This window comes from Homarus americanus, unplaced genomic scaffold, assembly GCF_018991925.1.
Source record: "Homarus americanus isolate GMGI-L3 unplaced genomic scaffold, GMGI_Hamer_2.0 scaffold21314, whole genome shotgun sequence".
Classification (NCBI taxonomy): Eukaryota; Metazoa; Arthropoda; class Malacostraca; order Decapoda; family Nephropidae; genus Homarus; species Homarus americanus.
The window spans coordinates 2,152,057-2,296,235 of NW_024720811.1; the positions used below are offsets into that span (position 1 = coordinate 2,152,057).

At 41.3% G+C, this 144,179-nt stretch overlaps 5 protein-coding genes across 17 annotated transcripts in view; 2 read left to right on the plus strand and 3 right to left on the minus strand.

Annotated features, from left to right (window-relative positions):
• LOC121861219 (longitudinals lacking protein, isoforms H/M/V-like) overlaps positions 1 to 10,179 on the minus strand; it is a 40,779-nt gene extending 30,600 nt beyond the window's left edge. For 4 of the 6 annotated variants that reach the window (XM_042358854.1, XM_042358858.1, XM_042358859.1 and 1 more), the window contains exons 1-4: positions 10,030 to 10,179; positions 9,109 to 9,732; positions 8,528 to 8,809; positions 7,721 to 7,840 (exon numbers count right to left, since the gene is read on the minus strand). In XM_042358854.1, the coding sequence (XP_042214788.1) occupies positions 7,721 to 7,840; positions 8,528 to 8,809; positions 9,109 to 9,732; positions 10,030 to 10,113 (1,110 nt within the window). In that variant the 5' untranslated portion in view covers positions 10,114 to 10,179. Of the gene's footprint in view, positions 1 to 797; positions 1,969 to 7,720; positions 7,841 to 8,527; positions 8,810 to 9,108; positions 9,733 to 10,029 lie in introns of those variants that run through there. The other 2 variants (XM_042358856.1, XM_042358855.1) reach the window with 2 other exon arrangements.
• Positions 10,180 to 14,922: 4,743 nt separating this feature from the next.
• Positions 14,923 to 37,625, minus strand: LOC121861222 (glucose dehydrogenase [FAD, quinone]-like). Of its 6 annotated transcripts, none has more exons than XM_042358864.1 (15): positions 37,542 to 37,625; positions 33,051 to 33,167; positions 26,893 to 27,200; positions 26,381 to 26,583; positions 25,114 to 25,303; positions 22,096 to 22,230; positions 21,339 to 21,460; positions 20,431 to 20,487; positions 19,958 to 20,071; positions 19,649 to 19,805; positions 18,856 to 19,013; positions 18,002 to 18,179; positions 17,670 to 17,743; positions 16,990 to 17,141; positions 14,923 to 16,818 (listed from the first exon to the last, which is right to left on the minus strand). In XM_042358864.1, exons 3-15 carry the CDS (start codon positions 27,023 to 27,025, stop codon positions 16,665 to 16,667), a joined length of 1,827 nt encoding a protein of 608 aa, XP_042214798.1. In that variant the 5' UTR covers positions 27,026 to 27,200; positions 33,051 to 33,167; positions 37,542 to 37,625; the 3' UTR covers positions 14,923 to 16,664. The 6 variants fall into 6 exon arrangements, with proteins under 6 accessions (XP_042214798.1, XP_042214796.1, XP_042214797.1 ...); XM_042358862.1 differs by having other exon boundaries at positions 37,328 to 37,619; XM_042358863.1 differs by lacking the exon at positions 33,051 to 33,167.
• A 2,778-nt stretch (positions 37,626 to 40,403) lies between these two features.
• On the plus strand, positions 40,404 to 47,388 carry LOC121861258. Its single transcript, XM_042358904.1, has 3 exons — positions 40,404 to 41,077; positions 46,256 to 46,411; positions 46,864 to 47,388. Exons 1-3 carry the CDS (start codon positions 40,691 to 40,693, stop codon positions 47,077 to 47,079), a joined length of 759 nt encoding a protein of 252 aa, XP_042214838.1. The 5' UTR covers positions 40,404 to 40,690; the 3' UTR covers positions 47,080 to 47,388.
• Positions 47,389 to 48,253: 865 nt separating this feature from the next.
• On the plus strand, positions 48,254 to 58,212 carry LOC121861246 (IQ and ubiquitin-like domain-containing protein). Its single transcript, XM_042358894.1, has 9 exons — positions 48,254 to 48,347; positions 48,846 to 48,992; positions 53,835 to 54,004; positions 54,342 to 54,407; positions 54,534 to 54,632; positions 56,335 to 56,559; positions 56,760 to 56,927; positions 57,214 to 57,387; positions 57,923 to 58,212. The coding sequence occupies exons 1-9, from the start codon at positions 48,254 to 48,256 to the stop codon at positions 58,010 to 58,012; spliced, it is 1,233 nt and encodes a 410-aa protein (XP_042214828.1). The 3' UTR covers positions 58,013 to 58,212.
• A 7,686-nt stretch (positions 58,213 to 65,898) lies between these two features.
• On the minus strand, positions 65,899 to 97,386 carry LOC121861223 (transmembrane and coiled-coil domains protein 1-like). Of its 3 annotated transcripts, none has more exons than XM_042358868.1 (11): positions 97,343 to 97,386; positions 88,226 to 88,894; positions 82,641 to 82,968; positions 81,758 to 81,962; positions 80,617 to 80,845; positions 77,797 to 77,988; positions 76,364 to 76,547; positions 74,157 to 74,276; positions 71,115 to 71,336; positions 68,735 to 68,860; positions 65,899 to 68,500 (listed from the first exon to the last, which is right to left on the minus strand). In XM_042358868.1, the coding sequence occupies exons 2-11, from the start codon at positions 88,585 to 88,587 to the stop codon at positions 68,315 to 68,317; spliced, it is 2,154 nt and encodes a 717-aa protein (XP_042214802.1). In that variant the 5' UTR covers positions 88,588 to 88,894; positions 97,343 to 97,386; the 3' UTR covers positions 65,899 to 68,314. The 3 variants fall into 3 exon arrangements, with proteins under 3 accessions (XP_042214802.1, XP_042214801.1, XP_042214803.1); XM_042358867.1 differs by having other exon boundaries at positions 97,339 to 97,378; XM_042358869.1 differs by lacking the exon at positions 77,797 to 77,988 and having other exon boundaries at positions 97,339 to 97,379.
• Between the last annotated feature and the right edge of the window lie 46,793 nt (positions 97,387 to 144,179).

A 144,179-nucleotide genomic window follows, 5' to 3' on the forward strand; every position in this document is an offset into this window, starting at 1 on the left:
TGTTTGGATTACCCTGTATTATATAAGGTTATGTATTATACTGCATATGTAAATAATATCATGATATAAACACACTGGACATGACTTCACAGGTTTATTTTCCATTTCAAAGTTATATCTGTAAACATAAATCATTCAGTACAAGAATAAAATAAACTGCACAGTAATTTATTATTTATTTTTCTGAATACTGTACTGTAATAATAATAATAATTCAGAGGCGGCCCCCATACACAAGGGATTAGTAGACTACCTCCACTAACCCCTTCGCTATGGGGACACCACTTTTAATATTTCATTTGGTTAACGCCAGACGATTTTACTCAGGTGAGAGGTGACTTCATAATAATTCAAATCTTATCCTGAGCTGCAGCCTTCTTCATCCACATTACAATAGTTGAACTTAAAAACAATGTTACTATAAGATAAAACTCTGAAGACTATTTTTCCAAGAGGTATATATTATGAAGTGTCTTTACCTACTTATACAGCATGTACAGTATATACAGTATAAATTTTTTTACAGGGATTAGCCCACCCGGACACAGGTCACTGACCCACATCGGGACCTGGGGGGCGAAAATGTAATAATAATAATAATAATAATAATAATAATAATAATAATAATAATAATAATAATAAAGAATCAAAAAAGAAAAAAAAATCAAGAGTGAGAAACAATATATGTATGTTGTGTTGTCAAAGTAAGAGAAACAATTGAGACCCTGCAATTGTGTATAAATGAGGCAGAAAGTCAGATCAGCAACCTGGGACTTGGTCACAATTTTTGTGATGCCATATGGCAGCAGGGTCTACCATTAGACAATACATTATGCTTCCAATGTCTTCCTAGGTGGTAGTACCTCCCTGTTTGGTAGCTACCTACTGCCTACTATCTACTAATACAATAAACTCAACTATTATGAAGTGTTTTAAACTACTTATACCAATAAACACAACTAACTCACTTGCATCTTTAGTACTAATAAATTCCACTGTACTTCAGCAACTATTGTACCCTGAAAATCTGCAAAGCTGGTAATGCCTCACTGCCACTGGTACGAACAATGCAGAAAAAATCTATACCTGTACCTGGATTAGATTCTATTATGTTTATGTATGACAAAGAAAACAGCGGTGCCTTATAAACATCTTGTTGCACTCGTGAGATTTTTTTAATTTTTTTCTTACATAGATAAATATACAGGATATGTACTGTATTATACTGGCCGTTTCTAATCAACAACACAACACTCAATGGTATCATAGCGTTTCAACAACATGACGAGCAAAAAATAGTAATGTAGTGTATACTGTACATTACTGTACATGTAATGTACATTCTTCCAGTTTTTGTTTGTTACAAGAACACTTACTTTTTCTTTTGTTCTAAATTCAAAGAAGAACTTATTTTTTCTTGTTCTAAATTCAGAGGACACTTACTTTTTCTTGTTCTAAATCAGAGAATAACACTTACTTTTCATCTGTTCTAAATTCAGAGTATCAGTAGTCGCATGGTATGTTAGTCTTGGCCATGCATCATTCCAGCATGACCGCATCACCTGTGCCGCCTAGCTTAAAGTCCCGAGGTGTGTCCTGTTGAAGCGTCTCGGTGTGGTGTCGCTTCATGTGCACACTCAGGTTACTACTCTGTGCCGAGCAATAGCCGCACTTGGAGCACTGGTACGGCTTCTCCCCGGTGTGAATGCGGAGATGTTTACGCAGCTGTGAGACGTCCTGTCCTTTATATCCGCATATCTGACAGTATCTCTTATCAAATGATGCACTGACATCGTTCTTGGCCTGCTGCTCGTCCACGTATGGCACGCGTCCATCCCCCGAGACAGTGAGTCTTTGGTACGAATGGAGATTACTACCTGTATTGGCGTCTGCGGGGGGCTGAACGGAGGGCTGGTGTAGCGGACGACCGTAACTGCCTTGTAGCCCCCACCCTGATCTCACTTGCCCCTAGAAGAGAGGCCATAGTCACTTGGAGAAGGAGGAGCACAAGTACTTTTCTAATATGGAGGACAAAATTTCAAGTGTACAGTACAGGTAGTTACAGTTCTAATGCACAACACTTCAGTAGTATTTCCAGCGTACTCATGTGGGAGATTCAGGTCATTTAAACCTAACTCTCTCTCTAATCTCTTATACTATCATCATGTTAAAACTAGAATGATTATGTAATTCTTGTTCACCTTCACAATTATTTATGCACAAACTGATGATGGAGATTTGTCTGTCCATGTAGTTCTAAGTTATTAAATGTCTGGAAAGTTATACCCCTTGTATAACATCAACCTATGACAACTGTGTACATCCTCACAGGAATATGTTGTACTGTACAGGTAACACAAAAAGTACAGATCATGTGAAGATTAAGCACCCCCAAGTTATTTCATCTGATGAATAAACAACCTAATGCTACCTGGGACTTGGGTTAGGTTAGGTCAGGTTAGGTTAGGTAAGGTAAGATTAAAGTTAGGTTAGGCTCAGATTAGGGTGTTACATCAAGTGAAATAAGCTGGGATGCCTAATCTTCATGTAAACTAAAAGTATGACAAATACATCATATAAAAAAGGTGTTGGTGGCAGTATATAAACATCTTGACTTACCTTATTATTTGGTACAAAAATCACAACTAAATATACGTTACCTCATGTTAGATTTACTAATGCACTATGTGGACCTCTTAAAATCTCAATATATTAATGAAAAACACTCACTTTCCCATATCAAATTAGATTGATTGATTGGGTAAAATATGGTGTCACAGCCTGATATTAAATGAGAAGAACTGTATTTATCATCATTATCATTCAAACAAAGACAACTTTATGTGTAATACTAAAAATGTGTTACCAAGAAGAAAAGATAACAAACGATGAAGATGATAAAAGAGAAAAATAAGAAAAATAAATAGAAGCAAAGATTTAACACAGTTGACACACAAGAGACGATACACAAACTGCGTCTTGCCCTTTACCAGCTGCCTGTTGACCAATGAGATAAATAACAATAGTAATAATGTCCACCCATTAATAATACATTGCTGAAGGAAGTATACCAGTAGTCTTGAAATGCCTTAAATGCCTCTAGAACCTGATCCATGGTTTTCTCAGAAGAGGCAGTGGTTATCTATCGAAGCGTTAACTCAATCCAACGTTATTTGAATGATATGATCCCATCTCAGTGTAGTACAGGATCTACCAAGCCATAGTTGACGGTATTACGATAAACACGCAGACACGCATGCACGCACACATGGTCACGCCATTTCCAATTCCCTCACCACAGAGCAATGGAGGACAAAAGGATAAATAAAATACCCGTGTACAGGCAAATCACCATAAGTATTTTCACCATTCATGTAAAATATTGTACCTGTATTAGTAAGAGCATAAAAAACAGTGCAGATGTTTTTAATCTCCCTTCTTGTCAAACGTTCGTATATCCTCCTTCATCTGTGAGTTACTTCCCTCCTTTACTCTGCCACAAGACATACAGAATATAGTATACAATTCCTTTATGTAAGTCCGCCGATGTGGTTCAGCTCGTATTATCCTCCCTACTATGGCTTTACGGGACTACCTAAACCAAGCCCCCTCCCCCCAATGATACTACAGTACCTAAACCAAGCCTCCTCTCCTTCCCCTAACAGGACCACCTAAACCAAGCCCCCTCCCCAACTCTCACCTACTGAAAATCACTATTATTAAGCAGAAAATTGATGGTTCTCTACATGATATAATTTCATAGTACGAGGAAGAGTTTTCAATGACAGTAATTAAATTTCAGGGGATATTTTTTCTTCAAAGTATTCACATACATTGTATAAGAATGTTCAATAGCATGACATTTATGAAGTGCCATAAATGACTGTACATTTTAGTGATACATTTCTTTTACTTAATCTTTTCTTGAATCCTTGTTTGTGTCTTTTTCCTTGTGTATTCTGGTTAATTTCCGAAGCCAAAGTCAGCTTACGGGTCTCCAACACGGGTAAATTTGTTAAGGTGTAGAAGCTGTCACCAACACAACAACCACTTAAAAAAAAAAAGAAAAAAAAGAATAAAAGTGAAATGTGTAACTCATTGCCAAAAATTTCTCCTCCAAAACTGACCAACAACCAACTGCACCGGGTATCTATAACTGAACACAGGAGGACAACATGCCAACTGAACACAATCTGTTCACTGATTAACAAACAGGACCTCATTTACTGCCAGGTATACAAAAAAAAACAATGACATCAGGAACTTGTTTGTCGTTGTTCAATGACTGGGAACCAAATCCAGGGCTTTGTGCTTACCACCTTACCATGAGTCCTGTAAACTAAACCTAAAAAATTCTCCAAAAATATCCATGAGGTGTGAGGTTATCAAATGCAGTGTGAATGAAACCCCTTTAATAGCCGACTGTCAATAAACACACTATAGAACTGCATGTACACCTTCAGAGATAAGTTGTGATGGTTTGTAAACATTTAGCAGAAAAGGACTGTATAAATTTAATGTACGGTTCCTATTATTTGCTCTATACAGTATTAAAACGTATCTTTGAGAAGTTACCGTAACTTCCCAGCAACTATGAAGACTGTCAGTTAGAGTCAAAGGTCAAAATACTGAGATTAAAAACAGGGAGAGACACAAGGACTCCAATACAAAACAAAAAAACGAAAAAAAATCTTCATGACATCCAATTAACATTAATAAACATGAAACATTTTCTACAAGTACATTACACCAGTAGTAACAACAATACCATAATAAAGAAGGTATGACCACCAATTTGTATTCCTGGAAACTGTATTCAATTGGTAGATCTCGTCTTATCACACATTGAACCCGAAACATGGCAGCAGCGACCAACATTCTCTATAGCTCAAGTACTGATGTATTCCAAGGCAAGAACTGACCAAGGCCTAATACTGTACTGTACCTGATCTCTTCTGTAGTACTATAGACAAACCCAGAGGCATCACCTTCATGTACTGTACAATGCATAACAATAACAATAATACACATGTTATATACAATTGGCGCCCACTTAACATACACGATGCATGTCTGAAAACCTGTACATTAACTAATTTCTCATAAAAGATTGAGATATATCCCAGAATATGTCCAGTTTTTTTTTTTAATCCCAAGTTGCCTCTAATAATGACAGACTAGTGAAACATGAACACAGACACTTAAACAGAGAACCAGTATATCAAGGGAATGTTATCACGTACTGTATAAAAGAGGCAAGAGTGATAATTTGGAAGTGAAATAGAGGCATTAAGGTATTTTGAAATGGGGGAATGAAGTATGGATATCTCTGTAGCTTTAGGCTCAACTTATTAATGTAATTTCTGACACTTTAACATTTTTCCATATAATTTTTCTTTCTGGTTTGTAAAAAAAAAAAGCTTGTGCAATGTCTATAAATCTTGAAGTTTTTTTACATTCTCCTACTCATTTATTCAATTTCTTTTTTTCCTCAATATATTTCTCTCCCTAAAAGATTTGTTCCAAGTTTTGTGAGTTTGAAGTGAAATACAGTACCATTTACACGAGAAAAACATCATAAAAACCTATATGAATGAAAACCCAACTTGGTGCAGTAGCAGGATGACTGAGACACATTCCACAACATTCTCATCCTAATTTTATTTGACTTCATACCAACACTTGCTATTTTTACCTCCTGAATTATTCCTTCCAGGTCCACAGTTAGATGTTCTGATCATTTTTCTGTTTCTTACCTTTAATTATCACATCCACTTGAGGGGGAGTTACAGATGAGAAGAGATGTTATTGCTTGGAAGTAGAATGATGGCTCTCAGTGTAGTTTAAATTTCTCATCAAAAGTAATATTTGGTCACAATATAAAATACCCTGTGCTGTACAGTGTATACGCGACCAACTGTGACCACGCAAAACTACCAGATCAAAACAAAAACATAGGAAGTACAACATGCAAAGAGGGTCTGTGACCACACAGCAGTGGATAGGTCCATCACAGGTCCAATGTACACATCATCGAACATCTGTGTGTAACATTGAACAACTAGTACCATTACAAAAAGTATGTATCCCTGAGAGTACATTAAGCGGGCGGTGACTGTTTAGTACAGTACTCTTTCATAATAAAGTAGAAGTAGGATAAATGGAAGTTTATGGGGACTATGTCGGTCTGGACGTGAAGGTAATATTCCCTTTCACAGAGTACAGTATGTGTGAATGTCAACAGTTAAAATACATAAACAGATAATCAACTGCAGTGTATTTGTAATAAACTCAGTCAGGTTTTATGTTCATATTTCCATTCTTCCACTTACCTGGTTCTGTGACACAAGCCAACGTTGTACACAAGGGAGCTACAGTACTCCGAGTTGAAGCATTAGATAACCTACGTACACATGATACATGGAGAAATGTTCCAAAAGACACATGCATGGGTGCAGGTCAAGTAATGTGGCTTTGATGCCTGGCCGAGTACAAGGATAGTACATTAAAACATATAATGTATCTTACTTGTGTATCTGACTAATCTATCTGTACCCAGGATTACAGTCAAAGCATAGATAAATGGCAGCCCTTCCTATTTTCTGCTGCACTGTGATAAAAAAAGAAGTTGGTACTGTACTGCATATCTCTTTCCTTCCTAAGTCTCAATACCTTCCTCTTAAAATACAGTGACCTTAATTTGGCTATAGTGATCACCAACTACCTTATGTTCCTAAAGCCACAGAGCTAAGAGTCACTCACACCTGAAGAAATACTGTAGTACTACTCTTGATAAAAGTTCCCAGACACAACCCTGTTCAAAAGACAACCATAATATTGTTCTAGGTATCTTAAACATCTTCCCTTTACCTAATCTCTACTCTTCAAATCTTAAAAGTCCAAATAAATAAATAAAAGATTGACAGAAAGATAAAGAGATACTTATTTAAGTCCACATTAATGGACAGACACAGACAAATATACTGACAAATAAATTAAAATACAAATACTGGCAATGATCTAAGAAAGAATTAAGAGGAAAATTTATGTGTACTGAACAATATTTTACAATCCAGTGTCAACCATACACATATCTTTCTTCACATTCCCCAAAACATGTGGTAATAATTTGCTTCAAGACTATAGTTGGCCTCGGTAGTTGCTGCAGTAGTAGACCCTTCAAGTGGCTATGAAGGTTATTCATATTTCATTTAATAATCCATTTCTGAAACCATCTCTTATTCAGTCCTCATTGCCTCAACATTGACAATCCCTACTCTAAGTACTTTTGTTGTCGTCTCAGCTTGTAAACCTACCTACTGTACTATATTCAGTGATCAACCTTATTCTATTGCTTACTTCATAGGGTTCACTTAACTGTAAATTAATAATGATCCTTTTGCTCCTGCATTATGAGCTTGCAATTCCAAGTATTTTATATCGATCAGCAATATCATGGCAAGGATACATGATTCTCAAACCTACCATATTCTCGTCCATTTCCTTCTTGCTGAACTAAGAGCCTGATGAACTACTGCACAACATATAGAATAAGAGAGTAGAATGGACTTCTCAAGCTGTGGTGTGCAGATATCAAAATATAATTAATAATCTATTGGAAGTACCGTATTCTTATAAAAAAACTTCTGGGGCTGGGTACAGATAGATAGTCTTAAGACACTTATCTACAATGATATCAATCAAACATAATCACACTTACCACTTGTTGAAGACCTCTGTGGTGGGGGTTGAGACCTTCCTGCTGTGAGAAGCCCTGCAGGTGGAAAGACGTTGCCATGTCTCCCTCTCTTCGACTCCCATCCCAACTCTGACCAGCATCCTGAAGGTGATACAATTCTTAATGCTACTGGATTTTATGAGAACCTTCAAATATAAGCAATGCCTGAAAATCATCCCTCTAGATTATTACTTATACCTGATGACTAAGCATCCTAACACTACCTGTGGGGGAGGGGACGAGTTAGGTTAGAGTTATGGTGTTAAATCATCATGTAAAATAAGCTGGGTGATCCAAAAATAATATACAGTAATGTGAATAATAAGACTTTCCTCCCTCCTTTAAAGAACCCAGTACAGAACACAGAATAGGAGCAAACTGTTCAATGTCTTTCAAAATGTGGAAAGAAAAAATTGGAAATGACTAAGATATTGAGAAAGGTGAGGTGTGAGTCAAATAAAATGACATTATTAAAAGCCAAAATTTTGAAAATCAAATCCAAGTGACTATTAAGTGTAACAATACATTGAACCAAGAATGTGTTAACTATGATGGCGTCAATGAAGGAACTATAAAATGGAACTGAAAAACCATTCTGTTTGCCCATAAAGAAAATATGTGAAATTCGGGACATTGTATATACTGTATCAGGTAAAATGGTTCTGTCCTTAAAGTAAAACTGAAGGCAGTGTTGGTCCTAGTCTTAAAACCTAATGATACATATATCAATCTATGATCAGGTTGCTTTTTTAATTATCCACAAGAAAAACATAATACAGTATTACTAACTGCCTGCATTCCTGATGGTCCCGGTAAGGCCTGAGAGACTATTTCTTCAAAGGACTGAGGGTGAGTGGAGTACTGCTGGGAGACGGACGGCAGAAGAGAGGACCCTCCAGCGTTCCCCGGTAGGTTCACTTCATACTTGATCCCCGGCGTCCCCTGTGAGGACCCGTCTGACTCCACCATTTGAACCTCCAAGGCACTACAAGTGTCAGGTAGGTGCATAACGTCATCATCTTCGTATTTCATGTTCTCTTCTTTTATGACGGGATTATCCACTACGGTCTGCTAAAACAAATAAAAATATCAGCAATTATCAATAATGATCAGTTGGGAGAGCAAAAATTCATCAATACTGTAGTGTGTTTCATCATAAAAGGTCCTTAACACTCAGGGAAGGAGTGGTGGAGGCTCAGGATTACAACACAAAGATATATTTTGATCAAGGACAGTGGTCAACATACTGTGGCAAAGTTAATTTACAAGACAGACATTATACTCCATATATGTACTCCTTCAATCACATAATTTTTCCCATAAAACACACACACACACACACACAATGTAAACTGATAAACAAAGTGTACCTTTTCTTGTTGACTATTTTCACTGGAAACATGTGGAGACTCTTCCCTGGTCAGTTCAGTAGTGGTATTTGGTTGTTGCTCTTGTGCTTGTTGGACACTTGGTTCCGGTGCTGTATTTTCCTTTGTGTTGTTTTCACTGGTCTCTGTTTGGTCTTCTGTTGCTGCTCCTTCGACGGGTCCCTCAGACTGTGGCCGTGAATTACTCTTTTTTCTGGGCGGACTCGAGTTGCTGCTGGTGGAGTCGTCTTCGTACCTTCTTCTCTTTGTCTGCGTCTGAGGGCTTCCTTCATCCCAGTTCTTGACAGGAGTTTGTGGGGTTCCTCCAGGGGGCGGCGGCGGGGGCGGGGATTCGTCGGGCACGGCTAAACCTTTTATTCTCAAACACTCCGCGGCTTTGATGAGACCTCCTAGCTCGGTCTGAAGTACATTAACCTCGCCTAAGTACATGTAATTTAAGAGTGCCTCTAAATCCTGATGACGTATATCTTTGAGCACAATGATCGGATGTTTACACGGGGTCTTCTCCATGATGTCCACGAAGTATTCACTGCATGTTGAGAGAACAAACTTGTGAACACTGTAGAACTTGCCTCCACAAGCAAGTGTGACGTCACTGTAGGTTTGCTGCAACAGAAACAAACTTTATACAATTACCTTTAGATAAGGAGAATTTACCGGTAATCGCTTCTGTATATTTAAATACTGATAATTCATTTTATACATATATAAGTTTAGGATACAATACATTTGTTTATTCTGATATTCTGTCATGACCTAATTTTGATCACCTGAAGATAAGCTCCCCCAGCTAATTTAACTTGAAGATTAAACACCCTAATGCTACTTGTGGGGGTTAGGTTAGGTTACTATTAGGCTCATTAATGTTCAGGTACAACATTCATCAGTATCATTAACACAAACCTTATCTTTCAGTGAAGACAACACTTGCAAGAAGGAAGTACGATGATTGTTCCATCGGAGTGAGAGTAGTCCATCGCCTGCCATGTCTGCTGAGCGAGTGTGTGGACGAGGACAACAACCTGTGAAGAGTACTGTATTAAGTTTATGAGAGATGATCACCATACAATTATTATACACTGGCAGTGACATAGAAGCTGTTTCATATGTTAATTTGTAATGTTTTCTTTTTTTATTTAACCCTCACCATTCTATGCATTTAACAAAAGAGAGTTGCAAAGATTTTAACAGAGAGAAAAAAAAAAGGACAATATTCTAGCTCAAACATTAACTCGTTTTTCTAATAACCTGTACAGTATATTTTTCAGTATTAATAAACACTGCACTACTGTACTTGCTAAATTCCTAACACTCAGGTAGCTGCTATTGTAAACACTGATATGGATGACTAACTGAAGCATGTTAATATATGTTAAAATTTAGTATAATTCACATTAATAATACTTTGCTTTATCTGGGATTCCAATAAAATATTTCTCTTTTAAATCAGTAGAGCAAATCTTGTCACAGGATTCACCAGATATAGGATGAATCAATCAATCCAAAGTGTGCTTAAGGTTACAAAGGTTTAGGTTAGGATGGTTTAGGTTAGGTTAAGTTAGGTTGGGTGAAATTAAGCTAGATTAAATTAGATTGGTTGGGTTAAGTTAGTTTGGTTAAATTCAGTTAAGATTAGGTTGGTTAGGTTAAATAGTAGGGTGGGTAGGTTAGGTTAGGTTAGGTGAAATAGTAGGGTAGGTAGGTAGGTTATGTTGGTTCATCATACTTCCAATAAATCACATAATGTCGCAGTCACTGATAACTTTTTCACGTCAATAATGAAGATCACTTGGCCTGATTGACATAGATTATAGTTCAAGAAAAAAAAAATAGTAATAATAATAATAAAAACATCAATTTCTTATAATTTGGGGAGATTTTCTTGAAGTAAGGAAAATTTATCTTTTATACACTGTCTAAAATTACTGATTAACCCACAGCACTATTCTAAAGTATTAACACTGCTTCACATACTATATAACAAATATTTATACAAAGATACAAAAAAAACTAACATTAAAACTAAGAAATACACTACACTAAGCCATTACCAAGACCCACCCAATAACCACATAATCATCTCCACTTCTCATGAACCCAACTATATATAATTCCTACCTTAGGGTCTTAATTCTATACCTTCATCTTATACCTGAGTAAAATATAAACTGTTGTGTAGTTATAAGTGATCAGTCTGAGGGATAGGGACCAAGACACATTAACTGTTCTTCCCTCTAACTACTAACACTTTATACTATTAAACCTCCTGTATATTCTAAGGCTACAGTCGCTATATTACTACATTCTTCTGCTCTATAACATGATAAACTACATCTAAGGGTAATATAAGAGATATAATGAGGAGTGAGGGAGATATTGGTTCTCACTTACGTGTAGTAAACAAGCCTCTATTACAGGGATCACGATGATAAAGACAAGCTGGGATATATATTTTGTTTTTATGTTATATGTAAATATATATCATGAAAACGATATAAAATTAAATACAGTATATAATTTTACCTAATAATTGAAATTTGTAGAATATATAATTATGATATTATTTATATTCATCACCTCTCAGATTTTGTATTTCGAGAAAAACAAACTAAATAAAGTAGAGGAACCTTAAATAATATGTATGTTCATGTTTAGATGATGAATTTCTTACCTGTATATGTAATTTGAAACTTTATATAAAAATCCCATTGTAGTGGATTTCTCCCCTACAAACGCTGAGTAGCCGACCCGTGAATGCCCCAGTGTATGCCTCGTGGTCTAGGTCAACCAGGGCCGCCATACATCACGGAGGTCAACTATTAAGCAACGCATACCCCCGCTATATAAGACCTGACCTCGTGGTGACCTATCTCGCTCCTCTTCTAGCTACAGCTCGCTTCTTCTCGCAATGGCCCGAGAACTTCAGCTTGTTGTCAACATACTGTACACACCTAGGTCCTTTTCACATTCAGTCTCAATTAATGCAGTTTCTTCATCCCGTTGGGACATATAATATGTCTCCTTACCGTTGGCATGTCCCAGGTGTACCCTCTTACCCTTTGTGACGAATATTAGCAGCCATTTCTTCAACCATTCTTGAAGCTCACAGAGATCCTTCTGCAGCTCTTCACAGTCTGCTTGGTTCTTAATTTCCTGAAATAACTTGGCATCATTAGTAGATACAGGCACCTCCACCCCATGTCTTCTCACAGGGGACCATACACAGTAGAGTCTCATAGGGTGGTGTTCTTAGCCCTTTTCTATTCAGTATCTCGAGTAACTAAGTAGAGCCTCAAGGTTTTAGGGTATAACAAATCTGGGGGAGTTGTTTTAGGAGGGGAAGTAAGGAATGACAATATTTTATGGTTATTAATGGTTGTGATGATAGATGCTGAAGGTTGTAATGTACAGTATATCCTTATGCACTGTTTACTGTCCCTCTTCCTTATGCATGGTAAGTAGATGATACTGGCATCTCTCCAACTTGCCAAAAGACCTTCAGTGCTTCCTCACCTTCTTCTGTCTCTCACTTAAGGTCTTCCCTCTCCAGAAAAAGTAGACTTTTCTCTCCATACAACTTATAGAATCACCAGAATTTACCACAAGAAGGATTTATCATTTTGAGTAACTATGAGGACACTTTCTCTGGGTACTCTAATCACACCTACAGTACAGTATATGACAACATGTTCTTCCTGTCTCATGATCTCCTGAATACACTAGATCACTCTGCAAGTTCCCATTAAACGAAAGGGCCAGGTTCCACTACAACGTTACGTGGATTATGTTCATCGAAACCATTTTTCCCATATAAATTAAAGTAATAAGGGGGTGTGTGTTCCTGTGTGATAGAATACTGTAATATTAAGCTCTGTAACAAAATAATTGTAACACATCAAAATGCTGTAGTTTAAAACAATAAAACATGCTAAATCATAGAGGTACAAATAGTGTTAATGTACTCACCAAATGAACTTGAACTTTAGTTAGCTATTGCTGGAGGCAGGATCATCTACCTGTTCTATATATCTATCTATTGAATATAAAATCACACCTCAAACTCAGTATAATGACTTACATGGCCTCAAGTATAAAAAAAATAAATGAATTCAAGAACATATCCGAGATGTATTTAGGGAACAAATTATTGACACATCTGTAGTGGAAGATAATGCATTGAAGTGGCAAATGGAATCACTCACAATATCTGTAAGTGAAAAACTGGTACAGGTGTGTATCAAGGTCTTTTATAGCTAACAACTGTAATAACACAAATTAATTTAATCTTTCTGATGCAAAATATAACTTGCCATGTTCAACTTTCTTTTGAAAGACTTAGAGCAAATGTGAATTAACCATAGTTGTAATCGCCCTTAAGGCAATCATGCAATCACGGAGTAAGTAGACCCAGATACGATGACTCGATAAAATAATTCGGTCAAACATGTCAAAGACAATTATTACAACATTAGTAAACATTTGATATAACATTCTTTAACCTAATGAACTTAGCACGATAATACAACTACAGTGGGATATTAAGAGCATCCCTTAACATAATGTAATTCACACAATAATATGCTGGTAGTATCTCATATATGCACTAATGTTCCGTAAACAGACTTACGTATTTTGGGGTCTTAGAGGTGTAGGGTGTTCCCTATACGCCTTCAAAGTGTGTTCTGAGACCTCCTAGCAGGGCGATGAGTGTATGGCATCTGGTTCATATTGACAGATAAGCACAGTCAGAGTCTTCACCATATCAACACCTGCCAAGTCCCTCGCCTCACTCCTATGATACATCCTACCTACTAACTTCGCTACCCAGTAATCGCCGAAACTTAAATATTTCCTGGTTCTTTTTATTGGCAGTAACAATAGTGATAAATGAGTGTTTTCTGATGGTGAAAAAAATACATACATGCAAGAGCCGGAGTTTTCATTCTGTATGTATGAGCAATAATTCTTGACAAAATATTACATATTAAAACTACTGTACATCCCTAGCCCTTTTTTTTTACGGGGATTAGCCCACCCGGGCACAGGTCACTGACCCACATCGGGGCCCGGGGATGAAAATGCAATAATATTAATAATAATAATTCATAGTAAATAAGAATTTTAATAAAAAATACAAATATAAAAATGAAAAAAAGATCAAAAGTGAGAAACAATATATGTATGTTGTGTTGTCAATAGTAAGAGAAACAATTGAGACCCTGTAATTGTGTGTAAATGAGGCAGAAAGTCAGATCATCAACCTGGGACTTGGTCATAATTTTCGTGATGCCATATGGCAGCAGGGTCTACCATTAGACAACACATTATGCCTGTGTTTCTCCATCCCCATAAACTACTTAAAATAAAAATAAATTTTTTAATTATCAAGGTTATTAAATTTCTGGGTTGAAACAAGTAGAAGTGATTTAGGAGTTCGATTGATAGACTCTTCAGGATGTCTATAGTTAGTATACTGTATATTATAAAGGATAAAATAATTTCATTGGTTATTCTTTTAACTCCAACTTTGACTTAAATCTTTACACACAAGATAAAATGAAAGGCTGACAAAATGCAATACAATACAATACTGTGCACTCCTGCTTATATGGTTCAATGGACTCCGTCTCAGAGACAACAAGTGTGGGACCAAAACATGTGTGTGATTGCGATTATAACAGCAGGACAATAATGTTTGGTCCGTCTTTAAACTTGATCCAACACTTGCCACTGTTTGTGATTACATGGAATAATGACAAATAAAATACATACAGGTACCGTACAACAAAAATCATGTTTATTTCTAAAATCATTTATTCACTTTGAGACACTCATATAAAACACTACTAATACAAAATATAGTACAGTAAACAAAATACTTCAACAGCTTCACTGTCACACTCACATTACATCTAGAGTAATGGAGGTAAATAAAATGTCCCATAAGCCTGACAACCCATTAAGAGCAATAAGGATGCAACAATACCTACTAGCCTTTGGTACACAAGGAGGCAATATGACTGACACTTAACTTTAATACCCACACTTCCCTAACTGTAAAATTAGTTACTCATTCACATTTGGGTGAACTGGAAGTAAGGAAAAAGGTGACATATTTTCAATGTTGTGAAACAGTTTCACTACGGTATGGATTTCAATCTGGTGTGGGCAGTAATTCTGATATCATAAATTCAATTGAACACACAACACTGTTTGGCCAAAACATCCTGCCCTCACCTTGTCTCCAGTACTGTGTGTTACTGTTGAGCAAAAAAGGTAGTCTCGTTTATGCTTGTGGGGTTAGAGGCACACCATCTTATTAACTAAATAACAGAGGGAGAGATCTTCTTTTAAGAAACCTTCCAAGACTTCTGATATGACAGAAGTCCCACTTAGAACTATTTTGAGGTAAGGAAATCCATGACACTGGTCCACAGCAAACACATTAAGTTTGTCTCCTAGACTAGGTGCACAATGGTCAGCTTGCAGTACTGTATCCATCATAGCATAATGAAAAATGTAGTAAAAATTATCACCACAAGGGCTCAGGCCAGGGTGTTTTTACTGCTGGCTGGAGAAGACGACATGAGAATGAAGTGGTGCGTGTAGTGACATTAGGTGTTGATGCGATTTGGTGTGCGTTTTTGTGTGTGTGTGTGTGGGGGGGGTGATGCGAGTTATATGTTGTAGGACCAAAGAAAAAATAACCTCTGTAAAAAAAAGATAAATATAATTTGATGAAAAATAATGTATTAATTAACCAGCACTCTAATATATCTTGGTGTCTCTCAGTGAACATGTCTGTACTCTACTGGAATGTATTTACTGAACTGCCGATAAGAAATTATTTGGGGTGTTGGTGGTACAGCAGTAACGGGTTTGATCCTTGGCCCAGACACAAGTGAGAAGGGTAGACCAACCGCCTGAATGGCTAATAAGCTGATAAGTGGCAAAACAAAATAAATAAATAAATTAAATAAAATAAAATTAAAAATAAAACTCCTAGGTTACTGCTACTATATCTGGGAGTATGAGCAAGTGAGTAAATGGTCTGCCTATGAAAAAAAGAAAAGAAAAGACAATGTAAAAGTGGAAACTCAAGTGTGCCAAGTTTGAGAGGAGACAACATTCTTTACCATTTTGAATACTTGTATACATGTGGGAGGGTTGAACAACATTCATCTGTAGATTAAGACATAAAATTGTTTATTTCTTTGCAGAGAGTGAGATTCAGGTGTAATAAAATGTTTTTTAAATCCAGCAAAACAACATGAGTACTGTAAGATTCCCATAAGTTTGGTTTGCACAAATTTGACATACAGGAGACTTTCTAGGGTTCATAACACGTATTTCAATTGAGATCCTTTGTTCATTTGCATTCTATCATACAAATCTATGTTCCTCTATTGAAAACATCAATATGGAGGATGAAGATCACATGTACAGTGCAGTATAATCTTATCCGAATGACACTGGTTAGTACTGATGCTTGAAATGCCCAGTTATAACTTATCTCAGTAATGTCTTTAAGGATTATTTCATCCCAGTGGTTCAATGGGGATGTTCCAATCTTCCTTAATGAGGTCAGCGGCTCTCTCACCAATCATAATTGAGGGAGCGTTGAGGTTGCCAGACACTATCACTGGCATTATTGAGGCGTCGACCACACGTAACCCAGACGCTCCTCGCACTCTGTGTATAAAACATTAGTCAATTTTATATTATAATATAAGTTAACTATTTCCTCTTTTTCTAATGGTTTCTCTTTGCTTTTCCCTACACATGCTGACTTGTTAAATACAATCACCATTAAACAGCAGTTGTGTCAGTAAAAGAAACACTCCACCAACACAGTTCACCTACCTGAGTCTGTGGTCCACAACACCATAGGGGTCAGAGGAGGGAGCCATCTTACAAGTGCTGGAGGGGTGGAAGGTGGTCTGGGCCATGTGACGGGTGTAACATGCCCAGTAATCATCAGATCCATACAGCTCCTTCTCACACCCCGGCAACACCTGTGTGTAGCCAAGTAACACATGGTGACACAAGCTGAGGTACAACTCTACACAAAACACACCAGTACCGGGTAGCAATATAACCGAGAAATACCCACACTGACAAACAGCTATGGATAGTAACACGAGCAGCTGGTGATAAAATTTTAATTCCTTCACTACGGAGATGCCACTTTCAATATTTTATTTGGTTAAAACCAGACAATTTCATTCAGCTCAGAGGGGACCCGTACACAAGGGGTTAGCAAGAGGTACTGTAATACAGTACTTGCCCTGGTTGGCAAAAATAGCAGGTGGTAAAAAGAGCAAAAAATTATAAGGTAGTCCTAGACAATAACAGTGAATGCTAATCCACAATAACACTAAGTAGCACTAACACCAGAAAACATTTATCACACAATCAAGTGTTAGTTTAGCATGAGGGTGGTTAATCTTTATGTAAAATAAACTGGGTTGAAGAATATTCAGGTGATCTAATATTTATATAATTAATGCCATGAGCTGTGAAGGATGAGGACACAAACGTACCTGATCGTGGAATCTGGAGCCAAACTCATGCCTCATCGCAGTAGTGTTGCCAATTGCTAACACAAACTTTATACCTGTAATCAACCCATAAAATTTCATCCAACAGAACACAGACATGAAAAATAACCATACCAATGAGATATATAGTACACAGACCCTTGAGATATCCATAAGGTAAACCTTTGAGATGTAGTAACATATGCACAAACCTTTGATATACGAGTATACAAAGACCTCAAATATGTAGAACACCAAATTTTAAAATGTAATACATTACGTCATATAATCATGGGTGTGATGGTAACTGGTGAAAAGACAATATCATGCCTGACCTCTGACAAATGTGTTGATGTCATCAGGATGGCTGAGGAAGTTGGGGTCAATAAGTGGCCGGTCGTGGGGGTTACGTGACCTCAGCCGCACCGTCCCCCTGCTCTTGGGTCGGGTTAGCATAGGTCCTATGTTGTACCCTTCGTGACCCAGGATAGAACCATAGTACTGCTTGAAGAACTGGGGAGGGAGTGGATAGGGATGTACTGTAATTGAGGACTGAGAGTGTTGAAGTGTGGTTAGTGGAAATTAGAGTAAATTTTTTTTTAAATGGTGATGGTTACAGCATACAGGTAGTATGTGAAGGCAATGGTGGTTGTGGTAGGAGGTGATGGTGCCTGTGTGGGTAGGGGTGGCAGTGTGGGCGAGTGCATGGTTTAGGTACTGTACATGAGACATAAATACAGTCAGTAAGAGTGTTGTGGGAAGAACAGCCAGTGTTCTGAACTACAGTGACAATCTCTTCTATTTTTCAATCAGTAAGATACAACTTTAAGACTATGCAGTACTTCCCTCATTACTTTCTCAGATATTTAAAAAAATTCTGAATAAGAAAGAAAATAACAGAATTGTACATGGAATTTATCCAAACTTGAATCTAAACTCCCAATTGGAGAGAACATCATATCTAATGGAGTGTATGTCATCTGAGAGGAATATGGAAACTTACATTAGTTTTACAGAATTTACTTACCTGTATTCTGTATTGGCCTTGTCTAGGAACATAACCCTTTACACAACGAGGGGGGGGGGGGGCACCTGTAAAGTGGTTAGGGCAGACCAAACACTTTGTATTCTGGGGGAGATATGGAGCTGGACCATTTTTTTTAATATACACAAACTACAACAAACTTACATCTCTCCTGAAGCCAATTATATCATTGAAGTAGACTCCACCATCTAATGCAGGAGTGCTTGCCATGAACAGGAACTGGAGGTCAGGCCAATGCGGGTCACCTTCCTCAGCCAGGCTCCAGGCGTTTCCTTCTAAGGCCATTGGCACTGACAGAGGACCTGGCAGTGGGGACAGTTGTGAATAACACAGCTTCAGTGTATATGATCAACTTAAGTCTTGAGTTTTACAATTTAGGTTTCTTTGGGATAATCTGAAGATTCACCCCCAGCTTATTTCACATAAATATTAGCCACCCAAATGTTACATAGGTTTACAAATACTAGCAGCAACAAAAGCTCAAGAATACTGTCAGATGAGGATACAAGTCCTTGATACACATGAGGATGGACTGATACAGGTTGAGAAGGGGACAGACAAGATGAGTTTTCAGAACATTTATGCAAAAGGTCTGATTATGGCAGCTGTCCCATATGATGTGATTAGGCTCACCAGGAAGCAGGAAAGAGAGTGTGAGTGAGTGAGAGGATCATAACAGTTGAGGAAGAGGAGGAGAAGAATGAATATCATATGAAAGACAAAAGAACAATTTAATGATAAGATTCTGGATGAAAATAGACTACACTCATAAGAACATATACCACTCACTGATGCAGGTCTTGGTCTTAGGTTTCGGTCTTAGGTCTGAGTAATACGTCTCGGTCTTAGGTCTTAGGAGTATGTATTACATCACTGACATATGTACAACCAATTATGATACAGTAGGTAAAAACAAGAGAGCATCAGGATAGTTAACCTTCTCTGGTCTTGAAGTAATTCTTGATGTTTCTGGGATTCAGCCACCGGTTGAGGTTGTTGCTGGAGCCTCTTTTGGTAAGCCAGGTGAGGCCGAAGATGGATGGGTGATCTTGTAGGTTGTGGCCGACTCCAGGCAGGTCCAACACTACTGGGATCTGTGGTGAGAGGGTACAGCTCTGTAATGTTAGGAGGTAGCAACATGTTTATGGAGAAGAAAATGAATATGTGTGTCGGTGTAGGAGAGGAGGACGGGAAAGAACTGCGAGGAGAACCATCACTAACACCTCTAGGTCAGTACGGTACTCACGCCGTGTTGACGCAGATGTTCCGCTGGCCCGATGCCTGAGACCATCAACAGTTGTGGGGATCCAACGGCGCCCGCTGACAGCACCACTTCCCTCTTGGTTAGCGCTGTCCGCACCTGTACCCCAAACCACAGGAAGAGATGGTTAATTTGATACTGTGCAAGTCTATGCCAGCAACTATTAAGGTTATACTTAAGAAAGATTCATGAGAGTATGAAAAATTAACACACATCTTAACAGTGATTTAAGATGGTTAATTAAATTATTATCTTAACACCTGGGTCACTAAGGTCATCTAAGACCAAGACCAATGAGGCGGTTATCTTAAATCTGGGTTACTAGGTAGGTGACCTTAGACCTGGGCCAATATGTAGGTCATCTAAGTCAGGGTCACTAAGTCTCATGGAACCTGACCCAATAGTTAGGTGGTGAGGCCAGGATGACAAGAGTGTACAGTACAGGTGACAACATGTACCTTTCCCCGGTGTTCATAACGGACCCCAACTGCTCGTTTGTGGTCATCCATCAGTATCTGGAATGATGAAACAGATTCAGTAATAATACAATATTAATACTGATACATCTGGTAAAAGTGGTTTGTATGCTAGAAATGACATGATTAACATTATACTCAAGAGCTGTACAGGTATTTGAAAAATCATTCTTCTTAAAAGACTTACTCAAAGTATGAAAATATATTACTCACTGATAAAACTTAAAGCCTTTCTTTACATAACAAAAACATGTAAGAAACTAAATAGTTTTAAAATTAACAGAAAAATCTTCTTTACATTTTGTAAATATCCTTCACGCTAAGGAAGTGTTTGATTATAAAGTGTGATGTGGTACTGTACCATTATTCTGAAACAATAACAAGAACAGCACTGTACCAACATACTGCACACTCAACCCGTGGAATATGAATGCTTGGGTCATTAATGTTCACAGATATGAATAGGATAAATTAAGTTACAACTACCAATTTACAAACAAAAACCTTGTTGTTACAAATTTTCTTATGATTTTTCTCTGTTACCCTGTGCTACGAATATGAAAAAACTGGCCTACTTTTTACTTTTTGACTATACACATTATGAATTTTAATTTGTATATACTGTACTTCACTCGTCATATTTTGTATTTACTGTCACGTGTTCATCATGGTAAATGCTGTACAAGTGTTTACGAATGTTTTTTTCTTCAAGAATGTATTCAGTTACTAAGTCATGGGACAAGTGTACATCTCTCTCTCACACACACACACACACACACACACACTAGTGATCTTATTGTGTACCCCCATAATGTTCCAGGATGAAGGGCACACACCTGGTCATATACACACCTGAATGCACATTACACACCTGACAGTACAGTACACACCTGAGTGACATGGGCATTAGAGACAATATGGAGGTTGCTGTAGGCTAAGGCAGGTCTCAGGTAGGACTCAACCACTGACCCTCGCTCACCATTCCTCACCGTCAAATCCGCTGCGGAGAATCCTACAGAGTGGAGGGGGAATGTGTATATTATATAGTGTAGGTTACTGATAGTTGTTTAGTTAGTCACATGGCATTTTGAGGCCATGTGCACTTGATATTACGAGATATTCTGAGGTCAATAGTAATTATAAATACTGTACTATACAAAAATGCCTGAGTAAAATACTGCATTAAATAAAAAGTATTGGATTTTTTTTATGAAAAGGACCCCCCTTTCTGGATCCATACAACTGTAATTGACTCTAATATATACAGTATTCTATTATTGTTTATAATATATGGTTGAAATAATACTTTCCCATTAATTTACATTTATAGCTACAGTTCCTATATATTACTTGACTTATAGAGCATTAATTCTCTTTCCGCAAGAGTCATTTACCACACTCATCAGTCAGTTATAGGACGCTTTGTCACTGGTTCAGTATAAACCTAACCTAACATAACCTGCCTTAGCCTAACAAACCCTAACTTAACCATGACTTCATCACATCAAAAAATAGAGATATTATCTGAATTTGGTGAATATAACATGATAGTCAATAGTATGGTGAGGAATTGTCTTGTGATGGAATGTCCACTCACCCCATCAACCATTTGTCCATATAACATTGAGACAATAACACATTCTGTACCTATCTGCTCTGGTCCGTTAGGGTCCACGATATTGTATCCAAGTTCCAGCCCTGCCTTCAGGAACCCCCTACTTAACGGAGTCCGCCACCTCTTATCATCCACCACCAGGGGCCCTCCACGACCATGATACTCTGCTGGGGGTAACAAAGAGGGTGTTAGTGATAGGCAGAGCATAAGATACAGGTAACATAAGGAATGAGAAAGAGAGAAAGTGAGGGAATACTAAAGAACAGTATAAACTAACAACTTGACTCTGGGCTACACGATTTTGAATTAATTTAAAGGGCAAGTAGGGTGTGGCATCAGTGCATTGGTTAATTAAGGAAAACATATCGCAGAACTATGATATTTGCAGTAACCGATCTCTGAGTAATAACTTAAAGGGTCCTTTACTGTTAAAATCAGATATTGTCCAGGCACTGCTTTTAAATTTTGTTGAAAATACTGAAGGCACTGAGACAACAGTCTATACTTGCCATTTATTATGTAAATTTGGTTTAAAGCCCAAAGAGAGTGCTTACCCAAATATATTATCATTATCAACCACACAATGAAAAACTAGATGAACTTTATTAGCACAAGAAAAACGTAATTATCATTGACTATTTATTCATTTACTGTTTGCACGTGAAGGAGTCTGGTATATTTCACTATTGATATTGAAACAGTTTATTTAGACAGAAGAACAGATACAGAGTCGATGAAAAATCATAATATTAACATGGCTGAGCCAGTTGAGAGCCTGAGCTCTCTTGTAGACAACTGATATATACTGTACATTTATCTCAAGGGAGTGGCATTCTAACCTCGGTCCGACTAATTACCCAAATGTAGCCACAATGAGGTCAAATGATGGTCCTACAAGCGTAAATCGGGGTGTGAATCACTTCTCGATTTCTAGTATTTGGTGTCATAAAGTCACAAAAAATTGGTAAACTTAATTTAATCTGAGTTGAGTTAGGTTAGGTACATGCACTCAATCTATTAACTCACATTAAATTAAGTTTACCAATTTTTTGTGACTTTATGACACCAAATACTAGTCGAGAAGTGATTGGCAGTCCGATTTACGCTTGTAGGACCATTATTTGACTTCATTGCGGCATTTGGCTACATTTGGGTTCATTTAGGTAATTAGTCGGACCCTTCTAACCTTGTGAGTAACAGTTATACCAAAAGGTGTTGTTAAAGAATGATATGACTTTCCCAGACAAGAATGATATCGAAACAAACATTTAAGATATAGAAAATATAGATAAAGAATATTGAAATAAATAAATAAAAACATTGAAAGAAATAACACTACGTAAGAAAAGTAAAATATAGAAATAAAGTAATAAGTATACTGAAATAAAGACCGAGAAAAAGATATTAACTTAGAAAACCTAAACCAGAGAACTTGATAGGGATTTAAACTGGTTTTGTTACATCATCTGGCACCAATACCCATCAGCTGTTCTGCCCAACCTGTTGCACTGCACCACCTAACTGATACCCTATACAACTGTATATATGTTTAATCTACTTTATTCTGTTACCATGTGTGACTTAAGAATTCTTGCCACACACTTCTTAAGGTGAATTAACCGTGAGTGCCACACACCGTTAATATACCTTTGTGGCTTCCTACCATCCTCAAGGCTTCAAGATCAGGATTTGACTGTCCGTTAGTTAATTAGTTTTTTTTATTGGTGCATAAGATAGAAACAGGTATGAGAAGGTGGTGGTTCAGTGACAGGAGGAGGATGCTGGTACAGTGACAAGTGTGTAAGGATGGTGGTACAGTGACGGGTGTGCAAGGATGGTAGTACAGTGAGGAAACATCACAGCCAAAGGCCCAGATGCACCACTAGGATGCATCTAATTAAAACACGAGAAAAAATTGGACCAATACAGTCAGATACCGGCGAGCTAACTGATAACGACGGAGAAATGAGCAATAATCTGAATAAATATTTTTCAATAGTTTTCACCACCGAAAGTTTAAACATGATACCCGTGGCACCGACCTGTAGTCAGCGTAATTTTAGCTCCATTTAAACTATCATCTTTGTGTCGTGGCTGAAGTGAGAGTCAAAGACTTTTTATATCTTTATGTATGGGTGAACTAACTAACTTAAGAACCTTTTGGGTAATTTATCATTGCGCCGTAATTTAAGCGCGTGGGTTAAATGCGATTTATATATTAATTCACACCAAAATAAGTATCTGACATCGAACCTTTGAGAATCTATAGTTGTCTCGTAACATCCTATTGTAAGGAAAAACAAAACTTGGTAAGTTGGTGTAAGTTAAGGTTAGTTTAAAGCTAGTATCAACCTTAATCCTCGCCAACACGGGACACACAAATAAATGGTACGTATTGATCAAGGGGATACCGGATACCCATTGTGATCCGACCAAACATCGGAAGTTTTACCCGAGTACTCCAGTTTTGTGTTAAGTGTGCTAACGCTGGACAGTGAAGGTCGTAACAAATACCAGACCGTCCGCCAAAGCAGTTAATTGGATAAGTGATGAAGAGAGCAAGAAGTGTATGACCCCGCATCAGCTGTAAACACACCAACAATAAAAAAAAAAAGATAAATAAAACGCATGAATATACGAAAACACACCTAAATTAATAAACATTAAATAAATAACACTTAAAAATGAGTAAACATTAAGTTTAGTAAACGTAAAATGGCGTATATATACAGGTAGATAGGAAAAGTTACCTTGATGGTCACCGGGAAAATTATATATTCTGAGTATCTGACACAAGGCCAACTCAGAGGATATTATGATAATGTCGTCTGGTGTGCTTACTTCCCTTTACACCTCTCAGTTTTTTTTGTTGATGTGTAGTGTGTTAATCTATAATACGAGTAATACTTTATAACATCAACTTGCGTGTATCTCTGAATCAACTTTTTCCGCCAACCATTTATACTATTTTTTTCGAATGCCAGAGTAGCGATGGGTAGTCCAAGTAATCTTGGTATTTCTGTACAATGTTGTAGTTCGCGTAGTTTTACCTGTCCCGACGTTCCTAGTGCCGCGGTAGTCTTCGGCCTTCTTGAAATACTTGAGAACGGTGTTGTAGTCCCAGCCAGGGTTTCCCAGGTCGTTCCATTGGTCGTAGTCTCGCCTGTTGCCTCTCACGTACATCATCCAGTTAATGACAGATGACCCACCCACCACACGACCCATAGGGAACGGGCATGCCTGTCACATCCCAGAGATTAAGAAGTTAGTTTGACTATCTGTCGCACTCTTGTGTGGATATGGGACTAAAAAAATCAAGTAGAACGTTAACCTGATGGTCTGTCCTATAATCAAATTGGTAATACCTCAGTGTATCTTACTTTTCTATGGCCCAACATGAACACCAGTACTCCCGCCATATCATTACCGATGCTCTTTGGTTTTCATACATAATCCCCGTCCTCAGGTAGCGTTATGGTGTTTAATCCAGGTGAAAAAGGTTAGGGTGTCTAATCTTCAGGTGATATCTAATCTCCAGGTGATATCTAATCTCCAGGTGATATCAAATTAACTAATATGTCTCAGAGTTCATTATTAAAGTCCTATTTCCTTTGGTAATTCTGATATAGACTGTTAACACAATGTGTCTCGTAAGTCGAGCACGTCTGTAAAAAAAATAATGTACTTCCTCTACTTTTTTCTGAGGGAATCAAAACAAATGAACGAAAATGACAGAAATTAATAATAGAAGAAAAAACCAGTTTAATATTAATGTACGAGAAGCCAGATGCTACACACCCACCAGTTGAAAAAAAACAAAACAATAACCTTCAACCATGGGTGTTGTTTGATTGAATTATTTTGAGGTTAACTATTGAACTAACCCTCTCCCCCAGTGTTGATTTCTGTTATCTTCATTGTTTGTTATGATTCCCTCACCGAGAAAGAAATAAAGAGTAGTGTACAATAATAATTTCCCTGTAGTGTACGGCGACTTAAGACACCGTGCGATCGTTCTTAACTTTTCAGCGCATCGTCAGCCACATTAGTATTCTCCAAGCGTTTCCTCTGTCATGGATGGACGAGTGGACCAGATACACACAACCTTGGTAAATATCTTGCACATAAAGAGTCAGCCCTTAATCATTAATGCAGGTGTTATGTCTACTCCACTGATCATGTCCTTCCTTACCTAAACCATTTGAGTGGACCCCTGCCAGCCTTCCATTAATACAAGCAATTACTTAGTAACATCCGCCAGTAAGAAACTATTTAAATAAATTCTATATAACTGTATAAGTAGAAAAAACAGCTTACATTATCCTTGTAGTTCCTGAGGCCGTATTTCTGAGGCACCGTCCTGTGGTTCCAGTCGTATTCACTTTGCATGAGGATCGAATTGAAGCCTGGGACGCGGGCCTCGGGGGGTGGCGGGCCTCCTGACTCTAGCAGCAACACTCTCCACTCCGGCACTTCTGCTAGTCGGGCCGCCACAGCACTTCCAGCTGACCCCGACCCCACTGTGGAAGAGGTCGATAGATTGATGAGAGAAATTTCTTTGTATTTTTCAAGATGGACGAAGTCAAGAAACTAACGAGAAAGAAAAAATTACAGATTATTTAAAATTTCAAGAAACACTCGACTGGCCTGCAACAATACAACTCCTTTACCTACCACCAATTCATCAATCGTTACCTGTGTACACATCTACAAACGCTTGATACTCTAATACACTCGCGCAACAAGTGTTTCGTGTTTACACCCTAGGAACTACTCAACCACCACCTACACCCACAAATCATATACCTTCAAGGAACCAGTGTACCGACCTACTATGAAGTCGTACTGTGGCAGTAACTTGTGAGAGTCGTCGAAGTCATAGTGGCCGACGCCTGAGAGGAAGCTTAGGGCCAAAAGCCTGGACACGATTTGAGGCAACGCGAGGGCGGGGAAGTGGGTCATGGTGCCTTCTTCCACACGCCTTCTGCTAACCCCACGCCAACGTCCCCCTCCCTACAACACGCTGCTTTCCTCCGAAAGTCCACGCCCCCTACACGCCTCGCAATAGTTAACAGGGGCTTCACTTCACCCAGTCTCACCAACACTCCTCCACACGCCTGCGCAGGACACACGGTTTCTGCCAAAGAAAAAGGAAGAATTTTTGCCTTAATGAGATGCTTCAGTGATTAAAGTTTTAATAATATCGTTCACTTAACATCACAACAACTTTTAAAATCCAGGAAATATAATATTTCTGCGTAACTTATCAGAGTAAACTAAGATTTTTGTTACTCTAGTGACTAGAGTCTAGTCAGTTCTCATGCTTCATCTAATCACGTTACATTACCTGAACCTTTGATAATGTTAAACAACTTCTACATCCAATAGACCAGTTTGTGTATCATCCCTCCCATAATAAAGAATAGTCTTATGTTCGAGGTTGTGTGTAATAATCTTCCCCAGGGTATCTAAGGTGCTAGAAGATGGTGTTTTCTCGAGAGCGTTGATGGCGCTTCCTGCAGTCCGGGCGAGAACAAGAGCAGTTAACAAGGCAGCTTGTTCATATATGCAAAATCATCAATACACACAGATATATAACGAACTGAAGAATATATGAAATATGCATCAGATAATATACTCGGGTTAATAGATAAGCTGGGAATACAACGCTGTAACTCCAAACAGCTGTACACCCTCCTGACAGCTGCCCAATGATGGAACTTGGGAGGGAAGGCCTGTTTTGGCGCCCAGACCTCTGTGCACCGGATGAGACCACAATTTTTAAAACAATGAACCACTCATCTGGTGACTGTGTCTGAATGTACTGCTTGTCATGGTGACCTTGTTCTCCTGCACACTCGTGGCTTTTTACAGACAAATGTTGTCTCCTCGTTTCTTAATGTGGCATATACTTGACCTCTCCCTCCTCCCTTTTCTCCTAACGTGCACATTACACCAACATGGAAGGAGTGGGGGGGAGGGAATACTACACAGATGTCTTTTTTTACGGGGAATAGCCGACCCGGGCACACGTCGTCGACCGATAACGAGGCCTGGGGGGCGAAAAGAATAAATCTGAATAATGTCATTGCCTTTTAACATCACAGCTGCACACGTGACCATTACAATTTCCTATTTAAAAATGCTATTATTCTACTGACATTTACACGGCGTTCAGTCAAGAGGTTAAGGTAATTTGAAAGTCCAGTACGCAAGAAACAAAAATCGAACACAAGCACAGCATCAAACTGAGGCACATGTCAAATCATTTAACTTAACTGAAATATTTATTTATACATTCATAAAAAAAAAGAACTTGGTAATAACCCCAGGGAGATCAAGATGATCCAATATTACACAGTATCAGGTCTCGTTGTTAATTGTTTCGTTATCCCCGCCTTTTTTTTTTGCCAGCACAACCTGTCGGACGTACGATAATAGTGGACAGTGAGTCTCCCCGCCAATACCCACCATCTCCACACTTCATATTTTTATTCTCCTAGATCGTATCTTCTTTTGACTCCTTAACTCGTATATTTGAATAGTCAACTTACCAGACTACCTAACACAAATAGCTTCAACGACAAAAACAGACTACCTAACATAACCAACTTCAAGGATAGGAAAAACTAGCCCAAATAGAGAAATTCCTCGTGATACAATTTCTAGACTACTTCACTGTCACCTGAATATGTTACGAGTTAAAGGTCATCCAGTCATTTGACCTCCACTAGCTTATCAACCCAGCAGCCTGAGCACCCCCTCTCTCCCACACGCTTGTCTTCCCAGGAACCATTCAAAGTCCCGCCACATTTTAAACGTAAAAAAAAAAATCTAGTTTACACGTAATATTTCCTCTTCATTTAAGGATAAAAGAAGGTATTTCGTCTTATTAACTCTCCTCCATTAGTTGACAATCTTTCTTCCCTTTCTCTTCGCCGTAATGTTGCTTCACTCTCTCTTACAGGTACTGTACTGTACTTTAACGGGCAATGTTCGGTCAACTTCGGTGGATTTGGCATCCTGTGTACCGCCGGCAAGTTTTTAGTTTAAAAAATTTATTGGCAAAGCTTGTAGTACAGTTTGCCTATTCTGAGTAATTCAGTCAGGTCTTGACACTGAGGGTGGTATCACTTTTTACTGCCACGCAGGACAGAGGTTCACTCATTAACAGCTATATATGTATTTAGGTTAGATTCATGTGGGTAATGCCACTGTTCACTGCCATGCAGGACAGAGGTTCATACACAAAGAAAGAAATACATCATATTCATTAGCAGTATATATAGGTCAGTGGTTCACATACATTGGAGTCATATTCTAATTGAAGACTAATCAGTGTGGGCTAGCAAATTTGGGATAAACAGCAAGAATGTCCTCAAGCACCCCTGATTCAATGTAGTAATTACAAAGTTCAAGATACAATAAGTCAGGTGGCCTGATGTCTTTGACGGTGTCACATTCAATAATATAGTGTTCAAGTGTATGCTTTAGAGGTTTATCACAAAGTTTACATGCTGAGTGTTCCGGTATGGGTACAGCGTTACTAACTTGCCAGATGTGTCTGTATCCTAGCCTAATTCTGGCCACGACTACATCACATTGTCTGGTTCTGTCCTTATGCTGGCCATACCGGTACCTCTTGTCACAAAATTTGTCATATTTACTAATGCTACAACTGCCAGGTCTCTCTGCATTTCTCAGTTCTTCTAGATCAGAGTTCATGATTCTGACGTGAATGTTTTTAATTACAGCATTGGACAGGCCAAGGTCACGGTCAACATTTTCTTTCTTACATGCCTTGCCGGCAAGGCCGTGGGCTCGTAACACACGTCTTGCCCGCGGTGCCCACCGTTTCTGTGTGGATGTCGGTCACACTAGAATACTAGAATAACCCGCTATAGTACATCCTTCTTTCCTCACACAGCCAAACTGTGGGATGCTCTGTCTTCTTCTGTGTTTCCATACTCATACAATGTCTCACTTTAAAAAGCTGGTTTTCCGGCATCTTCGTGGTGTAGATTAATATAACCTTTTCCTTTTCTATTTTTTATATATTTTTATTCTTATTTTTTCGCCCCCTAGGGCCCGATGTGAACCGATGGGCTATTCCCCGTAGGAAAAAAGAAGCTATTTACGATAAAATCTTGTGTATATATTTTGAGGTAATTCTGGTCGCTGATTTCATTTTCGTTGTCTTCAGGAAATATTTATCGTTAATTATTTCACAAAATTTAGCCCGAGGTTAATTAGGGTTAGGTAAGGTTTGGGAGTAAGTTAGGTAAGTTGGGTAAGATTTGGGAGTAAGTTAGATTAGATAAGTTGAGAGTAGTTTATGTTAGATTAGGTTAGAGTCAATATTTTCAGTAACAGCGTAGGCGTTGGATCCAGGAGGGGAGGGGGGTGGGGGGGAGTGTCACGGACGGACAATGCCTCAATAATCTTTTTGGGTGGTTGGTGGGTGGGGGAGGAATGCATTGCGGACAGGACCGGATTCAGGAGTGGACAAAGTGGGCAGTTGCCCAGGGGCCTCCACAATCTGGGGGCCTCCACAATCTGGGGGCCTCCACATATCAGGGCTGGTCGACTTGAAACCACATGAATGACTCCAGTCATGTCTCACTTTTTTGTGTGTGTGTGTGGATGTGTGTGTGTTGGGAATTTGTACACTATCAATAAATATGCAGTTAATTAAAAATTTCTCAATGTTCTAATTTCCTCAATATAACTGCATATGGCTTCAAAATTCTCCAAAGAAGTGTTCAAATTTCAAAATTTTCCAGGGGGGGCTTACAGCGCCCCCCGGAACTCCCAGATGTTTAAGCTCGCTTCACTCGCTACCCCACCCTCTTGGGTAGTTATAATGAGGGGGGCCTCCACAAAGAGGCTGCCCATGGGCCTCCACAGGTCTAAATCCGGCACTGATTGCGGACGTAGTTTACAGAATGTAATGGTTGACGGTACCACCATGTGACTTGACCGACGGTCTGGGTCAAAGGTAACACTGGCTGAGGCAGGCGAGTGTGTTCATTAATTACGAACCTCAAACTTCGGGCCAGGGCTCATATGTGTAGAAAACTGGGATGGTTCACAGATAAGCCTAAATATATTCAAGTAAACATTACAAAATATTTCTATTATGACTATAAAAATATAAAAAGTGGGTTTTATTCAATTTAAGGCAAATAAATCAAGGCTTCGTGGGGGTAAGAAGGGGCCAAAGGCAACGACGCATAGCTTAAGTTATGCGTAAGCAAAGGTAAGCAAAGTTAGATTGGATGTGCGTAGGTTTGCATAGGTTAGGGTAAGGTAAGGGTAGGTATGTATGAATTAGGGTAGGGTAAAGGTAGGCATGTGTAGGTTAGAGTAGGTTAGATTAAGTTCCAAACTCAGGTCCAGAAATTAAGCTACCCCCATACTTCTCCGGTTCTGATGCTGAAGGCCCAACATCACCCAAATTTTCCTGTAACTTGTGATGTATTACTATGATGCTGAAATTGCACCAAGACTCTACCCTTTGAGGAAAAACGTATCTAACTTAACCTCAAGTATCAATTTATCTAACTTACCTTAGATATTTGCTCTAACCTTACCAAACTTGACACACATCTAACATAACCTAAGCACTGATTCATCTTCGCCAAACCTAGCCATGGAGAGGCGGTAGAGCGAGAGACTTACAGTACACTGTATATAGCGCGCAGGAGGTAACACAAGTGCACTCCACGGAGGCACTTACACTAGTAGCGCGGTACGTGAGGTAAATTTTTGTTTGCGGTGTTCTTATACGAACAAGTTACCTGGAGGGAGGGGGGGGAGGAGAAAATGAGAGGGGTGGGGGAGAAAGAGAACGAGGGGGGGTTGAAGGTCGACGGGCAGACGTACCAAACATACTGGGGTATATACTTGGGACGCTTGGAGTGGTACCACTCTTGCCTTCGCAAGCGAGATGTCACGGGTTCGATTCCCGGGCCGGTGGAAGTTGTTTGAACATACTTCGTAACCCCCATTAATCCCTGTTCACCTAGTAGTAAAGTAGATACCTGGTGTAAACCGAAAGTTGCAAATTCGTATTCAGGGACAAGTTGTTGGAGCTTCCAATAACTTGATGACATAAACCATTGACTCTTCAGGCTTCTACGCCCTTAACTCATGAGACATAAAGGCAAGCATGAACTTAGCATGCTTCCCTGTTGGGCACTGTAAACACTTCCGCGTTTCACCTTACACAAGGATGTAGGGGAGTGCCCAATAAATAATAATAAAAGAAATACTGGGGTGCAATGCGTTTTTCCTCTCCTCCCCACAAGCCAACCCATCTTCATGTTTAAATCACTAAATTATTATGTTTAGGACCCAAACAAATGATATATCTTGTATGCATTGTATTCCCATCCATAAAGAGTAAAGATCCTTATTATAATTTATGAGTATCTTTGGTGATAAGAAATATGGCTGAGGTAACAGAAAATACAACACAACACAAGCACAACTTTCTTCACAACGCTACATTTACAGTACAGTATACGTAATAAATACTTTCCAAAAATTGATCTCACTAATCATAAAAATCAAACTATCTAAAATACTATAATTACGAAGAGGAAAATTAAATCATGTAAATATTGCAGCAAGAACAATTTAACAATACTTCTTCCGCAAGTGTATTAAATAGAAGAATCTTATTTGATATCAGTGAAAGTTCTATTAATAAATATTGAATTCCTTATCAATAAGTCAAGGAATCAATATAATCCTTATTAGAAAATAGACGAAATAGTAGCAGAAGAAATGGAAGTAGACGAAATAGGAATAAACCTATCGAACAGCCTAAAATGGTCACTTCTGGAAACACGTACCGTTATGTGATTACAGGTTCTGGTCACAAAGCCGACAGTTTCGCAGCAGAATACTTTCATCAATGTCCCAACCACATGCATAGCTTGCTACACCGTCCAGTCATCGTCACAACTCACACTACACGTACCTTCCTGTTTAATTTTCACGGGGGTATATTCTTCTTTCTTTGAAGCTTTGCATACAACTGCCATGAAAGTTAACCTAATGCCTGTTGCTTTGCCCACTTCGGCACATGGCGTGTGTGCTGAAAGAATAATATCACATAACATTATTGTAACTGAATATGATTATAAACCAGTATGTGGAGGGTTTGTGTACAAGTGTAAGGTATTCTCTGTAATATATTTGTTTGTCTAATCATGTAAGGTTATATTGCCTTCGTTACAATAAATATTTTGAAGCACATAAACTATACAAAAACTAATATATATTAAATAGAAACTGTAGTAGTATTATAGATGAAAAATTATAAATAAGAAGAAATAAACACGGAAGAGTGATAAGCGAAGTGGTAATAACAGGAACAGTTGTGAAATGTTTGGAGGATAGTAAAGAGGCTAGGCACTATGTCATGTAGAGTCTGTGTACACCATCACCATAAATGACTCTTGTTGTGTTCACCTCTACCAAAATGGCGTTAATTGTCTAAATCACCATCTTAAAGAGCCTGTAATTCCCTGTAACCTAAATTTTTAAGACTACAGCAGTCCTAAAAAAATCCGAGTCAAATTTCAGCTGCAAATAAATATACTGTAAAGCAATATATATTCTTTTCTTTTTTCTTCAGAGGTAATCATAATATTACTTGTAACTAAATACAATACAAAATCTGCAAAACATTTCAATGAAAAATCCAGGTTTTTTTCGCCTAATTTACTGTAAATGAAGGTTTATTTTTTACATCACGAAACTGAGCTGGGAAATCCTTGTCAAACTAGTTTATTTTTTTGTTTTAAGGATTCTTGTTTCCTTTAGTTTGGCCTTGTGTTAGGATCACAGTTTTGTTTATTTAATGTCCTGTTAGAATGTATGTTGTCGTTTGAAGTAACAACAGTGGTGGTAATAGCAGTATAGTAATAGTAGTTATAGCAGTAATATTACAGTAGAAATAATGGTAACAGTAGTAGTAGTAATAGCACTACTAGTATTAGCAGTAGTAACAGTAGTAGAAGTAGTAATAGTAGCAGCAGCATTTGGTGTCAACGAGAATATTGACATTTGTTCTCTTGTCTTCCCAGGGAACTCGGAAAATGGAACGTAGACTACGTTGGTAAAGCGGGCAGTTCATCTCTCATTTATCCATTCATATTTTTCATGTTATGTTCCATTTTCAATCTATTATTCATCCATCCATCCATCTAACCATCCATCTCGTCATATTTGTTTATATTTTGCAGAATGATCGTACAAGACCACAAAAAAAATATATTCTAATTTGTCCCGTTTTTATTTGCACTCAAGCAACACGACGCGACGCAAAGACATTGTTAGGAAATATGTAATACTGATTTCTTGAAAAGTTAAATTCAAGAAAAGAAAAAGGGAAGAGGGGGAGGAGCAGGAGAAAAGGGAGGAAGAGGAAGATCTATGATAAAATTATATGTCTGATAATAACAACGTTCAGGTGTACGATACCTGCAGAAACGGACCCTAAAATTCACAATAGAAAAATACCAAGCAAACAAAAAACTTGCACAAACACAACCAAACACACAACCGCATGTAAAAGCGAAATAAAAACAAACCAGAGACGAACAAACAAAATAAAACAACATAAACAGGCAAAACACAAACAAGTAACCGCAAGCAACACACATACACACACCCGACCCACCAAGAAAAACACGTACTACAAACAGAAATATACTCAAGGCGGTAAATACCCACACCTATAATAAAACTTATTCACCGCAGCATCTAATATTGGAAGCCTGATTTTTTTTTAGGTTCTCAAGGGTATTTGGGGATCTGTCCTATTCGTTCTATCTCAGGGTCAAGGGTGTATAAATGTTACCCTTCCTTGTTTTTAATCTTTAGAATTTGTAAAGTCATCTGGGTAATTTATACAGAAAATATATTATAATAATATCAAAATTAACAATAAAATAATAATAATAATATTAATTATAATAAAGACATTCAAATGATAGTTGTGCAAGCGAATGTGGGAGGTAGAGGGAGAGCGGAGGAGGAGCATTGCTACTGTTATGTCCAGTCAGTCATATGCGCCAATAGTACCAATCACCGTCACATCTCACTGCTCCTACTACTATTACTACACGATAAGTGGTGGGTGAATGTTCCCTCGATACCGCTGCCAGACACAAGACTCACTTCACCCACATCCTAACTTAACCTAAGCTAATCATTCCTGTCTATCAACACTACTGTGGTGGCAGTCGTGGTGGTAGATGTGAACCTATCACCACGACTGCCACCACTATCATCACAGTACCACCACTACTATTAACTCTCACCACCACAATATCACCACACCACTACCACAGCACCACAATATCACCACACCACCACAGTGAGAAGCCTGTGTCCACGTTCACCATGACACAGCAAGATTTACTAAGAGAGTAAACCTTTTTGTAAATATTGAGGGGCGAGTACTTTCCACATCTACCTTTTATTTCCCTCATATGTCATCTACCATGAGTCTTCGTCCGTCAACTACCATTTACTTCCGCCGTTTATCATAAGTCTACTACCATCCACCATCTACCATGATTACTTCCCTCATCTACCATCTACTTCAGGCATCTACTATGAGTATTTTCTTCATCCACCATCTACTTCCATCACCTAAGTCTACTTCCCTCATCTACCATTTAATACTATGAGTTCCTTAACAAATTTGAGATCGTTTAAAAATCTTGCGTCACTCAACGTCTTTACGATACGTCACTCGTTTTACGAGGGAGTTAAATCATATGCGATCATCGTCACTCACTCACTCACTCACTCTCCATCACGACTGACTGACGTGAATGACCGTCGTAATGTGAACGTGTTGAGGTGAGATAAAAGTGGATGGAGAATTGACCAAAACATCTTACCCCTCTGTATTTGTAGCGACAAGAGAGAGTTACCTAGTCAGACCCATCAAGCCTCAAGCGTACCCGGAGAAGAAGGAAAGCAAAGACATATTTATTTACCTTGTGGTCTCACTTTTACAGGAGGATTACCCGGGAGCTCACATTCTAAAGTCCCCCCTCCCCACAGAAAAAAAAATCTTACGTTTTTTATGAGTAATGGGGTAGCTACGAGTTGCAACTATCCTTTTAGAATACATTTTTAAAAGCCTTTCTATTTTTCCTTATTTCTGAGTTAATATAAATATATATTTTTAGATTAATTTCTATATTTGAGGTGCATGTATATAGAGAGAGATTATTTCCTCTTGGTATTTCGGACATTTTTAGGTAGATTTAGCGAGTACGTATTTTATATGTTTGATTTGGTTACGTCAATAGCCAAGCGAGTGTTGTTAATTATGACATATATAATAGTGTAGTGTTGCTATTATACATCATGTAATATCCTTCATTCTATTTGTAATAATAACTAATAACACTGAATTATATGAGGAGACTTTCATTACAGTTTCCTGGACAGTGTAAAATGAAAATACAAATCAGAACTATTTGCTTATAGATCATCGAACTGACTCTTTTAAGGGCTCCAGAATACCATCTTTAGGGAACCCTGAATACCATCTACTGTATAGCAGTGGTTCTTAACCTTCTTAGGGTCGCGCCCCTCGTAGCAGTTGGTCCTCATCTCCACGCCCCCCCTCCTTCCTTCATATAAAATTCTAAATCTAAAAATCTAAAACAATTTCCTCTTGAATTAAATAGGAAATTTGAGAAACTAGTTTTTCATTTGTTACTTTAATAACTATAATTATTCAAAACAGTCTGTATAAGCAATCGTCGAAGTCAGTGTTGACAAATTTTCACAAATTACGTTTTGATTGACGTAGTTACCATTTACGACATTTTGATGTATGTGAGGAGCGAGACCCCCCTCCCCCTCGAAAATCCAAATAAGGACATACACACACCTGTTAAGGCCATTCCTAGGTTTTGCTCTGGGTTCAGGCCCACCCCCCCTCCCCCCGGTTAAGAACCGCTGATTTATAGGGACCCCAAATGACCCTCTAGCCCAGGGCCCCCAACATCCTTGAGCTACAGGTGGAACAGGTGGTCACAGTAGCCAGCTGGTGAAAGTACAATATATTCAACACTCAAGTACTTTATTTAACTCAGTGAGATAGGTTACCCGAGGTGGAATTTCATTAGGAAGTAAATGTGTGTTTTTGGTTTACATGCGTTTGGGATGGTGTGTGTGTGTGTTGTGTGTGTGGTTTCATAAATTTCGACAGTGTCTACTTACGGTCCGGTCTCAGCGTAGGTTTGAAGACACGGTTGGTTTCACATCACTATTTCCTCTTGGTATTTCGGACATTTTTAGGTAGATTTAGTGAGTCTGTATTTTATAAGTTTGATTTAGTTACGTCAATAGTCAAGCGAGTGTTGTTAATTATGACATATATAATAGTGTAGTGTTGTTATTATACATCATGTAATATCCTTCATTCTATACGTACAAATATCGATAATCCGGGCTGTGTTAGTATGTAGTAGTAGTGGTGGTGAGAATGGTGGTAGATGCTGAACGCACGACACCTGGCCACACACTGATTCCTTTCTGCTGAACCTCCTTCGACAGGTACTGCCGTTCACCGTCTCCCCCTCCTCTCACTAACACCCCCCCACCTCCAACAACTGGTACCCTCCTCCCCCTACTATAATGCCCCCTCAACTACACCTCCCTCCCCTCCTACCACCATACCTTTCTCCCTTACTCTTCGCCTCTCACAAGAAAAACAAATGACTGTAGAAATGAGTGACCTTCAACTTTGACATCTAATATATATTTTCATTTATGTGACAAATAATAAAATGATCACAAAGCTATCGTTACGATTGATGTAGTATTTTCAGAAATAATAGATACGATAACATGGGTAAACAACCGTACTCTTTTACCAGCCCCCCCTCCCCCAGATCAGGTTTGTGTCAAAGTATATATGCAACAAATATCCAACAAACGGAGGGAATTAATCTATGAGAAACGAAGGAAGGAAAAACGAAACAAAAAGAAAAAAAAGAACATTAAAAAATAAAGCAACTCATCGCAGCTGCGTGAATTTCACCAGATTTCACCAATATTTGTCTGGTTCTCACAATTTTATGTATTGGAACCAGGCAGTAAAAACTGGACCCAAAACCCGACTGTGGGGACCTGCCTTTCCCCTTGCCCACCCCCACCCCCCGGAAAAATTCTATTGGATGCCCTTGGGTTTACCGTTTATGACATGAAGAAATGGCCCAGCTTGCTATGGCCGGACATTTATTTATATCTCATAAAATCCCCCAATGTTTATACAAAGGAATATTTAAAGGCCTATAAATCACTTGATACGCATAATTATGTATACTCAGCCATTTGCATGCGGTTGTATATCTCCCAATTACAGACAAGCAAAAGTGCTACTGAATTAGCGCCAAGGCCACAAAATATAAATGAACGACGTCAATAAAAAGTATTGACCACCACCGCCGAGCATAAAAATATGAAACCGCGCGAAAACTAACCGTGTACAGTATCTGCGATTACCAGCGTCTGTTGGTCGTCTTTCATATTCTATTTTATTCTATTCTATCGACCTTTGGGTGGTTGATACAGTACATAATCGGAAAGCTTTTATGTTGATAGCTAACCAGTGCCGGGGCCTCTTTGTGGAGGCCCCCCTCATTATAACTACCCAAGAGGGTGGGGTGGCGAGTGAAGCGAGCCTAAACATCTGGGAGTTCCGGGGGGCTTACAGCGCCCCCCTAGAAAATTTTGAATTTTGAAGCCATACGCAGTTATATTGAGGAAATTAGAACATTGAGAAAATTTTAATTAACTGTATATTTATTGATAGTGTACAAATTCCCAACACACACACACACACACACACACACACACACACAAAAGTGAGACATGACTGGAGTCATTCATGTGGTTTCAAGTCGACCAGCCCTGATATAGCTACTACCGCACATGTCAAAATTTTTCAAGAGACTTCACAGAAAAGAATATATTATTAGTTATTACAGAGAGATGATTCTTTGCATTATTAATCAGATAAACCTCTACTCATATAATGGTTCTGTCCAAGAATGCATGTATAGGTTTCTTTAAGTCCAAGGTTCAGATAGATTCAGAATAAGTATTAACTCAACTATAAATAAAATTGAAGTTTTGCATCCAATAAATAAAATATTGTAATATGTGGAGGCCCCCAGATTGTGGAGGCCCCTGGGCAGCTGCCCACTTTGCCCACTCCTGAATCTGGCCCTGTAGCTAACTGTGCATGCAGAGGAAATGTCACATGATGGGGATATTTGTAAGATATTTGATAATGTTTATTATAAGAGTCATTCGATGTTAGCATATCACTTGACTCTGGGTTCACGGACACCCTCATCATCTCTCTTACACACCCACGCTGGTTCCCAAAAAACAACCACCGCACTGAAGTTAAACCCCTGAACACCTTTAAAGATTAGTGATATTGCGTCCAGCCATTAAATGCACTATCTCCGTGGCAGAGAGACCACGCTAATTTTCTCCCAGTACGACCAACATTCATGTCCTCGATTGATCATCCGAAATAAAAACTAAGTATTGAACAATAAACTTATTCCTGAATTATAATAAATAGAAGGATTTTCATATACCCCCAGGGTGTATATATATATATATATATATATATATATATATATATATATATATATATATATATATATATATATATATATATATATATATATATATATATATAATCTCGCTGTGTGGGATATTTTACGTTCATACTGGAGAAAAAGAGCCCCCGGTTTCTATGGTAACACAGTGTCAACAGTCGGCCATGACGCACACTGCATGTTACAACTAAAAGAACGTTTTTATTGCATGTCATAGTAACATGGGAAGATCTCGGAAAATCACTAGAACTATAGGTGTATCGAACTGGTGTTTATCTGGTTTGATTATAAGGGCACTTAACAACCTAGTTAACATTGCGGCAGAGGACCAGTGGCAGCCTGGCGTCACTCAGTAGTGTTGCGTTATTGGTAGAATCGACCAACAAATTTTACACGCAGGTTTACACGCAGGCTGTTAATGCCAAGTAACGCTATATAGCTAATTGTTGTTCCTTTATTTTTATTAAAAAGTATCAATTAAAAGTTTTAAGGGACATCTGAGAAACATTTCTTTAATTTTCTGGATACAGTATACTGTAGTATGTACCAAAATTAATTCTAAAGTTGGTATCTTTACACCAATCAAAGTGGGCAATAAAAGTGTGCGTGGCAGAGGTACATGTTGGTAAATGGAACACCATAGTAATAGAGTACAGTACACTTCTGGAGGCCGCGTGAGTGACGGTCGTGACTCATGATTCTCCTTGTGAAGTTCTGACCCGCGTCAGTGTGGTCTAGGTCGTTATTGGAATAAGGTGCGCACAATCGCGCTCCCTCTCCCACCATGTCGTAGTATTGGTCGGGTCTCGCGTTATCAAGAGGTTAAACATCGGCCCGTGATTGATATGTTGTGGAGTGCTGATGATGGTGACAGTCAAGTGTTGGGTCGCGAGTGGGACTGGCAGTATTGGGATATGAGGGAGGTGGGGTGAGGACGAAAACCATGACGCCCTACCAGGAGGGCACCTCACACTCCAGCGACAGCAGCGGCAATTCTGAGGACGGTGTGGCGCCCCTCCACGATGACCTGCGTAGTCCTGGGTCCTCCCCGCGTGCCAGGTCTTCTTCGAATTCCAGGTACTACATGACCCGTGAAGCCCAGGTCGGGATGCCAGAGGACGGGGAAGGTGTGGTGATGACTGACCTGGAGGACGAAGAGGGAGCCGCCAGTCCCCCAGGAGGCGTCGATGACCACAGTGGCGAGGATGATGACCACCACGAAGGGTACCTGTGGTCACGAGAGGCTGCGGTTTCCTACGACAGAGAGGGTGGACGTGGTGTGGTTGATGGTATTTCTACACACAGTGTTGACGACGATGACGACCCAGAGGTGTGGCTTAACACTGTATCTTGCCCTCATGGTTGATTTAATACCGCTCTATCAGGGTGTGTTAATTTGCTGTTATGTTATAATGCTGTTTGTAGTGCCCTCTCATGCTGTTATCGTCTGATGTAATGCTGTTTTCAGTTCACTATCATGCTGTCTTGGACTCCTGAATACTTTTATGAGTACGTTATCATGCTTTCATAGTATAATTTAATGCTGCCACTATTCCTAATACACTGTCATGCTGACATACACAGTATGCTATAATGGTATCATCTGTACAATATCGTGGTTTTTTATGCTGCAATGCTGACCTTATTTTTACGCCATGCAGTTATGCTTCCGTTTGTACACTGTCATGCAATAATGATTTCTTAATATTGTAATATTACACCCGATCCTGGAATCCTGTGAGGGGTGTGGGAGAGGCGTGGGGTCTGGCGTAAATAGTTAATGGTAACACACGAACAGACCTGACAGGATCTAACTCATTTCGTGATTGAAATATAATTAGCTGGGTTAAATATAATTGGTACGCGAAGAATAGTAAGACATTATTTACACCACAGTTCCCAAAGGTTACAAGAGTGATGAGACTCCGTGATCGCAAGTAATAACAGTACCCATTGAGAGTAACAGATACACGTGCGTGACTGTCGTTTTCATGAGTGATACTGTTCTTCTCATAGTGTTAGTGTGAGGTACTGTCCTCCGGAGAGTGACACACTATCCTCTATGCATACTAGTGGCGTCACGATGAGGAAGTAGGTTAGATGTTATGTGTCTCACCGTAAATAACTCGCTCCGGTATGCTGTACTACACTGTTCGTGCAGTTATGTGATGTCTCCAAGGTCGGTTATAGAATAAAACCCAACTAATCTAGCTTAAATTAACTCTTGTGGGACAACGCTCCCCCTAGCCTATAGTAGCAAGTCAGTTGTAAGAAACCCCCACCAAACTTAGATTCGCAAATAATGTATATTGTCGGAAGCCTTATTGGTCTTGGCGTTGTATCGATTTCTTTCATATTCACACTTGAGTTGTTAAATCATAATTAAAAGCTTTGAGTTCACTAAAGTCTGTCACACACGCCCAAACTTCCGCTTTGATAGCTTACTTTATCTTATTCGTCATTGATTGGGCTGTTAGGCGCTTGGGTCACGTCACACACTGTTGGCGGGCCTGTATCTGGCTCTAGAATGCATCTGAACCCGTGCCAGTGTTCTTCAAGTCTGGTCTCACTCCAAAAAAGTTTGCCCGGAAAATGTTCTGGACTTTTTATATTTTTAACCTAAGGCCGAGACCTCCACTAAAGCGGGCATCCGCTAGTTTCAGGGATGAACCCTTAACAGACTTGTCTATACAAACAAGTTGCGCAAACAAATCCCAAGGACGGATCCAGTCAGGCGGTCCCCCCTTTTATCAGAAAATTCCAATACTTTTTCTTTAATGCAGTAGTGTACTCAGGTATTTTTGTATGGTAAAAAGTAATTACTATTGACCTCAGAATATCTCCTAATATCAAGTGCACATGGCTTCAAAATGGCCTCAAAATGCTCTTGATAGGCCCACTTTGCTCGCCATATTCCCCCACCCAAAATTTTGTGACCCCCCCCCAAAAAAAAGTGCAGGGGAGATTGGTAAATATTCGCTCTGGCGCCCAGTCAAGTTCGGCGATAAGGAAATGTTTTTTAAAGGGTAATTTTGATGTGCTGAACATGAATCCGCTATTCGTTTCTTATGCAAATGCATATTGCAAGCTATAGGGGAACGAGTTCCCTCAGAACGAAAATATATGACGCTGGATCCTTGCTGATTGCCAAACTAGAACAAGTTGGGAAAGATCCTTGCTAGGACTGAGGAAGTAGCCGAAAGAATGCAGGTGGTTGAGGCCTTAGCTGGGCCACGGGAGGTGGCGGAGAGCAATGCAGGATTACAAGAGGTTCTACAGCAGCTAGGGACTCTGAAGAAGTGTGTCGAAGAAATGACAATTAGCGGACGTACTGTTAGGGGAGAGGAGGAACAACGGGAACGTTTCCAGCGCAGAAACAATGTAAAAGTTTTAGGAGTCCCTGAGAACCAGGCGGAGGGAACTGAGAGTAGGATAACACATAAGATGCAGTTTAAGAATATTTGTACAGAGGTTCGGAAGATGCCATCAACCCCTCAGGAGGTGAGGAGGCTGGGACAAAAGCAGGGGGATAAGCCTCTTCCCCTCAGGAACACACTAGTGAGTGAGGAGGAGAAATGGGAGGTTATTCGGCAGGCAAAAAACTTAGCAAGGAGCAAGGCATCTCGGAGTGTATTCATTCACCCAGATCGCACGGTTATGCAGGGGGGACAGCACAAGAAGCTCCTGCAGGGCTTGAAGCAGGAGAGGGAGGAGTCGAGGAGGAACGGGGATGGGTGTACATGGGTTATATTCAGGGGGAGGGTAGTGGAAGCAAGGGGTGTGGTTATCTATGCTAGGCAAGACCTTAGAGCCAGCCAGGCGAGGGTACAGAGAGAGGATGGTTTTGAAGAGTCCAAGTGGTGTAAAATTAAATTAAAGGGAAGGGACTTACTTATTGTCGGGTGTATCTACAGATCCCCAAACTGTGGCCCAAATCAAAGGAACTTAAGAGCCTTAATAGACAATGCAGCAATGCTCAACCCTAGCCGCCTCCTTATCATGGGGGACTTTAACTAAGGCGACATCGACTGGAGAAATGAGTTCACCCCAAATGACTTAAATAACCCTGCTACTCTTTTTGTAGAAATTCTGAAAGATAATTTTCTGTTCCAACATGTTAAAGAGATCCGACACATTACAGAGGGGAGCAAACACCCAAGCCACTAGACCTCATCATAACAAACAAGGAGGGTATGGTGGCCAAACTGGAACACCTTGCCCCAGTTGGCACCAGTCACCATATAGTGTTGTCATTCAGATTTAAATATTGCCTAGTTCAAGATAAGGCCAGGCCAAGGTGCAAATATTACAAGGGAAATTACAACGGGATGAGAGATGATGATGAGGGGTATCCACTGGCCTGACTCATTAAGGCACGAGAACGCAGACACTCCACTGAATATCATAACTTGTAAAGTGACCCATTTGATCGATAAATATATACCCAAGACCAAACCCAGTGCCTTTAGGAATACGAGGGGATCCCTACACATGAACCATGAGGCGGTCGACAAAGTTAAGAAGAAAATCCAGAAATTTAAGACATGGGTTGGGTCAAACGATGAGCAGGACAGGAGGATGTATGCAAGAGCCAGAAACCAAGCAAAGATAGAGTGTAGAAGAGCTGAAAAGGAGTTTCAGAAGCTGGTTGCAAGCGAGGTCAAGTCAAACCCAAAGGCATTTTACTGCTATGCAAAGTCGAAATTAAAAACGTGAGTAGGAGTATCAGACTTGAGGCTTGAAGATGGTAGTTATGCAGATTCTGACCAGGATAAAGCTGAGGCATTGAAACGCTTCTTTTCCACGGTGTTCACAAGAGAGGATGCGATTAACCTTCCTGCGTTTGAGGACAGACAGTTCGACACAGCACTGACCCCACATTGTGTTCACAAAAGAGGGTATTAGAAATAAACTGTCAAAGCTAGAGGTCCATAAGAGTCCCTGCCCTGACATGGTGCATCCTAGAGTGCTAAGAGAGATGTGCAACGAGCTTGCAGAGCCCCTGAAGATCCTGTTTTGTAAATGCCTGGATGAACAAAAGGTCCCCAGTGAATGGAAAGTGGCTTATGAGAGTCCTATCTTCAAGAAGGGCGATCGTCACTCCACGAACAACTATAGACCGGTGAGCCTGACCAGCATAATATGTAAAGTACTTGAGAGTATTATCAAAGATGCCGCGATGGAACATCTACTACGAAACAACCTTGTAAAACATTGTCAACACGGTTTTATGCCAGAGCGCTCCTGATTAACACAATTGCTCAAGGTATTGGATATTTGGACCCATATTCTGGAACGGGGTGGTAATGTCGACAATACTGTATATACCTAGATTTTGCCAAGGCTTTTGACAGAGTACCCCACGAAAGGTTGAAAATCAAACTGGAAGGGTACGGAATTCGGGCAAATGTCCTAGCGTGGATAGAAGACTCTACATGATCGCAAGCAGTGTGTGGTGATGAATGGCACGAAATAATCATCTGTACCTGTCAAAAGTGGGGTACCACAGGGCAGTGTATTGGGCCCGCTGTTGTTTGTTTGTTTCATTAATGACATGCCTGACGTTGTATACTCCTTCACAAGGGGTCACAGCTCAAGATTGAAGAAGCCGCAGGTCCAGAAAACTGTGAGGGCAAACTTTTTCGGAGTGAGAGTTGTGAACTCTTGGAACAATCTACCAGAAAGTGTTGTGACAGCACCGAGTGTGAGCTCTTTCTAGACCAGACTTGACCAACACTGGAGCAGGTTCAGGTACATTCAGGAGCCGGTGCATGCCCAGTACCTGCCAGCAGTGCGTAACAGAGACGTGACCGATCGCCCAAGCGGCTAACGAGCCGATCAGTGGTGAAGAGGATAAAAGTAAAAGTAAAAAGTAAAAAAAATACAGTACTTTCGGTGATGATACCACCTGTTATCGGTTCACTATTTACTACTAATTGCCGATCACTATTTACTGCCAATTGCCGATGTCAGCTGTGACAAAGAATTCACATTAGAATTCATCAAAATTTACCACAATAGGCAAAAATTACAGTGATAAAATGAAAAAAATAAAACTACTTATGACAAACATGTTCAGAAACTGAGAGAAGTGGATCCAGAAATGGACTGGAAACACTCGTAAAGTATATACATAACATGAGAAGTGAATATAGAAAATGAATAAATAAAAGTAACGACCTACAAAAAGTCTGGATGTGGTACAGAAGACATACGAGTACAGATAGCAGCTGTCCCTCTGTGGTAAACATGTTCTTATGAAATCTAAAAGTGGATTGAGCATTTGTGCCAATACTACTGTACAGTGTGGAGGAAAAATGCATTTAAGTTTATTTGTGCAGATAGCAGTCTTTATTCTCTGTTTTCTCATTTATCATCATTTTATTCATTATCACCAGCACAGACACCATAACTATCACTCTGCTTCATCAGGCACCGCCACCATGTTCACCACCCACACCATCACCATGACACAACCAGCGACTTCACCCACTGTGCCTTCCTACAGAGTTGGTGGACGGAGAGTGGCCCCGTGGCTACTGTCAAGCTCGTGTTGGAGACAGGCGTGGGTGTCATCACAAGGGCATGGCCTCTCCACCAACCTGCCCATGCCCTCAAGGCTCAGCTCAGCCTTACAACACAGGTTCCAGCTCATTTTCTTCAGGTGAGACTTCAAGTTCCTGCTTTAAGTATTTATGGGGAGGATTTCGTTTTAGTTTACGCTCAAATTCACACTTGCTAAGCCTTACAGAGTAAAGACCAACTTTAAAGTTCACATCAGGAAGACAGTCTCGAAAAATTAACCAAACATTTTTTTTTTGCCGAATTAGTATAAAAATAGTAAATGGCATCGGCACAAAAGTACTGCCACCTTTTGCAAATGCTAAGTGGTAAGGAGAGAAGCGTTGTCAAAAACGAACACTGTTTTTCGTGTATAAATATTGTAAGTCTTGATTGATGTGAATATACAGTATTTATTTTTTTATGGATCTGTAGATTAGAAGATTTTCACACAAGATCGTTTATTGTGTTAAAGATAGTTTGATGGGTAAAAAGTTGACCAAGTTGTTACCATCAGCAACAATGACATAATTATCTGTGTATGTGGGCGTGCAGCTGGTGGTACGTGGGCGTGTGCTAAGTGACGAGTCTACACTGCGCAGTGTGGGCGTTGAGGCAAACGAAACGGTGCAGGTGGGTGTCTCCTCTAAACGCCCACACAGCCACCCACTGACCCTCCTAGCTCCGACTACGCCCACTCTCCCTACACCAGACGTCATCACCGTCATCGTGGCAGAAGGTGGTGTACCTAGCCTAGCCTGGTATTATTAGTTCCTAAAGCTAAGTGCCTCTCTGGATCATGTTCTCTGATCTTATTTGCTTTGGTTCTTTTTTCTTTCTTTCAAAATTTGCTGAAACTCGTTTTTCTGTCTGATTCTCTCGTTGGTTGTTTTACTTGGAAGGATAAAATTCTGTAAAAAAAAAAGTACTAGCATTGAAAAGATGTGTCGCGAGAATAATGAAGAAAAGTAGGAATAAATTTCATGATTTAAGTGCATCAGTGATGACTAAAAGAACTGCATTAAACTATATTTCCAGTAATTACAGTATTATCAGAAGGGACGATCACTTACTGATGTTATCACAGGATGATGGTGGTGGGGGTGGCATAATGGTGGTCTAACAAGCTGGTACACACTGGTTGATCAATAAAACCAATATAATGGAGGTGGGGGAGGGAGGGATTATGTCATCGGGTCACGGCTCGAATTCTCAAAGATTATATTACATATTTTCCAACATATATTGATGCTACTTCTGCCAATATTTATGTGCAAGGGTGACTGGGGATGGTGGGGAGGCCAGTCATATGTGCACACACCTTCAATTTATGGAAAATTTAAAGTATGATTTGCTGCAAAACAGCCCAGAGCACAGTCAGTGATATTTTTTATACTACCACCAGTATAGTACAGTATTATTATCAGACTCCTACCTTAAACTAGCTTGAGATAGAGAAGTACCCCCCACCTCCTTCTTACCTTCGAAGTTAAGGAAGGTTAGATTTGTTTAGTACAGTATTTGGATGGGGGACCACCTGGGAACACCAAATGCTGCTGGAAATAAGCATCTGATGACTTTGTTGGCTATCCTTAGTCAAACTGCCTGATCTCGATTATTACTGTAACTGTGCGTATTATAAAGCGCCAAGGAAACTTTGTGTGTAGGAGTGATAGATTAATTTTTACAGTAATAACTTTACGTATACTGTACCTGTACATTATTTGTTAACGACTTTTCAAAGGTATCTGATATACATACTGGTAGTATATATATTTTTTGTCATTCTTTTGCTGTGCCATATGTAGTGACAAAGGTAGTGACCAAATTTTACCACTGACTCTTATCATGCTAAAAATATATTGAAGTTCGACTTGACCTAGTTTAATGTTTGTGTCTCCAACAATTCCATTGTATACCTGTCACCTCCTCATTGTGTGTTCCAATGTCTTCAGCCTTCTCCAGTATGCTCAGTTTCTTCCCCTCTGCATTTTCAGAAGTCCCAAGCATATTCATTGATCTCCGGCAAATTAATCTACGTTAGTACTTCCCCCTACTTTTGAGTTTTGAATGATGGCCCAGCCCAGATGAATGTTCAATGCCAGTATTTACATTACAATAGCGTGTTTGCCTCCCCTCCACCAATTCTAGTGTTCCCCTCCCATCAGTTTCAGTGTTTACTCATTCTTTCCCCTTATCTTCCCCCTGCATTCTTGGTGTTTATCCTCTCCCGAGTTCTTGTCGCTTTTAATGTTATTACCGTGCTTTAACAACTTAGGTCATTAAGCATGTAACACAAAGCCAATAACAATAAAATATTATGTGAGGTAGAACACTCTGTCTACTGAGCAAACTGCAAGGTTACATCTTCCTAAGCTTACTTGATAGTTACTTTCCCTGTATGTTCAGTGCCTCCAGCAGTGTTGATGTAGGACGTCGACTATATTATACTCAGCTCCCTATTGTATTCATTCTTGTTACGTGGCTGTTCTACCAAGAGTGAGTTTTTATTTAATTTCCTGAACTTCCCATTGCAGGTGGAGGAGTGGAGCGGGAGGTGGTGGTGGAGGTGGAGTGGGGAGGCGGTCACAAACCCTGGCTTGGGGGTTACAAGCACATACTCTCAGGACTATACTACCACAACGCCTCCACACAGACCTTACCTCCAGCCAGAGCCACTCCAGGTGTGTCACAACAGTTCATTTAACTTTCTCCCCCCAAATTAACTGCCTCTACAGGGGTGTATTAGTTTTTCTCTCTAACTTTAACTGTACTTAACTGGTTATACATAAACTTTCTTTCATAGCTTTCAGTGTAAGAACATTATTATCCAGTATTGGTCAGTACCTCATGTCTGACCATGGGAGAAAAATAAAAAAGGTGATTAACTCATTACACGAAGCACTGATGGACTGACAGTTACGTGGGTCCTTGGCCCATTGGGTTTTTGGGCTAACTTCAGGAATTACAGCAGCTACACATTTGAGTTCAATTTTCTCAGGAGAGGCTAGTAGCTCGTTAAAAATGTTGGGGGTTGAAGCTTTACATTTGCTCTCTGAGACAACATAAATAGTGGGGCAGCTAAATGCAAATTTTCAAGAGAATCATGCTAATGGTGATACAAGCACCAAATTTGGCATGGTAATTCTCTAATGGTTACTAGTCAAGTCTGCCTGATTGACCATTTGAAAATCCAAGATGGCCACCATATTGACCTTCAAAAGTTGATTTTTCTTATAGAAATTGATGTAGTTGGTCAATCTGAGTGATCTTGGTGTCGATATGTATGTTTTCAAGCATGCTCAGATGATTTTGTATAGTTTTAAGTCCATTGTAACATTTTTATCCACATAAAATAACACTTTTAGTAAAAAAATATAATAAAAAAGAACTTCCTAAAAAAAAAGGACTCACTATTAGCACTGGTTCCTGTGACTTCTCCTGACAGTACATCTTTGTGCATTTACTGCTGTTCACATATGCAGCTGCAAAGTGCTGTGTAGGAAAGTCCAGAGCGAAAGCATTTGCATCTCTGGTTGCAGTCTTTCTTACAGGAACATTTGGTCAGCTCCTGACAGCATGATGCAATCGGGGGAAGAGTCGTCCAACGTATCTGCCATGTCTCTCCCTTCTGCGTCCATCCCCAGTTGACAGGACTGCTGGTTTCTGGATTGGTGATTGTTGCCTGGCCCCAGATGATACCAGCCTGGTAGGCAGCCCGCTTTGCATGTTCCTTGAGGGCTGCCCGGGTTGATGGAATGGAGTCATATGGTCTCTGCTTGCGGGAAAAGAGATTTAGTCTTGCCTCATCTACACCAGTGGCTGCACTAGATCTGTCGTACACGAGGAAAACACTGCAGGTCAACATCAGCAACTGTTGTTGGACATTGGCCGAGTTAGGTGAATGTTTCTGAAACTTCATCACAGACATTCCATGTCTGCCATGCAGATTTCTTTCCTTTCCCACGGAAGCCAGACACAACGTCACAGCCAGTGAAAGCATGAAAGTATAGGATCCCACTAGCTTTCTTAGGCCCTATCGTAAAAACTACATCATCAACTGGAATCCATCGATGACTGACTCCTTGGCAAAAGGCAATCCACATGTTATCAAGACCAAGCTCCTGTAGTGATGGCAGTACAGATACTGCTATGGCAACCACGTCAGTGTCATTGGCTTTGATGATGAGGGACTTGCTACCTTCCATTGCTGCATCCCTAGCATGCACAAATATTCGTGTGTCTGCTTCCTCATGACAGCATGGAGCCACAGCTTCTAGGGACTTCTCTGTGTTGCTAATGGCATCTTCTCCCTTTGTCACAACCACCGTGCTTGTCGTCTGTGCTTCACACTTTTTCTCCACGAGAAAATGGAATAGTTCTGTCTTGTTTTTGTCATCTTGCAGAAAGCTTCTCCAGTTTTTGGGAGTCTTACTGGCTCCTGTAACTGGTCCCCTGTCCTCGTTTCGACCTGGCCTCAGACTTCAGACTTGACTTTTTGTACACATCAAACACTACATCCACCCTATTGTATTTGGTACCATAGAATTCCACTTTGGGCAGGATGTCTTCTCTGACATAGGCATCAAAAGTCTTTGAGGTGCGTGGAGGCATGGCATTGATCAGTGCTGAGCCATCTATGATGATAGCATCTCCATGTGGTTCTCTCTCTGTAGCATTAACTTGTGCTTGAAGAATTTCAGCCAGCTGTGACTTCTGACATGTATGAAGCTTGCCATTGTCACTGAGGGAGGCAGGAGCTGACTGGTTCTCATGCTTGAAGAATTCTTGCAAGTCTTACTGTCTGTTCTGACTGGAGATGAAGTCGCGACAACAGCTGACAGTCATCTTTCAGTACCTTCTCTTTGGAACTGCGAACAACGTGGTCATGTGTGAAGAAGGAGAATCTGTTTTTCTTGGTTGGATGGGAGAACAGACATTTACCTTCATTCTTTAGTCCCTCTAAGAATGACTGGAATTGCTCTTTTCCCCTGTCATGGTGTGTACCAACTATTTTAGCAATACTGTATCTGGATCTACAATGTTCTTTGTGTCTAACACCAGAAGGTCAGATGACTCTTCTTGGAAAGGGTTGCCCATCTCCCGCAGCACCTTGGAATGTGCTTCCACCTTCTCAAAGAAAGATTTCTGTGCACTCAGGGTCTGCTCATAATGTCGGCTGCTGGTGGTGGTTCCATCTTTTGCACCTGACGCAGCTTCATATCCAGCAACAAGACGACTCACTTCAGGTCCAGCCACCATCCACCTACGAAGTGCTGCTGGGTCCTCAGTCAACCCAATTGCTCCTCCATCGCCTTTAATCACTGCATTGTTTTGTTCATGGACTTGATCAATAGCAATGGCAGAGAACTCTCTTCCTGACTTGTGGACAACAAAGTTCCCCTTGTAGAACGCCCTCGCTACCTCTGGATGTTGTTGCTCAAGGCACATCATGTCTCGAAAGTGAATTGGAAGCCATCGGGCATAATTAACATTGTTGTTTTCAAAGAAGTAAGGGATCAGCTCTGAGAGTGCTTCAAGGTAGTTTGAAATTGCCTTCCCTGAATGAGCGGATCAACATGAAGATGGTGAGCTCCATGTCCAGCACAAGGTTCCAGAATTGGAACTGTGAACTCTCAAGCCTCCATTGTTTATACCAGTCTTCAAAGTTGACCTTTCTGACTCATCAAAGCAATAGTCCTGGTATGCCTCCTTCATCAGTTTGTACAAGCTGCATGCTGTGACTTGATGTGCTAGTCTTGTCTTAGTTACACTTGATACAGACAGAAAAGACTCTGCTGTACCAGATGAAGCCACTCCTGCTTCAACAAGGGAACCGGTCCAACCACTGTCTTGTAGCAGCATTCCTAGTGATCTCAGTGCAGCCATCTCTATGTGAAGTCCCCCGAACATAATAACATACCTGTCTTCTCCATACTCAGGTCAATGCCATTGGATTTGTTTTGCCAGGGCATACAGTGGCTGGTCAGCAGCTATGACTGGGATCTGACCTGGGTTCAGAAAAGCCACTGTATCACGAACCTTTTCCTTGACATACTTGATGGTTGCCACAGGATGTGCCTGATCTTAACTGATTTGGGGTTGGTTAAGCAGCATTTGGGACACTAAGCTGTTGCAGTATGACATGCTTTTTCTTAGCTGACACTGAACCCCATGCTGGGTTGCACAGCAGTGATGTCACCAGTGTGCCCTGGTAGTGCCCGACAATCACTCCCTCACATGCAGAGACCCTCTGCATGCTACCCTCACCTAGTTGGAAAAAACATAAAACCAGTACATAAAACCAGTCATAAATAAGACAAATATATACAATATCTGAGAGTATCAGAAATAGAAAAAATCATCTGAGAATGCTTGAAAACATACATATCGATACTAAGATCATTTAGATTGACCAACTACATCAATTTCTATAAAAAAAAAACATCTTTCGAAGGTCAATTTGGCAGCCATCTTGAAAAATGGCCACCATCTTGGATTTCCAAATGGCCAATTAGACAGATTTGACAAGTAGCCCCTAGGGTATGATCATGCTAAATTTCATGCTTGTATCACCATTTGCTCTACTATAAAGCACTACTATAAAGCACCACATCATGGCAGGAGAATTACAAACCTCATTATGAGATCACAAGTCTCCTTGGGTCCTGAGTAACTTTTACATCTGACGTTTGGAAACCTTATACAGTACATATATTGATGAAAATGTTGTCAGCAGTTCATTTCTCAAACAAGTTGATAAAAAATGCAGTTGCAGCTTTAATGCCACCAGTGAAACATCTCAAAATCTTGCCAAGTTTAGCTGTAGCAGTGCTGATCATTTGCCTTACTTGCATATCGAAACCATCTGACTGTAAATAATCAGCTACAGTGATTGTTAAATAAAAAATTTGAATGAAGGTGAAGGCTACTAAGATGGTTTCAAAATTACAAAGACTTTCCATCAATTTCTGCATGTCATACCACACTAATCTTCAAAAGTCAGTTGATTTTTTTTAAGGATAACTAAAAGATTCTTTGACAGGTTTCCAAAACCAACAAAATTATTTTGAGGTGCTCTTGTTTGTGATGTTGTGTGTGTCCCATCTTAGCTTTCATCAGTGGTGTGACATATTGTGTTGGTGGTGTGTAACATCTTGTTCTGGCATGGGCCCTTTGGTCCATGCCAGACTGCCTAACTGCTCAGTCCGCCCAGATCATAACACATTATATCAACAAGGCAAATCTCGTCAAGGGCCCAGGTAGAACACTTATCTGTTAAGGATATTACCATACGTATTGATAATGTTCGGTAACTCATAATATTTAATGATATTGTTTGGAAACTCATAATACTTACCGATAATGATAATTTTCAGTAACTCAGTCTTTATTGATAATGCTCAGCAACAGTGTTTATTGATAAAATTTCATAATTAATGGTTTATATAATTACAGGTATTAAAATACACCATAATGAACTGTAATTGAGGTGGAGTATTTGAACTAGTTATTCCCTGTCACAGGTCAAGTGAGTCGGGGCACCCAGACAGTGTGGGGCTACGGGCGTGGATGCCAGACCAGCCGCACCACCCACACTCAGACCACATGCTTCCACCCGCTCCTTGACACACCAACACCTGTCCTCATCACTCCAAGACCTTACAGTCCTACCCATCACTATGACATCACTAAGGTGAGCAATAGATGTATGCTTAAATATGCCAATGAAACTGTGTGCCAATTATTTTGCATTTCATGTTATTGCAATCTAATTCAAATTCCAACATAAACTTCTTGAATCTATTACAATATTATACATGTTGAGCATAAGGAACAGATCAATGCATGAGTTTACTGCTTTGTTGCAAGATAAAATATGTAGATAGGTCTGGTGAGATGGTGAAAATTGCATGTTATTATTGTTGTAATCTTGTAAATTATAACATTAGACAAGTGTTAAAAGATGGCAAAAATGTACCATTAAGTAAGAGGAAGGAGATAAGTTTCAATGTACATATATGTGTGGACAGGTAATAGCAGTGCAGCAGGCAGTGCGTGGTTGGTTGGCACGAAGGTATCTGCGACACCTGCGACAGGTATCACACTTCTTGGTTCAGAAATTTTGAGAACTCATTTTCACTTATTTAAATGAAAGATAGTGACATATTCAAATGATGCATACAACAACGAAATGTCATAAATAAACGAGCATTTTTATGTAGGTACGAGAGTCTGAACGCTTAGCAACGGTAAAGAGTGATACTAGCAGCCCTACCAGTGTGCAATCAGACACCAGCAGCAGCTCCACCATGGAACACAAGGTGAACCCCTAACATCAACCATCATTCCATCACCAATATGTCAAGGGATCAAGTCCTGCTTGGCCCAGACACATGTGAGAAGGGTGTTATCCAGTGTGACCCTCACTACCACACATCACAGGTTTCCTCTGAGCAATCCTGTTTCCTCCTGTACTAACACTGGATAGACCAATCACCCAGCAACACAAGGTAACCCACCCTCATCCCAGCAACACACGGTAACCCACCCTCACCCCAGCAACACAAGGTAACCTACCCTCACCTTAGCAACACAAGGTAACCCACCCTCACCCTAGCAACACAAGGTAACCCACCCCCACACAACACACGGTAACCCACCACCCCCAGCAACACAAGGTAACCTACCCTCACCTTAGCAACACAAGGTAACCCACCCTCACCCCAGCAACACAAGGTAACCCACCCCACCTCAGCAACAAGGTAACCTAACCCCACCAAGGTAACCACCACCCCAGCAACACCAGCAACACAAGGTAACCTAACCTCACCCTAGCAACACAAGGTAACCCACCCCCACCTCAGCAACACAAGGTAACCTCTACCCTCACCCTAGCAACACACAGTAACCCACCCCACCCTAGCAACACAAGTAACCCACCCTCACCCTAGCACACAAGGTAACCCACCCTCACCCCAGCAACACAAGGTAACCTACCCTCACCCTAGCAACACAAGGTAACCCACCCTCACCCCTAGCAACACAAGGTAACCCACCTCACCCTCCTCACCCCAGCAACACAAGGTAACCCAACCCTAGCACCCCTCACCCTAGCAACACAGGTAACCCACCTCACCAGCAACACAAGTAACCCACCTCACCCTAGCAACAGAAGGTAACCCACCCTCACCTCAGCAACACAAGGTAACCCACCCTCACCCTAGCACCACCCAACTCACCCTAGCAACACAAGGTAACCCACCCTCACCCCAGCAACACAAGGTAACCCACCCTCACCCCAGCAACACAAGGTAACCTACCCTCACCCCAGCAACACAAGGTAACCCACCCTCACTCTAGCAACACAAGGTAACCCACCCTCACCCTAGCAACACAAGGTAACCCACCCTCACCTCAGCAACACATATTTAGAGAGTGATCTGAGTTCACCCTCTGCTATTTATTGGCTCCTCAAAGATCTAGTATCAGTATGAAGATTTGGATCTGTTCCTAAGATTACAATATTATTCAGCTAGTGCCACCAACTGTGGAATAATATTACAGTCATGATAACGTTAAACTATTCATTTAAATAGATTACATAGTCTAATAAACATAATCTACAACAGAGTATATACCATACTGTACACAATACTTAAAGTGGCTGAATGAATACATGTACTAACAGTAAGTTTGGGGAGGGAAGGTAAAGGTACTTGACATGATATGCTCTCCCTCAGCTGCCCATCTGCACTTTTGGTTCCCTGATTTTTTGTGAATACTGTAAGTAAAAAACAAAAATAATTTTAAGAATTTTCAACTACATTACATTTAAAGAAGGTTTGGTCACCTTACCCATGACATTGTCTTTCTGGCCTTACTAGTACTGCATTACTTTATAAAATCTTAAGATAATCCATCCTAATTCCAGTTCCATGCCCATCTTACCTTCTCTTAGTACAGTACGTATTATTATTATTATATACAGTAAACTGAAATATAAACTTATTTTCACCCCAGCAGACATGGCAGCAACCAGTGCCCATGACAGAGTTATACTCACGTCTGGAAAGCTGGCGCAGAAAACAGGTTGACCAGGTGAATGCGACACTGACAGGAAAACAGCGGAGACGGGCACTGGTGGCCCTTCTGGACAAGGAGACTGAGCTGCTAAGGTCCCTGGAGGTTCACAGAGCAGTCCGTTCTGGCAGACGGAGAAATGCTGCCATAGCAAGGTTTCTGCAGGAGGTAATTGATTGTGCCGGCACTTTACCTGTTATAATTAATAAAGTGCATTCTGTTTTTATAAATCAATTCTCATAACTTTTATTGTTCTACTTATTATTTATGAAGGTAGGTACAGTATAAAGTAATCATGAATGTGGTCACCTGTCCTGCTAACCTTAGGTGAATGAAGTCTTCAAACTGATAATTCTTGACTCCCATAGGTGTCACGTGCCCAGGTGTGGGAGGTTGGTGGTGTAATTGGAGGAGGGGTGGAAGTGGAGACACCAGATACACAGCCTATAAGAACCTTGGCAGCTCTTGCCACAGCATTTCAACAAGATGCTACAGCAGAAGTTCGTGCTCAACAGCTCAACACACTCTCAAATACAGTAATTAATATTTTTATTGTTTATAGATTTATGGATGATTTGAAAAAAGAAAACCAGCTAACACAGTAAATTACTATTACAGCACCACATGCTTCTCTGTTACTAGCTTGGACCATATGATGTTAATAAACTCTGCTCTTATATTTGGTTTGTTCTTCTCAGTCTACCATGCAATATGCATGATATTTATTGTTATGAGTGCTGCATTATGTGCCTGGAAAGACTATATGATATGATAATTCATAATACCTGCACAAAAGTAAATGCTAATGTGTGTCCGTGACAGGTAGAGCAATACCACCCCAGCCGTGGTGATGGGCCAGCAAGCTTGCGCACTGCAGCAGAACTGAGGAATCTAGCACGTCGGGGACTGGATCTCTTGTCACGTGGTACCTCTGACAACAGGTTAAGGGGCCTCCGCAAACGACTTCACAGCCTCATCATTACCTATCTCCACCAAGTAGGTCACACCCCACCATAACCCATTACAGTACCTGGTTGGGCATAACCCTGTCAGGTGAGTCACATTTCATCACCATATGAGTCATAACTCATCACCAGGAGTCACCATATTACCAGGTTAAATCAGTGTATTGACAGGTAACTCATAGTCCACCACTAAGTGAGTAACAACTCAAAAGTGAGTCACAACCACACTTTCAGTTGTAAGAACAGACTACCATTTCTTCCTCAGATGGAGGGGACCCCTAGTAAGCCAGAAGCCTGTGTTCTATGCAGGGTTATATGGGATGGTTATTTTTTCTGACTTGACTTTTGACCACTCTCAGGAATCTGCTCTGAGTGCCCTGGAATTGAAGATGGGCCAGAACAACAGCACAGTGATGAACTGAACATCATATAGTATTGCTGTAGTGTTCGTGGTTTATTTTTCATATTTCAGAAAATACTGTAGTTAAAAAAAATTAAGTTTTTCAGTAAAGGCCATCTCATATCAAAAGGTTCTCATGCTGAAGTATTCATTCTTTTTCCTGTAGGTTCAAGGTTGTGTGTCATCAGTGGTGGCACCTCGCTCTATTCGCGCTGCTGGTGCAAAACCTGTTCTGCTGTCTACCCGAATGACCTGACAATATGACTTCAGGTTTCTGCTATGATTTGTGGCATTTTTATCGTCTGACACTCTGTACAAAAAACCATAATCAACATATCCTACAAAGACATGATCATTCCTGCAGTTACTGTATTGTGCTGTTAGGAAAATGTTTGTGTTTGAAATATTTGTATAAAATAACTACAGTATTAGTACAATATATATTTATCAATAGCATATGTTTAATTTTAATGTTATCTTCACCTATGATTTGACCAATCAGAAAATGAGGAGGAGCTGTAGGGAATCTCTCTTGCTGAAATCAGTGAGAAACTTATGATCCCTTGGGTAATAAAAAATGAATTGCAATTTGGGCAGCACGAGGCAAAGTATTTTAACTAAGTTGGCCCTAATGTTCCAGCCTTTTGAAAAATATTGAACAAAAATGTTGCATTTTAATGACATATTAACATCTTGCTCTAACTGACTGAATATCAATTACTGTATTATAGCTATGAGGTACAGTACTGACACTTAAAACAAACACAGAAACGACCTGACGTAATCCATAGAATCTTCAATCCTCAGGACAACCTCAGTCAAGCAGTTGAGACTCTTCACTACCATGTCTCCTGCAAGGTTTCTGGGACTCTCAGGCTTGAACTTGACCTCCTGGTTTGGACTTAAAACTAGCATTTGAACCCCACTCCTAAAGAATGGCAAACGCTTATGAAGTGCTCACAAATTGCATAATACAGTATACTACTCTTTAATACATAAATGATAAAGTGCAGTACTACTCTTTAATACATGAATAAACAACATGCTGTAATAGAATAATTTGCTTATAAAGTATAGCACCAGATTTTGTCACACAAAATTTTCTTGTAATTTACGGTCATATTTCAATAAAAAATACTAATTAACTCTCTCAGTTAAATTTACTATAAACTCACTCTGCAGGTAATCTAGGACTTATTCTTCATGGGTCAAGTCTTCCCAACACGTGACAGTATTCATTTGCTTCCCCTGAAGAACCCAAAATTTGTTCTTAATATTCAATTATACATTCTTTAATTATTTCAATTTCATTCTCCATTTGGTCTCTGAACATTACAAAGTACATCAGACAACTACTGGTAGCTTTATGACTCGCGCCTTTCTTACTTCAAACAATAGCCAAAATAACTCCCCTTTCTACATTTCTGGTCTAATCTGCCTCTCTTATCTCACTGTTTCCTGAAGACTCCACAAAATTAATATTTATCATGATAAGCATACAACTTGCATTTGTAAAAAATAAAGATCAGGGAAGTTCTCAGTATTCTTTGACGACATATAAGTGCAGTAAAGTACTAATCTAAATTGTACAATTGACAATCACCTTCAGAGGGAAAATAGTAGACATACAATATTTTCCAATTTAATTTTGAACAGTACTCACAAAATTAACACTTGTCACAATTAGGGAACTCCAGTACACTCTCTTGTATCAATAATAATTAGTTTTTGCAATGTGTTCATCATAATTCTTCTCAACTTTTCTGTGGTTTCAATCTTCTAAAAGACCATCAAACAACTAACTTGACTGGAATACACTGTGCCAAGTGTAGATCCATATTCCCAATGATCTTCCTTTGCCCCCAACAAATTAAAATTCAAAATGGCTGACTTAACTCATGCTCATTTATGTACTTAGGCATATCTCTTCACTTTCACCAAGAACTTTGAGTGCTCTTGATTCACCATTTTGCATTGGGTTATTAAAGCTGAATTAGAATTCAAACTGAAGTTTTGTGAGCCAAAATATTTGGTTCAAATTCTAATACCTCTACTGTAAATGCCAGCTCATTACTTTCTTAAATCTCGAACTGTGTGAAAAATATTTGCAATCCAATCTTTTTCCTATACAGCACCTCACTTATTCACAGTTATCCCTCTCTCTACAGCAGCTGGACTTGGAGAATCTCAAAAAGCTACCAGAGGCTTCTCTTTTTTCAAGGGCATTAATTCTGTTGATAGTTTGGTAAACCAACATTATAGGCTCTAGAGACAGTGCTTGTTTAGAGTTCATAGAGGATTCAACAGTTCACAATCACACTCACGTTTTCGGGTCTAGGGTTAGACCAATGAGAACAAATATAATGTCCTGCAGGAAGATTTTGGCTGACGAGAATCAAGATGTTGCCTCTACAGTAGAAGGCGATAGTCTGCCCCTCAGGCAGTCACACAGCTGCTACCAGCTCCATCTCGCTTAGTAAGCTATTCTGAGTTGTAAACAGTTTCTTCACTTAACATGTGGCTGGCACGCTGTGCGTGGCAATAACAATACCTGTATATACTGTATAATGTTGTGTATAATAATAATAATTAACGGTTTATTGAAAAAATTCTGCAGCCCGAAGGCTGAAAATATACATTGGACATAAATGACTTATTACATACATTGGTGGTTTAACAAAAGCCTTCATTAGAGAAAGGTAAAGGAACATACAGTGAACATACAGATTAATGTAGGTGTTGAACAGCAAACTTGTAGTGTAGTAACTCCCTCCTAGATGGTGTTAGGAGGAACTCACGTGGTGTAGTAGTTCCCTCAGATGGTGTTATGAGGGACCTGGCGTGGTGTAGTAATTCCCTCACAGATGGTGTTATGATGGACCTCACGTGGTGTAGTAATTACCTCACAGATGGTGTTATGAGGGGCTTCACGTGGTGTAGTAATTCCCTCACAGATGGTGTTATGAGGGACCTCACGTGGTGTAGTAATTCCCTCACAGATGGTGTGATGAGGGACTTGCGTGTGTGTGTGTAATCCCGTTATAATGTGTTCTCATCCAAGTTTAATGGGAAGAAAGTAATTATTACCATGCGTATACAGCATTAAGGTATATGTGGTGCCTTTATTTCGGTGTGTGATGATATGAACGCACTTCTACTTGCATACAGAAATTAATTTATGTGAGATTTGGTTCGACTTGAGGGGATGGACAGATTGTATTGCTCCAGGTCTATAAAGTTACAATTAATTACGCAAATGAATTTTCGAAGGAGTTGCGTGGGTGAACAGTAGTAACCACACACCTGTGCTTGAGCCACAGCCCGAGGCTCTCTAATCTCTTGGCATAAACCTGGAGAGAAATTATATTACCTGCCACATGAAGGGAGTTTTCTATATTAGTCCTCAGGTGCCAGACTAGCTAGTGAATCCTACTTGACTCAGCTGTCACTCCTTCCTGTTGGCCACCATGACTTAACTACCGCTTCCACTTTTTGGCCAGCTTGATTTACCTCCCACTTTCTCCTGCTAACAGTATTTATTATGGGTTATATAACAACTGATTTTGGTAATGGGTCACGAACTAGGTTCGTATCCTGATGTTGATGGCCTATATGTAAAGCGGAAGAGTTAGTAAAACTGACAAAACCTTTATTTGGTGATGATTTTTGAGGTGTCATACCCATCCCATGGGAGAATAAGATGGCATCTTGTTTTGCCTTATCAGATTAAAAGATATTCAGTACAGTCGGCCCTTAACATACGCGGGGGTTAGGTACTGTTAAGAATACGCGTATTTTTGCTGCCCCCCCACCCTAAAAACACCCCTGGCCCCCCATGTCCTTATTTCAGTAAAGAAAAACACTATGTACATGTTTACAAACACTGGTGTCTTTGAAGCTCTCTTGGGGGCCATGGTAAATGTGGGTAGCAACTACAATGCTGATGTCAACACAAGCGTGGTTACAGCGAGACTGACTGACTGAGGGAGCGCGGGAACACAGGGTGGCGTGGCGGGCGATGTGTGTGTGTGTGTGTGTGTGGTGTGGCGGGCGGTGTGCAGTGTGTGTGGTGTCGCGCGCGATTTGAATGTATATTCCTCCGGTGGCAATCTGTGTATTTGCAAATCCGTGTATGTTAAACCCGCGTATGCTAAGGGCTGACTGTATACAGCTCCTCCCCAACTTACAACCTACTTGACTTACGACCACCCGCACTTACGACCTGCCTTAGTCATACCAAAATTTTGTCAAATTACGTATTTTCGAGTCCCCAACGTCATTACACAGAGAAAATGTTCGTTTGTAATTCACTTTAAAATGGCTGGCAAGCTTAAAAGTGAGAGTTTTTTGGTGCCGAGAAGAAAAAGAGACACCCATTTTAGATTTCATTTGTATTATTCAAGCATTTTCAACTTACGACCTGGATTTGGGTCCCTAACCCAGTTGTAAGTCGGGGAGGAGCTGTATATATGATGCATTCACATTGGTTTTAGTTAAGCGATAATCCAGGTACGGTACACAACCATCGGTAAACTGTAAGCCCATCTAATCAAGAATAGCCCATAAAAGTTCGACTAACTTATTTCAATTGGGGTCCTTAGAAAAGCTAAGTGATCAAGGACAGGACACCAGTGACCCTAATCGATTTCACGAGAAATGTCAAGAATGGCAACAAAAAACAATTTAGGTCACCATGATTTACTTAAGAGTAGATCTGAAATATTCCAGGTACAATGTGCTCTGGATGTGGTGGGTATGGGGTAATGGCCAGTGTTATGTGAAATTTCTACCTCAAAAGATTTCTATCCCGGTGATAAACTGCGCATGACCGGCCACGAACAGAACCAGAAAACATCAGTTCTGCACTTCTAAATAGACACTACAAGACCCACCTCTTTACTAAAAATATCAACTTACAAGTGACGGTAGGTGATTTTACTTATTGCTGGTTGATTATAAATATATGCACCTTAAAATAAGAAGGGTATTGATAGCTGTCACTTGCATTTTGCTCCATTTTATAAATTGTGTGAAAAAAGGGGTTGATATTTCACATGGGTAGAAATTTCTACCCCAGTGCTAGACTGTGCATGCACGGCCTTGCTCCATTTTATTGATATTGTTGGGAAAAGGGGGTAGATAATTCAGAGGGGTAGAAATTTTACATGACATGTTGAAGGTGAGAGTGACGTGGCACCATTATTGTCATTCTTGAGGTTTGGCTATTATAAAATGACACTACATCGGGACCTGGGGGGCAATTTAGACCCTGCAATCGTGTGTAAATGAGGCAGAAAGTCAGTCAGATCAGTAACCTGGGACTTGGTCAAAATTTTTGTGATGCCATATGGCAGCAATATCTTCCCAGGCAGTAATACCTCCCTATTTGATAGCTGCCTACTACCTCACAGGAAATATTGCTGTTCATCTGTGGGTTGGACGTTTCATAGTTTACAGCACTTCAACCCCTTGATTCAGTAATATTGATCTAAAGTGACAGTCACACTAGAGTTTTCTGTGTAAGATATCCACAGGCAATAAGTCGACAGCCGCACCCTTATCCACTACCTCCTAAGATGTCACCACACACAACGCTTCCGTGACGCCTGCTGGACCACCACTCCACGACCCCCTGACGGAGACAAGATGATCCTCCCCATACTGGCCAGATATTATGTAAATAACATTGATTATGTGTTAAAGGAATATCCTTCCTTAGGCTTTAGTAAGCCCCTTTATAATAATTATACTGTATATACTTGTCACATTTGCCAGATGCTTCTGGTGTCATTGTACAGGGGTACCTTGTGACAGCACTAGGATCCCGCTTCCTCGATCAAGGAATAAACAATTGAAATTGAAAATTGAATTGGCAAGAAGTCAACGGTAGGATCCACACACCAGCGAAAGGTGCTGTTGGCCAAGCGCCCAGCTTATGCGGCTAGTTTGAGCCCAGTTGGAGCAGGCTGGCTTCATTGTACTGTATACTTCTATGGCAGCATTAACCACTTTTGTGAAATGTGTGGTCCTGTTAAAGAAGACTAAAATGAAAGAGAAACGATTGTAGCCTCTAGGCAATGTTTGTTTACAAAGTGTCACAAGTACTCTAAGAGTTAAATGAAATTCCCATTGTGATGTACTGTATTCTTATAATTTTTTATTTACTCTGACATTTTTTGCTGGTGTTTTGTTATTGAAATATAATTTTTATATTTTTTTTACATTTTAACATTAATAAGAAAAAATATGAATGGTGAAAATTTTATTAATACAATACTCTCTCTCTAGCAAATGTCAACCCACCGTACCGTGGATTTCAAATGCTCCGTATCGTCCCACTTTCGACAACAAATAAGTTGTTGCTGTAGAGACAACTTGAGGAGTTCGTTGAAGAATCAACGCTACAGTGGATTTATTCTGGGTAGAAAATTTAGTGTGACCGCAGCTTTACCAGAAAACTTGAGCATTGCACAATTGCAGAAATACCTCAATGATTTTTCTCTTTTCCTGGTACAGTACAGTACTTGTACATACAATTTTCTGAGGAGCTAAACTCATTAGTACCAATCTCCACACTCCCATCATCGATCTGAGGGCATCCAGGATAATCCATACCTTTTAATACTGTACTGTACAGTAATACATTGTATGTAACCTCTGCTTATTAAAACTCAATTTATATAGTACACAGTACTCTTTGCTACAAATTGTTTTTCTTGTATAGTTAAAAATATACAGCTTCTCGTGTTACAAACAGATGCCTTAGACATTCTCTTAAGGTTTAGAGAATAGATATGACATCACACTCCAGCTCGTCATAATGTGTTCTGAATTAGACAGGCTCAGACTCAGCTTACCTCGTTTTCTTAAACTTTTCTGTCTTTTTTGATCTCGAGTATTTTGGATTAATTTGTAAGTCAATGTAAATCAAGAGGTATATTGTGTGAAATGAAAGTTCCAGTGGAGTGTCATCTTTACTAGAAATTTCTAAGAAAAAAAATCACTTAAAACTAATATAATATGCCTACTTTGCCAAACTGGCCTCAAACTGTGACAAGAATAAAAAAAAAAAATCAGATCTCAAACTTAATGCATAAAAATTGTGTATGAAGTCAGCAAAATAATAAGAAAACTTGACAGCCATATTGCCCAGCCAATGGAATAAGAGACTGGCACCCAAGGAATGAATGAAAAAGTGGTTTTTCCTGCTCAAACATAGCATCATAGCTCAACATTGAAATTACAGAAAAGCAGTGAACTGTAAAAGCAAAAGACTGCATCTCAAAACTTTATAATCATCCTAGATGCCAGAAGCCACTGTTATTAAAGCAATATGCATGGTTCCAAGTCAACATCAACCCCAAAAAATGAATCCATACCTGTGGCCAACCATTTATATAAAAAGCAGTTGACCATAAATCCAATACAGTGGTCCCTCGATTAACGAACACAATTGGTTCCACAGAGTTGGTTGTTAACCGAAAATTTTGTTAACTGAATCTATTATTTCAATGGGATATTGGGTAATTGGTTCCAACTCATAGAAAAAGTATACATACAAAGTACTGAATCCCGGTAATAGAATTAACAAAACATAAAATATAAACTAAATACAGTACTGTACTGTACAGTATACCGTACAATAATAAATAAAAAACAATAAAATACTGTATTTTAACTTACTTTGAGGGGTGTATGTCGTATTCCCGGCAGCTTTGTTGCCATAGCAAACAGCTGATTGTAAAGGCAGTCTATGATGACATGCCATATTCTTTACAGTGCATTGGTTCTAATGCTTTCTTCATATTTATTAATATTTTCTGCACTGTATATTATCAATATGTTAACTAAATTTCAGAATAACCAATAATTTTGATGTAAAAATGCAAAAATATTCAAGAGACCAACAAACTCGATGTTCACTCCACTGTAAACAAAGTTAAACTGAGAAGCATTGGTGGGTGATTCGATCAGCTGAAGGGCACACAAAAACTGTTCCCTGTACTGTATTACCAATATGTTAACTAAATTTCAGAATGACCAATGATTTTAATATAAAAAATGCATAAATATTCAAGAGCACAACTTTCTTGATATTTACCCCACTGGAAACAAATGTAAACATAGAACCAATTACTGTACTGGCGGACCAGCCGATCAGCTTATCAGCCGATGCGCACAACAAAGCGTGTTTCTCATAAGGCAGTCGTTAATGGAACTGGAAATCCTTATGGGAGCCAATTCGTTAACCGAAATTTCGTTAATTGAACCGTTCGTTAATCGAGGGACCTCTGTATATTGTTTTACTGATAATACTATAAAAAAATGTGGGACTCAATGACTAATTTATTATTAGATGGTTTCATCTTGATGGTCTGCCATAGTTGGGGTATATAATACTTGTGACATAAGAAGTGCATTTTTGAGGATAACATGAGCATCCTCATAAAACAATTCCATACTCTGTGAGTCAATGAAAAGACTCATGATAGTGTAAAATGTACATAAGGGTGACATCAGGAAAAATAAATAAGAGCCTCAATAGTGAAGGCTTGGCAGTAAATTGCCAATGAGACCAACAATTGTTACTCTCACATTTTACTAAAATTTTCCTTGCTACAATACCGTCTATTTGAAATAATATAATATATTATAATTACATTTCCAAGATATAGCATCTGTGAAGTTATTCTTGGTAGTTTCCCCCACATTACTCACACTCAGGGGGCCTGAACACAAAGTCATCAACTGAGTGTATGTAAGTACATGGCATGTCTACATCTAAAAAGCTTTTTAATTTCATCTAGTCACTGAATATTACCATTGCCCAAGTTTATATATTCATATACAATTAATGTCTCTTATTACAGAAGACAAGTAAATACAATAATAATTTTTCTTCATTTTTAGTAGCCAATAATGTGCATAAATATGAGTTCCCAGCTTTTAATTATTGTGTCAGATTTATTTATTTTCAATGTACAGTACAGTATTATTTCTTTTTGTGTATTATTATTAAAAATTTTGCTGCTGAATGTGTTTTTAGAGCTAGTTATTTTATTAACACATATCACAGGCAATTCAGTGACTAAGAATTTAATGTTAATACTAAATGGATTGATAGACATTTGGTCAACTGTTAGGACTCATTAGGTGACAATGAATTCAGTCCACAAAGTTTTTATGATGTTTTCACAAACATCATATATTACATGTTACTGACAAAATTTTAATGTGAATGACAGGTGTGAATAATGCTGGTACTGCAGGTAAAGACCCACTCATTATAGTAGGAACCCACTTATATGTTAACTATTCAGCAAAAACTGAATTACGATTGTGAACAGCATATATTTTCCACCAGCACCATTCAAAAACCCAAAATATCTTCACTCCATATTATCAAATCTGCTAAATTTGTTTAACCACCCTATTATAACAAGTGAAAACAAAAAATGTGTTGAACCACAGAAAGAGCAAAAAATTACTTATGATGGAAAAACTGGTCTGTTCTAATTAGAAATACATCACAGACCTGTTCAAAGAGATAACAGGAACAAACATATGTTCCAAGGAAAAAAGTAGAGAGCAGAGGATAGTAAATCATCAACCATTAGCATAGTACTGTACTGTGTCGGATCTGTCGTCAGCACGTGGTAGCAGTAGTTCAGATTTTTATAAAATATTGGCAGGAATATGTGATTCCAAGGGTTCATTCATATAACATATAACTAAGTGACCACTTTAATCTACCAAATACCTAATGGTTTAACTTCATGCTGACCACTGATCTGGTAACTACATGTACTCACTTTTGACCATTTAACCTTGTGGCTATAAGCTGCACCCAAATAAGGATCTCGGCTTTCCACACTAAAAAAATAAAAAAGAAAAAACTTGCTGTACCTTATGTTGTCCAACTTTGGTTAATGCTATCACACGAGCCCCACAAGAGCCAGCCATCTTCATCATTTCCAAGCAGCATCTGAGCTGGAGGAAATTGTCTATATGATCGAGTCAATGTCATGCCAACATTCACTTGGGTATTCATATTCAACTGCATCATCAAGCTGCTCAGTTAAATGTCTTTTCATATCAGTCTCAAAACCTCTTGTTCATCACTCTGTAGCGACTTGTTCAGAACAGAATATCATGTTGCATCAGAGAAGTTTTCTGTAATTCATCATAAATACTCAACAACTTGCTACTTAGTTGAAAATGTTCAAAAACCCAACTTCATAACACTGTGGCATACTTGTGCCAGTACCAAGTCAAACTCACTTATCTGAAAATATTTGAGCTAAGGAATCAATATGACTCTCTTGCTTACGGTGGTTATTGGACAGACGAGTTGTGTCGACTTGAAAATGTAAAAAATAAAAAATAAATAAAAAAAAATAAAAAATAAATAAATAAATAAATCATTGGAATACAAGTCAATGATGCTCTTAACAACATTGCCAAGAGTACACACCCTAACGAGGAACAAGAAATATTTCAGCTATGTGCTCAGTTTTCCATATTTTTGTTAAATTAATACTATGTCCATAAGAATTTTCTATTTTAAAGAGAAAATCTTCATATACCAGTCAACTACTGCTAGCCACATCTCTCTCAACTCAGGTAGTTGTATGTAAACAAAGATGAGGAGGAAAATGAGCATTGCAGAGACAAAAAGACGGGTACGAGTCTGCAGTAGTGGCGTCAGGATGTTGGCCACAGTTGCTACTACCAACAGCAACACCTGAAAGGATGTAATGAAATTAATACTGTACATTTATTAGTATCATTCATTAAAACAAATTTTAACAAAGTCCAAAGTGATTCTTAGTATTTAAATAGGCTATAATCAAGGCAAACTGCATATTCTTGGTCGTTATTCCCATTAAAATTTTCAAAAAGAATATTTAAAAAAACAATCAAACAGGAATGAGTGGGAAGTTATTAGGAACAATCGGTCCCATACTGGTGTGCTTACCTGGAGCACAGTTAGTAAAACATTGATGAGCTTTACAAACACAGCCCGGGCATTGCTGTTCTCTAAACCTTCTAATGTCAGATACTGTTGCTGCTGCTGTGCTTGTTGATGTTCCATCCGAGAGATCTGGCCAAAGTATAAAACAGGACTTTTAGTGGTTTCTAGATAAAAAAAACAAAACAAAATTGTTCCACTAATGTTCTAATAGAGGAATACTTCGCTATTCGCAACCCTGCTTATCCGCAATTTATATTTTAGCATCCCTATTTCATATTTGCAAAGCATACCCCACTTATTCATAAAAGAAAAAATTACGATACCCTACAGCATTACAGTATTTCAAACCAGGCGAGCTAGCCACAGCCCTCATATTCAGATGCAAGGCCCGGTACACAAAGTTTTTTTTTTTTTTGTTCGGTGAATACAGACCCACTCGGTTTCAAAATTAATGAAGTTTAACAGAACACTTTCCCCAAGCCTGTACCTGTACTCCCAAACCGCAGTATGAAAAAATAAGCCGAGCATTCTAGAATTTTTAATATGCCAATGGTAAATGCTAGTTTAAATGTTTACACTCATTTATAAACATACACACACTCACTCGGTGTTCTTTGTGTGTACTGTACCTGTATACTGAAAAATATGTTGAAATATGGAATATAAAGAGCGTAAGTGTGAGTGTGAGTGTGTGTGTGTGTGTGTGTGTGTGTGTGTGTGTGTGTGTGTGTGTGTGTGTGTGTGTGAGTATATGTGTGTTTGTGTGTGTGTGTGCGTGTGTGTGTGTTATTATTTTTCAACTCGTAATTATGAGCAGATTTTATAATTTTATTCCTTTTTTCTCTTACATGCATGTACACAATTATTCATACAGATTGTACAAAAACAAATCTTTACCATTAGGTGAAAAAAATATAATAAAAATTTCTTATGTCTGCAGGAATAAGTGAGCAGATTGTGAGGGAGGCAGAGGGGAGTGGTGAGGAGCTGGAATCTCCGACTCCCCCTACTGGGCCAAGCTGTGAGCTCCGTCAGTTAATTTTCAACTTATTATTTTGCATAGATATGCCTAATTTTTTTTTTTTTTTTATACTGGTACATGCATACACAATCGTTCCCACAGAATGTGCAAACAAAATAAATGATTATCATATGGTCAAAAACATTAATGGAATAAACAGCATTTTACATTAGTAGTACAGTAGTTAGCCCATAGTGTGTGGAAGGAGGGACCGAGGGAGTAGTGTTGGAGATCTCAGTCTCCTGCGTGGAGTGAAACTATTGCCAACAAGAAATGCAGTATTTTTTCTTTTCTTTTATTTATTAGTATAATTTTGATTTATTCCTCACATTTACGTACAGAATTTTGGTAATATGTACATATTTATCTTATATCCAACATCTTTTACAGGTTGCATACTGTATTTCATTTTGAGTTTACACATGTAAAATTCCAAGATTTGTTTCATTAATCTTTCACTCATGTTTTTTCCCTTAAGAAATGAAAAAAGTTAAATACCTGTACAGTACTGTAATTCCAAGACTTTCTGGGAGCTATGTCTCTACTATGAACTCTCTCTGAATACATTACTTCCATCATTCTCTGTACAGCATGCCCTTCACATTCGCGGGGGTTAAGTTCTCAAAATGGCCGCGAATCACCAAATCAGTGAATAACATATGCTGACCAGTGGGAGGGGTTACATTTTTACTTGTGTACAAAGAAATGTATATTCCCTTATGTGTTTGACCTTAGGATAATTATTTCTTTTACCTGTATTGTACATACGTGTGTGTGTGTGTGTGTGTGTGTGTGTGTAGACACACACAAAACACATACAAATAAATAATACTTGTAATGGGAAAATCCTCTCACAAATGATCAGAAACAAATTTATTAAAAATGTGACAGTCTACCCTCAAGTCTACTCCGTTCTTTGTTATTAATAAAGCACAGAGTAGACCTGAGGGTAGACTCACATTTTTAATAAATTTGTTTCTGATCATTTGTGAGAGGATTTTCCCATTACAGGTATTATTTATTTGTATGTGTTTTACAATACAGGTAAAGGAAATTACTGTCTCTTGAATGAATGGCTCCCTGTCCCAGCCGTGAAAATGCCGGTAACTTTAAAACTACCCGCAGACATTCTTGGGTACATCCAGGGTATCATCCGCAAATAATAGAAGACCGAGAAATAAAAATCCATGAATTATCCGGGCATACTGTATTTTTATTCATTTTTGTCATTCCAAATTTCCCTACAATACCCTCCCTTGATTTCTATAGGTTTCAAAACTTCTCCACTTACTTCAGTATCAAAATCAAATAGTAATTTAATATTAAAATTAAAGTCTAACCTGTGTTTTCATCTGTACTCACCCTGGTGTGACAGTTTTCCACAATCTCATGAAGGTCCCGTATCCGTTCTTCACTCTGATACTGCACCTTTTCTTCCATATCTGCCATATTGGTCACAAGAATTGCCATCTCATTTTGATGTAGTTCAGTTAAATCATTTATTTGTTCTTCAAGCCTATCACATCGGAATCGTTCTTCTGCTAAACCATCACGCATTGAGTTCACTTCAGCTCCTAATGCTTGCTGCATAAAATGAAGTGGAATAAAGAAATTAATTTTACAAAAATAGGAGTAAACTTGCACCTGTAATGGCAATAGTGGGTTTTATAAAGAGTTATAGCATGTGATGGGTGTAACGTCAAGTGAATGGTTGTAGTCAGAAATATATACATCTGTACATTTAATATCAGTGTCAAGGAAAGTAGAACATTTTTATTTTCATTCTTTGAGGTATCTGGTACAGTATATCCTCAGGTGTCTCAAGGCCACACAGTATAGTACTGTACTTTCAAGGCAATGGGTGATTTGCATACCTAATTTGGTATAAAAGTAAATTACAAGTACATTTTACAGTATAGTACGGTCGGCAGGGGTGCAGTGCTGCTGGAGCTCACTGGAGTGTCGCTCCGGCACCTCTGTTTTGATCACTCAATCAATATCGCCGACGCCTTGTTCCCTCCCGGGAACTCCCCAACAGAAGTGTCTCCAGGCCATTTTATCCTTGCACACCTCACTTGCTCTCTCAAACACTCTTCCTCCCCTTTCTGCTCTCTCTTCAACAAACTCTCTTAACTCTTTTCTCCCAGGTGGCAACTGGTCTACCCCTCCAAACATTACCCTCTCTATTGCTATCATAAACTTTTTTGTCAGCCTATCTTCATGTATCCTCGGCACATGTCCATACCACCTTAGTGTATTCCTCTTCATCCACGCCACCACACCACACTTCACACATGAAGTTATGGTAAGCTATAAATCTATATCAATCAAGCAATCACTTTATTTTGCATTAATAATACATATACAAAACCAAATATATCCTCATATAATTAATCTCTCCTTTAGATCAGCTTACATTCTATGACATCAATATTGGAGAAAGACTTTAATAACAGGTGTACTTTTAAACACTTCAAAAACATTACTTTTTCAAAAGTAGGTATGTATTTCCCTTTTCCCGTGTGATTTTGTCAATATATATATATATATATATATATATATATATATATATATATATATATATATATATATATATATATATATATATATATATATATATATATATATATATATATATATATATATATATATATATATATATTGATAAAATCACACAGGGAAAAGGGAAACAACGGAACACCTTAGCTTTCGTCTTTATTCAAGACATCCCTTCCATTCCATTCCTTGATATGCTTATCATTAGAAATGGCCATAACTACAAATTTAAGGTGTACAGAAAGCCTACACAGGTAGACAGTTTCATACATTTTTTATCGAGTCACCTGGAGTCTACCAAAATGTCAGTTTTTTTCTGCTATGTTTTTGAAATGTTTGCGTATTTGTGACGCTGAATTTATTGATGAAGAATTGAAACACATTCGTTCCATTGCACAAAAACTTGGATACCCTCCTGTGTTTGTTGATCATTGTTTTAAAAGGGTCAAAAAATCCTTTCATTCTACTCAAACCAGGCAAATTCCTACACTTAAGAATATTTTGACTCTGGTTGGGTACACGGGGATTGGGGTTGGTTCTGAGGCAGAGGGCAGATTATTGGCCCTCACCTGCATCACTATCCACCACAGAGGCTTGCAGGGCCTCTTTGTCAAACCCCTCAAAGTCCATATCCTCACTATCAATGACTTGGGCTGGCTGTGGTGGGTGGCGGGTGAAGAACTCGGTAATGTTTTGTTGACTGGGCGACCTTGTGCGCACCCTGCCCGCGCCGCTTCCCGCGTAAATGATGGAATGAACCGCGTGAATAAAAATTGTCGGTCTGGCAAGGTACCGCGTAAATGACCAAATGCGTAAACCAAATCTTTAAATTGAGACTATACTGTATAGCGTTATTTTTTTTATTTCGCAAGGGAAATCAGGCAGGAAATATCTAAAATGTATCACCATGGCAAGCAAATGCGTTATTTGCTCACCAGAGGCGCCACCGTGGCTGCTCAGTCACACATTCACGCTCGCCCGCTCAGTCTTTCTGAGTGAGTGACGAGAAAGCAGCCGACTCTGCTGCAGATTATGACTTCTAAAACGAGTGTAAATGGGTTGCTAGTGACGTGAAAAGTGAATTGAAGAGAATGTAAAGTTTAATGGAAAAGATTTAATACTGCAACTAATATTTTTGGTGTTCGTTTATGTAAATGTGGGATTGTCAAGTGAGGGTGGCAGTGTGGCATCTGCTGGCGAGTCTGGTGTTCCCAGGATGGTGCATAAGCTGCCGAGTCTGGTGTTCCTTGATATTGAAATAGCCTGTTGTTCCCGAGTCTGGTGTTCATTGGTGCTAAGTTAGTAAGAAAATGAACTCATTAAGTCAAGTTTAGTCACTTTTATTGGCCTCCAGAACCTAACCCTATTTTCCCCATTGATTACATGTAATCATATACTGTATAGCGAACATCGTTGGATCCTATCGTGCGATATTGTACTGTACTTTGTTTATGAAACATTTGGTATTTCAGATTTTGTCTCATATACAGTAGGTAGTATTTGAACCCGAGAAAATTCATGACAAAGAATTTAGATTCTCCCAAGAACTCTGCCAGATATTCAGTCATAATGCATATGTTTTACACTTTGTGGAATGTGACATCTTTTACATTCCACTGGTTGTGGACATGTCCTATAATTTTCAATAGTAAAGTTACAGAATAAAATATTATAAAATTTTTTCTGAGAACGTGATCTCATCAAGATATAAATTACAGAACATGAAGCTTACATAAAGAGCCTTCACCTTCTCTTCCAAAGTAAATATGTTTATAGCTGATAATATACATGTACAGTATAGTGAAATTTTTTGTTTTACTTTTTTTGGGCTTCAAGTACAATACTTACTTTTATTGTATCTATTTCTTCTCTTAGTCGTGCTGATTCGTCTCTGCTCTCTCTTAGCTCCATTAGCAGCTGTTCTACTGTTGTCCCTCCAGGCACGCCATAAAAATCACCACTTGTCAACTGTAAAATAAGTATAAAACTTCAGCTTACAAGAACTGTACAGTATTGTGAAGTCTGAACTCACTTCGTTTCATTAACCATGATTTGAATATAGAGGCTGTCTACATAAATGGAACCTAACACGACAGGGATTGGGGTGAGTTAGGATTAGGAAATAGCTACGAGAACTTGTTAATTTCTAGCTTTAAGAATGCTCTTACTTTATAATCCTAACTGATCCCTAACCCTACCCTATTTGGTTTCATTTATATGGAATTCCCTGTAATTTGCTGATCTATCAGTATGTTTTGGTTTATATTTGCAGGTCTTTGTTTTATAAGGATTGTGTACCTATTCCACCTCATTTAAATATTATTTTATGAAGACTGTTAGCCATTATACATGCAGTATCTAGATAATTCTTGAACATTATTTTATCTTGTGTTTTTCCTGTTTTTGTTTTACTTTTATTTTCTGCATATTTTTGTCAAAGTATTACTATAGTACATTGCGTACTTCTTTTCACACAGGGTTCTCTATGTAACCTAATGTCAATTCATGTGGTCCAAGCCTTACATGCAGAATCCTCACCATCATTGTGTACTGTACAGTATATTGTACAATAAATAAAAAATAAAAAATATTTTAACGCTTAATTTGAGGTGTGTATGTAGAATTCCCGGTGGCTATATTTACATAGCGGCAATGCAAACAGCTGATTGTAGATACAGTTGATGACGACATGCCATTTTCTTTACAGAGGGCATTGGCTCTAATGCCTTCTTCGTATTTCTTAATAATTTCTTGTTTCACTTGAATTGAAATCGCCTTCCAAGATTTCTTTGGACCCATGCTTGATAATTTTACCAATAAAATTTTAAGTTCACAACAATATATTTAACATATTCCAGATATTTTTTATTTAAACCAACAATGCACTGTATGTTATCAATATGTTAACTAAATTTCAGAATGACCAATAATTTTAATGTAAAAATGCAAAAATATTCAAGAGCACAACTTTCTCAATGTTTACTCCACTGGAAACAAAGGTAAACAGAGAACCGATTATTGGCGGACGAGTCGATCAGCTGATGCGTGCACCTAAATATGTTTTTTATAAGGCTGTTGTTAATAGAATTTGTACTCGTTAATAATAACTGAAAGTCCCTATGGGAGGTAATTCGTTAACTGAAATCTCATACATGTAGATTGAACTGTTCGTTAATGGAGGGTCCATTGTATTGATTTATTCATTTATAAGGTGACTGCATTTTTTTAATGTATTTATTTTTGGGGGAGGAGCCCAAATAAGCCTGCGTATGAGGTCCAGTGGGTCTTATGTCACCCGGGCTTTAAGGGTCAAGATATATGCTGTATTGACATATAAATCTCCTATCCTATTTACATCTTAAGACATATTGTTTTGCCTAGAAACTTCCCATCTTTGTGAGGATGGTACGATGCAATGTTTTACCAAAATATCGGGTCTAACGAAGATTTGGGACCCCACTTTTTTCACCAAACATAACTTAACCCCATTTAATGTTAGGGAATTTAATCAACAGTAAGTGGAGGGTTTCTACTCTGCACGAGGTCCAAAATATCTAAACCTTGAATAAGTGTTTTAAACTCTTGAAAAGGTCAAGAAACTAAGGCACGTGGAATATTTACAAGTTATTATTCACATGAAGTGATCATTGTGTAGGTAAAGCAGTTGTTCTTTACTTTTTGTGGAAATTATTCCACTAGGAATCTATGAGATGTTAAAATTAGATATGACATCTTACTTTAAGGAACAATTCATTATTGAATGTACAGTAGCTAAAACAACTACCCGGTATCTGTGCAGGTGGGGGGTCGATATGCTCCAAAATTTTACGTGTGATGAGTGACAGGTCTCATATACCAAAATTTATCGTCCATGGTCTCATATTGTTCCCACAAAGTGAGCACAGATAGTTGTTTTAGCTACTGTACAGTATTTGTTGTCATGGTTAAGTCAGAGATTTCTCAGAATAATGTTTGTTATCTCTGATTAACTTGGTGGTGATGGTCTGATCACTATTATTAGTTATTTAACAAAGGGTGATGAGTAAGCCAATTACCTGGCTATGGTGGTTCCTTGGTGATCCAAGATGAGCCAAAGTGGTGCTGCCTCCAGGAACACTTTCACTAGTGATGGAGGAATTACATTCGGAACCTTCTTCTGAACCAATCTTACTTCCATGATGGCCTCCACCACTGCTACTTCCACCTGCTCCTTGAGCTGATGAACTCTGGTGGTGACTGCTGTAAACAATCAAATAATGGCATTCAACGAGTTACACAAAAAATATTTTAACAACTCATACCCAGGATGTGAAGTTTTTTCCATTTGCTATGTGATGTATAATACCAAAAAATTCACTTCAGTGAATATTGTAGTACGACAGGAAACTAAAGTGTGTTATTGGTAAAAGGTTAGTGGAAAATTGTTCTAGATCTCAACCCAGACAGTAAAGCCTTCAAATAATCTATACAAAATAAATGCCCTCAGCAAGTACACCAATCACACCAGTTGTGAATCTGTAGAGCTAAACTTCAAGGCTAACTTAGGCCTGAAGTGGCAACAGTCTGCTAAGCATGCAAAGCTAAAGTTAACAGCAATATTATTGGCAATAGGCTGGTAGGGTTTAGTTGTACATGGAAGCATTACTGCAAAAGTTCAGGCTTTGCAAAAGTTCAGGCTTTTCTGAGAGAAGACAATTCTTATTGTCCCATTTGTCTCAATGAAGATCATTTCCTTGCTTGATTTAAGAGTTTTGGTAAGGACTTAACCTTGGCATAACACAACTACATGCTCTTTACAGACTTTTAGAGTGGAACTCTTCATTTGTATTTTAATTGAGCAGAAACAATAAAGACTTTTCATATTTCAAAATTTGAGGGATTACGCCAAGAACTTCTGAAATATTCCTAGTTATATTGTATGTATCCAATATCCCAAATCTTGAAAATTTAACCCTTAAGCCCCGGGTTAGAGTGCTGCTGGCAGTACCCCCCTCCCCTCGCAGGGATAAATAGACAAAAATCAACTTTCCCCCCTCAAAAAAAAAAAAAAAAAAAAAAAAAGTAGCGGGAATAGGCTCGACGTTCTAGAACGTCACCTGGGGCACGCTGGTCGGACGTTCTGGAACGTCACCCGGGGCCTAAGGGTTAAGCCACAAAAAAATATTTACATGCGATTTGAGAAAAACTGCATGCAATTGGTGTACCAAATTTGACTGTCATCCGTAATTATTCTACAGCTACAAACCAGTGAGCACCTTATCATTTTTAAACCTTTGTTCAGGGATCTACAGTGTATCTACAGTTGTTCTAATGACTTAACACAGTGAGCTCATTACTCCTAAGTATCTCATATGTAGTAACAATTGGATCTTCACATAAAGCTAGCCAAGTTGTTGATTACCGCAGGCCTTTTATTAAAGCTCGAGGCATTTTTCATTTGTTTGTTTAGAACAGCAGTCTTAATATTAAATTCAATAAGATATTTTACCTTGGGAGATTGCTCCCTTGATTAGAGGAGGTAGGAGGTACCAAACTTGCACCAACAGGTAATGTAGCTGACCCATGATGCACACGCTCTTCGTCACGCTCCTCCTCCCCAGCTAGCTCCTTGATATTGTCCGCAGAACCAAATTTGTTTTTGATCAGGTGTGCTATCTCCTTAGGTTTACTGATGACCGTCCTAAGGAGAAAATGGTGTGACTTGATACTTCCTACTTGTGCAATATATAGTGGTAAGCTTATATGCATCTGATATCTGTACATCAGAAATCAGATAAGATAGTTTGGTCTCCCTTGGAAACACAATGAGACTAATATTCTCTCTCCTGTTTAATTGTTTGTTTTCATGGACACAGTCCTTTAACTTTTACCACACTGTTTTTCCAAATATTTTTAATTTTCCTTTTACTGTATGTGTGTTTTTTTAGTCAATCTTCAATTTTCTACATTTTTTTTATTAGTGCAAGTAGTGACTACCGTACTCACTTTGAAGCCAAACCAATATACTGTACTGTACTGAATGCCAGAAAATGGTTCAAGCATTGCAGCTGAACCTGACACTGAAAGATTCGACGATGGTTAGAAGCAAATATTTTGTAGAAGATGCTGCAAGCACTACTGTACTTCAAGCTTTTCATTGGTAGTCAGATATAAACTGTACCTCAATCTATTTAAAATACACTGTAAACATCATACTGTACTACTTGTCATTTCACACAACAGGGCAATTTTTGTTGAACATTTTTTGGATTTCACAGCTGAACTTACCTTTATCATCAAATTGCAAACCCTGTCTACTGTACACACAACATTTCAATCACTGTAAACATTATACTGTAAGAGACACAGCTAGATGCACAGTACTGTAAGCTCCTGCTTCTTAAGCAATGTGTAATCTTGAAAATGTGATCATTGGATGAATTCTCATTCAACAGGACCCATTTACCCATAAAATCCCATGTTAAAAGCTAAACCCCCATATTTTTTTTTTACCCCAAATCCAAAGATTATCACCCCTAAGATTGGTCACTGGTTCATGTATTGGCTGCAATGACAAGAACCTATCAAAAAACATGCAGTACAGTGCTGTACTGTACTTACTACAAAAAAATTGTTTATCACCGATTCCTTACAAAAAATCATAGGACGTACAGCATCGACCCTAAACAAGATAAAACAGCACAACCGCACCAGACGACATTAAGCTCGGAGACTCATTCCTGTCCCTCAGTTTTAGCACGGGGAGCAAACCACTGTCTGCGACTGTACAGTACCTCAAAAAGTATCTGCCAGGATGGGTACGATGGCTTCTGATATGCTACATGCAACTTGTGATGTCCCGGGAGGGTTGGTATGCGTGGCTCTGTGCTATACTGATCCTACTACATTTGGTACCCGAACATCGTATTAATTACACCCAAATAAATACATTTTGCATTAGTTATGTTAAACTACTGTATACCAAAGTAAATGCATGTCCCAATACTGTATCTATCATTCGTGGTCTTTAATGTTTCACACAGTGTAGTCAGATACTTTTTGAGATACTGTATAATACAGTACAATAAAATACAGTACTGTATGCAGTTTACCACACAGTAAATATCTTAATATGAAGACTTTAACTTTAAGTTTTCACTACATGTTACCGTTTCATGAAATTGTACAGTATTAATGTTAGACAGTAAGTAATAATGAATTAATATATTTTGAAGATCCAGTGATGCCATGCCAAATGTTTCTACTAACACAACCATGCACAAACATGGGTAGGAAGAGAGACTAACATATACTGTACGGTATCTAAAAGTTCTCCATACCACATGAGGTTAAAGGAAACTTACTATGGTAAGTAGCCTGAATAAGTATAAGTAGTTTTCATAAATCACTTTAATTCTGGTGAAATAGTTTCTATAAATAAACTAATATATTATTTTACAACTGTATTATAACTACAGTATTGATATTATGAAATCACGGAGTCTTTCAAAATAAAGTACAGTATACTGTATCAACTGAATGAGTGACAATGTGTTGCCATCATTTTGGCAGAGAGCTGTTTGCTGGAGTCTGAAGCCAGAGCTGCTTAAGCCACCATCAAACAAAGAGAGCATAGTACTTTTCTATTATGTTAATATTAAGAAGAATCAATGTAGCTACAACTTCACACTGGCTGAAGCCTTAACACAATTTCATTAAAGATTCATAGCTCTTTCCTGCTGAAGTCAGCTAAGTATCTAGCAATTTGTAGATTTTGTAGGATTGGAGTTGAGGGGAGGTCAGCCTCCATTACAAAATTTCAATTCATTTTTATTAATGCTGGTTAACAATGTAGTTTTGGGTAGTGTTGAAAAAGTTTAAGAACACTGTCCTATACCCATTCATTCCTTGCACTCCTTATGTTGATTCCCTTAAACAACCCCACATTTCAAGAGTCATCAGCCCCACCACATCAAAGGTAAGTAGTTTTAGAGAAGATTTATATTTAAAAAGTAAATGGATAGAGAAACATTCAGGTGGGTTGCAGGAAAGGTTAAGACTATAACCTTCCTTATAAAGTCAAGGGAAAAAATACTACAGTTAACCACCATATCAGCAACTTAATGGTTCCATGGAATTTAAAAAATTATATTAGTTGTACATTACAGGATTAATGAAATACAAGGTTACCAAGTAAGAGCCAAAAAGACAGAAAATGAAATGGCAAAAATTCATGTTCTGTAATTAGGAATTGGTTACACTTGGAAATTCTGGATATTGCTTAAGCCAGAATTTTTAAAAAGTTACAATTACAGTACAGTATACTTACTTAAGACCCTGACCCATATCCCGCAGCACCTCTTTGGGCTGCCGGTGTGCAACTATCAACCCATGGGTCTCTATTTCATGTAATCTCTTTTGGTAATTTTCTAGTTTCTTCTGAAGTTGCTGTATTAGAGCAGCTGACTTCTGGTTCTTCTTCTCAAACACCGTCTTGATGCGAGCCATTTGTTGGCGGTCAGCATTAGCAGCAAGCTTGAGGTATTCATTGACATTTTCTGTATCGAGTAAAAAATATATTCATTAAGAAAATCAATTATTTTGATAACTGAATACATGAACAAAGAATCTGTTGCTTTGTTTATGGGCTATACAACTTGTGCAATGTGGGGGGCTTCTTTGTCAGGATTTATGAAGGATTGAAAGAAATCTAATTGAAATAACATAATCCATCTATTTCACTTTCAATATAATAACTGTACTGAATAAACTGATTCTTGTTCAAAAGGCTTCCAATAGGTCCAGGATCTGCATCAATTATACATATAGTATTTATCATTTCAGTTTAATAGCCATCCGGGTGGTTGGTCTATCCAGTGTTATTACAAGAGGATACTGGAGTGTCCGGAGGAAACCTGTGATGTGTGGTAGTGAGGGTCACACCGGATAACACCCTTCTCACTTGTGTCTGGGCTAAGCAGGACTCGATCCCTTGACATATTGGTGAGAGATATGCAAGTTATAGCTCAGGGCCGCCCCTGCTATGTGCGGTCCATGCAGCTGCACAGGGCCCCAATCACTTGTTGTTTTGTAGGATTCGTATTTCAATTCTGATGTGCTGTGTAGCGTGAGCATTTCAGAACTACAGGCGAGTGCGTTTCAGCCATCTGGCACCAGTAAGTCTGGGCTTTGGCAGTTTGTGTCTATAAAAATCTGTCAATGTTGTCAGATTTGCACAGGAATCAAGAATATTTGTGGGTGAGGGACTGAGCACGATGGGATGGAAACCTTGGGAGGGATGTCTAAGGAATGGGGGCCCCCAACCATTATCTTGCAGTGGGCCCTCAGAAGCTAGAGCTGGCCCTGTTATCACAAAATGGTTAGGAAGCTGTAATATACTGTATTGTATTGCTTTTACATAAATTAGTGTACAGGGTACAGGTATAAGTTCTTCAGAAAATTTTACTTACCATCTCGTGCTTTTTGTTCCTCTTTAATGAGATCTTTAGTTTTCTGTATCTTAGCCTGGATGTGTTCCAGGGCTTCTCGTGTGCGCTGGATATGTGGAGTATGATCATCCACATCGTCCACAGACCCAATATCACCTCCACTAACTCTAAAAGGCTCTACCAACTCCCCGGAGCCATTGGACACCCCTGACGATGGCACCGTTTCCTGGAATATGAAGTATTTTAGAAGTACTGTACAGTATTGTCTTCACACCATCTAAGATTTTGTAGAGCATAACTTAAATGGCAAACAAACTGACTGTTGCATAAGGGTCTCAGGACTCCTGTTGCTGCAATGTAACCAAAATAGGCCAGAAGTCACTAAAATATGAAAGTTAACAACTGTACTGAGTTTGTCTGAAGTATTGTTTGGCTACATTCACTCTCTTAAATTTTGTTGAGAACTATCTGGACGGACGGACGCAAGCAGGCAGGCAGGCAGGCACGCAGGCAGGCAGGCAGGCAGGCACGCACGCACGCAGGCAGGCACGCAGGCAGGCACGCATGCACACACACACACACACACACACACACATATGCACGCACATATGGGTGGTCCAACAGAAAGACAGTATACAGTATTCACACACATACCATTGCTAACAATTCTCAACTTAGGTTCTGAACTACTATCACTGTCCATTTCAATACACTATTTTCTTGATTATCTGAAGCAGTTTTTAAAGTAAAAAAATCTTTATGGCAGCTTGATATTTTTTATTAATTTTTTTTAATCAGCTGTTTAGCAGAACTCAAAATTAGGTTTGAATGTCGGTTTTAAATTTTTGCAGACGAAAATGACAGCTTTCACCTGGGAAACAAACAAGCTGGTCTAGTTACTCACAGCATCGCAGTCCTCATTGGAGGAATGTGCTGCAGCATCTTCATGGTGTGCGGTAGTGTTGGGCAGGCGGGTTGACCCTCCAGTACCACCACCACCAGCACCACTGCCACCACCAGCTGTCCTGGGCTGGTGCGGCGTGGCCTGCCCTACTACCCCGCCACCCGTGGTCGCGTTGTTGTTGTTGCTGCTGGTTACGGCATTCACCTCGCTCCCACCGCTGCCTGTGTTGGCTCCTCCCGTCGGGGTCGACTTGCGAGCAGCCAGAGGAGACCGACGTCTCCCGCTCCCATGACCGCTGCCTCCCACCTCGCTCGAACTGCACTTTTTCCTGCATAGACAGAAAATAGCGCCATAAGTACATTTTAAATCTTGCATTCTACCTTTGGAAAAAGAATTAGGTCATAAGTTACAAAGCAAACTTTCTTTATTACACTGTATAAGCTTTGTCACGACATATTCTTAACTATTTTAAGTTTACGATAAGATTTTTCTAATACCGTACAAGCTATGAGTGGCTGTGACCTCACTTAAGGGTCAACGTTAGAGAAGAAGTGAGAATGCTCATCTACCTCCCACGGTAGGGTGCTTAATGTCTGATAACATTATTACAACAAGTGGTGAGGAAGCAGCAGCATGTAGGACATGAATATAGTAATATGTACAGTAAATGCAAATAATTGTGAAAAATAGAACACAGCTGTTACCGACCCCACACTTCTTGCTCTGAGTTGCCTCAAAACTGCCTTCCTGGCACTACTGTACCCTCACTCTTATAATACAATACTGTTCTGTACACTGTCACCACCTCTAAGAAACATTTGTCCAGCCACCAGACTCATACAGCCCAAGAGATATTATCTGTTAATTAAACATCATTAGAACATATCATACTTATTTGAAACTTCATTGCAGTATCAGTAATGAACTATGATCAACATTTTTAAAAGTGTTCACATTCACAAGTCAGCTTTCAACAATTCTAGGTGCTGAGAAATTCTCAGGAGCATGTTAATCATAAAACTTAGCATGACATCCCTTTAATGGTACCCAACATTTTATATCTATCAATAATAACTACAATTCCTTACTCTGAAAGAATATTTAATTTGATTAAACTACAATAAATTACTAATTTATGGAAAAATAAACATCAGTACAGTATTACTTTTCTTGTTTTCTTCAAGATATTTGTTACCAGAGCATTCACATGCTAATTTTTGCTTCTCCAAGTGCGGAAATTATCAGAGATAAACATAGTACAGTGGTCCCTCGGTTAACGAAATTTCGGTTAACAAATTACCTTCCATAAGAATCTTCAATTCGGTTAACGAAATTCTTACGAAAACATGTCAACATGATTAGGCTTGCTCACCAGCTGGAAGATTAGTCCGCCAATACAGTAATCGGTTTTAGGGCTTACATTCGTTTCCATTGGAGTAAATATCAAGAAGGTTGTGTTATTCAATATTTTTCCAAGTTTTATATTAAAATTATTAGTCATTTTAACACTTATTTAACATAATTGCAGTACAGAGAACTAGTTTTTGGTGCGCCCATCAGCCACTTCACTCACCCACCAAGGCCTCAGTTTGTGTCTCTGTTCAGTAGAGGAAACATCTTGCTTGTGGGTCTCTTGAACAGAGTATTTTTACGTTTTTACAGTACAATTATTGGTCATTCTGAAATTTATTTAGCATATTGACAATATATAGTGCAGTGCAGTGTTGATTTAAAGAAAATAATCTTGAATTACACCCAGTGAACTTAAAATTTTATTGGTGAAATAACGGCATCAAGCATGGGGTGATTTCTCTTCCATCCCCACTTCCTTCTCTTCTCCCTTCTCCTCTACCCCCACTTCTAATTCCCATCATCATCATCAACCAGGAGCCTTCTACATACACACCTCAAAGTAAGTGTACTTTACTGCATTTTTTTTTTACTTTGTATGTACTTTTCGGTGAGCTGGAACCAATTACCCAATATCCCATTGAAACAATGGATTCGGTTAACGAACGACCTTCTGGAACGAATTGTGTTCGTTAACCGAGGGACCACTGTATAGTCATTATCCCTTAAAATAACATAATATCAATACAATAGATTAAACAGTGAAGAACTGTAGTGATTCTTCCCATGACCCCAGGCCTCTGTTGCAAGCTTTGAGTGAACAAAGGATTTGTTGACGCAGATCATAATTACATACTGTATTGGCTTGTAGTTAGTAAAATAAATTGTCTGAAGAATTGGCGATGGCTAGGATTCCACGTGCCCTAAGAACTGTCAACCTTCTTAGTTCATACCAATACTGTATTCTAAAGGGTTTGGTTGAAGACAAGAATGGTAGTCAGGACAAACTATGAAGTCATGCGACTGGAAATAAAAAAAGTTGGCGACAAGTATAATATGAAACGATAATAATACCATGTTACCCAAACCACACATGGAACACTACCAATTTATCATAAAAATAATAAACATCTCACACAGCTTAATTCCAATAGCTCAAGTACTGTAACTATTTTTTTCTTCTGGAATAACCTATTCAATTGAACTGAAAGCCAAAAAAGATTAGCATTGTCTGATTTATGAACTATTAAATATCCAGTCGCAATCATTATTTTTTTTTACTATACAGTGGGGTATGCTATAACGAACGGATCCTACTACGAATATTCCTATAATGAACGGTTTTATCTATAAAATTGAGAATGCTATAACGAACGAAACTCCTACAACGAACATTATTTTAATTTTTTTTTTTTTTTTACTAATTTATTGTTTTTTTATTACAAGTATTAATGATATTCTTTATTTCAGGGGTTTAGATGCATATGTATGCACTTTTTTACAATTTTTACAATTTTATATTACTGTACTGTATATTTTTCAGTGCTAAGTGGTTGTATTTGGGGGCTTGGAACGGATTAATCCTATAACGAACGAATGCTATAACGAACAAGGTTCTAGAACCAATTAGATTCGTTATAGCATATCCCACTGTATACTGTACAGTATATTTCCCAAATTTTCTGAGATGCCTAAATTTCGTTCAAGAATAATAATTTATACAGTATAAAAAACAAGCATGCTTTACCACGTTACCTGCCCAGATACATCTCTTATACCTCTAAACCTGACTTGTTCTTATACAGACTGAGCATGTCTTGATATCTACGGGTAACCCACGTGCTGATACCGTACTGTACCATGATGGAGCTGAGGCAAGACATACCCGTTACCTTCACACCTCTCCCCACAGGTACAAATCTTCTTATTTTTTTATTACCTTTTTTTTATTTTCATCGCATCATATGCTCCTTCCTTACATTCCGCATTTCTAAAAATATCGCCAGAGCAACCCAGTATGCGTTCTTTGTTAGGCAACTGCACTTCTAAATGGTGCCTCTAACACGGTGAACCTCTATGCACACATGACGTTAATATATGATGATCAACTATCTAACTAAATCCCTCGACAGCAATTGTATCCAACGGACACACCAGGGTTCTCAGTCAATACCAACATCACAAGGGCAGTTTCTTCTCATATTCATCACCATCGCTAGCCCTGGCAACTGACCCATCACGTATTTATAAAACTTGTTCTATTTATTTCAAATAATGTTGTGGTGAGTTCGACAAAAGTTATCCTACATTGGGCGAGTTAACATTAGTTAAGTGCATTTTCAACCAGCTGAATCTTTGAAAACACTTCTATATAAAATATATCGAGAAGTTGGAGGACATATTAAGTCTATGCTGGTTAGGTTGGTCACTACGGAACATGTTAGGATAAATAAATTTTCTATAAAAAAGTTTATTAAAATCACTCCACCATCGGAAATATAGCGCTCGATTACCGGGCAACTGACAGTCCAGTCCCCTATTGTCAGTGTCACTTTGTACACACTGTCAACTGTCACTGGTGCCTGACCTTGAGTTTCGGTACAGCAATACAGGGAGGCAGTTGACATCCTACTTATTTTTTTTTAGTTCAACAAATATTGAGCCACTGTAGAATATATTTGGGAGAATACCCACAAGTCTCTGAAGCTTGTAAACCACAACTGTTTCAAGGATAAACAATATACCTGTCTACTTCTGTGTGTGTAAAGATGTTCAGCAGCACACACAGCAGGTGTCAATGAGTCCACAATATAGCCGTCGGGGGATCGGTGGTAGAAGCGGTACCGTTCTTGCCTCGCAAGCGAGATGTCCCGGGTTCGATTCCCGGGCCGGTGGAAGTTGTTTGGACTTACTTCCTAGCCCCCATTAGTCCCTGTTCACCTAACAGTAAAGTAGGTACCTGGTGTAAGTCGAAAGTTGCGAATTCGTATTCAGGGACAAGTTGTTGGAGCTTCCAATAACTTGAGGACATAAACCACTGACTCTTCAGGCTTCTATACCCTTGACTCTTCAGGCTTCTAAGCCCTTAACTCATGAGACATAAAGGCAAGCATGAACTTAGCATGCTTCCCTGTTGGGTGCTGTAAACGCTTCTGCGCTTCACCTTACACAATGATGTAGGGGAGTGCCCAATAAAAAAAAAATATATATATATATATATATATATATATATATATATATATATATATATATATATATATATATATATATATATATATATATATATATATATATATATATATATATATATATATATATATATATATATATAATGTATATATATATGTATATATATATATATATATTTCATGTAAATCCATTCTCTCCCCCTGATAAGTGAGTGTACAATACTCGTGTGTGCCAATGTTAGTGTTCATAATTATAATGTTAACAGTTCTTACTTACGTTCATGACCATTCCGGGACACCTGTCACTCGGCACAGATGGATATCCTAACCATGAACATTGATTTCATTTATAAACACTATAGTGGAAATAACAACTCGCCTACAAGCATCACCAGCTCACTTACCTCAGCTATAAAAATCAGAAACATTTATCTAACGTCCCATCACTTTCTCGCCGCACTAAGCTATGTACAACTGCAACTAAAATTCCCCGACACTTGGCAACATGTGACTGATTATTAAAGCTCGTGAATGATGCTTCTCATAAAAAATATGCTTGAATAACATGATAAAGAAAGTAAAAAGAAGTTGAAATTCCAGTCCACATTACCTGCTTGACCCTCCAGGAGATGCCGGATAATGCCATTGTGTCGGGGAGTTTTATCCTAAACTGTACATGTTGCAAAGTTGATTGGATCACCTGATGATTGCTCAAGCCCCGACAGCAAGAATCATACCCAAGCTTAATCCACCTGGAGATTAACCATCCCAACGCTACCTGGGATTAGGTTAACGATAGTGATTAAGTTCCAGGTGAAATAAGTTGAGGGCGAGAATCGTCAAGAGTTCTATTTCTGATAATACTGTATTAATCTGGGGCCGTTAAGTACTAGCGCTACAGTAGAGACTAGAACGCTGCTATACCTGTCATAAAGAGGCCCAGATGATATAACACTGGTATAAGCGCATGATGGTAATGTTCTAACGTTTTAATGACTGATATGTTATTGATCTGTTCATACATGATGCTGTGGTGGTGGGGCTCACCGTGAGTGGTGGTGATGGTTGTGGTGGGCGTGGGTGACGGTCTCGAGGAAGTCAGCGAGGGAGAAGACAGCGAGGCGTGTGACAGGGGAGATGCCGGGGCCAGCATCATCCTCGCTACTGATGAAGATCTCGGGGATGGAGGAGGTGGACGGAGAGCGCACCAAGACGGGCGTGTTAGGCCGGGTGTGGGCGTGCACCTGGTCATGGTTACGGGAATGTCTGGATGGGGAGCCGCTGCGGTAGTGGGGGTTAAGGGTGGCCAGGTCGGCCACTTGGTCCCGCTTGTTCAGGCCACATTCACTCTTGGAGCGACGGTGACCCCCCGGACCCGCCAACTCCGGCAGCCCGCCCAAACTTAGCATGGCGGCCGTGGCCACACTGCCCTCCAGAAGGTGCAGGTGTGGCAAAACACAGTGCGAGGGTGTGGGCGGCTGAGCACTTTAGCAGCCGCCCCCAGTAAAGCCATCACACAAGAGACACGACCACCCGTACTGTCTACTAACGCAATCTTCTCATGTTAGTTTCATTACACTTTGGGCGACGTTCAACTACACCCGCTACTAAGGTTAACCAGGCGGGTGTACCAACATCATCCACATGAAGTCAAGTTCAGGAAGAGTACAGTTGTGAGCGGCACCTACCTGCAGCTACACATGAGCCTGTCTCGCCCTGTAATGACAGGTAGTTCACGCACCTCCAATATCTCCTTTGTCAACCTTTTACAATTCTGGGTTATCTTTGTGTAAGCACCTAATCGCGGCCACTGATTACGTCTAGTCATGGTTGGGGGGACTGCCATAACAGCCTCATGACTGTGTCGCCTTAGTATTTCATGTTCTACAGCTTACACGCACATACACAAATATATATGGATACATACATACAGTAACATATATATAGATATATACATTCATACATACTGTACACAAATCAATATGAACGCACATACGAACACAAACCTATACACATATATACACAAGTGTACAGTGACACACATACACATTATAATTCACACACAAGCAAACAATACGCACAGAAAATAAAATCAATATATATTATCATCTCTGGGATTTTACAAGCTTTCAGATATGAAATAAAGAATATTACCGAACAACACGCAGAATGAATCATGGCTCACACGTCACCGTTGAGTAACAGGCGTTGCTGATAGCTGAGGGTGATAGTGGTGGGGTGATGGTGGTGGGGTGATGGTGATGATGGTGGTGGGGTAATGGAAGTGATGGTGGTGGGGTGATGGTGATGATGGTGGTGGGGTAATGGGAGTGATGGTGAATGGCGGTGGCAATATAGTGACGACAGTGGATTCAATTACAAGAGGAGAAAAATAAAGTTGGAAGGAGGAGGAAAGGAAGACTGTTAGGTTGAGAAGATAATACTCCAAGGTGAGGTGAGGGAGCCACTGTTATATAAGGGGGAGGGGTGTGATAAAGAGATCGGCTAGTATGTTGTCATTGTTATCAGATACTAAGGCAGTAAACTCTGGAGTGAAATTAATTCCGCTCTCTGGGTCAAGAAGTGATGTGGGTAAGCCTGGCAGTATGACATCAGAGAGAGAGAGAGAGAGAGAGAGAGAGAGAGAGAGAGAGAGAGAGAGAGAGTGTGTGTGTGTGTGTGTGTGTGTGTGTGTGTGTGTGTGTTAATGGCTTTCGGTCTACACATTATATGACTGTGTGAAGGAAAGAAACATCAAATCTTGTGTTTGTTTGGCAAAAAATAATATTCGTTTTTCTTTTCACATACCCGACACAGCTGATATGTCACAACACTGATTAATGAAGGAAATAACGATTAAACTAACACAAAGCCCTGCCAACATAGAAATCACTAACACTCAATTTTCCTCCGTCAGTGAGAGAGAGTGAACCAGTCAAGCAACCGAGCGACGTATGGGGCTATTAACTAATACTGTACAAGGAACGAAAATATCTAACATCATCAACACTGGTACAATAGTCTCTCCTCACCCCTATTAAATGACTGACACACACACACTGACTACACTACCCTCACCGAAGATCAACACAAACACATTAATTATTTATAGCCCTCACCCTAACCCCAGCCCTGAACACCTACATAATAACAGTAAATTACCTGGAATATTAAGACCCAAAGGACGGTTGGACGTCACTCAACACTCCTTCTTCCTCTCTACTGTACCAAGACCCAGTGAATGTTTTGTCCAGAAATCGACATTTTTCCAGCTACTTGGTGTCAATAATCACCATCCTTCACGGGGGTTTGCACGCTCTCTAGTGGAACTTTAAGTCAACCTCATCGAAAATCAATGACTATAACCATTATCCACTTGAAACTTACGAGTGCATGCCATTGACGGAGCTTTCCTAAATCGACGACGTACACAAGACCACTGAGTTGTAAACGTCTGCAGGTTATGCTAGGTTAGGTCAAGTCATGTTAGGTTACGTCAGGTTACGTTAGGTTATGTTAGGTTACGTTAGGTTATGTTAGGTTACGTTAGGTTATGTTAGGGTACGTCAGGTTGTTAGGTTACGTCAAGTCATGTTAGGTTACGTCAAGTCATGTTAGGTTACGTCAAGTCATGTTACGCTACGTCAGGTCATGTTAAGTTACGTCAGGTCAGGTCATGTTAGGTTACGTCAGGTCATGTTAGGTTACGTCAGGTCAGGTCATGTTAGGTTACGTCAGGTCTGGTCATGTTAGGTTACGTCAGGTCTGGTCATGTTAGGTTACGTCAGGTCTGGTCATGTTAGGTTACGTCAGGTCTGGTCATGTTTGGTTACGTCAGGTCTGGTCATGTTTGGTTACGTCAGGTCTGGTCATGTTAGGTTACGTCAGGTCAGGGCATGTTAGGTTACGTCAGGTCTGGTCATGTTAGGTTACGTCAGGTCTGGTCAGGTTACGTCAGGTCTGGTCATGTTAGGTTAGGTCGTCAGGTCTGGTCATGTTAGGTTAGGTCTGGTCGTGTTAGGTTACGTCAGGTCTGGTCATGTTAGGTACGTCAACGTCGTCAGGTCATGTTAGGGTTACGTCAGGTCAGGTCATGTTAGGTTACGTCAGGTCAGGTCATGTTAGGGTCTCAGGTCTGGTCATGTTAGGTTACGCTATTTGGTTAGCGTCAGGTCGTCGCGTTGGGTTACGGTCAGGTCATGTTAGGTTACGTCAGGTCAGGTCATGTTAGGTTACGTCAGGTCAGGTCATGTTAGGTTACGTCAGGTCATGTTAGGTTACGTCAGGTCATGTTAGGTTACGTCAGGTCTGGTCGTGTTTGGTTACGTCAGGTTATGTTAGGTTAAGCTAGATCTGGTGCCAGATAAATGAGTAATTATACGTGTCCTGTTAAAACATTATTATAATTTGAAAAGTTCGACAGCTTAGGTTACTGTTGATTTAATTCACGCTGATATCAAATACGAGAGATGTAACACGACCAAGCTAATCTCAGTCTATGATACAATACAAGAAAGGCCAATAAACACGTAGATAACAGGAATAACACCCACACACATCCGCTGGAGGTGAGGCAGACTACAGTATCATAAGTACCTCAACATAATACACTGCTCGCTCACACCTACTACAGATGACCTACATGGTGCCTTATATGTCACTAAAGGACAGAAACTCAACCACCAGGAAATGACTAAAAATGACCAGTTATAAAACTTTTGTAATGAATAATTTAGTTAGGAGGTATTTTGGCGTGGCTCTTATAAGGAACTACAGAACTGATGAAAACTGAACCTGACTATTATTTAACTTTGTATGTTTATGATAATATAATGTAAAACCTACATAACTAGATCAGATAAACGGTGCAGTGATTGGCTCAGGTGGTGGTGATGTGTACAAATGGTCCTGATCAATACCCACTTCCTTTACGTAATTGACGGTACATTACACTTCAAGCATAAAAAGCGGTGGTACTTGTGTAATGAAACGGATTAAATAATCGTTCAATATCGGGATAATTACAACACGATTTAGCCCCTTCTTACACCCACATCAGCCCCACAATAATAATCAATAGCTCCACATACTAACAAGCACACGTCCCCTGGCCCAACCAATCAGATTTCTCAATAAATCGACACAAGCAATAACAGTTCAACAGCCAGGAATTCTCTCGTTTGAAGTTGGTATATATAAATATTAAAAAAAAAATCAAGTTCCCTTAGTGATTTTATACATGTTGAGTCGAGTCTTATAAACATCAACTCAAAACACCAAAATGATCTTTAGAAACGTGATAAGAATGGTGTGTGTGTGTGTGTGCGCTGACCACCACTCTCCCGGGTAACACCTACACACCACCTCCCCCTACACACCACCTCCCCCTACACACCACCTCCCCCTACACCTACACACACCTCGAGCTCTGTGTTGTCTAATTCTTTATTCTCTACTTTATGTATAATATAATAGTATACTTAGTGGTAAAAATAATATAATAAATAAGACTAACGAGAAACTAGAACTAATAATAACGAGAAATATAAACAGTGTGTGAGACTATTTTGAAGTTCAACCTGATTTACATATTAGGACTGGACCCTTAACACTAATGGCTAGGATGGTTAGGTTAGGTCTTGGGTGTGAGTGGTGGGAATGGCAGGGGAGGTGTTGGGTTAGGTTAGAAATGAACTTAGGAACCAATACGATTAAAGAACTCTTAAGTATTTTCCCCTCGTCTCAGTAAATATTAAAATAAGACTTGTATTTACAGCAGGTGTTCAATAGTACAACATACAACCTGTCAAGAACCTTCCCTCAGTAATAATGGCCAGTGTTGTCCAGTATAAACATTTAAACACTTTCCACGACTGTCGTTCATGGCCCCCACAGGTCAGGCTGTCTTAGAGGTAAACAAATAAGGTGTGAGGCGGCAGGTAGTATATTATTTATGTCTAACTGCTGTCAGATAGTCAAAACGAAGGCATTACAAGGTTCCCCCGGCTGTCTAGTGAGTGAACAGGCGGGCAGGAAGAAAAGAAAACAGCCTGGTTTGACCGGGCAGAGCCAACAGCCTGGTGGTGGTGGACATGTAATCAACAGTATGGTGCCTTCCCTGCCTTTACCCACCTTAGGTTTACTCCCATGGTACCACAAACGCCCAACAACTAGTGCCAAAACAGACTGACTCACTCACAGGAAACACACCTCCACCACTGTTAACGCCGCGACGATAATCTAGCCTCGTTTAGAAGGATTTAAAGTTAGGTTTAAGACCATTTCGATCCTAAAGGGCTCTAATTACCACCACGACGCCACAAAACCCCTTGACGCTATCCCACCGCCCTGGAGTCTGCTTTAAATCCTGTGAATTTTAAAAGGTGAACATGTGGGGAAGGCAGCACTTGTGACCACTGCAAGGCTCCACCTAGTTCACCCCCTTAAACGACCCTTCAAGACGATAGACTCACTCACCATGCTTCATACCTTATACCTATAGGGCCATGGTATATTTTGACCTCGACTCTGCTACAGGTCTTCATTTAACACGTGAGATGCCTTCACTCCATGCACTAACTGTGGTTTTATCACTACTGTGGCTCTCGATCCTATTAACGTAATGGTCCTGTCTTATCCTCACGCACTTCCTCCAATAGTAAATAAAAAATATGATGCGTCTGTGTCCTGCCTCGATTTACTCTCTCCCCCGCATACACCAGTTTATAAGTCATTTCTGGAACTCTGAGGTGACACAATACAAGAGATGGTTAATAGTTTGTCCCTGTAGGAAGAATATCACGAATTATGCCAAGTGTGAGCTAAGGTAACCCCGGGGTCTGGGTACAACAGCTAGCCTGGGTTGGGGAGGTCTCTCTCTCTCTCTCTCTCTCTCTCTCTCTCTCTCTCTCTCTCTCTCTCCAACTCAATGAATTTGTGTACAGTTGTTTATATATCCCCTTAATGATTCATAGTTGACATGACACAGCTGATTTTATGCCACACAGAAAGACCATTAATTAGCGCCTTCCCCACACATAGCGACTTTAAACTGTGTCCTACCACCTCTGAATACCTTAACTGACCACATCACTCGGTCTCGCATCCAAAATGTAAAAAAATCGCAAATACTTGACGCACGACAGTCACCGCGAATTAGTCAAAGGCGTGACACACCGTATCACGTTGTATTATCTGGGTCAGGCTCTTACACAGGCACCGCCCACGACCGTGCTTTAGCGTTAATTTAGCTACCAGTCTGTCATTAAGGGGACCAGTCGCGGGTCGCTGTAATCTGGGAATTCATGTGTGTATCAGGGAAGAGGTGACGCAGCACTAAGTCGGGTGTGTCTGAGGAACAAGGGGACACGCTGGAAAATTATCAGCATCTCTTGGGCAATGTAAAGAAGCCAAGTTCATCAACACCTTCAGGTCACTTTCACCAACACCAGCAGACCGACATCATCAACAACAACAACAGAGAATCAGTATCAACACATGTGGGCCAATACCTGAGGCTGGGAGGCAAGTGGGCGGGTAGACGCATCCAGGGTACAGATCTATCAACACCGAGGCTCCCGGGTGAGTCACACACACACTTCCTTACAGCTTCACGAAAGTTATCCAAAAGTAAGTCAGGTCGCAGCGAAACAAGTCAAGTCGTCATGCAGCAAGTCTGACCAAATTACCGTATACAAGATCATGTTAGGATAAAACAGAACTAGTCAGGGTAGAACAATTCAGGTACCTGTACACCAGATCTAGGCAAGTCAGTCACCAAACAACAGGTCAGATAATAACAACAGATCTAGTCAAATGTAAGAGGTCACGTCACCACGGAGGGCCAACGATAACTATGTCCGTCAATGAGAGGCGAAACCCGAAGAAGCCCGACACTCCATGGCACTGTAACACCCGGCACCTCCACCACGAACTATCACCGACAGTCTTACACCAAACAAGGCCCTCACCACGACCATCTCACCACCACGACCATCTCATCACCACGACCATCTCACCACCACCAACAACGACGACGATGATTATATACAACAACAACAACAACCATCAACAACAGTATACAGAGCCATGGTGATTATAACACTGAAATGGCAACCCTTGGGACCCTGGAATCGTATCCTACCAGAGGGGGCAGCGCCACACTCGTATCCTGTTACACATTAAAATCACATGATGTAGAAACCTTAAAGTGTTCGTAAATATCTCCACACATGACACCAGTCGTAAATGAAATAAACTAAAAAAAAAATTAATTCAATCTACACCGCCATTGTTTGTGTCAGTTAAAAGTGTCTATATGGTGCGTGTGTGTGTTTTAAGTGTCCAACTCCTCCTCTTTGTTCACACGGAAAAGATGAACCAGCTATTCTACTTAAGGGTTAAGTATATGCACTAGTGTGTATCTGGCTTTGTTCGTCCATATAAATATTCTCTCTCTCTCTCACACACACAAGGAATCATACATGTATGAACTACACCGGTACAGCAGTAAATACAACACGACGTTCACTGACAGCAACATCTACAACACACGTCTGACTCATGGTGATGGCTAAGTGATGGTTCCCGTCCACTGCTGCAGTAAACACAAATACCTACGTCACTAACAAGCCCTGTAGCAGCTGATGGTGATACATGTCGTGAGTTACTCCACACACTGGGACAATGGAGGGCCAGAGAACGTACACTGAAGGAATTCGTGCTTATTAGAATCTAAAACTGGGAAAAGAATGTGTACTAATGTCAGACTGGCTGGTATGGAGACGATGGGGGGTATTTTTTGTCTAGAGGAAAGGAAATTAAAGCCGCCGTCAGCTGAGAACAGTAAAGAGGAATTACTCGATGCAATTAATAGAATGAGTCGAGTGGTTTTAGACTGACCTGATTTCAAAAGGATGTCTATTCCCAGAAACCCATTAGGTCAACCGGGTGAATACTACACCCTGTACACTCTCTAACACCTACACTTCCGTCTAGTCCCCTACACCTTAGCACCAGCGTTACTCCACATCCACCCATACTTACCAACACCGCCCACAACATAAAATTATCTCCCGTTCTCTCTCAAGCCATCTACACACCCCCATCTTTCCTCTTCCACCCACATTCCCTCCCAACTGTCAGGAGGAGATCAGGACATAAGATAGGTCCAGGCACCACCCCCCAGCTCTGACTCCGTTATGTTTCTGTGGTTCGCAGGATGAGCTTGAGGGAGCGAGGCATGACGAAAGCAAACAACAGGTCTCATATATCAATATTGCCCGGTGCTCTGATAGCCAGCAACACTAACAGTAATTACGGCTTTTCAGGAAAAATTGTGGCGGAAGAACTCTCTCTCTCTCTCTCTCTCTCTCTCTCTTAAACCTTAGCTGGGTAGGTGACTCAAGAGATGAAAGAGACAAGGTGTAATTTGAAAGTACATTTAAACCTTGGCATATTCCCCCTTGCCGGCTGAACATGTCCTGGATATAATGATTAACTAAGGACAAATATTAATACCTAACATAACCCCACGACTGGCCAGCAAGGTTAACGTGAATGATGGTATAAGTACCTTTGACCCTACCGTACCATTCCTAACCACTGCCCATCACACACTGCTGAACCCTCGAGTCACACCACTCCCTCCTCAAAACACACACACACACACACACCTACACTGTAAATATACATGCAAGCCAGAGTGAGGTAGAGACACTGTTAGATAAAGGTCACAGTGGGAGGTGACTAGACTAGACGACACGTAGTACAAAAACCAAGGATGATCAGCTGGGCAGTTCTCAGTTGATAAATACCGCAGCTGCCCACAACACCTGAGTAACCCCGATACTAACACTATCTATGATTTCATTTGCATTTTATCATCTTTTTGGCGTATTTTCTATCCATTTCTTATTTAGTTTGTCACTACACTTATGACACGAGTTTTTAAACACTACCCACTGTGTTAAGAAGTGAAATAGAATCACAAAAACACACACACACACTGCCTAAGCACCACATGGTACCTCGGCCGTGCTTAACTTTAATTAACTTGTGGGCAAAAATTATATATATCCGCTCCTCATAGACTTTTTTTTTTCCAATACTACACGAACACCTGCACTGTGGTGAGGGCTGAGGGGACGCTAGACCATTACAGACGTGAACACTGGCGGGGAGGCGAGGTAGAGTGAGTGCGTGTTGTTCTGCCACCACTGTCAGACTGTGACTGTCTCCACAACAACTACCCGCACCTACCACTCTCTCACACCCTCCCTCTCTCCCTGACCCCCTTCCCCTCCCTCCCTCGTCCTGCAACCTTACTCCCTTCCTTCCTCTTTGTCTACCTTTCTCTCTTTTTCTCACCCTCCATCTAGCCTCTCCCTCCCTCCCTTTATCCATTTATTTTTCATTTTCCTTGTTTCTTTCACCATCGTTACACCGACTTACCCCGGGACACAATATTACTCGTACAGGAGCAGACCGATGACGTTAGATCACACAGTTCTCGTTCAGGGGGGGGAAGAGGTAAAGGCTCGGCCGTCTTGCACCTTATTGCACCATTAAGCTACCCGTGTTAGTGCTAGCTAAGCCATATTGGTTCACGGTGCAGTAAAACAGTTGTACGGCCTGACCATATTAGTTATTTCCGGCCACACTGGTTTATCTTTGGCCATACTGGTCCACTGTCTGGCATCTTAGACCTCAAAGCTGACCCCAAAACCGACCAACTCACAATCTTTTCTTGCAATTCCAGTTCCTCTTTTCAACGGTGGTTCTTAACACACCTGAACACAAAAAATATCGACAAAGAAAACAAATCTATGAGACACTACCTTAACTAGACAATAATTATGATCACTTAATTCCAGTTACAAGATCAACTTACTGTGATACATCTGTGGCCTAAAGAAGTTCTTCATTATTTACGTCCGGTGCTCAAGTGACGACGGCAAGTAGTCAAGGTAGTATGATTATGACAATGTTTTTAGGACGCTCGCTCACACACCTCCATTGGCGAAGGTGATAATCTAATTTGCCTGAGTCCGTAGTTACGGCACCAAAAGCGGGAACTTTAGTGAGTCAGTTTAATCGTTAGTCCAACACGAGGGAGACACTAACGAGAGAGAGTAGGAATAATGAGGAAGTGTTGTGTTGAGAATGGCTGGGTGTAGGAGTGTCGAGTTACCTGTCGTTCCATTGGCCCGAGGTGTACTGTAGGGTTGGGAGGGGCAGGTGAGTGAGCAGTGACCTTGGAGGTTCAGCCGTTCACAAACCCACTGCTTACGTCAGACGAGAAATATCCAATAGTACTGGCCACTCGACCCCTGCGCCTCTCCTTGGCCACTCGACCCCTGCGCCTCTCCTCACCTTTCCATCCAGAAATTTACAGGTAATAACCACACACACACACACACACACACACACACACACACACACACACACAGCCACCAATTCATTATAATCAACATTACTCATCCGTCTCTAACTAGTAACATATTTACTTAACTACAACCTACACCTCCCTACCACAAACACCTCACAACACAACCATTACATAACACCTTCCTAGGGATGGTTTAATTAGCTTTGTATCTCCCGTAACGCCACACCTGTGTCTTGGCGGGCGCGTGAGCCTCAGAATCAGTCTTATGAGCCATCCTGGGAGCTCCGGATACTGTCTCTGGAACTAATATCCGTGAACCCGAAGCCTCTCCTGCACCTGGCTCAGAAGACGACCCCCCCCCCCGACTTCAGGTAAACAGAGTCGGCCATATTAAGCTACAGTAACTACGCAGTAATATCGTCCTAATCTTCACTACCTAAAAAAAAAAAAATACGAAAATTATATCCGATAAGCCACTCTATACAGTACAGTACTACAGCTTAAGTCATCAGAAGTGGTGATTTAGTCTGACACCACCAGCAGGAGGAACCGTAGCAGGTGTGGGTTCTCTCCTGCAGGAATCATCAAACGAACTGGTAACACGAGTTTATCAAGAGCTCGTGACGTCATAGAGCAGTTAGTTACTTGACTGATAATGACGAGATCAGTAGTTTTTGTTTAGAATTCTCGACATGACGACATTATTCACTATGTAACCAGGATATGACGTCATTAATCTACCACACGCCGGGTATGACGCCATCATTCAGTATGGTGTATGACGTTATCGTCCACTACACCCTCGGGTATGACGTCATCAATCTACCACACGCCGGCTATGACGTCATCAAACCTCCTCCCTACCTTTATGGTGTTAGTTCATCCATAAACAAACACGCTAAAGCAGAACTACGAAGCCGTGCTTACATTTTCAGACACAGAGTTACTGTATATAAAACGACAAAAGCATTACTCCCTCTCGTCTGAAATTATTATTATTATTATTTTTATTATTATTATTGTTATTATTATTATTATTATTATCACCTACCAGAGAGGGACTGTAATGTTTACAAACACACTATTGATCCCACCACGGTCAATACACACTCAGGCAGGGCAGGTGTAATGTGTCAAGGAGGTATCGGTAAGCCACCAACACATTGACCATCGCATACGTTACTGGTATAGTACCGATATCCTCTCCCTACACCGCCGTCAGTACCGTACCGATATCCTACACCGCCGTCAGTACCGTACCGATATCACCTACACACGTCAGTACCGTACCGATATCCTCCTACACCGCCGTCAGTACCGTACCGATATCCTCTCCTACACCGCCGTCAGTACCGTACCGATATCCTCCTACACCGCCGTCAGTACCGTACCGATATCCTCTCCTACACCGCCGTCGTCAGAAGTCAACTTTGTCATCACCACTCACAATTATTCACGGTCATTTCTCGACTGTCTGACGGAGGAAAATTACCGTCAGGAGAATACATAGGAACGGTGTGTGTGTGTGTGTTTTGTCATAAGCTGTATATAGTTACCTTTCCATCCTCGTGCATCACATGGTAAAGACATATCCTCCAGTAAACAAAAAAATAAACAGAATCGCATTGAAAGCTATTGTACATTTGCAAGGACCATCACAATCGTAAACAATGACATAACAAAAATAAAATAAAAATTAATAAAATACAAATCCTAGTACAAAGAAAATATGAAACATTATAAACACAACGAGAAATGCAATATAAAATAAATCCCAAAGAGAGGAAAAAGTTGTGTGTACGGAATTAATTTAACGCGACTATCCCCCCCCCCCACGGGAATGCGACCCCTGATATGGTTAATTAATTTCCCCCCCAAAATATTCAGTAATTGCAAGAGAAGAGAAGAGAAGAGATATTCAGTGAGCAAACTACTTTAGTAAATCTTAAAGCTGTGCTGTAGGAGTAAGGCACAGGTGGGTGGGTGGCAGTCAGCCTGGTACACTGACCACACCACTACCCATACCATGACAACACTAGCCACACCATAACACTAGCCACACCATACTACCTACGCCACACTGCCAATTAATTCCTCGTAAACATTTCCCGTTGTGTTGTTGTTGTTGTTGTTATAAGGTAGATATTTAATTGGTCGTTTATTTATTTCAATGAATTTTTTGGGAGTTATGATTAGTATTGACATTATCATATTAGTACTATCATTGTCATCATCATCTCTATTATGGTCATTTTCACCATCATTATCATCATCACACGATATTCAACTATCATCATCTGTGACCACCACCATCACACTATCAGCAAATGACTACCAACACACCCCCCCACGATATCACTAGCCACTGTACTGACCACCTGTAGTTAACACGCTCGTTAGGGGATACTCACTACCAATATCAAATAAAAATCACACTATATAAATAATTTCGATTTATATATGTTAAAACTATACTAATCTATAAACATTATTAAAAACAGAAAAATCAGTATATTATTTTTTTTTTCATTTACGTCACCACATTTCGATACCGGGACAAATTTTCACTTGAATTCCTGCAGCCAGACTCGTTACTGCCGACCTAAGGGATGGTCTTACGAACGGCGACCAATTTAAGAGACAACCAAACTACCAAACTGAGATTATGAGGCGGCAGACACCACTTTCCCCACCCAAGTTTCAACCCAGGATCCAAGTTTTCTCAAGCGACGATTCCCAATGACACAGGCGGCTATTATTATTTTTTTTTTTTAGGTTCATATCAGGAGTTTAATGTTTGGACCGTGTTAAGGTGTGTGTGTGTGTTTGAGGTTAGGTTAGGTTTCAACTCTGACCCTTTACAGCACCGAGGCCAAATGTAGCGTCTATATATTAAAAGCAGGTTTATAAATATGTACCTTAAACACACTACGTTTCCCCCAGAGATAAACCTTGACATAAAACAAGAGTGAGGTTTGATTTCCGGAGGTTGGTCATCACACCGCACCTCCTATCACAGTCACAATGTTATGGTGGTATTAATAGTATCAATAGCTAAAATAAATAATAGCAAAAATAGCTGAAGTAAATAATAGCATAAATAGCTTTATTAATTAATAGTATCAATAGCTAAAGTAAATAATAACACAAATATCTAAAGTAATTAATAGTATAAATAGCTTAAGTCGACGGTCCACAATGACAAGAGCAATCAATGAATACAAAAAGATGGAGTTAGTGTGTCTGATGAGTGAATAGAAATTGCATCAGGAACTCAGGTGTTTCTCCACATAACACCTGAGACTAACTAACAATACCGTGCATGTTGGCCACACACACCCACACCCTTGTCCAGGAATGTTAGAGCGTGACAGTTTACAGTGTTGTGGGTCACCTGTATCACCCCAACACTGTCTTACAAAATTACTAATTAAAACCTGACCTAACCTAACCTGACCTGACCTAACGTGACCTGACCTAACGTGACCTGACCTAACCTAACGTGACCTGACCTAACGTGACCTAACCTAACGTGACCTAACCTAACGTGACCTGACCTAACCTGACCTGACCTGACCTAACGTGACCTAACCTAACGTGACCTGACCTAACCTGACCTGACCTAACCTGACCTAACTTAACTTAGATAACTTATGACATCACACACTTGCTACACCATACTACAGGCTGAAACAGGTCCTCCAGCCTACCCGCGTTAACCTTCTTCCTCTGACACAAACAACACAAAACAGGTTAATTAAGTCCTACTGTGCGTCATAACCAGACAGTCTGTAAACACGATCAATACGTGACTCGGTAATATCCTTTCAATAGTGAGTCTGTTTTGTTTTCCCCACGGACTTTAATTACCAGCGGGAGGCATGGTAGGGGAAGAGGGGTGAAGGGGGGGTGGGGCAGGGGGGTGGGCAGGGGGCTGGGGAATAAGTAGGAGAGATAATCTATTTCTGTAGTTTTTTATTACACACACACACACACACACACACACACACACACACACACACACACACAGTGAGGTGTGTGTGTGTGGGAAGATGAGGAGAATGAGGAGGAGGCAAGATGAGGAGAGGAGGCAAGATGAGAAGGTGGAGTGGTGTCAAGGGATGAGGAGGAAAGACAGGAGAGTTTACAAGTGAGAATGGTGGTAGTGGTGGTGGTGATGGTGATGATGATGGTGGTAGTAGTGGTGATGGTGAGCGTGATGGTGGGGTGAGGGAAGAAGATTATGGTCATTGGGTATAAGACTACACCACCCAGAGGACGCTTGTTGAGATGGCCACCACCACCATACCACTCCCACCACCACATCACCACGCCACCACCACCACCACCACCACCTATTTATCACCACCACCACCACCTACCACCCCCACCACCACCACCACACCACAACCACCACCATACCACTCCCACCACCACCACATCACCACGCCACTGAGGTATCTAACTTAAGTTGATGGCCCTGGTGAACACTGGGCAGGGATCACATCTCTTTACTTACCTATCAAACACTTATAATAAACCAACACCTGTACCAATAGCCGTATCTACTACTAGCAGGTGGAGAAGAAAAGTAGGCTATGACGACTCTCCCCCTCCCTTCCCTCCACCCCACCCCACCCTCACCACCCCACCCCACCCCACCTCACCCCACCCCACCTCACCCCACCCCACCTCACCCCTCCCCTATCACCAATGTTACTTCATATCTCTACCAGGTCAATTGTTTCATTCTTTCAACTGCCTCTGGAATCTACATCATCAAACACACAGTCTCAGTTTTCTAGTTTGAGTCTCAGTTATATTTTCTAAGTTATTTTTTTGTTTTTGTTTTCTACTTTAAGTCATATAATTAAGTATATTTTATTTTTTTATTTTTTTTATTTTTATCACAGGTTTACGACACAACGATAAGTGTTCGTCGGTCGGTCCTCTGAGATACGACAACATTGGCTGATCCTTCCTGTAGTCACCAGTTAGAGGAAATATTTAACGTGGATTATTTTTTCAAGACTTCATGTTCTAGTGGGTGGGTGTAATGCCCTAAAGACACTACACTACACAACACTACACTACACTACACTACACACACACTGTAGATCGGGAGGCTTTCAAGTTAAGATATGTAGCCAGCCACTAAAGTAATTATTGAGTGAGTGTGTGTGTGTGTGTGTGTGTGTGTGTGTGTGTGTGTGTGTGTGTGTGTTCATCGCTATAGACTACAGTGAAGAGCCATACGATGGAATATAACGAAGTAGGTGGTCGTTTCGTAAGATGTGTGTGAGTCATCCCTGCCTTCATTACAAGTGGTTTCCGATCCCCTCCCCCCCCAGACCCACCAAATCCCCGGTATTATGTTCTGATCCTCTTAACACTCTTGATCTAACCCGAATTATAGTACAATCCACCGCTTGATCCTTCTTGTTATCCTGAAGAGAGAGAGAGAGAGAGTGTTTTACTGTTCTCAAAATCATTCATCTTTCCTATTGCCCTCTACCGCAGTCACACATCACAGTCATACAACACATCACCTCACACATCCTCATTCCGACATCACCTCTTCCTGGTATGAAAACAATAAATTATCTCTCTCTCTCTCTCTCTCTCTCTCTCTCTCTCTCTCTCTCTCTCTCTCGTATGAGTGGAGAGGCACGAGATGGGACCCGACTGTAAATAACAAAGCCACCTGATCAACAACAACAAAGCCACCTGATCAACAACAACAAAGCCACCTGATCAACAACAACAAAGCCACCTGATCAACAACAACAAAGCCACCTGAACATCAAGACCTTGCACTCTACTCTCACCTTTACCTCTCAGCCCAACTTTGGCAATACCTGGGATAATGTCACACACCAGTCACGCTCAAGGACACGTCCGGAAAAAAAAGCTTTACCTTGATGTTTACTTTTACAGCCCTTGTTAAGTTTGTTACGTCGTGGACTGTACGTTACGCAACTGAAGAAGTCCGCTGCGTATCTTTGGAGCGGTTTGTTGCGTCGGGGGAATACACAAGTGAAATAGTTGGTTGGTACGGAGAGAAGAGAGCCTGGGCTCTGAGGGTGCAAGAAGGGTACAGTACAAGGTAAAGTTCACAAGTGGGAAATATAGGAGGAGGTTGACAGCAGGTTGGCCATCCGCCTTGCGGAGACGAAGTTTTGTCTTCCGTCAACAGTGCCACATTAGAGGACTCTTGAGGCTAGGGAAGGCCTTGCCCTTCACTTTGCCTCCCTTGCAGCGTCCTGACATGTTGCTGCTGCTGCTCTTCGTGATACGAGTTAAATTTGGTAATAGCAGCCAGCCGTGTCGTGAACTGCCAACAGATGACGTAGATTCCCCATGTCACAAAAGCTGAGAGCAACACCGATTGAGCACGGACGGGCGCCACGTTCAGGAAGGATCAACTGAGTTACTGGAACAATACCCGATCAGACTGACGATCATCACTACTTAGGATCAAGCTGTCCAATCAACGGAGTGGTCTTCCTTCCTCCTCCTCCTCCTCCTAGCTTAAGAGGATCACCAGAAACAGGAGGAGGAACAGCTAAGGATGGGAAAGGAGAAGACTGATAATTAGAAGTGTGTGGGAAAGGAACGTGCAGAAACAGACACACAAACACAGAAATAAAGACAGTCAAAGATACGGACAGCTGGAGGGAGGATTTAAGAAAGAAAACATCAAGAGAGCAACACAATGACAAGAGGAGGCAAATCCAACACCTCAAGACAACAACTTGGGGAGCAGCAGGAGGAGGAGGGCGCAGCCAAGAGGTCAGGCCGCACCTCGATTATGCGGTTCAGTTCTGGTGCCCCTATTATAGAATGGATATAAATTCACTAAAGTCGGTGCAGCGAAGAATGACAAAAATGATTCCGGGAATTAGAAACCTTCCATATCAGGATAGGTTAAAGAAACTTAACTTGCATTCCCTAGAAAGACGAAGAGTGCGGGGAGATATGATAGAAGTATTTAAGTAGGTGAAAGGAATCAATAAAGGTGATATAGATAAAGTTCTTATAATATCCGAGCAGGATAGGACTCGGAGCAACGGATTCATGTTGGATAAGTTTAGGTTTAGGAGGGAGATAGGAAGGAACTGGTTCACAAATAGGGTGGTGGACGAGTGGAACAAGCTTAGCAACTTTGTAGTAGGTGCTGGAACTCTGGAAAGTTTCAAAAGGAGGCTAGATAGATTCATGGATGATAGAGTGTGGTAGTAACTCTCGACAGGAGCTGCCATGCACAGGCCAACCGGCCTATTGCAGACTCCTTATTTTCTTATGTTCTTAAATCTTGGCTCACTCCTACTTCGGGCAAACGATTCCTGTGAGATCTTTCTGACGCCCATTGATTAGCACCCTCCCCTCCACCCTCTCCTCTCCCCCACACTCCATCCTCTCCCCACTCTCCTTTATCTCCCCCCTTTTCCTGGGTCCCCTAACCCCTCTCTTTCCCACTTCCTCCTCTCCTCCCACCTGCTTCCTCGGATACCAGATACTCCCTCCCTCTCTTCTCTTTCTCATGGGTGACTGAACCCCCCGAGTTCTTCGCTATCTTCCTGGGCGCCTCTTGTCTTTCTCTAACATGTACAGTATACAGTCTCTCTCTCCTCTCTCTCTCTCTCTCTCTCTCTCCAAATATACACATGCTTTCTGGGCCTGGGTGTGTACGAATGTTATGACCCCCCCACACACACACACACACACACACGGTCGTAAATATAGAGAATATTTGGGCAGGCAAAAATAGAAGTGACACACACACACACACACACGTAGAGACATACACGTACACACACCAACATGTATACACACAAACATACACACACACACACACCTTGAACACTAATACAATCTTGCTTTTTCTGTTTCGTCTGTAAATCCGCCTCCATGTTCCCTTTTCTCCTCCCACCCGCTTCACCTCCTCCCTGCCTGCTCACCTCCCCCACCCCACTCCCCACCTCTCCCACCTGTTTCACCTCCTCCCACCCGCTTCACCTTCTCCCACCTGCTTCACCCTCCTCACACCTGCTTCACCTCCTCCTGCCCGCTTCACCTCCTCCCGCCTGCTTCACCTCCTCCCACCTGCTTCACCTCCTCCCGCCTGCTTCACCTCCTCCCACCTGCTTCACCTCCTCCCACCTGCTTCCCCGCCTCAGTTAAACTCCCACGATCACCCTTCCACCTCCTCCTCAACCCCATTCTGTAATAATAAGCGGCAACATAATTAACCAAGTCAAAACTCGACGATTTGTTTCTATGGTAGACACGACCTAACCTAACCTGACCTAACCCCAACCTTAACATAACCTGACCTACTCTGCGACGACAACGGATAATCTGATAAAAGCCTCCTCTTAAAGCCTATACCCCTCCCCCGTCACCCTCACCTCACCTCCGACACACTAGCCAATCCCTTGACACCTATAAAAACACTTTGCCAACCTACAACCTCACCTTTGACCTGAAGCAATGACTAAAAACGACTAAACAAAGACTAAAAACGACTAAACAACGAATAAAAACGACTTAATAATGACTAAAATTAAAAAAAACCGACAAAGCGACTAAAACGACAAAACAATGATTAAAACGACTTAACAATGACTAACAACGACTTAACAATGACTAACAACGACTAAAAACAACAAAACAACGACTCCTTGACCTGGAATGACAGAACCTGACGACAAACTATAACACCTGTGACAATGACAAAAAAAAACACTACATCCCCAACGACAAATGAAAGTTTACACCACACCACGACAATAACAATCCTGAAGGTGTATGTTTTACTACAAGAACGACAATAGACCCAACAACACCGAGAGGACGACACAGCAGCAGACGACAACGACAAGAGCGACACCAATGATGGCTCTTCTCCTTAATTAGGCACGACACAACGACCACTTGCAGGACGACCAAACGACCCTAAATGGTGATGCTGAAGAGAGGTGGGGGACCATAAGCCTCCCTTGAGGTACGCCAAAGGACACTAGATCACCTCTCTTCATAATCCCTCACAATCATCCTTCTCTCCTGTGACCCTGACCTTTGACCTCAGCAATGACCTACGAAGGGGAGGAGGGGGTACGTGTGATGTACAGCGTTGAAGGTGAGAGATCAGAGGTACAGTGAGCAGGAGATACGAGGAGGAGGAGGAGCAACGAGAAAAACAAAACAAACAGAAAAGCGAAATAAAATACACACACATCTGGCAGGGAAAAAAAACCCACGACGGAACAACAATTGGGGAAGAAATTTGATGATAATGGCGCACAAATGATGAACAGAATAAATCCTTAAAGTTATTTCAATCTGACAACACTGGGACGAGGGAAAAGCAAACAGATATATCAAGAGACGAAGAAAAATCGGCAGTTACTCAGCACAAACTGGGAAGAGGGGCGGAGGAGGAGGAAGGAGAGGCAGTGCAAGGGGAGGGAGGAAAGAATGGAAAGAGGGGAAGGGGGGAGGTTGTGGAGAGGATAGAATGGAAGGGGTGTAGGGGAGGGCAGAAGAATGGAGGAGGTGTAAGGGGATAGAGGACAAAGTAGGAGGAGGGAGAAAGAAGAGGGTGAGGGAGGGAGAAGAGAAAAGAAGAAGGAAGAGGAAGGGAGGAAGAGGGGACAAGGAGGAGGTGCAAGAGGATGATGGGGAAGAGGAGAAAAAAAGGAGCAAGGGGGAGTCAAAGGAGGAGGACACCTTCTCAACTAAAAGAACTTAAAGGCATAATCTATTGTAACAATATCCTCTAAATCAACCAGGAAATAGACTACAAGAGCACATATGGAACACCTCTAGGAACCGTAACCCTTAAACTAACCAAATAAATAATTAACAGACTCTAAACCTTGCCGGAGATCTCGTTGTGTTGAACCTAGACGTAGCGAGATGTAAGTCAAAACCCACCTGCATCGTTCGAGTTGTCTTGCCTCCACCCACCAAAAAAATCCTAACACACGGACAGAATATGCCCCCCACCAACCTTCCTGAGCTTACAACATGTCTTATGCATCAGTAATAATAATAATAATAAAAACTTGACTCGTTATTGATGCTCCTAAAACATTTGTGATATGACATACATGTGTGTGTGTGTGTGTGTGTGTGTGTGTGTGTGTGTGTGTGTGTGTGTTGCGTGAGCGCCATTTCATATATCAATACAGTTTCCGACATTAGGTGAAGGAAGATATCAAAGGGAATATTGCTGCCTCGTGATAAGCAGAGGTAAGAGGGTGGGAAGGGGAAGAGGAGGATGGTGAAGGGTCAGAGGAGGAGGGAGCGGAGAAAAGGAAGAAAGAGAAGAAGACGTGAAGAAATCAAACACATAGAAGAGAAGAATGAAGAAAAGAAGAACACGAGAGAGAGAGAGAGAGCTAGGTGAGAGGACAGGTTAATGATGGACCAGGTAACAATGCCCAGCTGTGAGTTAAAGTACAGTAGTCGGATGAGTAGCGTCCAGGTAAACACATATCAACAGGTAAAATCGACAGGTGGAACTAGGTCAGGTCAGGTTAGGTCAGGCAGCAGCACCACCAACACCCAAATAATTGAAGATATGAAATGGGCACGAGGCCGAGAGGTGTAATTGAAGGAATTTCAATAAAGTGGCCGTCAGCGTTGGGTGAGGAGCGAAGCAACTCTCAATACGTCCTTCCCCGCCACACGTTATGGGGGGGTCGATGGCAGGCAAGGTGAAGACCACAGAAAACCCGGGATGAAAGACAAGTGTGTAAAGCGGCAGTGGGAATTATATCAAGAGGCCTGGAGGAGGGAAAGAGAGGTGTAATGTAGGGAAGGATAAGTGGGTGAGAATGATGAAAGAGGAGAGTTGGGGTAGAATATAACACACACACACACACACACACACACACACACACACACACACAAAATCTCCCATTAATTTATTTTCCTGAGCACAAGTTTGTCAAGAGTCCATCACGTTTCCTCTCCAGTAGACGGCAGGAATTTATATTACAGGGGAAGGCGTCTCAATCCTCTCTCGGATCTTGGGTATATCCTGCCCCCCAGACGTCACCACCACAGAAAATTCCGGGGTGAAGTTAGAACGTCTTGTATAACCCAGCCACAGATCCCCACCACAGGTCCCTCCACAGGTCGCTCACCACAGGTCCCTCCACAGGTCCCCCACCACAGGTCCCCCTCCACAGGTCCCCCCACAGGTCGCTCTACAGGTCCCCCACCATGCCCCCACCACAGGTCCCCCACCACAGGTCCCCACCACAGGTCCCCCACCACAGGTCCCACCACAGGTCCCCACCACAGGTCCCTCCACAGGTCCCCCTCCAGAGATCCCCCTCAACAGGTCCTCCTCCACTGGTCATACAACTCACCTCCACCACTTAATTATGGTCAGTACAGCTAAAATTATTAAGATAATGAGGACTGCCACCACTGGATAAGGCCATCCTGCACCTCACGCAGGTTTAAGAGCGGCCCCTGGTCACCCATTATGCACCACTAACTAAATTTATACGTTGGAGAACTGTAATGTGAAGGTCTCTTGTGTGTGTGTGTGTGTGTGTGTGTGTGTGTGTGTGTGTGTGTGTGTGTGTGTGTGTGTGTGTGTGTGTTGTTTGTTTGTGTGTGTGTGTGTCCAAGACTCACAAACAACTTCAAGACAACTCCAACTCGGTCTGGAGGTTGAAGTTAGGTTAGGTCTGTCTTCCCTTCCCAATCACTCAGTGGGTTAGGTTAGGTTAGTGGGTGGTGTCCAAGCCCCAGGTGTGTTCTTATAGCCACTTTGCAATACATATAACCCATCTATCTGAACCACTCGTGAGACACACATTCATCCTAATAGCGTCATATTTCTCTAATCTTCTAAAAGCGACTCAACATAAGCTATATTTCTCACTACATATGTTCCTCACTATATCCCAATTCCTCGTGTTTATTATCATCTCCTCCCTTCCCCTCACTTTAACCCATCAAGTTCTCTATTTTTACTCCAAATAATATGAGTCTCTTACCTGCCTCTCGTTCACAGCGTACACAAATTTCCTGGTTTTCCAATTACCTTTCATATACACCTTTAAACCTCTTTATATATACAAATAATTGCCCAAAACCCTCCCACTATTCCTCAAAATTCAAATAACTACTTCATTTTTCTATATAATAATTTGAGAGAGAGAGAGATTCCCCCAAAAGGTCGCCCTCACCCCGAGTTTGGTTCGAGGTCAAGTATCAATCACATCCAATGACCTTCTCCTCAAGATGTGTAATCGAGTGAGAACCTTCCTTCCTCTGCTTGCCTCCATCACCACAACACACACCGCCGTATATATATACCCACAAAACCTCGAGAAAAAACATGTTGTCTATATTTATTTTACATTAGACAGACATTACAAACACTCAAATTTCCTTTTAAGTCCTAATTTAATCTATGTTCGGAAAAAAGGGCAGGTCAGGTCAGGTCAGGTCAGGTCAGGTCAGGACAGTACAGGTCAGGTCAGGTCGACTCTGGTTTTGGTTAGCTTAGTAGAGTTTAAAGTTAAGTTAGACTATAATATTATTGTCTTGTCAGGATAGATTACAGTAAGTCAGGTCAGATTAGGTTAGGGCAGGTCAGGTCAGGTCAGGTTAGATTACAGTCAATGAAGTCAGGTTTAGTTAGATTTCCCCTCCTCAAACCCACACCCTGACACCATTACCAGCTCCCCATCCCCCCCTAGACACTCATCACGACGGGGTGTGTGGGGGGACGATCCATTACACCAAACGATCAGCCACATCGTTTTTCATCACGCCTAACGACCCACCAGCACCTAATTCCAACTCCGGAAGAAAATACCCTTGACAAATTACCTACTTTAAGACCCGGAAAAAAACTTTAAACGAGTCACGATTTAGTATTTTAATTAACAATTATGCCAGTCATCACCTGCTTACCTGAGTTGTATGGGATTGATGAGATGCTTAATTAATCTGGTTATACCTGTCGAGTGGTGGAGGTACAGGTAGGCAACCATAACAACAGACTGGAAAATATATTACAGTCTGCCAGTCAATGATCCGCCAGTCAATGAATCAGTCAAGACAATCAATTAAACTATCAGTCAATGAATCTCAATCAATTAGTCAGGTGATGAGATACTGTTTCCCCCCCCCTGACCCTCCTCCTCCTCCCCCATGACCCCCCTCCGTCCTCCCCATGACCCCACCCACCCTCCTTCCTCATGACCTCACCCACCCTCCTTCCTGCCCCATGACCCCTCACCCACCCCCAGACCTCACCCACCTCCTCCCCATGACCACCTCCTTCCCCCATGACCCCACCACCTCCTTCCTACCCCATGTCCACCCACCCTCCCCCAACACTCAATGCCACTATCAACACTACACAATTCTACAACTTCAGAGCATTCAACTGTTCACAAAACTACTAAAAAAAAACAACAGAAATAAAATGTAAAAATATCGGCAAACGAAAAATGTATATTAAAGTCTTTCAATCTTAACAATGTCAAAAAAAAAATTGGAATGACAAAGCGACGCGTTAATTTCCCAGATGGTCGTCCTCACCATTAAACAGACCAAGCATCATCACCCGCTACAGGTCACCATCATCACCATCACAGGTCACCATCATCACCATTACCATCACCACCATTATCATCACCATCATCATCACCACCCTCACATCATCATCATCATCATCACCATCATCATCACCACACCATCATCATCACCACCCTCACATGTCATCATCATCACCATCAAAGGATTGCGTCATTAAAGGTTTATATGACCCGAGAGAAGCACTAGTCTCCTGACCCATCACTGGCAGTCTCCTCACCTGTTATATACACGTAATAAACAGGTAATAGCCACGCTCATCACTACCTGTACAACACACCTGTACAACACATCAACACACCTGTACAACACAACTGTACAACACATCAACACACACCGTACAACACATCAACACACCTGTACAACACAACAGTACAACACACATCAACACACACCTGTACAACACATCAACACACCTGTACAACACATCAACACACCTGTACAAATACATCAACACACCTGATAAACACATCAACAACCTGTACAACACATCAACACACCTGTACAACACATCAACACACCTGTACAACACATCAACACATCTGTACAAAACATCAACACACCACAACACACTGTACAACACATCAACACACCTGTACAACACATCAACACACCTGTACAACACATCAACACACCTGTACAACACATCAACACACACCTGTACAACACATCAACACACCTGTACAAAACATCAACACACCTGTACAACACATCAACACACCTGTACAACACCACATCAACACACCTGTACAACACATCAACACACCTGTACAACACATCAATACACCTGTACAACACATCAAAACACCTGTACAACACATCAACAAAACTGTGTCCCAACTGCCTTTAGACCACATAGTCTTGTGTTGGATGGATGGATGGACACATGAATTGATGGATGATGGATGGACATGGATGGATGATGGATGGACATGAATGGATGGATGGACACATGAATGGATGGATGGATGGATGGACACATGAATGGATGGATGGATGGATGGACACATGGATGGATGGATGGATGGATGGACACATGGATGGATGGATGGATGGACACATGAATGATGGATGGACACATGAATGGATGGATGGATGGATGGACACATGAATGGATGGATGGATGGATGGACACATGGATGGATGGAGGATGGATGGATGGACATGAATGGATGGATGGATGGACACATGAATGGATGGATGGATGGATGGATGGATGACACATGGATGGATACATATGGATGGATGATGATGGATGGACACATGTTGATGGATGGATGGATGGACATGGATGGATGGACACATGGATGGATGGACACATGAATGGATGGATGGATGGATGGACACATGAATGGATGGATGGATGGACACATGGATGGATGGATGTATTTCTGAACTGAGTAAAAGTTATAAACAGACAAACGAGAAAACCCCCGGACATATTAAACCCTGTTGCCTAACTACACTAAGATCAAAACTCCTTAATATATACTTAATAACCTTGAACAATAAAGTACTAGAGAAGGTAAAAATAGACATCAACAAAAATATGGAACCGAGACATAATTACGGGAGAGTTGGAGAAATAAAACTGAAGACAAGTAAAAGAGCTGACGCCTCAAGGCCATAAGACGGACATGTTGGCGCGTATTACCTTTAAGAAGCAATATGGCCACCACCGCTCTCTGGTTTTACAGCTGCTTAGGTGTTTGGGGAACATCATAAGACAAAAACACTCCTCAACACATAATGATGCTCCCTGCGAGGCTCCGGCAAACACAACAACAACAGTAAACAAAGTCATACGCATGTTACGCCATAATGTAGCTACGCTGAAGAAGACGATAAACAGTTGTCTCCCATGATCGATATAATGATAATAAGACCGAATAAAAGAGTCGAGTTTGAAAAGTTAATCCTGTGTGATCAAATCCGTTTAACCAACCAAACAGACACGATCAAATTAAACGCCCTCATATACGTCTAAATCCAACGATACATGACGTAACCTAACCTATAACCACGTCCATCCTGTCAAGAGTTACGTCACTAAACTAAAGACGGTGACCTCACATGAAAACACCCTGACTAACAAAGACCTGACGTATATTTTGTTTATGAGAACTTCAGGGAGACATAAATCAGCAGAGGGAGGGGGGTGTCCTAGGGTGGGGGTGAAGGAGGGGTGTCCTAGGGTGGGGGGGTAGGAGGGGTGTCCTAGGGTGGGGGGTGAAGGAGGGGTGTCCTAGGGTGAGGGGTGAAGGAGGGGTGTCTCAAAGTGAGGGGTGACGGAGGGGGAGGGGAAGGTGAGAGGATGGAGAGGAGGAGAGTATAAGACAGGTGTATCTCAGGTAAAGGTAAGTGAGCTCCTCTTACATTATTACCACTAAAAATTACAGGTGTGGTGTGGTGTGGACCCTCCCTGTGATAATAATACACCTTAAATAACCCATTGCACACACACACACACACACACACACACACACACACACACACACCGCTGTTCACTCACTGTGGGAAAAAGTGCAAACATTTATCCCACTAATTTGCTGTACACGCCTTCCTGGAGTGTGTCCGCGTGTAAAACCTAAACACTCACTTCACCATAAAGGAATGACAACCTCTGCATACACACCACACACCTGGCCACATCACACACCTGGCCACAGTATATCCACCTCTGCCATGAACACACATCCCCAACATACTGCTACACCATTATTATTATTATTATTATTATTATTATTATTACTATCATCAACATTAAGTCTTAGGTACTTGTGCCAGTCAGACCCAAGATAAAACAACAAACAAATACATCCACGACTCAATCAGAAAAACAAACAAAAAAAAACACCTTATTTATGAAGGTTTCTAGTTCATCCTGGTAATACAAAACACTAAGAAGGAAACCAGAAAGATAAAGATTAAGTTTATTCCTATCTTCCTGGCGAATTGTGTCCTTCCTGGGAAAAGAGAATGGCCCCACGAGAGAGAGGGGAAGATCATCAGCTGTGGCCGGGGTGATAAATATTGGCACAGGTCAACCCTCTCCGGACCCTACAGGATTTTACGATTGGTATATATCACTCATCCTTCCCTTCCTTTCTCTCCCTTCCTCCCTACCTTCCTCTCCCCCTTCCCTCCTTCGCTCCCTCTATCCTCCATTCTTCCCTCTCTTTATTCTCTCCCTTCCACCTCCCTCCTTCCCACCCTCCCCTCCCGTAAATCCTCCAAAACTCCAGATATAATTTTTCCAGGTCTCAGTGGCCAGAGCTGGAAATGGCAGCGTCAGTGATCCAGGAATCAGGAGTCTTAATTTTCTCATTTTTTCTCTGATAAAACTGACAAGTACCTGACCCCTCCCCCCTCTCTCTCTCTCTCCTCTCTCTCTCTCTCTCTCTCTCTCTCTCTCTCCCCAACACTAAAAATAAGTTGGTTTAAAAAGTTCACAATTATTTTATTGTTCTCCCTCAAGTTGTAATGAAAGGCAACAATAATAAGGAAAGGATAGAAGAATGACGGGAAGAAGGAGGAATAGAACAGAACAGGGAAGAAAAAAGACGACAAATAACATGCGTCAATTTCCGTGTATAGTTCTCCTCCTCCAGTGTACCTCTCCTCCTCCGTGTAGATATCCTCCTCCCGTGTACCTCTCCTCCTCCCGTGTACCTCTCTCCTCCTCCCGTGTACCTCTCCTCCTCCGTGTACCTCTCCTCCTCCCGTGTACCTCTCCTCCTCCCGTGTACCTCTCCTCCTCCCGTGTACCTCTCCTCTCGTACCTCTCCTCCTCCCGTGCCTCTCCTCCTCCCGTGTCCTCTCCTCCTCCCGTGTACCTCTCCTCCCGTGTACCTCTCCTCCCGTGTACCTCTCCTCCTCCCGGTAAATATTATTGGAACCCGAGCAGCCGTTAACAAAAGAGGCATATTTAACGCTACAGTCTCTTGTAAACACCATTTAATTACGACACGTGAAGCGATGTTGGAATTATGCTACGGACAACGAGACTCAACATGACAGACGATGATGATGATGATGATGATGATGATGATGATGATGACGATGACGATGACGATGATGATAATGAAGAATAACAACTATAAAAACAATAATAATGATAAATACTATATAATAATAATAATAATCCAGGTTTTATCCATACTCTGGCTCTGCTATTTTATCATTATTATTTCGGAGAGGTATCAGAGAGAGAGCGAGAGAGAGAAGGAGAGAGAGAGAGAATTGTAACCCCGCAAAACAAACGTGAGGAGAGTAGCAAGAGACTTCATAATCCATAAAACAAACCATTGAGTTTTAGTGTGTGAGCGTCTCCAGCTGGACACACACACACACCACACACACACACACACACACACACCTTTTATTCTCCCTTGAGAGAAATGACAACATGAAAGGCATTCCAAAACAATGGCGAATCTTCCAAAATCTTTTAGTAACCTCTTAGGCTCTGAGAGAGAGAGATGTAGGTGTGTGTGTGTGTGTGTGTGTGTGTGTGTGTGTGTGTGTGTGTGTGTGTGTGTGTGTGTGTGTGTGTGTGTGTGTCCCTCTACATCCTCAAGAAACAAACATTAGCCAAGTGAACATAAAATAACCCTGGAGTAAGAAAGACGTAATCACTGAAAACAATGACTTAATCCCTTGAGTACCATATCTTTAGTTTCCCAGTACTCAGAGTTAAGTGTTCGTACTCAAGGTTTAAGGGTTAAACCGAGGCTTCACTGATTACCAAGTGTATTGTACTAGGGACCGTTTACTGATAGCGCTGTAATGCTGTAATCTAAACCGTAATACAGTAATGGGAATGTATTTTGGCTAGTAATCCATGTGTACTGGTTGACCGACAGTAGAGAATAGGAAAGTGCCGGCAGGAGGAGACAGTGCACAAAGGAGGGTGGGGTGGTTGGTGGAGGGGTAGTTGGTGGAGTGGGGGTGGTTGTGGAGTGGGGTGAGGTGGGAGGGGAGTGTGAGGTGGAGGGAGTGGGGTGAGGTGGGGTGGAGGGAGGTGAGGTGGTGGTGGTGGGATGGAGGTCAGTAAATAGTTGGCAAGCAAGAGGACACAGTGTTTACCACCGGCGGTCAGAGAAGGACGTTCATTGTATGTTTTTCAAGTAAGAGTTTGAGGTGGATGTTTGGGCTGGATGTTTGAGGTGGATGTTTGAGGTGATGTTACGGTGGAGGGTGGATGTTACGGGTGGATGTTTGAGGTGGATGTTTGAGGTGGATGTTACGGGTGGATGTTGAGGTGGATGTAGTAATTATTTAAACAAGTAGTCGGAAAAATTCATCGCGGTGAGTAAAGACAATGCCATCCAAGGTTACAAAACAAGGAGCCACAAGAACAGTGAATAGTAAACATTAACAAAATAAACCAGGGGGAAGGGAAAATAGAGATAAACAGGATATGCGGCATAAATAAAGATAAACGGGAGAGAGAGAGAGAGAGAGCCCCCATTGGACGTGTGATGGCGGCATGGTTAAGCGGCGAGACTGAATAAATTCACGACTCGCTAAAAATAAACAACACCCAAAGAAAGAAAGAACAAAAAAAAAGACCCAAGTCCCCAGATACAAATTAACAACACGCAACAAGAATTTTAAGAACACGAGGCAACGCATAAAAAAATCACAACCAGAAAATTAAGCAAATTAGAATTTCCAGGTAAAAAAAAATGGGGATAGGTGGAGGAAGGGAGGGGGAAGAGGAAGGGAGGAAGAAGGGGAAGGAAGAGGCTACAGATACAAACACGAAAAAAAAAATCACCTAACTCTGAAAACTTAAAAGTGAAACACATCGCCACAGCCGCCTAAAAGTACCTACCCACCACCTTAGAAAGAGGAACAAGGAGAAAACAGAAGAGCCAACCAGCACACCTTATAGTCTTGTCACGAGGATTGCAAGTAAAATAAATAAAAACCCTTCCCGGCATCCACCAGGCGTCGGAACACTGAGAAGGAAATTTAAATGTTTCAATATTAATAGAGGCTAATGTTTATATTGTCCGAGGCCGTGTTAAGAGTGACTCCCTGCCCCCCTTCTCTCTCTCTCTCTCTCTCTCTCTTCTCTCTCTCTCTCTCAACCATTCCTACATTCTCACCGTCCATCTTCCTCCTCGTTCCTTCCCTTCACACATTCCTTCGCCTTCTGACCCATCCTGACTCATCCCAAACCCCTTCCAGCCACTCCCATCACCCCCTTCTATCCCCTCCCCTTCACCTATACCCAAACCTCTCCCATCCATCCCATCCTACTCCACCCACTTCTCCTCTCCTCCTCCACCCCCCACCCACCCACCCCTTCCCGCCCACAGAAGCACAACAAACCGTCCAACTCACTGGAACAGGAAATGAAAAACGTAAAATACTACTTCAACAGGAAAGCGAATCATACAAGGACTACAACAACCCTGGTGGGAATGGTTGGTGGAAGGGGGTTAGTTGGAATAGTGGTAGGGTAGGTAGGTTGGTTGGGATAATGGGGGTGGGGTGATTAGGATAAGTGTAGTGGTAGTGTGTGGAGGGATAAAGGTGGAGTGGAGGTTGGAGTGTGGCAGAGGTGGATGGATGTGGATAGATAAGGGTGGAGTTGGGATGTGGAGGAGACGGGAAGGTGGAGAGGTGGATATATAGGAGTTTGCGCTGGGTGGAGTTGATGGCCTGGGGAGGGAGGGGGCTGGAGGAGGGGGCTGGGGAGGTGGGGCTGGGGAGGAGGCTGGGAGGTGGCTGGGGAGGAGGGGCTGGGGAGAGGGAGGCTGGGGAGAGGAGGCTGGGGAGAGGAGGGGCTGGGGAGGGGGAGGGGCTGGGAAGGGGGCTGGGGAGAGGAGGGCTGGGGAGGTGGGGGGCTGGGGTGGGGCTGGGGAGGGGGGCTGGGGAGAGAGGGGGCTGGGGGAGGGGGCTGGGGAGAGGGGAGGGCTGGGGAGAGGGGGGCTGAGGAGAGGGGCTGGGGAGGGGGGCTGGGGAGGGGGCTGGGTAATGGAGGGATAATGGGGGAGTGAAGCCGGAGCAGCACTAATGGGTTTATGGGACCAGGTCATTCTTGCAGCAATTTAAGAGGAGGCCAGAGTCGTCGCCTCTCCATGGGGGACACTAATGGGGAAAGAGGAGGAGGAAAGAGTAGGGAGAAAAGACGAAGGGAGGAGGAGGAGAAGTAGAGAAGGAGGAAGGAATAATAGCAGTAGGTGGAGGTGGAATAGTAGAGAGAGAACAGAAGGAGAGAGAGGAGGAGTAGGGAGACAGGAGGAGTAAAAGAGAGGGAGGAAGTGACAGAAGGAGGAAGAGAAGGAGAAAGCCCAGACACCTTCACTGAGGTCAAGTTAGAGTGTGAGGCTCTTCCATCTCTGCCAATGAAAGAAAGAGAAAAGAGACTGAGAGAAAGAGGATAAAACAGAGAAAAAAGATATACAGATAAAAATATAGATAGACAGATATAAATATAAAAGTAGAAGAGATACAACCACACCAGAGCCAGGTACAGCAGCTAACTTTCTAATTAACTGTCAATAACACCAACACTCCCCATTAAGTGTAATAGGCAGAGTAAAACTTAAAACATCCGTAAACATCACAAATTAAACTCAACATCTGAAAGCAACAAGGTCCTAAAACCCTAATGAAATAATAATAATAATAATAATAATAATAATAATAATAATAATAATAATAATAATAATAAACAGAAGCTCCCTTGTCTACACTCACCCGAAAAACATGATGTAAACGCGACCACAAAACGCAACACCTGCACGTCAATTAATTATGTCTGTTACACCAAAGTTTAAACACGTGCTAAAAAATTGAGTTCATGTATGCACCACAAAGGGACCGCCCAGTCCTGCCTCCTATGTGGGCCTCATACCATCTGTCGGCTACAAGAGCAACACACATACATAATAATAATAATAATAATAATAATAATAAAAAAAATAATAATAATAATAATAAAAGGAGATAATGATGAAGAAAAATGACTGTAATAACAACAGCAAACTAAGTAATACAAAAAATAACAAAGAAAATTACACCCACACACTCACACACACAGAACACAAAGACAGATTAATTCCAGGTCTGACAAATTATATATACTGTACACCTTCACGTAACTATCACACGCCCTCCCTCCCCACCTCCCATTCCCTCTCACACTCCTCTTCCCTTTCTCACCCCCCCCTTCCCCTCTCACCCTCCCTTCCCTTTCTCACCCCCCTTCACCCTCACTAAATGTTCAAAACTCGTGTGAACACCTGACAAGCACGTGTTTCACCTGGATTGAATATCACGCGTTTAATGAACACCTTTCACCTGGATTTTAAAAACTGTCAACGTGAACAATACACAGTTTTCAAGGCAACAGGTGGTAATAACATGCTAAAACAATGAATAAACAGCACACAATAATCACGTAATTGGACAACATAACAAGAGGTCGAGTGTACAAACAAATGTCGTTTTTGTCAGCATCTGCCCTGACATTCTACCAGGTGGCAACACTCATTAATACCGTGACCACAGCGCACACAACTGATTATAGTCAACAGTCTGCCCAAAACAACAAATAATAATAATAATAATAATAATAATAATAAGGGATAAACATTACCAACTCTACCAGGTGTTGAGGTCATGATGACAACCACGATGACCTCTGCTAGTCGTCACCAGGAAGCCACAGGTATTTAATCTCCTCCCATTACACTCGTTACGTGGGATCGCTGGCCAAACACGGCTGCCTCCCTGTCTCAACACCAGTACAAGCATCCCACCCAATGATAATGTTTGGTAGTATAGTCCAGGGATTTGATAGGTGGAGCTTCCCGGCGACGATATTAATGACTGATAATTAAATTAGAGGACCATTAGGACTAAAAACCTATATGGAGCAGTCAAAATGGCGTCTAAAATTCACTAAGACTAAAATGTCACAAGAAGACGAGAAAAAATCGACGTATGACTCCAAAAAGAATCCGGATCCACAGCTGAAATTGTCAAAAACCCAAACATTACATTTCCCCGTAACTATGACGCCGCTGACTGTCCTAGCACAAAGATGGTAGACACAACATCACACACAGACTCTTAAATGTATGTGTATGTGTGTGTGTGTGTGTGTGTGTGTGTGTGTGTGTGTGTGTTGTGTGTGTGTGTGTGTGTGTGTGTGTGTGTGTGTGTGTGTGTGTGTGTGTGTAAATTCTGCCGTGGTAGCCAGATTACGACCCTCAGTTGTTAGTGTTAACCCAGACCCTACACTACACTACCCTACACTACACTACACTACACTACACTACAGCAACAAGACCCGGTGGTAGTGTTTCGCATCTGAGATAATTAGGCTAATGAACATCCCTCGTCAAGAAGAATTCAGAACACCTACACGCATCACCCCTTCCTCCTCCCCCTACCCCTTCCCACTCCCTTCCTCCCATCACCTTCCTCCTTCCCTCCTTCCTCCCTTTCCCATCACCTTCCTCCCCTTCCTACTTCCCACTGGCAACTTTATTATTTGTGTAACTATTCAACACCGATACCCATATACACCCAGTAACCAACCACATACACCCAACACCCACACATACCCACCCACACACCCACCCACATTCACCCAGTAGCTACCCACATACACCCAGGAGCCACCTACATACTGTACCCACACCCAACACCCACCACCCCACATTCACCCATCCACATACACCCAGGAGCCACCTACTCCCACACCCACCCACCCACATACACCCAGGAGCCACCTACCTGTACACCCAACACCCACACACACCCACATTGAGAAGATCGATAATGAGTTATGTACAGGGATTACTGTGTTCAGCTGGCGGATCCGTGACGTCACTGCCCCCTCTGGTCTCCTCCCTAGCCACCACCCTCCTCTTTCATCTTTAATTCCTTGTTCCAATCACTTGCGTCTTTTTCTCTCTTCCCCTCTTTCTCCTGTTTATTCCCCTCTTCCCTTCGTTTAAGGAAGAAGAGAGACACGGAGAAGAGAGGAGGAGGAATGAAGTGAGAGAAGGTGAGGGAGAGAGAAGAAGAAAGATTGGTTAAGTAAATGAAGTCAGAAGAAGAAGAAGAGGAGGAAGGGGAGGAGGAGGAAGGGGGTGAGGTGAGTCAAGACGTATAGAGAAAGAAAGAAGAGGAAAGGTGGGATAGGGCTAAGGTCAAGGGAAAGGAAAGGAGTAAAGGGAGAGGGAAGGGAGGGAGTAAAGCGAGAGGGAGGAGTGGGGAGGAGAGGGCAAGGGTCGATCTCTTGTTCTCTTTAAGGTTGATGGAATTTAAGGGAGCGACACTTCTTCCAGGGCTGGGCGGTCTGGGGAGAGGAGGGGAGGAAGAAGAGAGGAGGGGAGACGAAGAGGAGGAGGAGAGGAGGATAGAGGAAGAGGTGGAGAGAGTAGGAAGACGAAGAGGAGGAACAAGAGGAGGAAGAGTAACATGTTATACAGTATACAAGACTTAAGATACATCACAACTCCCCCACCATCAACACACACACACACACACACACACACACACCATCCCTATTTTATACCAAAATAAACCTCATTAATAATAATCCCTAACCCTTTCCCTGCATCCTCTCTCCTCATAACACCCTTCCTTCCATGTCCCTCATTAAAAAGTCCATCACCCCCTCCTCCCCTATCTACACTTCCTCTAATTTGAGAGATCACTATCTTCCTTCCTCCTCCTATCTCCCCACTTCTTTCCTTCCCTGTATCTAACACGCATCTTCCCCATTCAATCCTGCCTTTCCTTCCAACCTTGAAGTAAAAAGGAACACACTATCCACCCTTCCCTCCTTCTCCTCTGCCCCTTCCTAATCTTTCTTCCACTCCTCCTCCCATTTCTTCTCCTTCTCCCTAATCTCTTCCATTCCTACCCTCCCTACCCCATTCCATTTCTTCCCTGCCCTCCTAATCCTCTCTCCATTCCTCCCCTCCACCACCCCCCCCCTCCACCACCCCCTTTCCCCGATTTAAAAGAGCATCACGTCCTGGGCACAGCGTCATGAGAGCCGGTGACCATAGAGACAACACAAAAAGGTGATATGGCTATGCCTTAGCAATACACGCCCCCCTCCCACACGCCTCCCTCCCACACGCCCCCCCCTCCCACACGCCTCCTCCCACATGCCCCCTCCCCGTGCCTCCTCCCACACGCCTCCCTCCCACACGCCTCCCTCCCATCGCCTCTCCCCACCCCCTCACTCCTTCCCGTGAGTGAGTGAGGTGAAGGAGGAGTGAATCGCAGGGCGGATCCAGGAATATCAAAGGGGGTCCAAGAAGTTGTGGGTGAAACATGGCCATTTTGAAGCCATACGCACTGATATTAGGAGATGCTCTGATGTCAATAGTAATTACTTTTTACTATACAAAATGCCTGAGTACAACACTGTATTAAAGAAAAAGTATTGAATTTTCTGGTGACAAATGGGGGTCCGACCTCCAGCACTACCCTGATCCGCTCTTGCTGAGTGAATGAGTGAGAGTGAGACGCATGATGAGGAACGAGTCGATGAGTAAAGAGAATGATGATAAGGGTGAGAGGAGATGAATGAGGTGACAAGCGCTGTACTAACATCCCATTTCCCTTGGCAAGGAGCACACACACACACACACACACACAACATCCAGGTGAGGGGGTCTCTTACACCACAAACAGTATAAAGCTGATCCTAACCTAACCTCACTATCCTTCCCCTCAAGTCCTATCATATCTCCCTCACCCTCTCTTTAACATCCTCCTTACTCCCTCACCACCCATATCCCGATAAAACTCAACCCTGCTGATCCAATATATAAACTAGCGCGTGTAAAACCACCCATAATATATTAATTAAAGTCAATATATGTTATAATTATCCTATAACCTATAAAATGTCTATGAACGCCTTTACTATATAATATTCACCTACTTTTGTTTGTTATATGTTGAAGGCATGGGGGCATCACCGACCTATAAGTAATGCAGTGTGTTCAAGGCATCAACCCCTCAGATAAACATCCACTACCGCTACCTGACTCTGTGTGTGTGTGTGTGTGTGTGTGTTCTGGTGGCGCATATATCTTCCCTTGACGCCACAATGAACACATAAATAATAATACTAATAATAATAATAATGATAATAATGAAAATAATAATAATAATAATAATAATAATAAATAAATAAATACTACTACTACTACTAATAATAATAATACTAATAATAACATAACGACCCAACTATCGATTAATAAAGGTGAGGAAACGACTTTAATGTTTAAGGTTACCTCAGCTTTACCTTCCATTACCTGGTGACGACACAGGTAAAACGGCGTTACGACCTATTAACAAGATAAAGGAGAGAGTCTGCCTGCCTATTAACCTTCTGGTGTGTGTATGTAAAGGAGATGTGTGTGTCTGCACCTAAAAGTCACAGTGTCATGCTTACCTGTGAACCCACCACCTGTATACACAACACTGTACAGGTATGTTAAGACACACACACACACACACACACACACACACACACACACACACACACACACACACACACAAACCATCCCTATTTTACATACCAAAATAAACCTCATTAATAATAACTCTAACCCTTTCCCTGCATCCTCTCTCTCTCTCTCTCTCTCTCCTCATAACACCCTTTCCTTTCATGTCCTCATTAAAAAGTCCATCACCCCCTCCCTCTCTATCTACACTTCTCCCCTAATTTGAGAAATCACTATCTTTCCTTCCTCCTCCTATCTCCCCACTTCTTCCTTCCCCGTATCTAACAAGACCATCTTCCCCATTCCAATCCTGCCTTTCCTTCCAACCTTGAAGTAAAAGAACACACTATCCACCCTTCCTCCTTCTCCTCTGCCCCCCTTCCTAATCTTCTCTTCCACTCCCTCCTCCCATTTCTTCTCCTTTCCTCCTTAATCTCTTTCCATTCCTACCCTCCCTACCCCCATTCCCCCTGCCCTCTAATCCTCTCCTCCATTCCTCCCCCTCCACCACCCCCTCCCCCTCCTCCACCCCTTTCCCCCGATTTAAAAACATCACGTCCTGGGCACAGCGTCATGAGGGCCGGTGACCATAGAACAACTCAGAAAGGTGATATGGCTATACTTAGCAATACACGCCTCCCCACGCCCTCCCCACGCCCCCCCTCCCCACGCCTCCCTCCCACATGCCCTCCCTGCGCCTCCTCCTACACGCCTCCCTCCTACACGCCTCCCTCCCACGCGTCCTCCCCACCCTCCTCCTTCCTGCAGGTGAGTGAGGTGAAGGAGGAGTGAATCGCAGGGGCGGGATCCAGGAATATTATAAATCAAGAAGTTGTGGGTGGGAAACATGCATTTTTGAAGCCATACGCACTTGATATTAGGAGATGCTCTGATGTCAATAGTAATTACTTTTATACAAAAATGCCTGAGTACAACACTGCATTAAAGAAAAAGTATTAATTTCTGGTGACAAATGGGTCTGGACCTCCAGCACCACCCTGGATCCGTTTGCTGAGTGAATGAGTGAGAGTGAGACGCATGATGAGGAACGAGTCGGGATGAGTAAAGAGAATGAATGAGTTAAGGGTGAGAGGCGATGAATGAGGTGACAACAAGCGTGTACTAAAGACCCATTTCCGTCTTGGCAAGGAGCACACACACACACACACACACACACATCCAGGTGGGGGGGTCTCCTTTTACAAAACAGTATAAAGCTGAGCCTAACTCACTATCCTTCCCCTCACTACCTATCATATCTCCCCACCCTCTCCTTAACATCCTCCTTACTCCTCACCACCCATATCCCGATAAACTCAACCCCTGCTGACCAATAATATATAAATCTAGCGCGTAAAACCACCCATAATATATTAATTAAAGTCAATATATATTATAATTATCCTATAACCTATAAAATGTCTATGAACGCCTTTACTATATAATATTCACCTACTTTTTGTTTGTTATATGTTGAAGGAAGGGGCATCAACGACCTATAAGTAATGCAGTGTGTTTAAGGCATCAACCCCTCAGATAAACATCCACTACCGCTACCTGACTCTGTGTGTGGTGTTCTGGTGGCGCATATCTTCCCTTGACGCCATACTGAACACATAAATAATAATACTAATAATAATAATAATGATAATAATGAAAATAATAATAATAATAATAATAATAATAATAATAATAATAAATAAATAAATACTACTACTACTAATAATAATAATAATACTAATAATAACATAACGACTAACTATCGATTAATAAAGGTGAAACGACTTTAATGTTTAAATACCTTAGCTTTTACCTTCCATTACCTGGTGACGACACAGGTAAACTACGTTACGACCTATTAACAAGATAAAAGGAGAGTCTGCCTGCCTACAACCTCACCCTGGTGTGTGTATGTAAAGGAGATGTGTGTGTCTGCACCTAAAAGTCACAGTGTCATGCTTACCTGTGAACCCACCACCTGTATACAAACACTGTACAGGTATGTACATGCACACACACACACACACACACACACACACACACACACACACACACACACACACACACACACACACACACACACACACACACACACACGTTCCAACAATGTGTACAGTGCCAACTCCGAAGTCTAATATGACCTTTTAAAACTTGGCATAACATTAGCTAGTCTCCGGATCTCAGGCTGGTGAGGGAAAGGGACCAGGAGTATAATAATTAATTTAACTGTGAGATAGTTGGGGAATAAAACACAAACAGACCAATAAGAGGGCATATGGACACAAACAGGCACAAACAACCAACCACACGAACATATCAACATAAACAAACAAATACAAAGGAGATAGCAGGTGTGTGGTGATAAAACTAGGTTAGGAAAAAGGCATAAACAAAACACACGTGTAAACAACCAAATGCAAGGAAAAACACAGGTACAAACAACAAGATGGACGAGACAAACACGGACATACAGAGGCAAACAGATAGCCAGACCAATACATCACCTTCAGAAGACATCCATCTTACCACAAGCGGTTCCCCGGATCACTCCTTCCTTCCTTCCTTCCTTCCTTCCTCCCTCCTTCCTTCCCCCCCTCCACCTCCTTCTTTCCCCCTCTCTAACTCCTTCAGTTCTCAAGCATACAGAACTAAACACTATTTTGTAGTCGTAACCAGAATTACGCTAGGATACAAGCACATCTGACGAGTTAATGAGCTGTATCCCAACACTAGGTAAGCTTTGTGATAAACTTAAACCATGTACTCGAACATTATAGTACGGCATGTGATACTGTTAAAGACTTCAGACCACCTGGTTTATTGCAACATGAACTATGTAACTACTTCATTGAATCAGGAGTCCTTGAGGATATTCTGACAGTCTATCCTGAATTTCCTAGCCCACACTGATTAGTCCTCAATCAAAACATAACACTAATGACTACGATCTATTCTATTATCTCTTGTTGTGTATGAACCTCTGTCCTATGTGGCAGTGAACAGTGGCCGAATTACTCATAGCTAGGCTGCAAAATTGTACCCCAGTCTTGACAATAAAGTTATAAACTAAACTAAATCGTTACTTCCTTCATTCATTCATTCCTTCCTTCAATTCATACTCTTCCATCTCACGCATCTCTCCCTTCGTGTTTTTTTCCTTCCTTTCTCTAACTATTACCTCTTCTCAACCTCTTTCCCTCCCCATCCATCCTCCCTGTCTCTTAAATTTATCTTTTTAATTTCGGCTATTCCTCCTCTCTCTCTTCCCCTCTCTTCCTCCCTCTCTTTACTTTCTTCCTCCCCTTCCACACTCATACTCCGTCAACCTACATCACTCCCTTCCTCTCCCTCTGCTTATTCTTCCTACTTCTGTTATTACTCTTCCAACTTTGCCTCTACCAATTCCCTTACCCCCATCCTCACTGAACACTCTCCCTCTTTTTCCTCTCCAAACTTGTGTCACCAAACTCACCACTCATCTCCCTCTCATTCCCTTCTTCCTCGACCCTCCCTTCCTTTCTTTCTTCATCGCTTTTCTCTCTACTCCCTCACACAGGTACAAAACTGGTCTCAAACGTCTCCCAATATGGTGGTCATTGAAAGAAAAGAAATCATCGAAATAAAAACGACATTACAAAAAAAATCTTCGTCAAACTGCAAATAAAATTCCCGATCTTTTTTTTCCCTCAATAAACTTCAATTTTCATTTCAAATATTTCACTTCAACTTGACAAGATGTACAATGTTAGACCAGAGGGATGGGTAGTAGAGGAGTGTGGTAGTGAAGATGTGTTTAAGGGGGTTAAGGACGGGGGTGGGGGGAGGAGGGAGGGATAATGGATGCAGAAGTAGGGGTGGGGGCAGGGGGTATTTACAATTATTCTCCCTCGACGTGGGTTAAGTTAGCTTACGTGTTCCCGATGGTCGACAATCCTTTTCTGGTGAGAGGTTCTGGACTTTTACGTCTCGCGGATGTAAAGACGAAAGATGGTTCTCAACAAAACACAAAATCACTACTTTATTATTCCCGCTAGTTTAATTCCACTTCTCATTCCCCCCCCTCCCCTCCATCATCGGTAAATATGGCTATAACTCTTGGCTAAAAGTCTTTAAGTACTAAGCTTGGCCGAGCACCATGAATAACCCGGCCAACACACCTGCCACCTACCAGACAAACACTGAATAGACTGTATCATAAGCTCTAAGTCGGCCTTGATCACCTGATAGATTTTCCCCTTATCTCTGTTCCCATTACCTTAAGAATTTTATATTTTATCCACATTACATAGATTATTTCCCGGTCAATGTATCCTCTAACTACCACTAGCCTTTCCTCACCGACCGTTCACCACACATAATGATAAACATTATTCGCATCTTGTCGTCTACATGCAAATTAGAAAACAAAAACTTTAATGGGTGAAGATGATGGTTGGGGCTTGTCTGGGAAGTAAGGTAGGGAAGAGGGAGGGAAAGAGGAAGGGAAGAGGGAAGGAAGAGGGAAGAGGGAAGGGAAGAGGGAAGGGAAGGGAAACGGGAAGAGAGAGGGAAGAACATGGGAAAAAGAGAGTGAAGGAAGGGAAATGGAAGAGAGGCAACAGAGAAGATACGAAGGAAAGAGAATAAATGGGAGAAAGAGATATGTAGAGAAGAGAAGGAGATAGCAGGGAAGGAATAGAAACATGGAAGGGGGGGCACCAGGGCGTCGAACCCGCAGAGAGTTATAATTGGACCTTCCGGCCGCCACTCCCACCTACGTCACTCCTTCTCAACCACCATCGTCGTCACCATACTGTCATCATTATTAACAATAGCACACTCACCATCATCATCACTTAACCAAATAAGCTGAGCAGTGGATCAAGATCCCAGAAAGTTCCTCAGAAGATTTATATCAACCAAGATTTTCTCCCATCTCCAGACCTCCCCCTCCAAGCTAAGAGACCCCGAGAGCCACACATGAGGTCTTGTAATGGACGACCTCCACGCTAAGACCCCTGAGAGCCACACATGAGGTCTTGTAATGGACGACCCTCCACGCTAAGACCCCGAGAGCCCACATGAGGTCTTGTAATGGACGACTCTCCACGCTAAGACCCTGAGAGCCACACATGAGGTCTTGTAATGGACGACCCCCCTCCAAGCTAAGACCCTGACAGTCCTGTGATGAACGACCTCCTTAGGGCAATTCTTCCTCATCAACTTAATTAACATCACATTCCCCAACATCATGGCTGCTTTAGTTATACGCCACCAACCACATTTAGAGGCAGGTGTGTCAGTCCAGGTTAATATGGCAGCCACAGGTAGCAACAGGACCTGAGGATCATATCCACGCAGGAGGAATAGTTAACATAGCACAACACCCAGGTTGACGGCAGGGTGATAGGGTCAGGTGGTGATGGAACAGATACAACAGGTGTGATAAACTCCATATTGGGTTAGGGTTGGGTCGGGTGAGGTTGAGGCCACCCAAACACAGAGAGGTAAACATGATACGCCGTGATATAGGTCACCAGCGGGTTCTATTAACCTGGTAAACGAATCCCACTTCATCAAACACACTAATCTTCAGGGGAACAGGATACCTACTGATCCCTACCCCTCACACCCCGCCCCCTACCGTGTCAATACCCTCTATAATCTAGTTAGTGCAGCTCAGAAACACATTATTGACTAAGTGTTGTGTATCACCTTCCATTACAATATACCAGAGGCAGCAACTCCTAGACTGCGTCACACAGCCACTGGGTAAATTATAAGCTGCCTTCTTCCCCAAAGCAAAATGTATCAGGAACCCCCCAAAAAAAAAAATCAAACAATCATTTTCATAACGTCCACTTAAGTTCACGACCTGATACAAGCTTGTCATATCTAACCCACGCGACTGTTGGCCATCCATAACTGACCCAGAAACAGCCACATAAAGTTACGTAACACACCGGAATGAAGGACAATAGACGTACTGTAGCTGTTACGTTACAAGAAACAGAGGTCCTCGTCGTGAATGAGATAAATTCTGCACTATTCTCTAACAACCTCAGCTCTACGTCATAACACACCGTACACAGAGATGAACTAACAGGATCAGTACAGGAATATTATCACATATTACCTGACTAATCAGTTTGTGTTTACCTAAGTACTGGCTCCCCCCTGCCACACACACATCATCTCCCCACTAACAAGAACCCCTTAACACGGGGTTCTTAACCGGTACGAGACCGGGTTCTTTGGGGTGCAGATGCTGTCATCAAACGTGGCTCATCTTAGGGGAGTGGCGTCAAAAATTTAGCATAAAATTTCTGTTTTATGTTATGAATTTTCCTTCTCTTGAATGAACGGTTAATGAGGATGCTTCCTTGTATCCAGACTTTGTTTCTGACTTCTCGTGTGGAGAGCTGCAAATCTGTGATAATTGGATCCGGCACCCTTACCGACTGAATTTGGAAGACATTGATGATGACAGCGATATCAAGGAAGATCTCATCGATTTGAGGAACAATCATGGAATCCAAATGGAGTTGGCCGAGGGTCATCTGGAACACTTCTGGGCTTCTCAGCTTGAAACATTTCCTGTACTACAAAGGAAGGCCCTCGCTGTGCTGGAGCCGTTCGCGACCACATATCTGCTTCACATCAAAACCAAGTGCAGGATTCGGTTGGATCCTCAACACGACATGCGAGTAGCGCTCTGCACCTAGACGCCAAGGTTCGATGCCATTATGGAGGACGAACAACAGCAACGAAGTCACTGAGTTTGGTGCGCAAGCATTCAATCAGCTTCATCCGCAACATACCATGCAAAGTATGCTTTGTAAAATAATTTTTACATTCGTAGTTATCTGAATTTTTACAATGTATTTTTTGCACTTTGGTAATTCATTGCATTTCCACTATTATTTTTGAGTTGTCAATAAGATAACAAACCACGATGGATCTGTTATTAATTCCCGACAATATGTTCTTTCATCAACCCGGGGAAGGGTGCGAGAACGGCTTGGAAGGGGTACGAACAGGAAAGGTTAAGAATCACTGCCTTAACACCACCCGCCCATCTCATTCACACCACCATCACTTCCCCAGAAAGCAGTATTACCAAGAGTCCAGTACAGAGTGAAAACATTTGCTCCTACACATCACCTCTCCTCCCCATCACTTCTCCCCCTACATCACCTCTCCCCATCACCTCCCCACATCACCTCCCCTACATCTCCCCCCCTACACATCACCTCCCTACACATCACCTCTACCTACATCCACCTCTCCCCCTACATCTCCCCCTACACATCACCTCCCCCCTACACATCACCTCCCCCTACCACATCACCACCCCTACATCACCTCTCCCCTAAACATCACCTCCCCTCACTCACCCATCACACTCAGCCCCACAGTACAATGACCCATTTTTTATTATCAGGACTTAACTCATCCTACCGAAGAAGGGGACAACATATCCAACTAATGCAATCCACAGGCTGGGGCAACGAATTCAGGGGATAAGTCATCTAATTAAAGGACTTAAGATCATGGGTGGGGTGTGGGTGGGGTGTGGGTTGGGGTGGGTGAGGTGGAGTGGGTGAGGTGTGGTACGTCGCCATTTTGCGACATAGTTTCACACTATCCTGTTACACCATAAAGGAAGGACAGTGATGGATGTGGATTATGAGACAGGGATGTGGATATGATAAAGGGATGTGGATTATGTTACAGGGATGTGGATTATGATCTGAGACAGGTCCTCAGCCCGTCTCATAACAACCTCCTTCATCAAATAAATAAATTAATAAAAATAAATAAAATAAATAAAAAGAGACATCAAACATTTTTCATCTTATGAGTTTTGTGTTTTGTCACTGTGAATGACGCCTAACCTAACCTAGTATAACCTAACCTAACCTAACCTAACCTAGCATGACCCAACCTAACCTAGCATAACTAACCTAACCTAGCATGACCTAACCTAACCTAGCATAACTAACCTAACCTGGCATAACCTAACCTAGCAATAACCTAACCTAGCATAACCTAACCTAACCTGGTATAACCCAAACTAGTATAACCTAACAGCTGCATAACCTAACCTAACCTGGTATAACCTAACCTAGCCTAGCATAACCTAGCATGACCCAACCTAACCTAGCATAACCTAACCCCTAACCTAGCATGACCCAACTGGCCCAACTAACCTAGCCTAGCCCTAACCTAGCATAACCTAGCCTAGCACAACCTAACCTAACCTAGTATCCAACCTAGCCTGGCATAACCCAACACAGCCACAAGCATCACAACAACCTAGTATGACTCACAGCTGGCACATAACCCAACCCCTAGCTTACCAGCCTAACCTAACCTAACCTAGCATGACCTAACCTAACCTGGCATAGCCTAACCCAACCTAGCATGTACAACCTAGCATGACCTGCCCCTGGCATAGCCTGTGTATACAACAAGCAACACACAACCTAGTATAACCTAACCTGTAATAACACCAGCTAGCATAACCTAACCTGTAGCCCAACTAGCAGCCTACCAACCAACACAATCCTATACCCAACCTGACCATAACCCAACCTAGCATGCAACCCAACAATGTAACCTAACCCAACCTAGCATGACTGAACCAGCATAACCTAACCTAGCATAACCTACCTAACCTAGTATAACCTAACTCAGCATAACCTAACCTAGCCTAGTGTAACCCAACCTGGTCAACTTAACACAACCTAACATAGTAGTCAACCTACATACAACACAGCATGAACCTAGCCTGACACAAGCAAAACAACCTAACCCAGCATAACCTAACCTAGCATAACCTAACCCAGCATAACCAACAACCTGGTATAACCTAACCTAGTGTAAGCCTAACCCAGCCTAGCATAAACTAACACAACCTAGCTAACGCAACACAACAACATAACTGTACTAGCATAACCTAACCTAACCTGCCATACTCCCCTATAATAATGTAACAATTATTGATGAATATAATTATTATCATACTTCTCTTATTTATGTTATCACCTCTATTATTAATCTCCACTTACTATTTGTTAAACTTTAGTAATATATTATTATTTTAATATATAATTCCAATATTTTCATCGCTATTATTATTTGTCATATAAATAAGGATTATCACAACAATTCTCATCAATTCAAGTAAAAAATAATATAATAATTAAAATAATAAACTGTAACATGAGCCGTCCTAAGCTGACATTGGAAGAGAGAGTGTGTGTGTGTGTGTGTGTGTGTGTGTGTGTGTGTGTGTGTGTGTGGACATATTTTGAAGGGCTCAAGTGCAACCATCAAGTTATTACTTCTATTTGCCGGGCACCTACACGTGTTGTGACCAATTTACCTTTACCGATACCAAGGCGAGAGCGTGTGTCAGGTGGTGATGGGAAGGGAGGGAGGGAGGGAGGGAGGGGAAGAAGGGGGAATGATGAGGGGGAAGGAAAGAGGGGATGGAAGAGGCTATGGTGAGGGAGAAAGAGACGAAAGAGGTAATGGTTGAGGGAGGTAGGAGGGAGGAAGAGAAACATGCGCCATAGGACAGGGGACATTGCACAATGCAGAGGGGAATGAGGTAAGTTGCAACATGCGGCCGAGGAGAGAGAAAAGCCTCATTAAAAGGAGGAGGGGGATGTTGCAATGGGAGAAGGACAAGGAAAGGAGAGGGTGGAAAGGGAGAAGGAAAGAGATGGGGAGAGGATGAAAATGAAGAGGGAGTTGGAGAAACGAAATGGAAAGGGAGAAGGAGGGGAAGGATGGAGAGTGAGAAGAGAAAGGGAGGATAGAAAGGAGAGAAGGAGGAGGGAGAAGAGAAAGGAGGATAGAAAGGGAGAAGGGAGGAGAGAAAAAGGATGGAAAGGGAGAGAAAAATAGATGGAAAATGGAAAGGGAGGAAAGGAGGAGGAAGGATGGAAAGGAGAAGGAGAAGGGAGAAGGGGAAAAGGATGAGGAGGATAGAAAGGAGAGGGAGAAAGAGGATGGAAAAGGAAAGGATAGATGGAAAATGAAGGAGAACGGACGAGGAAAGATGGAAGAGAGAGGGAGGAGACAAACGGATGAAAGTGGTGGTAGGTGGAGTAGTACAGGAGATACGATCATGGGAAGGTTTAATGGGTGGAGTGCTGAGTGAGGTGGAGTGGTGAGTGGGGTGGAGTGCTGAGTGGGGTGGTGTATTGTGGAAGAAAACTTAGGATCACCTGAAGAATTGTCACCGGATATCCCACCTGAAGAATTGTCACCCCAGCCCACAGTGAATATAATTTGTATAATTAGGATAACATAAATATATTCCTTTGTGTTATGTTTCTTTATTGTGATGCATATTACAAGGGTACTGAACAGCAATGTGTTGACATAAAATTTCCAGAGGATTATCAGATAAACGATCATGCCACATGAATTCTTGAAGGTAAGAATCTAAAAAAGCTTCGTTTGCAGCCACGCATGGTCTTGATGTAACTCTTGTTCTTGTTCCAATATGATTCAATCGTTTGCGTGTGACCCCAGTATTCACATCCACAAAATTGACAGAGTGGTTCTGAGTTCTGTGCGTGTATCCTAGACCTTGAATATTGCGGTATGCTCTCCACTCATCACTGTGAATGACTGATCCTTGTTGAACCACTTTGAGTATTACAGGAAGGTATTGCGTGCCATGGTCGACCGATGATTATGACTACAAATTGTTGAGCCCACTTACTATTATATAGTCCTCCTACCTGACTGGAGGGTCCTGACTCCACTAACCTGAAGATTAACAACCGTGGAGGCTCCTGACCCCACCTGAAGAATTGTCACCCTGCCGGACTCTGGGGTGACAATTCTTCAGGTTATCAAACAATGATGTTCGGTGTGTGTGTGTGTGTGTGTGTGTGTGTGTGTGTGTGTGTGTGTGTGTATAAAACAAAAAAAACCACACACACACAATGTCCATTCTGTGTGTGTGTGTGTGTGTGTGTGTAAAACAGAAAAAACACACACACACAATGTCCATTCTGTGTGTGGACAGTAGTGGGGTGTGAGACTTAGCTGCGTGGTCAGTCTGGGGGTCTGGTAGGCTGGCCAGACCCGTATGGTGATGACTGCGCCTCCACCACCCTGCTGTGTCCGTGGCATGTGTGGTGATGTGGTAGTGTGTTGTTGTGGTGATGGTGGTGGTGTATGGTGGTGTGTGGTGTTATGGTGGTGTGTGGTGTTATGGTGGTTAGTGGTGTGGTGTTATGGTGGTAGTGGTGTGGTGTTGTAGTGTGATAGTGGTATGTAGTATGGTGTGGTGTTGTGGTGATGTGTGGTGTTGTAGTGTGATAGTGGTATGTAGTATGGTGTGGTGATGTGTGGTGTTGTGTAGTGTGGTAGTGGGATTAGTATGGTGTGGTGTGGTGTTGTAGTGTGGTAGTGGTATGTAGTATGGTGTAGTGGTTGTGGTTCTATAACATCACAACACGTAGAGAAAACCGGACCTACAACAACAACATTTATGAATAATATTACAACAGTTTATAATATTACATGTGAGAGTAACTTAACTATGATGTCACAGGCTATCGAGGATCAATTTAAAGTAATTTTTAACCCCTTCAGAACGATATAAAAATAATTAACGGGTTTATTGAAACTTGCAACCCGAAGGCTGAAAATATACATTGAAAAAAAAGACTTATTACATACAAAGACATAGGGTGGGTAGGTAATTTAACAAAAGCTTCTATACTGAAAGAAGGAGGAACATGAATTGAGCATACAAATTATTATAGTTGATGGCCCGGCCTGGACTGGTCATTGAGACACCAGGTGGTGAGGTATTTAAGTGGTGCAGTAACTCGTCCTTGGGTGTTGACATGAAGGACCTCACGTGGTCATGGGTACACCGAGTGGTGTGGTGTCACAGTACCCCACTCTCTGCTGGGTGATGTGTTATCTCTAGTCAGTTTGTAAAAGCCGACCTGCTGTTGTTCCTGGTGGACGGATTAACACCGTCTGGTCAGAGGATGGTTCCCAGGGGTGCTTATCTCAGTGGTGGGTCACGGCTCCTGGTACTGTCTAGTGCTGAATTCACTGTCCAACACTGATCCCAATTCTTTCGAAACAAAACTGTCACTTTGGATTATGTTGATATCCAGTGGTGAGGGTGGGTCAGGGATGAGGCCGAACATGGCCAAGGGGCCGCTGCTCAGCAGGAGCAGCGCCTGAATAGAGTCTTGACCCTTCGGTGGTCAAGTGGTGGTGTGTGTGTGTGTGTGTGTGTGTGTGTGTGTGTGTGTGTGTGTGTGTGTGTGTGTGTGTGTGTGTGTGTGTCCCCGAGGGTAGACGAGCCTTTACAATTCCTCTTTCCCAGGGAGGAGAATTTAGATGACCTGGATCCACATTCTGAGAGGCGCCTCCTGGCCAATTCTTCGTGACGGAAAATGCAAGAATGTAGCTCACACACACACACACACACACACACTCTCTACCTTGGAGGTTGGGTTAGGGTGGGGGGGTTATATTCACCCTGACTTTTTTAACCTGTAACTCATTTAAGATCGTCTAATATATTGTTAACTTTCCCTCCAGTAAAGTTAACTTCCTCAATGTTTCTCGTCTGACTCAAGTGTTGAACTTCTGAACTTCTCGTGTTGAACTTCTCCTCGTTCAACTTTTGTTTCAGCATCAAGGGACAGTTCAAGGGTTCCTAAGTCTTCGATACTTTTTGAGTGTGAGTGTGTGTGAAAGTAGTAAGTGAGTGTGAAAGAGTGAGTGAGTGAGTGTGAAAGTGAGTGACTGGTGAGTGTGAAAGTGAGTGACTGAGTGAGTGTGAAAGTGAGTACTTAGTGGTGTGGGTGACTGGAGTGAATGTGAAAGAAAGTAAGTGGTGAGTGTTTATACCTAGACCAACCGTACAGATTCACATTAATTACCATAACAACATAAGAGTAAACATTAGCCTCTATTCACTCTCTATAAGGTACATCTTCCAAGTGATGTTTACGTTGTTACCACACTCACCTACCTGTGCGCCCCACACATCTGTGCAGGTTTCCAACGTCAACATACAGACATATACGGAATTGAACGCAGGTATGTTGATTTGGCCTCTCGTGTCATATCACTTAATAAACTTTCCTTGCCTTCCACATCTATCAGTTTAACTCAGTATTAAATTTTATATGAGTTTAAAGTTATATTTATCTTACATTTTCAATTATTTTACTATTTTCTCTTTCTCTCTCTCATTTCACTATTCACTCTTTATCATATCACTATCCTCTTCTCTCTCCTCATTTCACTACCCTCTTTATCATATCACTATCCTCTTCTCTCTCTCTCATTTCACAATCAACTTCTTTATCATATCACTATTCTCTTCTCTCTCCCTCATTTCCTACCCTCTTTATCATATCACTATCCTCTTCTATCCTCTCATTTCACTATCCTCTTTATCATATCACTATCCTCTTCTCTCTCCTCTCATTTCACTATCCTCTTAGTTTCATGATCCCAAACTCCAGCGCCGTCATGCACCAGCAGCGTGTTGCATGACTGTGATGATTCTGACCTACACCTTTATACAAGTATTTTCAGTCATCCCTTCCTGGTAATGACGGCTCGTAGCATGGTGTTGAAGCTGTGGCAGAGTATGCGCACCTAACCTAACAACCTAACCTACTGAAACTAACCTATAAAACTCTTAACCTAGCCTACAAAACTAACCTAACCTAACCTGAAACCCAACTAACCATGATACGTTGTGGGGTTCAGGTGGATTTTTCGTCACACTGCCACCCTTCAGATACAACCAGTCTCCTTATACCACATTTACATCCTGCTACTGCGATGCACGTGTACTGCTGAGAGCCTCAAGTCGTGGTGGGTATAGCCAGAAGGGTTCGACACTCTTCTTAAAAAAGTTATAATTCACAACTTTTTTATTTTTTTCTTTCTTAACCATCATTAATCTTTAGTCTCGCTTCTCCTCTCCCTTCTCTCCTTTCCTTTCCTCCTCCTCTCCCACCCCACTTCCCTCCCATCCCTCCTCTACCTTTCCTTCTCCCACTTTTCACTCACCTCCCCCCACCCTACCTTCCATCTCAACCTCACAATCTGGGATAGTCCAACGTGACAACCTTGAGGAAAACCCTTTGATTCTGGACTCTCTTACGCTGTTTTCCATTCATCACCATCATCATCATCACCCTCACCACCACCCTCACCACCCTCACCATCAATCTTTCATCCCTTCCCCCCCTTCTCCCCCACCCCCACCTACTCCTCCTCCCTAAGAAGAAGGATGCCAGTAAAGTTATAACAGAGGGTGAGAAGCTGCCAGTCCCTCCTCAGTATTTATCGGCTAATACATCACCCTGCACACAGCTTACTCACCCCACCACGATATCAAGAATTATGACGCCACCAACTTAACAAATTACTTAAGTGAGAGATTCAATTTCCCCTCCAAGTCAACCCTGGCAGAAAGATTAACGTCCTGAGAAAAATAATCAGTCTTGAAACCCTCTATTTAACGGAACACATGGAGGGAAAAGTCCGTTATACAGAGGGGAAGTCCGTTATATGGAGGGAAAGTCCGTTATATAGAGGGGATAAGTCCGTTATATGGAGGGTCCGTTAGATACGAAACCTCTATTTAACGGAACACATGGAGGGAAAAGTCCGTTATACAGAGGGGAAAGTCCGTTGTATAGAGGGGAAGTCCGTTATATGGAGGGGAAAGTCCATTATATCGAGGTTTCGTTAGATGTGAAACTGGTTTAGCGCTTATAATGAACAGAATTAACTAATAGTGAGCTGATTTAACTAATAGTGAACTGGTTTAACTTTTAGTGAGCTGGTTTAACTAATAGTGAACTGGTTTAACTAATAGTGACCTGGTTTAACTAATATTGACCTGGTTTAACTAATAGTGAACTGGTTTAACTAATAGTGACCTGGTTTAACTAATAGTGACCTGGTTTAACTAATAGTGAACTGGTTTAACTAATAGTGACCTGGTTTAACTAATAGTGACCTGGTTTAACTAATAGTGAACTGGTTTAACTAATAGTGACCTGGTTTAACTAATAGTGACCTGGTTTAACTAATAGTGACCTGGTTTAACTAATAGTGACCTGGTTTAACTAATAGTGACCTGGTTTAACTAATAGTGACCTGGTTTAACTAATAGTGACCTGGTTTAACTAATAGTGACCTGGTTTAACTAACAGTGACCTGGTTTAACTAATAGTGACCTGGTTTAACTAATAGTGAACTGGTTTAGCTGAAAATAATGAACGCCTGAAGGAACAAAACACATTAAACCAACCCCTTGTATCTCAGAAGGACAGCGACTTTGACCCTTAATATTAACGACGACAACGCTCACCTGACCCTGCTATGACCTTCGACCTGACCAAACAGGTTCCTACAGGATTCATACAGGCTCCTACAGGATTCGCACATGGTGTAAACAAAAGGAAGACAAAGAAGATGTGGAGGAAGAAGAAGAAGAAGAAGAAGAAGAAGAAGAAGAAGAAGAAGAAGAAGAAGAGAACGAGGAGGTGGATGCAAAAGAGGAAGAGGAGGAAGGACAACGGGAAATAAACATAGGAGGAGGAGGATGAAGGAGAGTGAAGGATGGGAGGCGCGTTCAATACCAGTATTGACAACTGCGTGGGACTTCCACCTGTCTCACCATCCAGTACACTCGCCCACGTAACCCACAAACACCCGCCCACGTAACCCACAAACACCCGCAACCCACAAACACCTGCCCACGTAACCCACACAAACGCCCACGTAACCCACAAACGCCTGCCCATCGTAAACCCACAAACACCCGCCCACGTAACCCACAAACACCCTCCCACGTAACCCACAAAACACCAGCCCACGTTAACCCACGAACACCGCCCATGTTACCTAAGTAAACCACATACGGCCGCCCACGAAATTCACGCGGCTAGCCACCTAGTAACCACGGCGTGAGCCAAATTCCACCTAACTCCAAGTACAACCGCCTACGTCACTCTCTCACACACACACACACACACACATACACACACACACACACACACAGCGACACACACACAATAGGGTCAAAACACACACACACACACAAGTAGACACAACTTATATGCCAGGAAGAGAAGCCCAATAGAGTACAGGAGCTTTGGTGTGGCTTCCATCAACCAATACAGAGCTACACACACACACACACACACACACACACACACACACACACACACACACACACACACACACACACATCATTAATTCCCCTAAGACTAAGTTGTAGTATTAGCAACATTTTATTTAACCAATCCCAGGTGCCCAAGTCTGGAGTGCCATTGAAAGCCAAATCAATTCCGACACTGAACCAAGTAGCAGACTTCCTCAAAAATATGTTGACTCCATTATGTCGGAAAAAATATTGATTCTGCTTAAAAATTACATATAAAAAAATTGGGGACATTTCCTGAAAGATGGCGTATATGAGAGAGAGAGATTTATGTACTAGATATCGGGGTCAGTGATGTGAGTCTAGTGCCAAGCTAACATCACAAAAATAATGAGACACACACACACACACACACACACACACACAGGTCATTAACCCCTCCAATATAATGGAACCTTCTTAAGTCAGTCATCGTCCTCAATAAGTTTAATCAATCAGTTACACTCAATGGTTTAAGTCATCATATTCAAGAGGTGAAATCAGTCATCGTACTCAAGGGATTACAAACTGTTTCTAATTGTTCTCGGTGATATTTATATTGACTATAGGCGACTGTCCCAACTGAGAGTGCCGAGGGTGTCGAGTTATCGGGAAAAAATCGGCTGAGTCGGAACCTTGAATAAGTTAATTAAGAAAACATTATACGAGTAAATGGTTATCTGTTAGCGTTGTAAATGTGGCGGTAATGGGGAGCGGATTGGCGGTCTTCAAACAACGACTCTCTCTCTCTCTCTCTCTCTCTCTCCACTTTCAACAAAGAGCCACTGGGAATATATATTTCTCGGATGGTGTGTGTGTGTGTGTGTGTAAAAGACTCCAGACTAATTTACTGTCACATGTCAACAAAAGAAAGACAATACCACCTATCTAGGCTCTCTGACCCGTAAATGTAAACACACGAAACAGTGAAGACCAAATATTTATACACACAGAGATGTAACTCCCCTTTATTCACATCTCTCTCAACCACAAGGAGCCAAAATACCTGTAAAGGTTAGGTTAGGCTAGGTTAGGTTAAGGCTGCTGCTTAGCTGACATATTTGTATTTGGACTCTCAGACCATTACTACTTCCTCCCGGCGACTCTCCGCCCACTCCTCCCGTCACAATAACAGTTCCAGCATTCTTCCCTTCACGAGTCACTCACCTCACACACACACACACACACACACACACACACACACACACACACACACACACACACACACACACACACACACACACACCACCACCAGAACCTGAGATAAAGATTCTACTTCACCTTGCTAGTGAGTCTCTTTAAACCTATAGGGATAAAGAGAAAGATTATCCTTCATCAGCGCCTAGGATATAAGAGATTATCCTCTACCTGAGCCCCAAACCCATCGTTGGAGACTTCACTAACGAGTGATAAGGTATTCAAAATTTCATAACTCAGTATCATCGTTAAACAGGGAAGGATAATGTCTAAATCCTCGTTTCACATACGCCAGACCCCCTCCCCCCAGGCTATCCAAGAGTCGTATTCAAAAGATTTCTCGTCTGGATATTTCTCCCCCGAGTTCGATTATCGTCGTTGAAATATCCAAAAAGCCTCGTTAAGTCGTTGAAATATCCAAAAAGCCTCGTTAAGTCGTTGAAATATCCAAAAAGCCTCGTTAAGTCGTTGAAATATCCAAAAAGCCTCGTTAAGTCGTTGAAATATCCAAAAAGCCTCGTTAAGTCGCTGAAATATCCGAAAAATCTCGTTAAGTCGTTGAAATATCCGAAAAGTCTCGTTAAGTCGTTGAAATATCCAAAAAGCCTCGTTAAGTCGCTGAAATATCCGAAAAATCTCGTTAAGTCGTTGAAATATCCAAAAAGCCTCGATAAGTCGTTGAAATATTCGAAAAATCTCGTTAAGTCGTTGAAATATCCGAAGTCTCGTTAAGCCGTTGAAATATCTGTAAAATCTCGTTAAGTCGTTGAAATATCCGAGAAGCCTCGTTAAGTCGTTGAAATATCCAAAAAGCCTCGTTAAGTCGTTGAAATATCCAAAAAGTCTCGTTAAACATGACCCACGTCTAGCCCGGCCTTCCACCTCTTCAGATTCAATAAACTCATTAGACGCGGCTTGAAGAGGTATTCCAGATGCGAGTCAAACCCAAGTCATTTAGGTCAACTGGGGAATAGCCTGAGGGAAAGAGGGAGGGAGGGAGGGAAGGAGAGAGGGTGGGAGGGAAGGAGAGAAGGGAAGAAGGAAAGAGAGAGAGGGAGGGAGGGAGGGATAAAAGGGAGAGAGAGAGAGGGAAGGAGGGGAAAGAGGGAGAGAAAAATCCAATACACCCTAGAATGAAGGCACAACAAGACCAGGATATGGACTTTTCCCTGAAGTCAGTCACCTTAACCCCCACAGTGCGTCCGACATACCCCACCCCCCCTCACCCTCCCCACACACCCTATCCGGTTACTCATATCCCTTTCCATCCCACACCCCCCACCCCTACCCCCTCAGTCAACACATTAACATGAACACCCGCACAGCACAGCACAGCACAGCACAGCATTTCCGCGACATCTGTTGACCTTTTTAAAATTTCTCCAATTTGAAAATTTACTGAATTCTGTTTAGTGCCTTTGACCTTTAAGGGAACCGAAAACTCATACAAGTTTTAGATGTGAGGGAATGTAATCTTTAAAACCCGAAACGTCTCAATCCTCAAACTCCCCCGAACACCTTTTGTGACCTGATAACTCCCCGAACACCTATGGCGCCGATAACTCCCCGAACATTTTGTGACCCGACAATCCCCCGAACACCTTTTGTGACCCGACAACCCCCGAACACCTTTTGTGACCCGACAACCCCCCGAACACCGACCCGACAACTCCCCGAACACCTTTCGTGACCGATATCTTTGCTGTGTCAGGATTAATTGGTTATGTCACTACCCGAACACCTGACCACCAAATACCTCCGAGACCTTAAACAAATCTGCCAGAACAACAACTTAACCTACGTGTCAAAACTAATCAATCTCTCCCCTGCCTGAACACACTCCCAATACATACATCTCGACTGTAAACACTGAAGACGTGAGAGGGTATTACGCTTTTGTTATATTTCTTATACAACAACTATGATTCTCTCTCTCTCTCTCCAAGAAGAACACATGAGACTAAAAATAAAACACACACACAGTGTGTTGAGAAGCATCAGAGGGCGTTCTTACCCAACCTCACCTCCCGGGCTCCATCACCTACACCCTCGTCTTAACCTACT

Coding starts and splice junctions, on each gene's coding strand:
- LOC121861223 (XM_042358868.1), bottom strand. CDS start 88,587: ATGCTAAGTTTGGGCGGGCTGCCGGAGTTGGCGGGTCCGGGGGGTCAC. Junction 81,963..82,640: donor CCAATGAGGACTGCGATGCT/GTGAGTAACTAG, acceptor TTCATATTCCAG/GAAACGGTGCCATCGTCAGG. Junction 71,337..74,156: donor AAGAAATAGATACAATAAAA/GTAAGTATTGTA, acceptor CATTTTATGCAG/CAAGCATTAGGAGCTGAAGT.
- LOC121861246 (XM_042358894.1), top strand. CDS start 48,254: ATGTCTTCAGCCTTCTCCAGTATGCTCAGTTTCTTCCCCTCTGCATTT. Junction 48,348..48,845: donor TCTCCGGCAAATTAATCTAC/GTTAGTACTTCC, acceptor TTCCCATTGCAG/GTGGAGGAGTGGAGCGGGAG. Junction 54,005..54,341: donor ATCACTATGACATCACTAAG/GTGAGCAATAGA, acceptor ATGTGTGGACAG/GTAATAGCAGTGCAGCAGGC.
- LOC121861258 (XM_042358904.1), top strand. CDS start 40,691: ATGACGCCCTACCAGGAGGGCACCTCACACTCCAGCGACAGCAGCGGC. Junction 41,078..46,255: donor ACGACGATGACGACCCAGAG/GTGTGGCTTAAC, acceptor GCCTTCCTACAG/AGTTGGTGGACGGAGAGTGG. Junction 46,412..46,863: donor TTCCAGCTCATTTTCTTCAG/GTGAGACTTCAA, acceptor GTGGGCGTGCAG/CTGGTGGTACGTGGGCGTGT.
- LOC121861222 (XM_042358863.1), bottom strand. CDS start 27,025: ATGACCCACTTCCCCGCCCTCGCGTTGCCTCAAATCGTGTCCAGGCTT. Junction 25,304..26,380: donor TCAGGAACTACAAGGATAAT/GTAAGCTGTTTT, acceptor GGGATGTGACAG/GCATGCCCGTTCCCTATGGG. Junction 19,014..19,648: donor TTACTTCAAGACCAGAGAAG/GTTAACTATCCT, acceptor CCCCACTGCCAG/GTCCTCTGTCAGTGCCAATG.